Source organism: Ursus americanus, chromosome 10 (genome assembly GCF_024610735.1).
Source record: "Ursus americanus isolate L20-20 chromosome 10, mUrsAme1.1.p, whole genome shotgun sequence".
Classification (NCBI taxonomy): domain Eukaryota; kingdom Metazoa; phylum Chordata; class Mammalia; order Carnivora; family Ursidae; genus Ursus; species Ursus americanus.
Genome location: NC_142136.1, coordinates 79,136,701 through 79,280,879, shown reverse-complemented (window position 1 = coordinate 79,280,879; position 144,179 = coordinate 79,136,701). Strand labels below are relative to the sequence as shown.

The 144,179-nt window shown below is 47.0% G+C and overlaps 1 protein-coding gene across 35 annotated transcripts; it reads right to left on the bottom strand.

Annotated features, from left to right (window-relative positions):
* Positions 1 to 32,182: 32,182 nt before the first annotated feature.
* Positions 32,183 to 125,466, bottom strand: LOC123792010 (uncharacterized). Of its 35 annotated transcripts, none has more exons than XM_087865270.1 (27): positions 125,065 to 125,466; positions 113,238 to 122,903; positions 78,244 to 84,601; positions 77,228 to 77,289; positions 77,040 to 77,155; positions 73,390 to 74,217; positions 63,372 to 63,526; positions 56,388 to 56,608; positions 51,891 to 51,953; positions 46,438 to 46,490; positions 46,004 to 46,028; positions 45,309 to 45,373; positions 44,799 to 44,826; positions 43,855 to 43,931; positions 43,238 to 43,262; positions 42,509 to 42,573; positions 41,893 to 41,917; positions 41,181 to 41,245; positions 40,565 to 40,589; positions 39,866 to 39,930; positions 39,353 to 39,383; positions 38,363 to 38,439; positions 37,749 to 37,773; positions 37,044 to 37,108; positions 36,542 to 36,566; positions 34,645 to 34,733; positions 32,183 to 32,804 (listed from the first exon to the last, which is right to left on the bottom strand). In XM_087865270.1, exons 8-26 carry the CDS (start codon positions 56,428 to 56,430, stop codon positions 34,660 to 34,662), a joined length of 921 nt encoding a protein of 306 aa, XP_087721396.1. In that variant the 5' UTR covers positions 56,431 to 56,608; positions 63,372 to 63,526; positions 73,390 to 74,217; positions 77,040 to 77,155; positions 77,228 to 77,289; positions 78,244 to 84,601; positions 113,238 to 122,903; positions 125,065 to 125,466; the 3' UTR covers positions 32,183 to 32,804; positions 34,645 to 34,659. The 35 variants fall into 35 exon arrangements, 34 of the variants coding, with proteins under 34 accessions (XP_087721396.1, XP_087721399.1, XP_087721402.1 ...); XM_087865273.1 differs by having other exon boundaries at positions 77,040 to 77,146; XM_087865276.1 differs by having other exon boundaries at positions 77,040 to 77,146; positions 79,226 to 84,601.
* Between the last annotated feature and the right edge of the window lie 18,713 nt (positions 125,467 to 144,179).

Below are 144,179 nucleotides of genomic sequence, written 5' to 3'. Positions count from 1 at the left end.
TAGGAGACTTAAATTTTCTTTTTACATCTGCTATTCTATAAAACTTTTATTAGTAAAACACTGTTTAAAAAAGTCTTTCCTGGGTTTCCTGGGTGGCTTAGTGGGTTAAGCATCTGCCTTCAGCTCAAGTCAGGCTTCTGGACTCCAGGGATCAAACCCAGCATCAAGCTCCCCACTCAGTGGGGAGTCTGCATCTCCCTCTGCCCCTCACTGCACTCGTGCACTCTGTCTTGTTCTCTTTTGCTCTCTCAAATAAATAAGATCCCCAGGATGTCCCTGTTTTCCTTCCAAGGAGCCCGTTGAAGCCAAGAGTGACACTAATGTCTCAGGGGAGAACTGCCTGAGCCACAAGCTAAGTATGCAAACATATCTTACTCATTTTCCAATAAATTTCATTACTTTGGATTCCAAGTTTCCTTTCTGCAGGGGATAGAAAAACATTCTTGGAAATACTGGATTTCTCCTGTGTTTCAGATTATAAAGGTCCTTAGTGCATTGACCTCCCTCTCTCCTGCCCTCCATCCTGAATTTCCGTTGTGTAATGTGGATAGTTCTGTGTGGACAGCAGGTCCTCCCCACCACTGGATGGGGCCTCCCGTGGTGTGTGTGCAGGTCATGGGGCCAGGCTACTCCTGCAGTGGGTGTCCTGCATGGACTCATAAGATGAGGCAGGTCCCAGCTGGGCAGGACCCTCTGGCTGCTGAGGTCAGTCTGTGCACTCTGAGTGTTTGGACCCCAAACCTCTCTGCTGGTTTCACCCCTTGTCCATCCACTCCCTAGAGCTGTCATGCAGGGGGCCACATAAATTGTAACCATCTGCCGGACCAGCAACATGCTCTGTGTGGTCCCTTGCAAAATGAAAATTCAGAACCCCGTGGGCAGAAAGCTAGAGATAATAAGCAGTTCTAGGCAAGAAAGATAGAAATGATTTTCTTTAAAGTATTTTATGGCTTAGATAACATAATAGGATTAAAGAATCCATGAATAACAGCATAAATTTACACATGAAGAAGCCATCCTTTTGGTTCTAGAGGTAATGCAATCATGCCATTTTATCCAATTGATACCTAAACAGATCATTTTTCTGGCACAGTTTTGTAAAACTTTATGAAATATGTCATTAAATGGATACTTTTAAGAAGTTAATTTTTAGATAATATCATCAAGTAATCACTGTCACTTTGGCAAATGTGGGATAACAACTATTCTTAGTTTATGCCTGTGAGAGGATTTTTGTTGTTGGTGGTGGTGTGAATGTAAGTATAGGTATTTAGAGTACCTTATAGGCTGTGATGGATCACAATGAATGGATTTCTGAAGTGATGTCAAAGTATAAATTATATTTATAACACCCAGAGCTGATTCTTGTGAACCAAAGTTTCCACAAAGATTTATTTTTTTATTTTTATTTCTTTTAGATTTTATTTATTTATTTGACAGAGAGAGAGACAGCCAGTGAGACAGGGAACACAAGCAGGAGAGTGGGAGAGGAAGGAGCAGGCTCCCAGTGGAGGAGCCCCACGTGGGGCTCGATCCCAGGACTCCGGGATCATGCCCTGACCTGAAGGCAGACGCTTAACAACTGAGCCACCCAGGTGCCCCTCCAAAAAGATGTAAATGGAAACAACTCAATTTCAGGAACCTCAATTTAACTTGAAGTGTACTTTGTCATTTTCATGTTTCCTCTGGTATTTGCCATAACCTGATGATTTGTCAATAGCCTCAAGTGGGCTCTGCATTTGCACATCATTCATGTCCATCAAGAGTAGATGCTGGAAAACACCTGAAACCTCAATTTGGAGAAGTAGGGACGGTCATCTGGGAGACAAGGATTGGCGAGAAATCCGGTGTGCCCCTTATTTTCAGCAGGGAGAGCAGGTCTATGAAGGAAAAACACAGGCACTTGTTTTGAAAGAACTGTGGTGAGGGCTGGCCGCTAACAGTTGTTACATTGTCTCTAGTTCAGTCCAAAGTAGAAGGCTGTGTTGGAGGAGGTGGTCCGGTTGTAGCTGAGCAGTTAAAAGTGCCAGGAGTCCACAGTTCGTGGTGTTCGGAAACTGAAACAGGAGATGTGCAGATGCATTACTTCTGTGTCCTCTTTTCCACTCTAGTTGGAGTGGCTCTCTTAGCAAAACTTACTTCATTTTGAATCTTTTTAAAAATTTTTTATTGTGTTATGTTAGTCACCATACAGTACATCCTTAGTTTTGGATATAATGTTCCATGATTCATTGTTTGCGTATAATACCCAGTGCTCCATGCAATATGTGCCCTCCCACTCACTCAACATAAATACACTCTCCTTACTCTTGTTCCCTCTTTCATCCCCCCTCCCTCTTAACTCATCCCTGTTTACCCTATACATTTAATGTACACTTGGTATTTCCTGAGTACCTGCTACCCTCCCTAGAATGTAAGGTGCCCCAAGGCAGCAATTTCGTTCTTGCTCGTTGGCTCGTTGCTCTGTCCCAGAGCTTAGAACAATAACATAACACATGCCGTGAAGGGTTACTTAAGAAATGAGCAAACAGAGCTTAATTAAGTGTTTGGCTTAACGCTACACCTCATTTTTAAGGCTTAATTTATAGTGGGATTAACACTGTTTACCTCACATTGGATATGTGATGCAAAGAGATGGAAAAAGCATTCTTTCAACTCTCTATTGTCATAGCCTGTGAAAATAAAGAGAAGCCTTGTCAAAGCGAACTCGGGGGAAGCTGGAAGGGACAATCACAGCACTCAGTGTCAGTTACAGGAAGGATTGTCAATTACAGACCCAAAAGAAGAATCCTCAACAGGAAAGAATCATCAATTACAGGCCCCAGCAGGAAAAGATGTACATTGCATGTCCTATAAGAAATGGACTACCCTGCAACCCAGACAATGAGAAACTGTCATCACCCCCAATTCTTGCTTTTCTGCAATGGACTTTCCTTCAAAACAACCTCTCCCAACTTCCTCCTTCTTTGCCATAAAATAAGTCCCTCTCCTTTGTTTGCTGAACTTGGCTATGGTTTTGCCATAGCTTGCAGGTCCTGAATTGTAATCTCTGTTAATCCCAAATAAATGCATTTTTGCTGGTAAAATATCTGATTGTTTTATTTTTAGGTGGAACCATCTAAACTCAGGATGTCCCAAAGGGAACTGTCTTCATTTATTTAAAGAAAAAATAGTAGATGCCTCTCACTCCCCTGCTCTCATATAACTTTCATGCTAGTTAGAAAGACACATATTCAACAATCACAGAGTTACAGAATTCAAAATTGTTATAGATGACATAAGAAATAACAGCAACAATAATAATAATCAACAACAATAATATCGAGTTTAGGCATCCACAAAGAATATTGCCATTAGGCTGGCAGAGTTCTTTTGTAGATATCTGCCCTGGGAAATGCTGGAATGTAGGGCGTGCAACAAACCTCTGCCTGCAAGAAGGAAGGAGAAAGCTTCTCTTTAGCCAAGATCAGGGACCTGACTCATGTTTCATGGTGGGTCAATTAGTGAGTGCATCCAAATATCCATGGGTACCTGCTGTCTTTAAAAGTAGAAAGAAGCTGGGGCTCCTGGGTGGCTCAGTTGGTTGAGTGTCTGCCTTCAGCTCAGGTCATGATCCCGGGGTCAGATCATGATCCCAGGGTCGTGGGATTGAGCCCTGTGTTGGCCTCCCCGCTTGGAGGGTAGCCTGCTTCTCCCTTTCCCCGGCTTGTGCTCTCTCTCTCTCTCAAATAAATAAATGAAATCTTAAAAAAAGAAAAAAGTAGTACAGCATAGTGACAAGGCCTCCAATCTCAGTCTTCCTGCCCATTAGATCACCTTTCTGGTCTCAGTGTTTGCATCTATAAAATGGGGATGATAGTAAGAGCATTTGCTTCTACATTGGTAGATGGTTGAATGAGATAATACATGTAAATGACATGATGCATTATGAGTGACTGAGATTATTCTGGAATTATTCTGGAAAATACATCCTAGAAAAGTGCGCTTAAAATGGACCCTAAAAATCATTATAGTCTACCTAATAGTTCGTGGATTATTGCAATGCCTAGCTTTATTTTCTTTCTTTAGCTGCCTATCATTTAACCATTTCAGTTTAAACGCATACACCCTTCAATAAAAGGATTAGGAAAAAAAGGAGAATAAGCTATTATTTAATGTACCGTGTGTAATAACACCCCAGGCACTTCGGCCTCATTTTTGTTTTTCTGAGCCGAAGGCAGGCGCTTAACCGCTGTGCCACCCAGGCGCCCCATTCATTTAATTTTAATTTCACATAAACAATGAATAAAAATTACTAAAAGGACATTTCTAATATTGCATGGGATATCATATTTGTTGCTTATTCAGAGAAGCCAAACGAGGGCTCAAAGCCTGAGTCAGTCTGCCAAATTCCTGTCCCCTAGTGGAGAGAGATATACTCTGGGGCCTGAGCTCAAGGACTGAGTAAGGCAGAGAGAACAGGCAAGTCTCCATAACTGCACTTCTAATCCTGACCCGCCCTCCTGCTAGATGTCCAGGCCATTCGAACAGGCAGCGCCTCTTTCTCTTTGGACTGACTCTACCAAATTACTAGACTCCTAGAGGACTTGCATCAAGCCTCGCTCTGCAGACGTGAGACACATGGTGTTTTTAGTCTTTGTCATCCCATAGAAACTAACACACATCAATACAAATCCACATCCTTACTATAACGAACTGCACAGTCTGGATGAAGGCTAAGCATACCGCTGGCCCAGCAGTGAGTTCCAGGTTTGGGAAGTACTCGCCATGCAGAAGCATCATCTCATTTAGCCTTTGCAACAACCCTACAAGGCAGAATATCTGTTATCACACCCATTTTACAGAAAACGGACCTGAGGCTCATGGAGTTTAAGTCACATAGCTAGAAAGAAGCAGAGTGAGAACTTGACCCCAAGTATCTTGGCTCAAGCATCAATGCTTGTAACTACCTCATTCTACTTTTGCCTGGAGCAGTTCAGGGTACAGAGAGAGGAAAATAAACAGATTTTCCAAAACGAAAGTTAGAAGCATGTGGTAAGGAAAATGATGGGGTCGTGGCACTTTTCCAGACCCTAGAATGTACAGAGAAAAAAAAACTGTGGCTTCAAGTCACATAATCCAAGCATGAAGCAATCGCTTGTGAATTCTGCTGTATCGCAAATGTCTCATTTAACCCCTTCAGATCTAGAGTTAAGTGTGTCCTTCAGTCCCCATTTCAGTGGAAGTGTCAATACTAGGGTCTTGAGGCAAAGACAAGTTACGTGCCACAGCCCCTAAGGAAATACTGAGCATCCAGCTAATGCAAATATCAGGGTAAATTTTTCAAGGATCCTTTACCCCACCCTGCCCTCTCCCTGGGCAAGAGTGCGCCCTTTCCACACAAATTCCAAAGCCTAGAGAATGAGACAAATGAACTTGTGTTTGTTTCCTGTAGATTGGGGGAAAGTGTTTGGTGGCAGATTCCAAATGGTTTACTTGTTGCTGGAGTTAGTTCCTGGTCTTAACACCAACTCTGAAAGGACGTTATTGCAACAACAACAAAGCAGCAGCAGCTTCATTTGCACAAAAAACTCCCTGGCCAGGGACACAAGTCTCTGGAATACAGTTGTGACTTGGTGTCAAACAAACTATGTAACTTTGGAAGCGCTCAAAGTAGGTGTGCTCAGATGGGCAGAAGGTAAAAGCTGCCAGAGTTGATGGTTTTAAAATGTGAACAGAACTAAATTTCACCTTGTCTCAGGACACAAGAGCATAAACATGATGCTGTTTGAGGGAAATAAAAAAGGCAACATCGGAACATTCATCAACAACAGAAGGCACAAATGGTGCAGGAGAAGACCTTTGTTTCTCTGCTCAAAATGTAGCTGAAAATATACATTTTGCAGCTGTATTTTAAAATACATAACATTTTTGGAAGCCAGTCCCTTGTCATCAATCTGACAGTCCACTTCTGCTGGAGCTTTAACATTTTCAAAACGTAATCTTCAAAGCCCAAACAAGAAAAAGAGTCTAAAGGACATGAAGGATCTCTGGGGGGGAATCCCTGTTTGATGACAAAGCACACTGCCATGAATTGCCCCTGTCAGAGGGAGGAGGCGAGAAAGCAGATGGCTGTGTTAGCTGACCGGACAGGTGAACAACAGAGACAGCCATTCCATTTGCTCAGGTAACTGGAGTACTTCTTCCACTCAGGTTTCTCTGGATCCACCACGTGTCAGGACCCTTTCGGGTGAAAATCACAGCCACCCAACTCAACAAACAAGCTAAAGCAAGAAATGAAATCGATTGGCTTACATGACTGCATGACTGCACGTGAGTTCCACATGACTGCAAAATGTAGCCTGGGAGTCCCAGGCTAGATGCTCAGTGTCACGAGACTTCCACTGTTTCCATCACCGTGGTCCTCTCAGATCTCTTTCCTTCCGTGTTGACTTCATCATCCCAACAGAGACCCAAAATGGCCTGCAACAACTCAGGCAAAAAAAAAGGGGGGGGGGGCTTTGGTATAATTCCCATTGGTCTAGCTCTGAGTCACATGCTCCAGGTTCTGAACCAATCACTGTAGCCAGAGGGATGGCTGATGCTGATTGGTCACATCTGGGGCACGTGTTCACTGGTGGCGCTAGGAATGAGGTGTGTTACCTTATAAACCTGGAAGGATGGTGACTCCGACCCCTCCCCTCCCCCCCCCCGGGGTCACCTGCTATAACTGGTAGGAGGGGAATAGATCCTGGGCAGGCAAGAACAGAATTCATTCTATCTTCACCATGGGATGTCCTGAGTCTTCTTGCACATCTCCAGTGATTCTTCGAATGTTCACTTCTTGTTCAGAACTTCTCCCATATGTTTTCCTGTTACCCTTGGTGATTTCCTCAACACTCCTGAGGCCGGGGTTATAGGTTTAGGCTGAATCACCTCAAACATATGACACGACCCCCCTTCCTTTATTGTCCAAGATGCCCCTATTATGCATTATTGTGCATAATCCCTGCTATGGTCTGAATGTTTGTGGCCCCTTAAATCCATATATTAAAATCCTAACTCCCAATGTGATGGCATTAGGGGGTGGGATCTTAGAGGTGTTTAGGTTATGAAGGTGGAGCCCTCATAAATGGGATTACAAAAGAGATCCCACAGGGGCACCTGGATGGCTCAGCCTGTTGGGCATCTGCCTTCAGCTCAGGTCATGATCCCAGAATCCTAGGACTGAGCCCCACACTGGGCTCCCTGCTTGGCTGGGAGTCTGCTTCTCTCTCTCTCTCTGCTCTGCTCATGTTCTCTCTCAGTCTCTCTCTCAAATAAATAAATAGAAACTTTAAAAAAAATAAATTAAATTAAATTTAAAAAAAAGAGAGATCCCACAGAGTTCCCTTGTCCCTTCCACCATGACAAAGTAAGAAGGCACCAGCTATGAACAAGGAAGGCAGCGCTCACCAGAAAATGACCATGATGCCCTAACAGCACTCCTTCTGGGCTTAAGGGGTAACTTGCTTCAAGTGAACACAGTCCTTACTCAGCTGACCTAAGGCTCTTGACCTGTAACAGAACTAATAGCCTTGCTTTGATATTTGCAGGCCACTCACCTTAAGGAATGAAGAACCAGAACTTTCCCAGGCCACAGAGGTCAGCAAGTCTGTTTGAAGCCACCTCGGTTTTCTGATCAGCCTAGCAATTTTTTTTTTGACCAAAATGTTTTTCTTTCTTTTATGTCACACAAATGACTTTACTGACCTCCCTTGGCATGCCCTCCTTTGCAGAAAGAACAGAGGACTCCTAAACATCATGGAACAAGAACCAGATCCCCTTGCACAACCCTGGAGCACTGAAGCAACATTTGTAGCTGGCATGGAGTCTGCACATGATGAAGAAATGTTGCAGGCCACTGCACCTCCTTTGCTGATGAATGACCCTAAACCCCTTTAAAAATGCCTGGGCCAGGTGGAAACCTCAGAGTTGGCTTTTGGATAGGAGCCCACCTTCTCCCAAGGTTGCCGGTCTCTTGCATAAAGCTCAAATTCCTTTCCAATCGAAACTCATCTCTTCCATGATGATCTTTCAGGTGACGTGCAGCCAAACTTGGGTTCACTAACAATGCTGACTTGATCTTGGACTTTTCAGCCTCTGGAACTGTGAGCGAGCATTTTTGTTATTTACAAACTATCTAGGCTATGGTATGGACTAAGGACTTGGGCAGGGAGTGGGTTTGGAATTAGAGCATATCACAGAAAACCAGAGAACCCCAAATGCCAGATAGCACTGACGGTCCATCTTATGAGACTTCTGATGCCAGAAGGCTGGGGTCAACTTCCTCCCCACACAGCCATTCTCCCAGCTCTTGTATCATGCTCCCATCTCAAGGTCTCTGCCATGTGTTTTTCAGGCACCAGGTGAAAATCAGAAATTCAGATGATTTTATTATTTGAGCAGTTTAGCTTCTTTTGTCTCCAGTTCTCCATTCCAGGCTATGCTCTGGGCTTTGCCTTTCATAACCAAAAAGGCCGCTGAAGTATTTTCCTAAATCAGTCATAAAACACTTCTTTCCTAAGTTAAAACTGGCGCCTCCCATATCTTGGCTATTGTACCACAATGCTGCAGTCAACATAGGGGTGTATGTATCTTTCCGAATTAGATATACACGCCCTTATGTTTATTGTGGCACTATTTATAGTAGCCAAGCTATGGAAGCAGTCTTAATGTCCATGAGTAGATGAATAAAGATGTGGTACTTATATACAACAGAAAATTACTCAGTCATAAAAAAGAATGAAATCTTGCCATTTGCAATGACATAGGTAGAACTAGAGGGTATAATGCTAAGTGCAATAAGCCAGTCAGAGAAAGACAAATACCATATGATTTCACTCCTATGTGGAACTTAAGAAACAAAACAAATGAACAAAGAAAAAAAAGAGACAACCAAAAATCCAACTCTTTTTTTTTCAAAGATTTTTAATTTATTTGTTTTAACAGAGAGAGAGACAGCCAGCGAGAGAGGGAACACAAGCAGGGGGAGTGGGAGAGAAAGAAGCAGTCTCCCAGTGGAAGAGCCTGATGCGGGGCTCGATCCCAGAACTCTGGGACCACGCCCTGAACCGAAGGCAGATGCTCAACGACTGAGCCACCCAGGCGCCCCAAAAAAACCAACTCTTAAGTACAGGTAAGAAACTGATGGTTGCCAGAGGGGAGGGAGGGCAAGTGAAATAGGTAATGGGGAGTAAGCTTATCATGACGAGCACTGAGAAATGTACAGAACTGTTGAATTGTAGGGCATCTGGGTGGCTCAGATGGTTAAGTGTCTGACTCTTGGTCTCAGGTCAGGTCTTGATCTTGGGGTCATGAGTTTGGGCCCCACATTGGGCTCCATGCTGGGCATGAGGCCTACTTTAAAAAAATAAATAATTGTTGAATTGTTAAATTATACAATGAATCTAATGTAACACTGTATGTTAATTATATTGGAATTAAAAATAAATATAATTTTTAAAAAAACTGGTGCCTGTTAGTGCAAATCAAAACCACAATGATATATGACTTTAAAACTACTAGAATGGGGGTGTCTGGGTGACTCAATCAGTTGGGTGTTGGACCCTTGATTTCAAGTAGGGTCGTGATCGCAGCATTGTGGGATCAAGCCCCATGTTGGGTGTAGAGATTACTTAGATAAATTAGACTTTAAAAAAAGAAATATATATAATGGAATATTTTTCAGCCACAAAAAGGAATGAAATTTTGAAGTATGTGATCATATGAATGGACCTTGAAAACATTATGCTTAGTAAAATGAGCCAGACACAGAAGGACAAGTATCAGATGGTTCCATTTACATGAGGTACCCAGAATAGTTAAGTTCATAGGGACAGAAAGTGGAATAGAGTGACTGGGAGAGGGGAGAAGGGAGAGTTATCGTCTAATGGGTAGAGTGGTTTAGTGGAAGATGACGAATAAGTTTTGGATATAGATAACAGTAATGGTAATTATACAACATTATTAATGTATTTAATGCCACTGAATTGTATATTTATGAATGGTAAAAATGATAAATATTATGCTATGTACATTTAACCACAATATTAGTTGATTGATTAATTGACAACACCCCAAAATTTGTCATTTTTGCCTTTGTTGAGGCTTCTGCAGAGAAAAACTATAAATAGAAATGTATTACGTGAAATGTAGGGACTTGGATATCACAGATAAACACTACAGTCTGTGATCATGCAAGTATTCAGAAACACATTCAGATGCTAGGGTTAAAGACATAAAAGATGAGCTAATGAGCAGCTGTTGGAATTTACTAGCGAGAGAGATCGCCAGCTCACCGTCTTTTCCAGTTTTTATTCTTTCTACTCCAGTATCAAGAAAATGATTAATTTGAAATCTTGCTTTTAACAAATGTTTTTGAGCTGACCAAAATTCATAGTCATATATTTTTTCTATTTTTATTATGAAGTATAATTGAGATACATCCAGTATAATTGATATACACGTGATGTTATATTAGTTTTAGGTGCACAACATATTGATTTGATAATTCTATGTTACTGTGTTCACCATGACGAGCGCAGTCACCATTTGTCACCATACAGTGTTACTAAAATATTATTATTATTTATTTAAAGATTTTATTTATTTGTCAAAGAAGGAGAGGTAGAGAGAGCAGAAGCAGGGAGAGTGGCAGGCAGAGGGAGAAGCAGGCTCCCTGTTGAGCAAGGAGCCAGATGCGGGACTTGGTCCCAGGACACAGGGATCATGGCCTGAGCCGAAGGCAGATGCTTAACTGACTGAGCCACCAGGCTTCCCAAAATATTATTGGCTGTATTCCCTATGCTGTACTTTTCATCTCCATGACTTATTTATTTTATATTTGGAAGTTTGTACCTCTTAATCCCCTTCATCTATTTCACCCATGCCCAACCCACCTCCCTTTGGCAATCACCAGTTTGTTCTCTGCATTTGAGTCTGGTTTATTTCTTTTGTTTTTTTAATATTCCACATATGAGTGAAATCACATGGCATTTGTCTTTCTCAAACTGACTTATTTCAATCAGCATAATACCCTTTAGATCCATCCATGTTGTTGCAAATGGCAGATTTCATTATTTTTTTATGCCAGAGTAATATTCCAGTGTGTATGTGTATGTGTGGTGTGTGTGTGTGTTTGTGTGTAACCCATCTTCATCTATTCACCTATTCACCTATTGATGGACACTTGAGTTGCTTCCATATCCTGGCTATTGTAAATAATTCTGCAATGAACATAGGGGGTGCGTATATATTTTGATTTAGTATTTTTGTTTTCTTTGGAAAAATACTCAGTAGTGACAGAGGAAGGAGGGCCTGGAGGATTATCAGAGTCCTGGGGTGGTGTGGAGGGGTTGCTCTAAGACGAGATGGGCTCTGTCCCCTGCCACTGCATGGCCTAGGGACAGATGAGGAGCCCATGGAGCCTGGATTTTGGAGGGGAGGGAAGGAGCAGAGAAGGTGACCACTCAGAGCCAGTGCAGCCTCTGTCCACTGTCAGCCAGGTCTTAGTCCAGGCTGCTCGGATGGCTGCTCAGATCAATAGTCAGACGTTGAGGGTCCCAGACTCCATTCATTAAATTATCAGAGCACCAGCCTAGATGGCCACTTTCCCAGTTAATTGACAGGAACTGCTCAGCCAGGGTTGGTCAGTTGAAGGGAAGATAATTCTTGGCAGAGCTGACATGTGAGAGTTGTTTAGGAATGTCCTGGGTTCTGAGTCAACCTGTGAGCTGAGCAGACCACTCGCTGGTCACTGAGGGTGGTCAGCTGGTCACCAGGAAGGCTCCACGTGAGGAGGCTGACAGTGCAAAGATGCTGGGGGAGGATGGCCACAGTTGGGCTTCCCCCGGCCCTTCGGAGGGGCTTCACTTTGGGAGCATCTGCATTGGATTTTGGGTCAGGGATTAAAATCTAGAGGCAAGAGGCTAGGTCAGGGTTTGAGGTCTTTTCTCAGCCCAGGAAACTCTTTCAGGCATCAACTGTCTCCTGCAGAAATCTTGGGGCAGGATATTTTGAGAAAGAGTGAGAAGAGCCCTTGGTTTGTGTACAGGGCATGACCTAGTGGTCCCAGGTGTTCAGGGACCTCTGTCCTCAGGGAACCAACTACATTCCTGTCCCAGATGCATCACACGTCAGTGTTGTGACTCTTGACAAGCCACTTAAAATCTCTAAATTTCAATGCTGTGAACTCTATGATATGGGTTACAATCCACAGGGCTGACGTGGGGACTGTAGGAGATGAGAACAGATCTCCAGACTGGCAGCCAAGTGCAAGCAGAACCAGGTAATCCTCGCTTTCTTCTTTCTTGTATTACAGGTCTGGGAGAGCCTCCAAGTTTCATCTCGGTGACACCACACACCACTTCCTCTGTTCTGATCCAGTGGCAGGTAAGGGCTGGGAAGGGCGGGGTGTTTCCTGAACTGGTGTCGGGAGCTGGGACCTGCCCGCCAGGCCACGTGACAGCATCTGAGGGTCGGTGGCAGGTCAGAGGACATGACGTGGTTGGTGTGCCCACCTGGGGGGAGCACCACCGACCCCCTGAGCCAAGTTGTGGGAAGGAGCCTGAGCTCGGCTCTCTGAGGAGGGCCAGTGTGACAGCGGGGCTGGTGCAGAGCCTCCAGGGCTGAACGTTGCAGGCATTTGGGGAAGGGCGGCCCAGCGAGGCCTCCGTGGTACACACAGAACTGGGTGTCGTAAGACAGGGCCAAGAAACCATAGCCTGGGGAGTGATCTCTTCTACAGTGATCATCTCCTATCAGACAGAATACCCACAGGGTTACATATGTCCTCCCTACATTCCAGGTGTTAATCCTCAGTGAAAGTCTTCTCAAGGCACCTCTATCCTAGATAATGAAGTAGTGTTGGTGGGCCATGGACAGCACTGGACACTCTGACCTCTCCTTGCCTTATTTCCAATTTGGGTACTTATGCCAACAGCAACATGCATTGAAGATAAAAGTCACAGAGGGGAGAACTGGCAAGGAAGGCTGCCCTGTCCCAGCAAGGGTGCTCACCGGGTCTGTGGAGAGGGCTCAGCCAGGCTGGGGGGTTGGGTTCAGAAGCCTAGCTGGAGCTGGGCCAGAGAGGCACAACACAGCAACAGGCAGAGCCAAGGGCAGCGATGAGAACGTCATGGGAACTCTGGTCAACAAGGGAAGTTCCTGAGGCCAGAATGGGGCAGCCTTCCTGGGGAGAGGGAGGGCAGTGCCTAGGGCAGAGGGTCATGGGGTAAGGAGATGGGAGCAGGAGCCCTGGTCTGTGTTCATGGCCACAGTGAGGTGAGGTCTGCCTAGAAGTGGCCACACTGGGCTAGAGGTCCATGGAGGGGTCTGTGCAGCTGATCTTCTTCCTCCAGGTTGATAAGATTGTCCAGGAGAGTGCCAGCATCACATCCAGACCAGGCAGGAGAGAGGGGATGGTTTGAGGTCAGGAGATGTAGGAGCCCTGGTGATGATGGAATCCAAAGCAAACTGTGGTCTAGACATGGCCTTGGAGAGGCAGATGCCACGCCTAGCTGGGGGCAGAGCCTGGCAAGAGGGGAGGACTGGAAGGGACTCCGTTAGAGAGGGAGGTGTTGAAGGGCATGCGTGGGCATGCCAGGAAACCCAGAGGAGGCTCTAGGGGACCCTGTCCTAAATGGACTGCCTCCATGGGACTTGTAGGCCAGGACAGAACATGCTGGAGACCCCTCCAGGCTAGAGCTGCTGCCCAGCAAGGAGCAAGGGGGAGAAGAGCCAGGTCACAGGCACTCCCCGGCCATCCTGGTGCTGCTAATGGAGCAGGGGTGCTGGGTGGGAAGTCAGGACAGGAAGGCCACGGTTGGGGTGTGTACACCAGCCATGAGGGGGCTTCCTGAACTCTCAAGTGGTGGCCCCTAACCACTGAAGGTTCCTGCTGCCTCTCCTTATGTGGCAGCTCAGTGGCATCAGTAAGTATTAGCTCCACTCGCGTGCAGTTTGACCATGAGTGAGGAGCATGTTTAGAGGTTCTATGAGGGTTAAATGGACAGACTTGACACGGTCGCTCCAGGAGGGACGAGAGTGAGGCTTTCATAGCCTGGGCTCTGTGAGGTATGCAGAATGTGCAGGAATTGACGGAGTGGCCGTGGACCCTTCCTTCACTCCACTGCCAAGTGACACGTCTCAAGAAGTGAAGGAACCCTTAAAGGTGACAGTTCCAAATGTCTTCCAATGAACATGGAAGTTTGCTGCCTGGTGTTCTGTAGTTTCCATCCTCACCAGTGTGGGGACAGGATGGGAACTGGCTCCCACCCCTGCCTCTGGGTAGCCGTATCCCCTGAGCTTGTCTCAGGGCCCCCACCGGCTCTAGGTCTGTGGACCCCAGTTTGCCAGTGGATGACGTGTCCCTGTTAGGCGTCGCTGCCTCCCCATTCTTCCTCTGTAAAAATAGGAGGTTAAAGGTGAACTTCAAGATCTCTGATGTAAGGCCCATTAGGTCTCACAACCCCAACTTCCTGTAGGGCCTTTGGTGGGAGGTGGGAGACATTCAAAATGGAGATTCAAGGTCCCAAGAGCTTCTGTTTCCCACCCTCCACTACTTAATCAACCCAAAGATTGGTCTTCTCTACTGTGCTAAATTCTACCAGAAATTTAGCATTTCCTTTGTAGATGTGGCATTTGGCTTGCCAGTAACGAAGTAAGCTCTTTTTCTATAAAGACATCTCAGAGCCTTGGAACAGACCATCACCTCTACAAAGTGGCTTTTGCCCCATGCCGTCCTGGCCCCCGAGCACATGGGGCTCGGAGCCCCGTGGTTGCCGTCGGACAGCTCTGTGACTGGCGGACGGCTGTACCAAAGGAACTTGGCATGCGTGTCCATCAGCTGTCCCCGTTCAGAGCCCAGTAGAACAAACTAATTGCAAGAAGCCCAGCGCAGGAGGTGGTCAATAGGATATATTGTAGAAATAAATACCTGTCAACTGCCGGGCAACAGAAGTATAAAAAAATATGAGTAATTTACTAAATCAGAGCAAACAAAACGAAGAGACTATTTTTAAATATAGATTTGCATTCCAAATGAAATGCTTCACCTGTAAACTCCCTTCTTTCCAGTAATTTGTTTAAAAATGCGAACGCCTCCTGTAATTTCAAGGCTACTGACCCACTTAAATGTCTCCTCCATTAGAAAATGTCAAGTTTGATTTTTCCTAGTAGGACAGTTAATCCCTGCCTTTCATGGGGCTCAGAATTATTTCAAATCTAAGGATTTGAGTGTGTTTTCTAGACAGTGGTGGTATTGTGGTCACACTGAGTACAACTCATAACAGACACCAGCGTTTCTCAATTGGTCACAACATTTAATCTGGCTGTTCTGAAACTTGCAGTGGCTCATACAGTCTGTCACTCAAGTGTAGTTCCCTTTGTGTGGCTATAGACTCTCCTAAGTGGATTTTGAGGCCATTTTTAAGCAGCAGCAGCAGCAGCAACAACAACAACAACAACAAAACCAAAACAAAACAAAACAAAACAAAAAAACCAAACCAAACAAAACAAAACAAAACAAAATCTTAGCAATAGATCACATCACGCACATTGGCCTCAGCAGAGGGTGGACCCAGTGTTGTATTAGGCACCTTCCTAAGAGGAACGCGACTGCCACCTGGATGGGGGGAGCAGCAGCGGGGCCTTTTCAGGATGTATTTGGGGTTTGTTTCTTCTCTCATGTGGGCTCCATCACCTGCAGAAGACCAGGTCCTGTGTAGGGTGCCGATCGACCAGAGGTGGACAAGACAGATGCCAGGCCTTAAAGAGCTCCTGTTTCCTGGGCTGAGCCCTAGGACACATCAATGGGAAGACAGTGGAGGAGGAGCTGGGAGGAGACCCTGAGTGGGTTTGTTCACCTCCCTGAGCCTCGGATTTCTCACCTATACACGGCACCCACACCTCCAGAGCCACAGGAGACTGAATGGCAACGTGGCCGTGGGGCGCATATAAAGTGCTCCGCATGGTGTGCTCTCAGGGGACAGGTAAATGCAGGTACTGCTTTCGCCCTGATGCTGCTGGTAATGGGCTGCTTTTTTCCGCCTCTTTTTCCCCACAGGGCCATCCAGGAGATCCTGCTCACCAGCTCAGAAGGCCTGTGCCCTGGAGCCTTGAGTGAGAGGAGCCGTTTTGATAGTGACTCGCAGCTGGCCATGGAGATGTCTGCCAAAGAGCTGGAGGAGTGGGAGCTCTGGCTCCAGGGGGAGGAGGAGGAGCTCCAGCAAGTCTTACAGCTGTCTCTCATGGAGAAATAGACCTTTCTGCACACGGGCTGCACAAAGCAGGGCTTCTGGGCTGCATGCGGGTGCTGCATCACTCGTGCCCTGGGGCTGAAACAAATCAACAAATCATAAAATGGGCAGAAGATATGAACAGACACTTTTCCAATGAAGACATACAAATGGCTAACAGACACATGAAAAAATGTTCAAAATCATTAGCCATCAAGGAAATTCAAATCAAAACCACACTAAGATACCACCTTACACCAGTTAGAATGGCAAAAATGGACAAGGCAAGAAACAACAACTGTTGGAGAGGATGTGGAGAAAGGGGATCCCTCCTACATTGTTGGTGGGAATGCAAGTTGGTACAGCCACTCTGGAAAACAGTGTGGAGGTCCCTTAAAAAGTTAAAAATTAAGCCACCCTATGATCCAGCAGTTGCACTACTGGGTGTTTACCCCAAAGATACAGACGTAGTGAAGAGAAGGGCCATATGCACCCCAATGTTCATAGCAGCAATGTCCACAATAGCTAAATTGTGGAAGGAGCCGAGATCTGCCCTTCAACAGATGACTGGATTAAGAAGTTGTGGTCCATATATACACTGGAATATTACTCAGCTATCAAAAAGAACGATTTCTCAACATTTGCTGCAACATGGACGGCACTGGAGGAGATAATGCTAAGTGAAATAAGTCAAGCATAGAAAGACAATTATCATATGGTTCCCCTCATCTATGGAACATAAGAACTAGGAAGATCGGTAGGAGAAGAAAGGGATAAAGAAAGGGGGGAATCAGAAGGGGGAATGAAGCATGAGAGACTATGGACTCTGGGAAACAAACTGAGGGCTTCAGAGGGGAGGGGGGTGGGGGAATGGGATAGGCTGGTGATGGGTAATAGGGAGGGCACGTATTGCATGGTGCACTGGGTGTTATACACAACCAAAGAATCATGGAACTTTACATCAAGAACCAGGGATGTACTGTATGGTGACTAACATAATGTAATAAAAAATATTCTTATAAAAAAATAAGTGCTCTGTAAGTGTTCAAGTAGCTGCTGCCTCTAGAGAGGGGGCTTCGATGGCCACAGAGCAGGGAGGGTAGAGGTGTACTTCTCGTCCTTTACGCGGGAGGATGCATTACCGCTCCTCAGGGTTCTGGTGAGGATGCAGGACCAGAGACTGGCTCGGGGGGTTGCTGGGGAAGCAAGCCAGCAAACCAACATTCTGGCCTTGGCCTCCCTTCCCTGTGGATGCCCTTCTCTGCCTGTGGAGCCTGTTTCTGCCAGGATAGAAGGGACCAGATGCTGATGCAGATGACAAGATAACATCACACCTTTATCCCCCCCCACCCCCCCGCAGACCCACATGGAGACACACAAAGGCGCTTGGCTGTCTTCCCTGGGAACCCTGCCTGGGGAGCCTTCCTGCTCTCCCACATCTTCTCAGGGGCACGCACCCATCCCTGGAGGAGAGGCATCATTTATTGGAGGGACTTAATTCAAAGAGGCTCTGAACAGGATAGAGGGTCAACCCAGGCCAGAGTGCTCTTGGTTTCAGACTCTAAGGGAGGGAGGCTGACTTCTGGGGGTGCAGGGACAGCTGCATGTTCCAGGCAATGGTGGGGCTCAGCTCTGCTCTCTGGAGGGCCAAGGTCAGTTTGGCTCTGCCTTGGCCGTGCCCTACACGCTGGAAACTCAGTCCTGTACCATCCGTCTTGTCCTGCGGGCCTCCTCAGACACCCCTTCCCTACCCCTGCTCCCACTGAACCCAAAAGGCATACTGAGTTGGCCCTTGCATGGCTGCCCACTGTCAGATCCTGAGACGGTATATCCAATGTTTGGCAAGAGTCACTGAGTGGAATGACTGAGGCTGTTCTCCCCACCCCATACCCACTTGACTATCTGAGACTTGGCCTCTTGGTCACCTGCTCTGTGAGTCTCCTCTGCACCTGCCAGGGCACCCAGCACCGGGGACATGGCGGTATCAGCACACCTGCAGCCCCCCATCCTGCCTTCTGGGGAGCCCTCTACTGCATGTTCTCTGGCCTCCTGTTGGTCTGTCTGAAGTCCATGGTAGACCCTTACCCAGCTTTCCAGATCACACTGGATTGATGGCCTCTCAGTATCCCAACCACCATAACAAGAAAATGTTTATCAGCAAACCACCCACACATGGAAAGCCCCCCCGCCGCCCCACCCCAGCCCAGGGCCCCCCAAGCCCCGGAGTCTGTGCAGCTCAGTGACTCTGTGGTTCTGGGGGCGGTACCATGCAAACACAAGGCAGTCAACTGTGAAGAGAAACTGCAAATCTCAAAGGAGGAAGGTAACAGGTAGGTGCATCAAAAGAAAGGATTTAAATATCAAAGGATTGAGACAGGCTTTAGGAACCTGGAGAGGCCCTTGAATGTTTTTGTTTTTGTTTTTGTTTTTTCAAAAACAAGCCAGGTCTGCTGGAGCCTGAGCCTTGTAAGGACAAAGGGAGTCTGCAGTGTCCTGCTCACTGGCTTGCAATTTCCTCAGACTCGCCAACAAAATCAGCTTGCTGTGTTTGCTTCCATCTGCTAAATATCAGTGCTACTCCCAAACAGAACCCCAGTTGTGTTAAATGTAAGATTAAAATATGAGCCACAGAGGGGCCGCTGGGTGGCACAGCGGTTAAGCATCTGCCTTTGGCTCAGGGTGTGATCCCGGCGTTGTGGAATCGAGCCCCACATCAGGCTCCTCTGCTATGAGCCTGCTTCTTCCTCTCCCACTCCCCCTGCTTGTGTTCCCTCTCTCACTGGCTGTCTCTATCTCTGTCAAATAAATAAATAAATAAATAAATAAATAAATAAATAAATAAAATCTTTAAAAAAAAAATATGAGCCACAGAGACAACCACAGTTTCTCTGGGGGCCTATCCTGGCGACAGGCGCCTTGCGTGTGCAGAAGAGGAATCTCCGCGTAAGGCCGAGAAGCTGGAAGGGTCCCCCTGAACCTCTCTGTTGGTCCCCAGCTCACCCAAGGACTCACGTTATGACCCATGCTCCCAGGTTATAAAAGAGGAAGACGGAAACGTGGGGAATGAGTACCCAGCGCTGCTAGGTGAGCTGAGGGCTCAGGTTTGCAGCCTGGGATCTGAGCCCCAGCATCTTGAAGCAAGAGCGACCCTCCTCTCCTAAAAGTTGGCCTGCCACTGGGCCTGGCAGGATCGGCACCCAAAAGCACAAGGGATCTTGGGGTCTGCTCCTGAGGTGGGAGACAATGGGTAAGAACCACCTGGAGCTTTCAGGGGATCTCAACTCAATCACTTCCCTGTGCTTCTGTCAAACGGCAAAACTGAGGAGTGGTTTGTGAATGAGAAAAATGGGGAAACCTCTCAAAACCCAGTACAAACTGAGGGCTTCAGAGGGGAGGGGGGTGGGGGAATGGGGTAGGCTGGTCATGGGTAGTAAGGAGGGCACGTATTGCATGGTGCATTGGGTGTTATACGCAACTAATGAATCATGGAATTTTACATCAAAAACTAGGGATGTACTGTATGGTGACTAACGTAATATAGTAAAAAACTATTCTTATAAAAAAAACACCCGGTTATCCTTTGACATTATAAATTATTCAAGTTCTAGGATGCTAATGAATCATAGGGGTTTGGAAGCCAATCAAAGGAACCTCTGTTCCACTTGTGAGCCCTTGAAGTAGATTCACAGCGAGAGGCTTCGGAGTGCTCCAACCTGTCTGCTGCTCACGGAACCCCACTGCTCAGCAGCCACTGCCCTCCCTCCCCGGGGTGACCCCTTCCTGGCTCGGGATGAAGCGGGGCCTCTCTGTGGGAGCCCACGTCTGCGGGTCCAAAGGCGGCAGCTATGGAAGATGCCAGTGTCTTCACGCCTGCCTGGGTCCCATCTGGCTCACCGTCCTGCAGCATGGTCACCTCGTCCATCTCCGCACTGAAGTCACTGTCCCTGATGTCATTGGTGGCTTTCAGGCTCAGCTTGTAGGAAGTAAAGGGCCTCAGCCTGAAACAGAAGAGCCACTAGGGCCTGAGCCCCTCGCCTTTGTTCTGCTCCCAGCTCCGGCCACAGGGAGCGGGCAGCCAGGAGGAAGAGGCACTCAGTGACCACGGAATCTGCCCTGCCCAGGTAGGGGCCCTCAGGCAGCGGGCGCTGTCCTCACAGCCTGCCCCCAGGAACAGAGGGCTTTCTGGGTGGAGGGGAGTGGGGAACGTCCAGGCAGGCCCAGGCTGGCAGTTTTACTCGGGGCCCCTCCTGTCATTAGAGCTTCTCCTGCAAAGCAAATCACCGCTCTCTGAGGGATGCGAGAATTTCTCAGGAGGAGCTGATTACCGCAACCCTCCCAGGATTCAGAGCCAGAAAAGAGGGCCCGTCTAACCATTTCCTTGCTCGCCCAGAAGTGCCCCTTCATGGTGGTCTGCCCTGGCCAGGCCCACCTGGCTCCAAAGACCATCTCTGCCTGCCCCTCGTTTCTGCACTTGTCTGGCCAGCAACAGCACCACGCCCTGGACAGGCAGTGCCCGGGTTCACTGCACAGCAGTTCTGTCTGCTGGACTTCCTGTGATTCCCATTGCAAGGACGAGAAAATCGAGGCCCAGTTCCATTAAGGCCCTTGCCCCCTACCAGAGGACTAGCCAGAGGCTTGGCTGGGGCTGGAAGAGGATCTTGTGTTGGGGCAACCTCTCCGCCGTACCTGAGACAGAGGTAATGCCAGTTGTCTGTGGGGGAAAATGTCCCCGCCTGCCTGCTGATGGGGATTAAGGGGCATGAATACTCTGGGTGCATGGCTCGTTGCCACCGCTCAGGCCTCCCTCCTTCCCTCCGTTGAGCAGGTCCGTGTTGATGGTCTCCTGTTCTGAGCTCTGTACCACACACACTCCAGACAGACTTCTAAGAAGAGGACGTTCCAGTCTTCCTTGGGTCACTGGCTGGCCTGCTCCTGTGGCTTTCCTTGCCATTACTTCTGAAGGAGCAGATGAGGAGACCCCCCCACCCGTGCCCCGCTGGCAACAGCTCTGTTTCAGGTGAGGCTCTGCCCCTATGTCCATCTCCCAGACCAGGAGAGCAGGAGTGGGTCTGGACTCTGCCTGCTTCCTCAGCTACCAGTGGGCAAACCCTCACCGCCTCTATGCTGGGCCTCTGTCCTCCCTCCCAGGCCAACCTGTAAACTCGTGGGTTTCAAACCGAGCACCGTGGATCCCCCAGAGGCTCTGAGGGATCCTCTAGGAGACCAGAGGGTTCCCATGTCCCCCAAGTCAGACAACAGCAGCCCCACTTCCATCTGATTTGCAAATGGGGTCTGGGTAATCCTTTGCCTAGAGGAAGGTTCCTGTGTTTTCAAAGACTGATAACTATTTTTGGACACTGGATCAGAAGAATCTTCCTCTAACTGTTTTCATATGCCCTTCTGCCTAAGATGGAAGTACAGTGGTTCTCTGTCGGCCGGCACCTCAAAGGATGCTGTCGTGCCAGCTTGCCCTACTACGACTGGTCCGTGACTGCAGGTCTGTCTCCTGACCTCTCTGTGCCCCCATTCCACAGCTGGAGAAGGCATGCCAGGTGACCTTGCTTTGGCCTTGGCTGTCCTGGGGATGCGTCCAAAGTTCCATCCTTAAGAATGCTCTTTGTTCCTGGTTTCTGGGGGAGCTATCCTTTATAAAGTTAAAACAAATTGTTTCCTATCTGTTTCTGGCTTCCTAGGAACTATTTTATCTAATTCTAGTGACAACCACATGGTTTTCTCCTTGGGTTCCTGCCTCAACCACCTGAGGCCCCATATTTGCATTAGCTTCTCTTTCATAGATTAGACGGTGGCCCAGGGCGGTTGTCAGGAACGTGCACTCTGAAGCCCAACAGCCTACATGCTAACCCCCACATAGCCTTGGGCAGGTCAGTGAGCCAGAAGCATCTCACCTGGGCTGACAGAAGCACTGAGATCATGAGGCGGTCATGCAGATTCCGTTCAGAAGCAGCACAGGAAAGAGACTCTAGTACCCAGGGCACGCTCACTGCATCCTGGCTGCTCTCCTTATCATCAGGACCCTCTGGCAGCAGCTCAAGTGGCTCCAGGAAGAGCCCGTGCCCTGCACACTGTCCTCTAGGCCCATTCATCCCCTCACCAACCCCACCATGATTTGTAAGTAACCGTTCCCCTCCTGGATGACTGTTTGCCTTCCCCCACAGGGACAGGGACCGAGGTGGTCTCCTTTACTGCTGTGCCCTCAGCACCAAGAACAAGGCCCCACACCTAGGAGGCTCTTGGCGAGGAAGGGAGGAAGAGAGGAAGGAAGGGGAGGGAGGGAGGAAGGAATGGGGGTAGGACTCGGGAGGGGTGAATGAGAGGACGCTCGTCACCATCAACATGGTGTCTGGCACATGTCAGCGTGCCAGAAATGACCCTCGTCCTTGTATTTAGTGCTCATGTTCACTTAGCATGTTACATTGAGGGCATGTGTCAGACGTGTCATTGATCCCTCCATGTTTAGCACCTACTGTTCTCTAACGCTTTGTTTTGAAATCTGAGGCAGGGCCGCCTCCTCCATTCCCACCCCAGCACACACAGCAGGGGTGCAGTTCACACACTTCAGACAGCTGGAAGCTTCCGCCAGGGTCTGAGGTCAAGCGGAGGGTTCACGGAGAGCAGGAAGCAGAGTTCCCAGCTTTAGGCCTATTTCCCGGGCTCGTGTCATTTACAGGACTGTTAGCTGTCTCGGGGGCCACAGGGCACACCCAGGGGCTGAGCTGCAGGAGCACCCTCTCCTCGGGGTAGGAAGCCCACTAGGTGCCCTAAAAATAGACCAAGAGGGACCCAGCAGCAGTGAAGGGAGCTCCATGGGAGGTGACAAGAGTCCCAGTGTCCCCTCTCCTGGTCCCCGGCCCCTGCAAGTTCACCCAGCCCTTCCTCCTCATCCCTACATAGCCAGTCCTTTAGGCCCCTGGTCTACCTCCCAGTCCTGAACTGACCTCCACTCGCCCCCGGGCTCTTGCCGTGCTCCCCCCTGAGGCAGAACAGGACTTCAGGGCTGGTGACCTGTGAAGAAAGGCACAAACCATCCTGGACCCTCTTCCTCAACCCCTCTCATTTCCCCCAGTTCTGTTCCCTGTTCACACACCAGGCCCACATCAGGGTCGGCCCAACCAGAATCCAGAGTCTTGTCCTGGCATCCAAGCCTGGGGAAGTCCTCAAACTTCTCTGAGCCTCCCTTTATTCATCTGTGAGAATGGCGGTACTGGTACCCGGACCTCCCAGGGCTGCCATGACAGTCACAGGACATGACCCCCTCATGGAATAGGCGATTCCTACATGTGACCTCCTCTTTCTTGTCTCCCCAAAGTCCTCCTCTACCCCTGCCCACAGTGACCTCGTTGTCCCCAGATGCACCTGCCACGCACAGACTCCCTTGGCCTTTTCCCACTCAGCACCCTCTATCCACCAGCTTTCTGCCATCCACACTCGAAACTGGCTGGATTTAGGTAAATGTTTGAGGTAACACCTTTTCCTAAACTCCAGCTGTCTGGGGAGGGAACAGGTCGGTGGCTCAGGACGCTCACTGTCCAAGCTCACAGGAAGCAAGCACAGTTAGAAACCAAGCTTGTGCTTGACCTGCTTTTCAGCTCCACAGCCAAAGTACTCGGGTGGGGTGGCACGGGAGGCGGCTTCCTGTCCCTGTCCCTGCCACGGAGCTGGAGGCAGAGTCTCATACACAGAAGGAGCTCCCTACATTCATTTGCCCGGTTTGGTTATGAAAATAAAGCCTGAGTCCTGATCATTTTAGAGGCTACCTACCGCTGCCTTTATGCCTCATCTATTCAGAACTCGTGATTAGCACCACAAAGATCAAAGAATATTGAACCCATGCAGAATATCCCTGGCCATTTAAATTAACCTGACTTTTCACGTGGCTTTATTTTTTAAAATGGCATGGAAGAAGCAAAGAAAGAACCCCGTGGAGATGGGGCCAGCATCCTGACTTGAACTGAATCCCTCTAGTTTCACACAGGAATCCCCTTCCGGCCCTCCTGGTTGGGTCCATCGCATCGCCCTGGGGACACGCAGAGGAACGGCAGGCCTTGTTATCGGTGGATACACGGTTATCAGCTGAGCTCACACTGCTGCTGTCCCATCCTAGTAACACCCAGAATGTCTGTGTGGCTCTGGGCCCACGGGTCTTCTCCTCCTCTATGGTACTGCATGTCTGAGGGATGCAGCCCCGATATGTCCCTCAACCCAGAACCTCCCTCCTGCTCCAGACCCACACCCTCTAAATGTGGGGACGGCCACTTGATGTAGATGGCAAAACTTTTTGCTTTGAACTTTGGTTTAAACTTTTATGTTTTCCGGTCATTGGCAGATTTCAAGCAATCGGCAAATGTAAAATGTAAAAAGAACGTCGAGAAAGAGGAGGATAAAGTTGCTCTGAGGCTGTTGAACAGGAGGGAGGCCACACCACGGCCACGTGCAAAGCGCTGCTTTCCTAGAAACTCGGCCCACGGCGTGTGTCTGTTGACGAGTGGAAGAGACCCTGGAGGGGACGGACCACAGCGTCTCCCACACCAAATCAAACTGTCTGCCAGGAAACATGGCCCCCTCCTTTCCAACGTGACGTCCCCTGCTCACCATTGTCTGTTTGATCTCAGGAAGCTCCGGGACAGAAAGGCCATTGGAGTTCCTTTTTCTCCTGTCTTTCACATGGCTACCCAAAGGCGTGACTCCCTGTGATGCCCAGTGCTGACCACACCCACGTGTGCATCACGTGGCACCCCAGTCACATGCTTACACCTTGAACCCAGGAGAGGGAGCTCCTTTTCTCTCTAAACTTTGCTGTTGCCACATGTCAGAGGCAGAGACAGAGCCACAAGCCAGCCCCCACTCCTCCCCCACAGCTTGAACTGCGCTGGGGGAGAGAGTGCCTGAGGACCAAGGCCGGTGCAGGAGCTCCCCCACCCCGGCTGCTCCTTTCCCTTGGCTGAGGTTCAGCAGCATGCAGAAGCTGAGCTGGGCAGCCTTGCAAAGGAGGAGGGTCAGGAGGTACACCCGTGGGAGGTGCTGGGGCTGCAGGCGAATATGACCTTTGCGATCCTCAGCTCTCCTCTGTAGAATGGGGACGATGATCTCCCCCCACTGGGCTATCATGTGGGTTCAATGAGAAATGTGAGATTTCACAGCACAGTGCTCAGAATAGGGGGGGAATCAGTACATGGTGTTCTATCTGAAAGGTGAGAGGAACATTGGCCAGCCTGGGAATGGGGTATAGGCCTCCTCCATCATCCCAATGAGAGGTGCTGGCCAGGGTCCTGGAACCCTCAGAGCAGGTGGGACACGCTCCTTCGTGGCCCCCTCACAGCCTGACGTGAGCTTCAGGGAATGTGACCACAGTCAGGGCCAGAGGAGGAGGACAGGAAAGATGCGAGGCCAGCTCCCCAGACAGGCCTGCCCACCAGAAAGACCCAGGGGCTTCTACAGGGTGGCATGAGCCTGCACAGCCCAGGCCTGCTGTGGAGACATGAGGCCTGAGGTCACTTCTGAGAATCCTCACCTAGATGGTTCGATAGCCCTGGTCTCCTATGAGCCATCATAAAGGAGAATGCCCTGGTCTCCAACTATAGCGTGTGGGGGGGGTGCCCTCATCCCCCACTGCAGAGGGGGCTACCTTGGTCCCCCACTGTAGAGGGGGTGCCCTGCTCTCCCGCCATAGAGAGGGGGTGTCCTGGTCCTTCACTGCAGAGGGGAGGGTGTCCTGGTCCCTCACTGCAGAGGGGGTGCTCTGGTCCCTCACTGTAGAAGGGGGTGGGAACATGAGGAGGAGCCCCAATGAGGCTGTAGGTGCCAAGAACTTAGCTGTGGTTGTTGGCACCACTCCCCTCCACCTTTGCTTGGTGGTTCCCTCAGCAGCTGGATAAATGCTGGGTTCTCAAGGTGCAGTGGGGATGCCTCTCCAATTTCCCTCCTCAGCCATCACTAATGGATGACAGAACAAGTCTGCCTTGCTGACTAGGACAGAGAGCACAAAGAGAAGGTGCAACTCTCTCAGCCTGTGACACCCCTTCCCCCCACCTCCCCCTCCTCCACATCTGCCTCTCAGGGGATAGGGCACTAGAGCCCATACTTCCAGGCTCCCTGGCCCCATCATCTGTGCCTCATCCATCTCTGGGACCTGGGGTATGCACATGACATGCACAGGGCATGCCCAGAGGACAGACCCAGGGCAGAGGCCAGAGCAGCTCCAGGAGGTGGGAGTCCTGGTCCCTGGTACAGGGAGTGTGCACTAGAAGAAGAGAGCTCAGCTGTCCGGGTGCGTCTCTGGCCCACACATATTCCCTGCTCTGTTCCCTGGGGAGGGCGTGCCTGGCTCTGGGTACCTTTCAACAGCACAGGCTTTGGCCTTGTGGCGGATGGATGAGGAGTAGGTCTGCAGCTCTCCCCGGGGCAGCTCTCGCACCTGCACAGTGAAGTAGTGGATGGGGGGGGGCATCGCTGCCCGGGACCCACTGGAGCCGGAGGCTGTGCACTGTCACTTCTGCCAGTGACACCAGGAGCTCTCAGGGGGGGGGCACTGGACGCTCTGCAACTAAAGCAGAACAGACCAGGGACACGTGACCAGCTGCTTCTCCAGGAAGGCACCATGTGAGCTCAAGCATGAGGACGCGGGCTGCCTATGAGGGCAGAGAACAGGGAGCTCATTCCCAGTTCCGCAGGCACCTGCGGCTCCCTCACAGCCGATTCTGGACCTGCCCCAGCATGGACCTCACGGGAGACCCTGGCTTGCTCCCAAAGCGCTGCTCTCTCCTGCCTGAGACAGTCGGACAGAGAGGAGGATGAGCCCACACGTGCTCTGTGGCAACCACACGTCCCTACAACATCTCGAAGTTGACACCTGGGCTCTGCTGAGCACATCCAGGCCCCTGTGGACTCTCCCTGTGATCTCAGGCTCAGTGCATCTGTCATGCTGACTCCTTCTTCCTGGAAGCCAACCCGAGCCTGAAACACAGACGGTGTCCCACTCAGCTCCTCCGGGGCATGTCACCGCCACTCTGTCCCCACAGTGCTGGCGACTGGGAGTGCAGAGCGCAGGGAGCGGAGACCTGGCTCCCGAGCGTGGATCATTCCCAGCATGCATCTCCCCGTCCCATCAATTGCAGCAGAGGAACCCCACAGAGGAAGGAATAATTGATTAATTGTTTATCATGAAGATGATTGATCCTATTGAGAATGTGTGGTGGGTAATGAAGCAGTGATGATCGCCGACCCTGAGGTGATGGCGGAAGGAGCCCTTCCACCTGACTGCGGTCGGCACTCCTCTGGGAGCACACACTTGGGCTGTCGGGGTCCTCCTCCCTCCAAGCAAGAGCCCTGCATCCCCTCACCAGCCACAAGGACAACCCTCCTGGGCATACTGGCAATTGGTGAAGCTCTGCTTGGGGGGTCTACAGTCCCTGGCAGACATCCCCTAAGCTCTATGGGCCCAAGGCAGGTGGTGCGGGTGGTTGGCATGTGGGCTGAGGTGTGGGCATGCATCCCCCAGCCCCATCAGCAGCAGCCCCGCTGTGGACCGGGGTGCCTCCTGGAGGGCACTCCTGATAATGCTTCCATCTTAATTTAAGTCACGTCACACCTTTAGCAAACCTGGCTTTCCCTGTGCCTTAGAAAATGCTGAATTTCCCTACGGGGCTGCATCAACTCTGAGGAAGATGGCAAGAGCCTTTGGGAGAGGCACTCAGGGCCCTGAGCATGCCCCGGACAAGAGGGAGCCTGAGGACCTGGGCCAAAGCTGCAGGAGGGATTCTCCTGGCGCCTGTCCCCGGTCTCACCAAACCCACCCCTGCGCTGGCAGCTGCAGGTCAGACAGCGCTATGTGCCAAAAGCCAGGGGCCATCTATGCATGGCTGTCTCTCCACCCACCTCAAGCTTTGGCGTCTCCAGTGACTTCAAGGCTTCCTTCCTCCAGTTAGCAGTAGAGGTAACCTTGTCAGAGGAGGGGCTGTGCATTTGTCTGCATCCTTGGGGGACTGAGGCTTGGCGGTTGAGGTCGGGGGACTCACAGCAGGCTACGGCCTTCCCCTGGAAGGTGTGGAGCTCTGGAAGCTCCGAAGCCACAGATGGGGGACACCAGCGTCCCCCCGTTGGCCATCGCAAGGGTCAGCTGTGTGCCTGGGCCAAGCAGCCCTGTCCTGAGCAGCTGGGTGTTCCAGCCGGGGCGGCCTCCGAGCAGGTGCCAGAGCTCAGTGGGCCCTTCCACCTTGTGGGGCATCAGCTTCCCCAGCTGCTCAGCCTGCTTGTGAGGGAATTTGAGAGAGCAGTGAGCCGCAGTGCCTGGAAGGTGGCCAGAGCGTGGCATGGGCTCAGTGCACGCTAGGCTCCTTTGCCTTCTACCTTTTGTAGGTTTTGGATCGGCCCTTGGGATGGTTTTCCAAGCACTCTGGGCTCAATTCATGCCTCCCTAAGACTGTCTAGATCTTCTCCTAGAGTGATCCCGCAGGCCACGGGGACACTGGCTCACATTCTGAGTGCAGCCATGGCACCAGCTCTGTCCCCGGAGTTCTGCGGACCACTCTGGCCCTCAGGCTTCCCAAGAGGCCACCAGGTGAGTGCAGGGAACAGAGAGGGGAAGGGCCTTGCCTAGGGTCACACAGCTCCAGAGCCTGATGCTTGGGGAATCCCAGAGCCCACCCATTTACTCTGTGCGCAAGCACCTTCCTGTCACCCTCTTCCCTGAGACCTCTGGGTCTGGCCCTGATCTCCCAACCTGGAGTTGGGGCGGCCCTGGGGAGGGAGCCTGCTGAGGCAGATTCCAGAGTGAGGCTGGAGGGCATGTCAGGTGCTCGCTGAGATGGGAACCCACAGCAGATTTCTGTAGGTGGAGGAGACTGAGTGTCTGTGGAGGGTGTCCATGTCACGGCCTCACAGCTGTGTCCCCGGCAAATGACTGAATCCGTCTGGGCCCCACTTCTGTAGAACTGGGGCTCACAGCGCTTTGTTTCCCAGGCCTTTGTGAGGATAAGCCAAGACAATGTACAATAAACATCTCACCAGTGCTTGGAACGGAAGCAGTGTCCGTGGAGACAGATCTCCCTATGACTGCTGGGTAGAAAACTTGTTTATTGAGCCCCTGCTGAGCTGGGCACCTGGTTTTGAACATCAGCAATCAAGTGCCTGGCTTCAGGGAGCTGCACTCCAACAGGATGACTCAGAGCCACCCTGGGCCAGTTACACAACCTCACTGAGCCGCGTCTCCAGCTTTAAGCCTGGGACATTCCTGTCTTTCTGGTAAATGTCGGGCTGTGCAGACATACGACAGTGCAGGGCCTGACCCAGGAAGCCATGGACCCAGCAAGTTCATGGCTCCCATATAGGCCCAGCTCTCCTCCCCACAGCACCACAACAGTGGACTTGGACCCCGGAGTCGTACGTCTCTTCTCAGTGGTGATGATGGTGGCCACCTGCAGCAGCCCATAGTGGTGTTTCATCTTGGCCAAAAGCCTGAAGATGTATGCCGACTCCAGGGCCAGCTTGGCTGCTGTGAACTGCCTCACCGTGGTCCCCACCTCCACCCTCGTGAACGTGCTGGGGCCTGTGCTGGCCGGGCGGTAGGGGATCTGGTACCTTGTGGGCAGGGCAGGAGGACCACACATTGGTCACATCACCCCCCTCGGACCCCGCATTCCCAGCACCCTGCCACCACCACTCTGCTTTCTTTCCCCGACATTCTTCCTCCTCTGCCAGCATCTGAGAGGGAGGGCACAGCCGTAGTGATGGATGGAGACTCTGAGTGCTGGGCCCCCATGACCCTCGTTCCCCTTCATCCTTCCCGCCACCAAGATGTGGACACAGTTTCATCTTTCCCAGGGCTGTTGGAGCTGAGAGAACATGGCAGGAACCAACCAGTGCTCCTGAGGGGCAGACCCAGTGCTCCCTGCTTTTTCTCTTCCTCCTCACCCCTCCTGCCACCCCCCTTATCCTCCCAAGGGCCCAGGGCAGTGCCTCCTCCTAGAATGTTCCTTCAAGTGTGCCCTTCTCCCACGGTTACATGTCTTTCCCCTCAGTCATCCTCCCCGTCTGTCCACAGATCCCAGCTTTGGGAATGGGAGCTGGTGCCAGCTCGGCATTGACCCCTGGTGTCGGCCCCTCCTCTGCGCCCACCCCTAGGAAACCCCAGCGTGGCCCCCATCCTGGGGGTTCCCCCGCAAATAATAACCCCCTGCCAAGGAAGCAGTGGGGTGCATGTTCTCAGTTCTGGGGGGCTTCCGCAGCTCTGAATGGCTCCTAAAATTCCTTGGTTTTCAAGGGATTGCAGTTGATGAGATGTTATGAATGACCAAGCCTCCCAACCAGGCTGCACCAGACCGCCTCCACGCATGTCTGAAGAGGCAATGCCAACTGTCAGACCCAGCCCGGGACCCAGCTGTGCTCCTGCCCTGATTAAAACCAGAGCTGGTGGGGTGCGGTGGCATCCACAAACACAGAAGACAGCCAACCTGCTCATTGACAGATGACGTGGGCCTCAAATTCGGGAAGTTGTGGGGTCCAGAAAGAACTTGTGTTTACTCAATAGATGTGTGCCCCACGAACCCAGAAAGCTCTGGATCAGCAGAGGGGTTTCTTGGGTCCGTGACAGCAAGGGCAGAGTGGTGACAACGGTTACTGTCCCCATGGACTGTGCTCAGTCAGCCTCCAGGCCTCCCGGGTCCCTTTCTGCAGCCACCTATTGCAGTCAGTCCCTCCCAAATGTCCCCTGGGGGACACACTGCCCCTCCTGAGGACCATGGCTCCACAGTCGGACCCACAGAAGCTTGCCTCCCCTGGGCCTCTCTGCTCTGCACTCTCCTCCCTTCTGTTCATCAGCAACAGGCAGGAGCCTGTTTGGATCCATCCAGCCAACTCCTGGTGGACCTGCCATCCCAGAGCCGACCTAGGAAAAATTCCTCAGCCCCTCAAACTGTGAGGAGTGCCCTGCACTCTCTGTTCTGCTCGCCACCTGCTTGTTTACAGGTCACATGCCTTGATGAGACCCTGGACTCCCTGGAGACCTGGAAGGCATCTGTCTTGGCCTCCCCGCAAAGTCCTTGGAGTGGCAGGGTTTCAGGGCCCTGAAGTGGAATCATGCAATATTGGTCTTTCTCTCCGTGCTTTATCGCACAGAGCATAATATGTTTTCAAGGTCTGTCCATGTTGGGGCATATTTCAAAATTGAATTCCTTTCTAGACCTCCAGTTAATAAAAGTGTATCGATATTGTTTTGCTAATTATAACAAATGCACCACATCCATATAAGATGTTATTAGTGGAGGAATTGGGGTCGGGGGGCGTGGGTTATGGGAACTTTCTATGTTATCTGTTCAACTCTTAGATTTGTCTAAACCTCCTGTTGTCAATAATGCCTATTAACTTTTTAAAATCCGAGAACACTCTTTCAGGGAGCGATCTGTGTCAGCCAATATTGGTTCAAACATCAGCTAAAGGTCTGTACGTTAGCTAAAGATGTTGTTTACTGGTAAAGGTGAGCCCATTCTTGAGTTAGAAATGCACGTTGACTGCTGGAGTTACAGTGATACTGACTGACTTGATCATTTGCCTTTGCATACAGAAGAGAAGAATGTGGCTTCACATTTTGATGGTTTTCTCTTACATACGGGTCACTGAATAAAGTAGCATCATTCTTCTTGAATGAACCTAATGAGTCCATTCCCACAGTACCTTCAACTGGGTCATTGGTAGGGTGCCCCCTGTTGTTTGGCCAGAGGCAGAGTTTTCAGAATCACTGCTTGGGGTCAGGTGATACTCTTGACTCCAGGCAGGAGCCGCGAGCACCTGAGAAAGTTACATACACCCCTCTGTGTCTCATTTGCCTGTTCTGAGATGTTGAAATGTGACTGTGGCCTACTTATTAGAATTATGTTATGAGGCTAAAAGTAAATAAACACAAGGAAAGCCTTAAGAAAAATAAAATAAATGACTGGTGTTTCATAATCACCCTAAGTGGTCAATCACTGAGCGACTGCAAGAATAAGGTAGACACTTGGTGGTGGTGGAATCCAGAGAGGGGACGTGGATGGCTCCACAGCAAGAGAGGATGGACGCTCACTCTTAGCTTTACATGGGGAGGATGCTTTACTGCTCGTGGACAATACCTGTTACCATCTCCTGTAATCCTCAGGTCAGCCCTATTGAGGTGGGTGGGGGCAGAGCAGGGGCTGTAAGCCATATTCTAGTGGGAGGCACTGAAACGTAGAGAGATTAAGTGACATGCCAAGAGTTATCAGCCGCTTTTGCCAACATTAGAGATAGATTTCTTACAGGCTTTTTCTATTTATGCACTTCCCACCAAAGGGAACACTGTTCTCATTTGGGGCAGACGTAGCAATTCCTCCAAGTCGTGCACCTGAATCATCACAAGTGGCCTCTGTTTGGAGCTGACAAGGAGTTGGAATGTCCAACCTTGGTGATTCATTTCATTTGATGAAATCGGAAGTTCCCAGAGGGACATACCATGGGTGGTCTTCGGACGGACCGCACATCCAGCAGTCAGAAACCCAGGAGTGACGTCAGGGATGTTCTGACCTATCAAGGGTAATAATTAGTAGAATGATTAGAATAAGAAAGCGGGAGTAAAGGGGTCATTCTGGGTGAATGGCAATAAGGGTTTATGGAAAATGAGAAGAATTATTTTAACTGAGCAGATACAAAACAGAAAAAGAATCAAATGGGAGTCTTGACCCAATATCTTGTGTGGAAACTGCCCACTAGCCATCACAATTTGCCTGTTCTGAAAATCTTGGGGCAGCTGCCTGCTTCTGAAGACTGGCTATTTCCAGAGGATCTCTGAGAAGCCTCAGTTTGAGTAGCCCTCTAATTGTGTGAAATTCTGATTTTTAAAATTATTTTATTTATTTTAGTAGAGACATGTGAAGCCAAGGGTGAACTCCCAGGAGTTACACTGCTTTGTTTTTAAACAGTACCCGAAGAGGTCCCTTCAGGGGATGTGTAAGGGCAGTTTTTCTCTGATGTCTCTTCCTGAGGTTGAAGATCATGAAGAGGCTTCCAGGAAGATTTCAGGAATGGAGGCCTGAAGCTGTTGGTGAAAACCTTGGGCACTATTACAAGAGCTCTTTGCAATATGCTGCCATGTCTGCACGTAGTAGGGTAGTGCAATCTAGTCTGGGTAGTGAAATTCCTACAGGTAAGGAACTTCCAGCTACTCATTTAGTGGAAGAGCCCGTGTGTTCCCAAGGGAATAGACTGGAGAGCCATCATCGCTAGTGTGTATTTGCACCCAGGGAGCTCACAGGTTTCTGAAAGTTTTGCTACTTTTAATGGAAGGATGAAAATGTTTTGCCCACTTGAAACAGTTTATGTCTTAAATAATGAACTGTGTTCCGGCAAAATTGTAATTTCTTGTGAAACTCTGTATTTCTTTTTGGCCAAGATTGAGAGCAAGTAAAGAGAACCCTTTTTAGAGGCTTTTTTGTTTTCTGGACAAAGTCGGAGATCATTCACACGTTATATAAGAACTGAATTACAAGGGAAACTTAGATTTCCTTTTTCAGTCTTGATTGAGCACATGGGAAAAGGAGAGGGGCCTTCAGTGAACTCCTGGGCCATGACTGTCCAGGTATGCCACTGTTCTGCCCAGGAGAGAACAAAAAGGATATACCCTTCTGGTCTCTTAGTGAAACAACTTTGGATTCAGAATTTCTTTTGGAGGCCTCAACATAGCATCCAAAATGTGCTGCCCATTGGGCTTCCTCCTTTCCGATGATGCTTCTCAAATGAATGATTTTGCTCCAATCAGGTTGTCTAGAGTTGGCCTTGAAAAGCCAAGTCATCGTTGGTGAAGTCGTGGGGAACAAGAATTCGGATTGTGATGAATGTACGCATGAGCATCAGACATTTTTTTCTGGAAGAGGAGAGGGGTTAGGTTTAGAGGATTCCCAAGAGAGCTGGTGACAGTTGGTAGAAATAGAACATTTGTGCATCTCATGCCTTGGGCCCCAAAAATGACAGGGCTGAAGAGAGAGATGATAGATTTGAAGATCCAAGAACACCAAGTGCCGGGAGGAGCCCAGGTCCTGCAGGAGGAGGATCATAACAAGCAGGAAAGAGGAACTTGGCCAAAGCTACAAAAAGGACCTTCTCAATAAGAGAGAGGAGACGGGTGCCTGGGTGGCAAAGGCGGGTAAGCATGTGACTCCTGATTTCGGCTCAGGTCATGATCTCTGGGTCCTGGAGTCAAGTCCCATGTCAGGCTCTGCCCTCAGTGGGGATTCTGCTTTGGGGTCTCCCTCTTTCTTCCTCTGCCCCTCCCCCACTCGTGCCATCTCAGTCTCTCCCAAAATAAAATAAATAAATCTTTACCAAAAAAAAAAAAGAGAGTATAAAAATGAAAGAGGAAATAAATTACATGCGGATGGTGGATCTATGGGTCCGAGTCTTCGCAACCTGCGAAGTCGTCTTCCTTACGGATGACAGTGGGCATTGTCATGGCCTGGTCTTGGGAAAGGAAAGGGGACAATCAGGGTGAAGTGAGGACTCAGGCCACTGCCCCCAGGATTATGTCCCCGACCCCAAAACTCAATGATGCCCTCAGCTCCGCAGTCCCCCCACCTCACCACCCATGGGGCTGTGATCCCTTTACCTCACTGATGAGAAAGACATCCAGGGTCTCTGGGCCCTTCCCAGCCCTCAGATTTCATAACTGGGACCAGGAAGCAGTGCCTGTCAGCCCATTCTTTCAAGAGGCAGCCACCGTGGTGCCCATGACTTTCTGTCCCCATGATTTCCTACCTTCCTCTGCTCCCTCCTGTTACCCTCCCTCCTCTCTCCCTGAATCATTAATTCCTTATTTCCCTTCTCCTGTCACCTCCAACAACCAGACTGTTCTCTGCAATGGGAACAGTGGAGGAACGATCATGGGTTTACTGACACGCTCCCTAGTCAATCAGTTGATCAATGAGCCAATGCAGCTAACATGGAGGCGGCTGCCACGGGCCTGGGGTGATGCTGGGCCATGAGAGTGACCATCAACTGGGCAATCAAGTAGACTGCCCCATGCCTGGGCTCATCTTGGGCACTTGACACACACTTCCTATTGATGACAGCCCGTAAGTGTCCTAGCCCAGAGAGGAGATGAATGTGACAGTAGAGGTAATGGTACTTGTCCAAATTCCCCTAGTCTGTCAGTGGGGGGACGGGCATTCTCCAGCTGGTGTGGCCACATAAACACCAGTACCTGCAGTGTTCACCAAAGACCCTGAGACCTGGAAGGACTAGGGGAGGCCCCGAGCAGATGGATGGAAGGTCCGAGGGTGGGCCGTGACCACGATGTGGGGACCAGGCCCGTCGCTGTCAGTGGAATCTGACAGGAGCAAAGATCCTGGCCACGCTTCCCAGAGCCTCTGTCCTGGGCCCAGTCAGTCCCAGGAGACCAGCTCAGAGGGACCGTGACAGCCAGTGTGTGCTGCCAGCCCAGCAGCCTTCACACAGGCCTCTAGAATTCCCGACAGCCAGGGAGGGTCTCCGGGCAGCTGCATATGAGCCTCTCTCCCATGGAGCCAAGTGAAGGTCTTGCTCTGCTCCCAGTATAAGGGATGTGATGAGGAGAAGAGAGAAATGTGCTCCAGGATGTGCCTCTCACCTCACCTCTGCAGCAGAATGACTCAGGGAGTATTGCTCGCTATGAATGGGGTTAGAACATATGGAGGCATTTGGCTCCCAGGCATGAGCTGAGGGCCACCGCTTGGCCTCCTGTGGTCATAGGGCTATAATGTGTGCGCTGTGACGAGATTTCTTTATCTCGTCTTTTCGTTTCATTTCTTTTCTTTTAATTTCTTTTCCTTCTTTCGTTCTTTCTTTCTTTCTTTCTTTCTTCCTTTCTTTCTTTTTTGAGAATGTGGACAATGGACATTGTGCAGTGGCAGTGGGATACACCTCCTGGAGCAATATGCAATCTCTCTCTCGCTCTTTCCATCTCTCTCTCTCCCTCTGTGCATCTCTCTGTCTGTGTCTGTGTCTCCCTGTCTCCCACACAATCACACACTCACAATCCCACCACATAGAGCCACAAAAGACACCCCAACACCAAGCCTCATGCACACACACACACACCACACACAGGGAATACAATGGCTTCCTAGGACTGTAGACACATGGACACACTTTTTCACCTGGGAAATCTCCTGTCCACCACACCCCCACAACCCAATCAGGGCGGCTCGCCAGACTGAGGATTGCAAGGAGGCCCCACCTGCATTAACATCTAGAGTTTTGTCTCAGGAAGAGGCTGATTCCAGAATACGTACCGCATTCACCGGATGCTCCTGTCCCCTGCAGGTACAGAAAAGAGGACACCGTGAGGTTCAGGTCATGCTACACACTGTCTGGGTGAGCTTTATTTCCCTCAATGACTTTATGAACCCAGATGGAACACAGTGGTTGAGTCCAACGACCCCAAAGTAAGTGAACTGGATTCCTTAGGAAGTTGTTTTTCCTGGGGGACATGTCTGTCCAGTCCATTCAGGACGGTGACTACAAAATGCTTCATCCAAGCAGGAGAAAGTGTTACTGAGGGAAAGGATCCTACCACGGCGTTTAGAACCATGTTTGGTGTCGCCAACGGTAAATGTCCTCTCGATCAGCTAACGGTTGGCAGAGACAACCACTCCATGCTCTCCCAAAAAGGAAAATTGTATGAGATCCATATGTATAATCCCAAATATACATTGTCTCATTTTCATCTGAATTTGATTGGAAATAAACCAAGAAAGCAACATCTGTTCCTCGGACAAAGAACTTCTAGCTCACCATGGCGAGAGGTGTGCCTCCGGTGCTGTCTCCTTTGATGGGATCCATGTCTTCCTCCAAGGCATCTAGGACACAGAGTACCCGTCAGCACATTCCTCTTGTTGCTCAAGAATATTCATGGAATGTTGCTGGATATGGACACGAGGCTGGGGTGTATGGAGCCAGCTGGTTTTGAAGCATGGACTGAAGTGCCCCTGCTGGGCCACCCACTGCAGTAAGGCTCTAAAGTGCGCAGTGTGATAACATGGCTTTGGAGAAGGGTGACATCATGCAGTATCTGTCTGACATATCTCCTGGAGAAACACCTTTCTCTCTCTCTCTCCCCCTCTCTGTCTCTCTCTCGTTCTCGGTCATCTCTCTCTTTCTCTGTCTTTGTCTCTCTCTCTATGTCTCTCTGTCTTTCTATCTGTCTTTGGCCCTCTCTCTCTCTCTCACACACACACTCACAGTCACACCACATAGAGCCACAAAAGACACCCCAACACCAAGCCTCATGCACACACACCCACACCACACACAGGGAATACAATGGCTTCCTAGGACTGTAGACACATGGACACACTTTTTCACCTGGGAAATCTCCTGTCCACCACACCCCCACAACCCAATCAGGGCGGCTCGCCAGACGGAGGATTGCAAGGATGCCCCACCTGCATTAACATCTAGAGTTTTGTCTCAGGAAGAGGCTGATTCCAGAATACGTACCGCATTCACCGGATGCTCCTGTCCCCTGCAGGTACAGAAAAGAGGACACCGTGAGGCTCAGGTCATGCTACACTGTCTATCTGTGTGAGCCTATTTCCCTCAATGACTTTATGAACCCAGATGGAACACAGTGGTTGAGTCCAACGACCCCAAAGTAAGTGAACTGGATGCCTTAGGAAGTTGTTTTTCCTGGGGGACATGTCTGTCCAGTCCATTCAGGACGGTGACTACAAAATGCTTCATCCAAGCAGGAGAAAGTGTTACTGAGGGACAGGATCCTACCACAGCGTTTAGAACCACGTTTGGTGTCGCCAATGCTTAATGTCCTCTTGAATCAGCTAACGGTGGGCAGAGACAACCACTCAACGCTCTCCCCACCAGGGAAATTACATATGTAGAATCTCAAAACTATATATAGCTTTTTACATAAAATTGGTATATAAAAATAATTTCATTTCCATATACAAGCAGTTGACATTAGGAAAATGATTTTTGTTTTAGTATTATGTTCAACTCACCAACACAGAGTATATTGTCTGAATTTCATCTGAATTTGATTGGAAAGAAACCCAGAAAGCAACATTTGTTCCTCGGGGATAGACAGGCAAGCTCACCTTGGCAAGAGGCAGGCCCTCCTCCTCTGTGATCCTCTGATAAAGCCAGGACCAAACAGCGCCATCATCAGTCACATCTAGAAGGACACAGAGTACCTGTCAGCGTATTAGTGGTGCTGCTCAAGAAAGATGCGGGGAGGGGCGCCTGAGTGGCTCAGTCGGTGAACCATCTGCCTTCAGCTCAAGTCAGGACCGCAGGGTCCTGGGATCAAGTCTCGGATGGGGCTTCCTGCTCAGCAAGGGTCTGCTTTTCTCTCTCCCTCTGCCCCTCTCACCTGTTTGTGCTCTCACTCACTCTCTCTCAAATAAATAAAATCTTTAAAAAAAAAAAAAAGAATGCCTCGAGGAGTATTGCTCTCTATGAATGGGGTTAGAGCATATGGAGGCATTTGGTTCCCAGGCATGAGCTGAACGCCCCTCTGGGCCTCCCGCGGTAATAGGGCTATAATGTGTGCGCTGTGATGAGATTTCTTTATCTCGTCTTGTCTTTTCGTCTCTTTTCTTTCTTTCTTTCTTTCTTTCTTTCTTTCTTTCTTTCTTTCTTTCTTTCTTTCTTTCTTTCTTTCTTTCTTTCCTTTTTTTTGAGAATGTGGACAATGGGAATTGTGCAGTGGCAGTGGGATACACCTCCTGGAGACATATGCAATCTCTCACTCTTTCCATCTCTCCCTCTCCCTCTGTGCATCTCTCTGTGTCTGTGTCTCCCTGTCTCCCACACAATCACACACTCACAATCACACCACATAGAGCCACAAAAGACACCCCAACACCAAGCCTCATGCACACACACCCACACCACACACAGGGAATACAATGGCTTCCTAGGACTGTAGACACATGGACACACTTTTTCACCTGGGAAATCTCCTGTCCACCACACCCCCACAACCCAATCAGGGTGGCTCGCCAGACGGAGGATTGCAAAGATGCCCCACCTGCATTAACATCTAGAGTTTTATCTAAGGAAGAGGCTGATACCAGAATACGTACCGCTCTCGCTGGTGGTGGTTGATGGTGTCACCTGCAGGTACAGAAAAGAGGACACCGTGAGGCTCAGGTCATGCTACACACTGTCTGTCTGCATGAGCTTTATTTCCCTCAATGACTTTAGGAACCCAGATGGAACACAGTGGTTGAGTCCAATGACCCCAAAGTAAGTGAAGTGGATGCCTAAGGAAGTTGTTTTTCCTGGGGAACACGTCTGTCCAGTCCATTCAGGGCGGTGACTACAAAATGCTTCATCCAAGCAGGAGAAAGTGTTACTGAGGGACAGGATCCTACCACAGCGTTTAGAACCATGTTTGGTGTCGCCAATGGTAAATGTCCTCTCGAATCAGCTAATGGTTGGCAGAGACAACCACTCCATGCTCTCTCAAAAAGAAAAATTATATGAGATCTATATGTATAATCCCAAATATACATTGTCTGATTTTCATCTGAATTTGATTGGAAAGAAACCAAGAAAGCAACATCTGTTCCTCGGACAAAGAACTTCTAGCTCACCATGGCGAGAGGTGTGCCTCCGGCGCTGTCTCCTTTGATGGGATCCATGTCTTCCTCCAAGGCATCTAGGACACAGAGTACCCGTCAGCACATTGTTGCTCAAGAATATTCATGGAATGTTGCTGGATATGGACACGAGGCTGGGGTGTATGGAGCCAGCTGGTTTTGAAGCATGGACTGAAGTGCCCCTGCTGGGCCACTCACTGCAGTAAGGCTCTAAAGTGCGCAGTGTGATAACATGGCTTTGGAGAAGGGTGACATCATGCAGTATCTGTCTGACATATCTCCTGGAGAAACACCTTTCTCTCTCTCTCTCCCCCTCTCTGACTCTTTCTCGGTCATCTCTCTCTTTCTCTGTCTTTTTCTCTCTGTCTATGTCTCTCTGTCTTTCTATCTGTCTTTGTCCCTCTTTGTCTCTCTCTCGCACACACACACACTCACAATCACACCACATAGAGCCACAAAAGACACCCCAACACCAAGCCTCACGCACACACACCCACACCACACACAGGGAATACAATGGCTTCCTAGGACTGTAGACACATGGACACACTTTTTCACCTGGGAAATCTCCTGTCCACCACACCCCCACAACCCAATCAGGGCGGCTCGCCAGACGGAGGATTGCAAGGATGCCCCACCTGCATTAACATCTAGAGTTTTGTCTCAAGAAGAGGCTGATTCCAGAATACGTACCGCATTCACCGGATGCTCCTGTTCCCTGCAGGTACAGAAAAGAGGACAGCGTGAGGCTCAGGTCATGCTGCACACTGTCTGTCTGTGTGAGCTTTATTTCCCTCAATGACTTTAGGAACCCAGATGGAACACAGTGGTTGAGTCCAATGACGCCAAAGTAAGTGAACTGGATGCCTTAGGAAGTTGTTTTTCCTGGGGGACATGTCTGTCCAGTCCATTCAGGACGGTGACTACAAAATGCTTCATCCAAGCAGGAGAAAGTGTTACTGAGGGACAGGATCCTACCACAGTGTTTAGAACCACGTTTGGTGTCGCAAATGCTAAATGTCCTCTTGAATCAGCTAACGGTGGGCAGAGACAACCACTCAACGCTCTCCCCACCAGGGAAATTACATATGTAGAATCTCAAAACTATATATAGCTTTTTACATAAAATCTGTATATAAAAATATTTTCATTTCCATATACAAGCAGTTGACATTAGGAAAATGATTTTTGTTTTAGTATTATGTTCAATTCGCCTCACAGAGTATACTGTCTGAATTTCATCTGAATTCGATTGGAAAGAAACCAAGAAAGCAACATCTGTTCCTCGGACAAAGAACTTCTAGCTCACCATGGCGAGAGGTGTGCCTCCGGTGCTGTCTCCTTTGATGGGATCCATGTCTTCCTCCAAGGCATCTAGGACACAGAGTACCCGTCAGCACATTCCTCTTGTTGCTCAAGAATATTCATGGAATGTTGCTGGATATGGACACGAGGCTGGGGTGTATGGAGCCAGCTGGTTTCCAAGCATGGACTGAAGAGCCCCTGCTGGGCCACCCACTGCAGTAAGGCTCTAAAGTGTGCAGTGTGATAACATGGTTTTGGAGAAGGGTGACATCATGCAGTAACTGTCTGACATATCTCCTGGAGAAACACCTTTCTCTCTCTCTCTCCCCCTCTCTGTCTCTCTCTCTTTCTCGGTCATCTCTCTCTTTCTCTGTCTTTGTCTCTCTCTCTATGTCTCTCTGTCTTTCGATCTGTCTTTGGCCCTCCTCTCTCTCTCTCACACACACACACACACTCACAAACACACCACATAGAGCCACAAAAGACACCCCAACACCAAGCCTCACGCACACACACCCACACCACACACAGGGAATACAATGGCTTCCTAGGACTGTAGACACATGGACACACTTTTTCACCTGGGAAATCTCCTGTCCACCACACCCCCACAACCCAATCAGGGCGGCTCGCCAGACTGAGGATTGCAAGGAGGCCCCACCTGCATTAACATCTAGAGTTTTGTCTCAGGAAGAGGCTGATTCCAGAATACGTACCGCATTCACCAGATGCTCCTGTCCCCTGCAGGTACAGAAAAGAGGACACCGTGAGGCTCAGGTCATGCTGCACACTGTCTGTCTGCGTGAGCTTTATTTCCCTCAATGACTTTAGGAACCCAGATGGAACACAGTGGTTGAGTCCAACGACCCCAAAGTAAGTGAACTGGATGCCTTAGGAAGTTGTTTTTCCTGGGGGACATGTCTGTCCAGTCCATTCAGGACGGTGACTACAAAATGCTTCATCCAAGCAGGAGAAAGTGTTACTGAGGGACAGGATCCTACCACAGCGTTTAGAACCACGTTTGGTGTCGCCAATGCTAAATGTCCTCTCGAATCAGCTAACGGTGGGCAGAGACAACCACTCAACGCTCTCCCCACCAGGGAAATTACGTATGTAGAATCTCAAAAGTATATATAGCTTTTTACATAAAATCTGTATATAAAAATATTTTCATTTCCATATACAAGCAGTTGACATTAGGAAAATGATTTTTGTTTTAGTATTATGTTCAATTCGCCTCACAGAGTATACTGTCTGAATTTCATCTGAATTTGATTGGAAAGAAACCAAGAAAGCAACATCTGTTCCTCGGACAAAGAACTTCTAGCTCACCATGGCGAGAGGTGTGCCTCCGGTGCTGTCTCCTTTGATGGGATCCATGTCTTCCTCCAAGGCATCTAGGACACAGAGTACCCGTCAGCACATTCCTCTTGTTGCTCAAGAATATTCATGAAATGTTGCTTGATATGGACACGAGGCTGGGGTGTATGGAGCCAGCTGGTTTCCAAGCATGGACTGAAGAGCCCCTGCTGGGCCACCCACTGCAGTAAGGCTCTAAAGTGCGCAGTGTGATAACATGGCTTTGGAGAAGGGTGACATCATGCAGTATCTGTCTGACATATCTCCTGGAGAAACACCTTTCTCTCTCTCTCTCCCCCTCTCTGTCTCTCTCTCTTTCTCGGTCATCTCTCTCTTTCTCTGTCTTTGTCTCTCTCTCTATGTCTCTCTGTCTTTCTATCTGTCTTTGGCCCTCTCTCTCTCTCTCTCACACACACACACACACACACACACACACACACTCACAATCACACCACATAGAGCCACAAAAGACACCCCAACACCAAGCCTCACGCACACACACCCACACCACACACAGGCAATACAATGGCTTCCTAGGACTGTAGACACATGGACACACTTTTTCACCTGGGAAATCTCCTGTCCACCACACCCCCACAACCCAATCAGGGCGGCTCGCCAGACGGAGGATTGCAAGGATGCCCCACCTGCATTAACATCTAGAGTTTTGTCTCAAGAAGAGGCTGATTCCAGAATACGTACCGCATTCACCGGATGCTCCTGTCCCCTGCAGGTACAGAAAAGAGGACGCCGTGAGGCTCAGGTCATGCTGCACATTGTCTGTCTGCGTGAGCTTTATTTCCCTCAATGACTTTAGGAGCCCAGATGGAACACAGTGGTTGAGTCCAACAACCCCAAAGTAAGTGAACTGGATACCTTAGGAAGTTGTTTTTCCTGGGGGACATGTCTGTCCAGTCCATTCAGGACGGTGACTACAAAATGCTTCATCCAAGCAGGAGAAAGTGTTACTGAGGGACAGGATCCTACCACAGCGTTTAGAACCATGTTTGGTGTCGCCAATGCTAAATGTCCTCTCGAATCAGCTAACGGTTGGCAGAGACAACCACTCAACGCTCTCCCCACCAGGGAAATTACATATGTAGAATCTCAAAACTATATATAGCTTTTTAGATAAAATCGGTATATAAAAATAATTTCATTTCCATATACAAGCAGTTGACATTAGGAAAATGATTTTTGTTTTAGTATTATGTTCAATTTGCCAACACAGAGTATACTATCTGAATTTCATCCGAATTTGATTGGAAAGAAACCCAGAAAGCAACATTTGTTCCTCGGGGATAGACAGGCAAGCTCACCTTGGCAAGAGGCAGGCCCTCCTCCTCTGTGATCCTCTGATAAAGCCAGGACCAAACAGCGCCATCATCAGTCACATCTAGAAGGACACAGAGTACCTGTCAGCGTATTAGTGGTGCTGCTCAAGAAAGATGCGGGGAGGGGCGCCTGAGTGGCTCAGTCGGTGAACCATCTGCCTTCAGCTCAAGTCAGGACCGCAGGGTCCTGGGATCCAGTCCCGGATGGGGCTTCCTGCTCAGCAAGGGTCTGCCCCTCTCACCTGTTTGTGCTCTCACTCACTCTCTCTCAAATAAATAAAATCTTTAAAAAAAAAAAAAAGAATATCTCGAGGAGTATTGCTCTCTATGAATGGGGTAAGAGCATATGGAGGCATTTGGTTCCCAGGCATGAGCTGAACGCCCCGCTGGGCCTCCCGCGGTAATAGGGCTATAATGTGTGCGCTGTGATGAGATTTCTTTATCTCGCCTTGTCTTTTCTTCTCTTTTCTTTTCTTTTTTTCTTTCTTTCTTTCTTTTTTTTTTTTTTTTTTTTGAGAATGTGGACAATGGGAATTGTGCAGTGGCAGTGGGATACACCTCCTGGAGACATATGCAATCTCTCTCTCACTCTTTCCATCTCTCCCTCTCCCTCTGTGCATCTCTCTGTCTGTGTCTGTGTCTCCCTGTCTCCCACACAATCACACACTCACAATCACACCACATAGAGCCACAAAACACACCCCAACCCCAAGCCTCATGCACACACACCCACACCACACACAGGGAATACAATGGCTTCCTAGGACTGTAGACACATGGACACACTTTTTCACCTGGGAAATCTCCTGTCCACCACACCCCCACAACCCAATCAGGGCGGCTCGCCAGACGGTGGATTGCAAAGATGCCCCACCTACATTAACATCTAGAGTTTTATCTCAGGAAGACGCTGATTCCAGAATACGTACCGCTCTCGCTGGTGGTTGAAGGTGTCACCTGCAGGGACAGAAAAGAAGACACCATGAGGCTCAGGTCATGCTACACACTGTCTGTCTGCATGAGCTTTATTTCCCTCAATGACTTTAGGAACCCAGATGGAACACAGTGATTGAGTCCAATGACCCCAAAGTAAGTGAACTGGATGCCTTAGGAAGTTGTTTTTCCTGGGGGACATGTCTGTCCAGTCCATTCAGGACGGTGACTACAAAATGCTTCATCCAAGCAGGAGAAAGTGTTACTGAGGGACAGGATCCTACCACAGCGTTTAGAACCATGTTTGGTGTCGCCAATGGTAAATGTCCTCTCGAATCAGCTAACGGTTGGCAGAGACAACCACTCCATGCTCTCCCAAAAAGAAAAATTATATGAGATCTATATGTATAATCCCAAATATACATTGTCTGATTTTCATCTGAATTTGATTGGAAAGAAACCAAGAAAGCAACATCCGTTCCTCGGACAAAGAACTTCTAGCTCACCATGGCGAGAGGTGTGCCTCCGGCGCTGTCTCCTTTGATGGGATCCATGTCTTCCTCCAAGGCATCTAGGACACAGAGTACCCGTCAGCACATTGTTGCTCAAGAATATTCATGGAATGTTGCTGGATATGGACACGAGGCTGGGGTGTATGGAGCCAGCTGGTTTTGAAGCATGGACTGAAGTGCCCCTGCTGGGCCACCCACTGCAGTAAGGCTCTAAAGTGCGCAGTGTGATAACATGGCTTTGGAGAAGGGTGACATCATGCAGTATCTGTCTGACATATCTCCTGGAGAAACACCTTTCTCTCTCTCTCTCTCTCTCTGTCTCTCTCTCTACGTTTCTGTCTTCTCTCTCTCTGTCTCTGTCTTTGTCTCTCTTTCTCTTGCTCTCTCTCTCTCTCTCTCACACACACACACACACACTCACAATCACACTACACAAGACACCTAACCCCCAAGCCTCATGCACACACACCCACACCACCCAGGGGGAATGCATTGGTTTTCTAGGACTGGAGACACATGCACATAGTTTCTCACCTGGAGTCTGCTTTTCCCCACACTCCCAAGCCTCAGTCTTACCAGGAACCTGGAATCAGATGGCTCTCCAGACTGAGGACAGTGAGGACATCCCCCTAACCTGCCTTACCATCTAGAGTTTTTCCTCAGCAAGGGACTGATTCCAGAATACGTACCACCTCCACATGGTTCTGGGGCCACCTGCATTTACAGAAAAGAACACACCCTGAGAGTCAGGTCATATGCATACTGTGTCATCACGGGTTCTCTTGGTGACTATTGAAAACCAAATGAGAAACAGCAGGAAAGACAAAGGCCCGGAAAGGAAGCACAGTGTGCACCCATGGAAAAGGCATGAGCTTTTCCTGGGGGATGGATCTTTCAAATTCTCTGAAGCACAATTACAAAACTCTTAATTCAGGGAGCAAAAACCGCTTCTGAGTAAAAGTCCCCTACCACACAGTTTACAACCTCCCCTCCCAACACCCCAAGAAAATGGTACCTCACGTCTAAAAACTACACTGTCATGTTGTCATAGCTGAACTCACTTCAAAAAGACGAAACTCAAGTAAGAAACATTTCTTTCTTAGGCAAAGACAGCCAAGCTTACCCTCGATGTGTTGGGCCATGGTGCTTTCTTGCCAAGGTCCTCCTTGGTAGACTCTGAAAGGACACAGAGTAAGTGTCAGTCCATTGTTGGTCCTACTCGGGAATTACTCTGTGATCACTGTTGATATGGACACGGGACAAGACTGTATGGGAGTGACTGGTTAAGAAGCATGGGCTGAGCTGCTCCTGGGCCATTCTCCTTGGTGGGTGAGGAAAAGCAAACAAGAGGATGAGAAAACGAAGGAGAAACAGACCTTTGACTTTCTAGCTTAAGGCAACCTGGTCGATGTGAGTCAGTTAGTCTACAAAGAGGTCGCCTGGTTGCACACTGTGGTGTCGTGAGGGAGCCCCACCCCTCCCTCTGCCCGTAGCGAAGTCTCTCTATTTGTTCTGCCAGGACGAAGCTCCTCCAACTGGCCATCCGAATGGGAGACAGACTAGAGGACACAGAGTACCTTCCCGCCATGGTGCTCTATCTCATGAATGACTCAGAGAGCTCTGCTTGACTTGAACGACAGAACAGTGGAGATGGATGTGGTTGGTTAAACAGCATGCAGTTGCCAATGACAAGATTTGATTCCTTCTGATGGTTGAGTAATTTACAGTGTATCTATATTACAAACTGAGGGCTGCTGAAGGGGTGTTGGTGAGGGATGTGGTTGGTTTAACAGCATGCACTTGCCAATGACAAGATTTGAGTCCTTCAACAGTTGAGTAATATTCCCATATATCTAGAGAACACACTGAGGCTGCTGAAGTGGGGGGATGGGGTAATTGGGTGATGGGCCTTAAGGAGGGCACTTGATGGAATGACAATTGGCTGTTACCGCAACAGATGAACCACTAAGTTCTACCCCTGAAACTACTAATACAGTATATGTTACCTAATTTGAATTTACATTAAAAAAGAAAAGCCTGCAGTTGGCTATTGGTGAGCCCCCTTCTTCATGGAAGGAGATGCAGAGAACAGAAGCAGCAAAGAAGGGAGAAACAGAGTCCTGGCTTTGCCATTGAAGGCAAAGGTACACCTGAAATGAACAGAATATGGTGTGTCAACTCAACTACTTCCATTCAAAAATAATGATGAAAAATAAAGACACCCTAAAGACAGAAGATAGTCCAAAAATTTAAAAATATGAAATAAATAAAAATAACATCATTAATCTTATGGTATTTTTCTGTCCAGTGTGTGTCTCATGTATGTGTTCACTGAGTCGGGTGGCTCTCCGTGCTAGCAGTAGTCATCCACTAATGGGATGGTCCTTTACAGTGGGAAGCCTGGGTTCCTCCTGACGTCCTCTACCCCATCTCTGTAAGAGAGGTGCAGGAAAAAGAGTGGACCCTGGGTTAGTAACCAAATGTTACTTGGAGTTCTTATTTGTCCTTGTTGCTTGGGTGTGTCATTGCCAGCACTGGAGGCTTTCTGGGGCTCAGGGGGATCATGCAATCAAAGAGCATTAAACTATCTCTTGATTCCCGTTGGGGCCAGCCGCTGAGAAGTGACCCAACACTGAGAGAGATTTACCAGGTTTTTCAATGTTGTGCCTCCCAGTCTCAAAATCTGTGAGCTGGACAGACAGTTTGGACCTTCTGTGTGCTTTTCACACTAAGGGCTATGCCCAAGTCTGCCCTCCATGTGACCACTGAGGCCACCTCATAATGGTAGACAGTACTTGGGATCTCTGTAGACTCATGCAGTTCAGATATATACACAGGCCTTGGAAAGATCCTGCATGGTTTCTGTTGAACCCATGGCTCAGAGCTATGCTTGTCAGTGTGGGAAGTGCAGTTCAGTATCTCAGAGTAGCAGCATGGGCCCAGCCATCTGGGTGCACATTTTGGCATTTCTACTTAAGAGCTTGTGTGCTTGGGCACATTCAGCTCTGTGCTTCAGTTTCTCCATCTGACGAGTGCCCTTAGCAAGCAAAGTACACTGCATTGGTGGTGAGGGTTGAATGGTTAGTGTAAGTAAAGCATGCCATGGAAATGCTCAGGAAGGTTCCTTGGAGGTGAAATGTCTCGTCTGAGATGCCATAACTCCACAAAACTCAGAGCTGCAGTCAAACTCTGCTGTCCAAGCTCCCAGGCCAGTGCTTTCCCCACGACACACACCTGCTTTGCCTAAAAAGGACTCCTTTATGTTAAGCCAGACCCGGTGCTTAAGGAGTCACATAAAGGTCTCAGAAATGCTTTTGCTGACTGCCTGAGGACACACTAAGTGGCCATTTCCCAAAATAATGTGCATGATGCTCCCAGAATGAATTAGTTGCCTGACCTGACAGCTATCTGGTCCAACACGACGAACACCAGTTGACTGGTGGGAGAGAGCTTATGTACCTAACATACTCATGTTCTACAACGTGTGAAACTCTATCATCTTGTGTGATTTCCTCCTCCTACACGTGAGCACCTCAAGCTAAGACCTGTTGCCCAGTCATGCGAAAGACCAGAGCTTCGCCTTTGCACAACGCACTGGATGCAGACTCAGGGGACCTGACCTGTGCATTACCTCACAACCACATGAATAGAGGCTCGTGCTTTTCTAAAACTGGAGCTCTATGTGCACAAGGATGCAATTGCCTACATACAGAAATTCATATGTCTCCATCTCAAAACGTTACCTTTTCTTTTTTCTATGTTACTAACTCCCTATGTACATGCGTATCTATCCATCTCTGTCAATGGGTTTCTTGGTCTGTCATTGTGTGTGAAAGGCTGGATACTCAATGGATATATGTAAAAACACATATATTCTCTATTTTCACTAGTCCATACCTCTGGGAGGGTAACACATTGAGTGAAAGCATATGGCTGATATTTTGTAAACCTCTAACTTAGGATAACAGCCAATGTAAAAGGTGGAACGTCAAAGAAAACATGTGTTTTGCTACGTAAGCTGACATCTAGACACAGGCTTCTTGGCTGTTTTTGGAGACCTGGTTATATGAATGGAAGCAGCGTGTGCCCAAATATCTTGAAGTCAAGACACATTTCAGGAGAAGGGCGATTGAGGGCACATGAAGACAAAAGTAGAGGGCTCCACATGCAAGGATCATGGCAATCACTGTCCACCCTATGAACAAGAAAAAGCCTGAAGACACTGAAAAATCAACCACTCTCGCATCCATGGAGAGAGGAGGACACAGGACAAACCATGGCCCTGAGGAGACAGGAAAGGGAACACAGGGAATCCAGGTTTCCTGGAGCACAGACTCTCTAGCAGAATATACTGTTTCTCCAGCTCACTGGAACATTCAGCAAGAGACCACATGCTGGGCCATAAAACACACACCAACACATCTCAAAGAGTAGAAGCAATACAACAGCAGCTCTCAGACCTCTATGAAATTAAACTAGAGCTCAACCACAGCAAGAAATCTTGGGAAATCCCCAAATAGCTGGAAATTTTTAAAAAATGGTCAAAGAGGAAGTTTCAAGAGAAGCTTGAAAAGATTTTGAACTAAACGAAATGAAAACATACGTTGACAAAAATGTATGCAAAGGCAGTGCCTGGGAGAATTTATACTACTGAATGTCATTGTGTTGGAAAGTAAGAAAGATTCAAAGTGAATAGGCTTTCTCCTTAGAAAACAAGGCAAAAAAGAGTCATGTCATATAAAGCAAGTAAGAGAAAAAAAATCGTATAATTGCAGATACCAATGAAATGGAACACAAAAAACTCTCAGATAAAAAGCACCAAACCAAGACAAAAGCTGGTTCTTTGTAAATATCAGTAAAATGGATAAAGCTCTAGCCTGACTAACCATGAAGAAAGAGGGAAGACACACATTAACATCAGATGAAAGAGGAGACGTCACGTTGAAAGGATTCTAAAGGAATACATGGAAAAATTCTAGGATTCCTGAAAGGAAAGAGGCCAATTCCTTCAAAGTCACAAAACTACCAAAACCCACTGAAAGGAAATAGATGATCTGAACAGGCATGTATCAAAGACATTTGACGGATAGTTAATACATTTCCCAGAAAGGAAGAGCCAGCCCCAGATGGTTTGACTGATGAATCCTATCAAATCTTACAAAGCAAAACACAGTCTTGCTGTGTCATCCAGCCATCTCACTCCTAGGTATTTACCTGGTTGAGTTGAAAAATGTGTCCACATGAAAACTGGCCCAGGAGTGCTTCTATCGGCTTGATTTATGAACACCAAATCTAGAGACGACTAAGCTGTCCTACACTAGGTGAACGGAGAAACAACCGGCAATACACCCTTACAATGCAATACGATTCGGTAATAAACATAGCTGAGCTACCGGAGCACATAGCTGGCTCACTTAGTTAAGCATCCAACTCTTGATTTTGGCTCAGGTCATGATCTCAGGGGCATGATATCCAGCCCCACGTCAGACGGGTTCCCTGCTGAGCGTGGAGGCTGCTGAAGATTCTCTCTCCCTCTTCCTCCGCCCCTCCCCACACACTTTCACTCTCTCTCTCTCAAACAATAATAAAAAGAAGATTAAAAAAATAATTGAGCAATCAAGTCACAAAAAGACATCGACGAATGTGAACTGTATAGATAAAAGTGAAAGAAGTCAGTCTGGAAAAGCAACATGCTTTACGGTTCCAACTAGATGACATTCTGGAGAAAGGAAAGCTATAGAGATGACAAAAGGTCAACGGTTGTTAAGATTTCTAGAAAAAGGGCAAAGGCATGAATAGGTTAAACACAGGATTTTCAAGGCAGTGAAGTTACTCTGTACATGGTGGATACACGACTTTACGCATTTGTCGAAACCCATACTCCTGCACAACACAGAGCAGACCTTCCTAGCGATGCTGGCCTTCAATGAGCGTTAATATCGCTACACTGGTTTGTGATTCGTGACATGTGTTCCACACTGATGAAGCTTTTAAGGATTGTGGAAATTGTGCGCCAAGGGATAAGGGTGATAGGGAAACTTTTTATATTATCTGCTCAATTATTATCTTAATCTAAACCTATTCGAAGTAATAACATCTATTCATTAAAAATAATAAAAGATCTATTTTTCCTAATATTTAATAACAGACTAATGTCCATTCGTTAGCTTCACTATACCTACCATGAAATGTGAACAGACTTGAGTTGCAAATGCCATTTGACTTCTGTGGTTATAAACTGATGAGTGACCAGCTAAATTAAAATTTTCACACGTGAAACAAAAATAATATGGCTTGGCATTTTTGTCTTAAGTATGGGACACTGAAAACTAGTGTAATGATTCTTCTTCTTCTTTTTTCTTTTAGAGACAAAGAGAGAGTGTGAGCAGAGGAGGGGCATAGGGAAAGGGAGAGAGAATCTGAAGCAGGCTCCATACCCAGCATGGAGCCCAACATGGGGCTCAATCTCATGACCCTGACATCATGACCTGGGCCAAAATCAAGAGTTGGACACCACCCAGGTGCCCCTAGAATAAATATTCTTGAATCAACTTAATGAATGAATTTCCACGGTACCTTCGACAGGGTCAGATGTGGGGTGAACCTTCGGCTTTATTCTCCTGGCCAGCTTCCAGAGACCTAGAGAAAATATGGATGTTTTCTTCACTTTTGTTTTTTGTTTTCTCAAGACCGTGGGAAATGCATGACAACAGAAAGAGCTGTTGACATCTTGCTATCAGAAGACCATAGGAAAAGGAGTGATAAATTCATCAGAGTTCAAACTTTTGATCCCATGGTTCATCATTTGCCTAGCAAAGCCACCTGAGTCAGAGAGGGCTTTAGGAAGGTCTTAGGGTTCATATAGCCTTCAAATACCCCACAGAGAATGTAAACTGATGCAGTCACTATGAAAACACAATATGGGACTTCATCAAAAAATTCACAAAAGAACTACCATTACACCCAGCAATCCCACTCTTGGATAAGAAATCCATTTGAATTCAAGTCTAGATTTCAGAGAAATATCTGCCCATATTCGGCAGCACTATTTACCAAAGCCAAGCTATAGAGACAACTTAATGTTGAGTGGGGGAGCCGGGACAGGAATGGAGTTGGTTCCTTGGGGAGAGAGGTCCCGGAACACCTGACACCTGCCCAGACACCTGAGATCAAGCCCTGCAGCCCTGAACCAGGGCTCCCTCGTCTCTTTCTCATATCCTCCAGCCCCGAGTTGTCTGTGGGAGACAGTGGATGCCCTGGGGGAGGTGCCTGAGCCAACAGCAAAGTCCAAATCCTAGCTCACCTTCACACATCTACGTTTCAACCCCTGACCCAGAACACAGTGCAGATGCCCCTTGACAAGCCCCTCTGAAGGGCCAGGGGAAGCCCAACTGTGGCCATCCTCCCACAGCATTCACCCTACTAGCTCTCTGACGTGGAGCCTTCCCCGGGACCAGTTGAGCACCCTCAGGGACCAGTGGTCTGCGGGGCTCCCAAGCTGATTCAGAACCCAGGACTTTCCAAACTAATTGTCACATGACAGCTCTACCAAGAATTAGCTTCCCTTCAACTGATCAACCCTGGCTGAGCAGTTCCTGTGAATTAACTGGAAAAATGGCCACCTGGGCTAGTGCTTTGCTGGTTTAATAAATTAAGCCTATGACCTCTAGTATCTCACTGGTATTGATCTAAGTAAGTCTCCAAACTGCCTGGGCTAAGGCCTGGCTAAGAGTGAACCGGGACTGCACTGGCTCTGAATGGGCACCTTCCCTGTTCCTTCCTTCCTCCCCCAGATCCAGTCTTTATAGACTCCTCATCCTTCTCTAAACCCTGCAGTGGCAGGGGACCAAGCCCCACCTCCTTTGAGAGGGACCCCTCAGGGGCGCCTGTGTGGCTCAGTGGGTCACGTGTCTGACCTGGCTCAGGTCATGATCTCAGGGTCCTGGGATCGAGCCGGGACTCTGTTTCTGCACTCTGCTTGGTGCCTGCTTGTCCCTCTTCTCCTCCCCCCGCCCCCACATCCCCCTTACTCACTGCTTCTGCTCTCTCATTCTCTCTCAAATAAAATCTTTTTTTAAAAAATCAGGGAATATACAAAGGACACATAGAGAGGGACCCTTCCATACCCACACCCTGGAGAAGCTCCCCCATCACGACTCTCCGTAAGGATCACCCAGACCTGCTTTTGCATTTAAATCTATCATCTGCTGTATACTATTTTGCACGTGATAATAAGCAACCTTTTATTGAGAGACTTAGATTCAGATCTAAGCACGACTTTCTGTTGCATTTCATCTCACATCCTTTGTGAGGAAGCTCATCAATTGTTGACGATTTGTCAATAATGAAGTTCTATCATTGAAAACGAACCACCATTATTCATTTGATGCTGTTTGACTTCTAGTCTTGCTTTGCAAGGCTATGTGTATATAGTCATGAAGCATGGCCTCTCTCCATGCTTGCACTTACTAGCCAACAATGGGAGAGCTCCGGAAGGAGCAAAGGCCCCCACTGGAGCATGGACACTCCCTGGCCCAGCTGGACAAGCGTGTCCAAACAAGGATGATGGACAGCAGGCTGTTACGAGTGTTTGAGTTCTTGTTGGTCACTGTCCCTAAAGTGTGTAGTTCATGGCATTCAAGCATTTTTTTAGGGCTCATGGGGAGAATGTTATCAAATCTACAACACTATGTCCCCGATTCTTTTCTCTCTGTTTTTAAAATAGGCTCCATGCCCAACATGGGGACTGAACTCACGACCCTGAGATCAAGAGTCAAATGCTCCACTGGCGGAGCCAGCCAGGCACCACCCAGCATGCTCCCTATTCTTATTCTATTTGTGCCATGCCCTGAAGAGTGACCATGCCATGACACTGATTGGCCAGGCACTGACCAGCTCTGGACAGAAGGTTAATCATGAACTGGTCCTTTGAGTCTTATTTTTCCTTGTCCCAGCAGTGTCCCTAAGGTCACAGGATGTCGGCATGACTAGGGCTTACTCATACTGACAATGCCATCAAACACCATGAAAGGGTCTCCTCCATTCTGACCAGACTGAGGTCAGGTGCTGAGGAGTAGCCCAGTGTTCAAACAGAGTTTGACTGGCTTGTCCTAAACGGTGCCTCCAAACCCTCAGAATCTTTGAACTGAACACAATCATGGCTTCAAATGAACCAGGCTTTCTACGTCCTTTTCAGATGAATGACTATGGCAAGATCTGGACATCTATGGCTCAAGAGCTTCCCTGGGCTATGTGACCACCGAGGTGACCTCATAATGACAAACAGTGTTTGGGATTCCCCTTGGCTCAGGGAATTCCTGACATCCATGCAGATGCTAAAGCTTCTTTGCACAGTAACTACTGATCCCATGGCTGAGTCATAAGTGCAGTTCGGTTCAGTAGTTAGAGCACGAGCACTGGACTGCAGGCCTGGGTTCACCTCCTGGCTCCTTTACTTAGAGGAGTTCATGAACCTGGTCACATTCATCTCTGTGCCTCCGTTCCTCCACCTGAGGAACAGGGAGAGGAAACAAATCATCACATAAGTGTGTGATGAGCATTGAAAGAATGAACACCTGTCACGTGGTCAGAAAGGTGAATTAGAGGGTCTAGATTTTGCCCGAGATCTCACAATTTCACAAGTTCCAGAGCTGGATTCAAATCTGGGAGTCTGAGTTCCCAGACCATTGCTCTGTGACACACAGCTGCTTTGCCTAAATACAAGCATTTTACCCCAACATGATTTCCTCTGGACAGAATCAGAGGCAAACAACAGCAACAACAACAAAAAGCAAACGAGCAAACCTATTGCTGTCTCCCTGAATCCACTCTCTTGGGCCCTTGTCCACAAATATCCATGACTGTTCTCTAGAATGTTCCAGTTGCCTGTCTTAAGGTCAGCAGATCAAATGAGATGAATCCCAGTGTAAAGGAAGGGAGGGTCACTGTTACAAAGTCTTGTGTTTTCAAACATGTGAAACAATGCCATCTTGCATTATTTATTCCTCGCACAAACAGAAGTGCCTCCAAACAAACTAGGAGTTCCTGAGACCCTTGTCAACTCACAGAAAAAAAAAACATAGCTTAGCTTTTGGGAAGAGATCTGGATGAAAGTTCAGGAGAACTAAGAAACACATTACATCAAAACCACTTTAATATAGACACGTTCTGTTTTCAAGCTACAATCCTATGTGCAAACGTATGCAATCATCTCTATATACATATATACTTATATATATAATCTGTGTGTCTCTGCTCTTGTGTCTACATCACCTATTTTTCTTTGTGCATCACTAATAATCTGTGTACTTGGTTATCGATCACTCATTAACTCGATCCATTAACCAGTTACCCATCTTTCACCATACATTAAAGGCCGGCTATTCATTGCGGCACCGAGAAAAAAAGGTCATGCTATTGTCACCATACTTACGTCTGGGGTGCTGAATGGGACGGGTGGTAGCATACCATTGAAATCTCTAGAAAATGTCATTTTGGATAACACCCAAAGTTCTTAGAAATGGAAATGTGTGTTTGGGGGTCATAAATTGAAATGTAGACTCTCATATTCTGAGGATCTCTTTGGGGCAACTATTGATAGGAACGAACCCACATGTCCCCAAAATCCTGAAATCCATACCCCTTTGGGGATGAACGGTACAGGGCAGACATTGTAAGACACTGAGAAAATAATGATAAATGTCCTCCGTATCAACCTTTCTGGGTTCACTCTAAATTTCAGAAATGCATAATGTGAATATAGAATTTAGGATGCTTAAAAAAACTTAAACGAACATAGACACTGCCGTATTTTCCCCCTTGAGAACCTAGGGGTGACAAGTGAGGGGTGCAGGATATCATAGGAAGTAGTCCATTGTTCTCCAAGGAGGACAAAAACCAAGGCTGCTAGCTCAGTAGAACCACCAACAGTAGAAATCAAGGGATAAAACAAAACTATAAAACATATGTAGATGAAATTGGGAGAGAGGAAATTTTCAACGATGAGAAAAATAGTTTGAGAAAGAGTGAACTGAGTCATAGCAAACAGCATTCAGAAGATCATTAGGAACATACCATCACAGCAGGAACCACAGCAGGAACCACAGCAATTTCCCATTCTGAGTTGGAGCAGCAGAGCAAACACCAATCCCTAGGAATAGGTCAGCTCAAAGAGTCCCAGCTGGAAAGGACAGCAGAGGTGAGGCTCAAGTCACCATGGCAACGGTGTCATCATAGACCTTTCAGAGTCAATGCAGCTGCACAGCGGCCAACTTCTGGTGTCGACAGGGGCCTGTCTTCACAGACAAGGGGGGCATGGGAGAGTAAACGCTTTGTTTCGAAAGTTGAACCCCAGTCTCACACTTTCTCACTCTTTTTTTTTTTGAAAATAAAAGACATGAGGGGGGATGACCTGCCACCCCCCCCCAATAGAGTCACTAGCCAAACTTCAGGGTGAAGAGGGAAAAGAAAAACAGATTGAGAATAAATAGAGGTCCCACTCTTGATTTAAAACACCATCCCCACCCATTCTATCCTCCAGAGTCACCAGACATTTCTAGAATATACTTTAAAATGGGTCCCAGGTGAAATGAAGAGCAGTGTTCACAGAAATTCCATTCTTCAAATCATATTTCTCTAAGCATATACTAACGAAATTATGTCATTCTCTCACCTTCTATGCATACTACCTGATTTTTCTCTGTGTATAGCTGAGAGGACGTACTTAGTTACCTCTCAACCTTTGTGAATCTCTTGGCCAGTATGTGTATGTGAAGCAGACTCTTCCCTGAATAATGAGGGGGGAAATATCACTGTATTTTCACCACTGCATTTCTGTAATAGTGAGCGGGTTGAGGGCAATACATACAACTAGTACTTTTCTAAATGAAGTACTTTAAATACTCCCCAAAATGCAGGGTTCAGTGTGTGTTCTGGCTCATGGATGGGCACTCAATAGACACAGGATTTTGATCTGTTCATGAAAAGTAGCAATGGAAATGGAAGGAACTAGCTCCAAATATACATAAAGAAGGAAACCTTTTAGAACAAAACCAAGTGCCATGGACTTAACCAAGCAACAATACATGCTAAAAAAAAAAAATGTATGTAGTCGGGGAACCTGGTGAATCCTTGGACTCTGAATTTTGGCTCAGGTCATGATCTCAGATTCGTGAGATCAAGCCCCAGAAAATAATGGCATAAAACAACCCCTTTACTTTGGTAAGGTACTACTTTGGTAAACCTGGTCACAAGGTTAGGAATTCATCCAGGACACAATGCTGACGTTAGAAAATGAAAGGTTTCACATATCCACACCCAGGATGATCCCCACTAGGTAGAACTTGGGGTCCATGAAAAGAGCAGCCCTAGGCCCAGTGCCAATAAATAAATGAGGGCTTTCTATTTCTCAAATCCACAATCCAGAATCCAAGTTTTGCAGGCAGTTGGAACTTCCTGTGTTAGTGAACAGATTCTTTGCAAATGCCCACATCTATTCTTTGCATGTTCCCCAGATCTACTTCCCAGTAGGGTGGCCAGAGGGCAACCAAGGGGAGTCTATGATGCCAGTTGTGTAGCTGAACCTCTCAGTACCTCTTTCGGATTCTATCTGAACTGAATGCCCACTTTGGACACTCCTTAGGGTAGCCGAAATCATGAGGTTGTCATTGGGTGTATCTACATCTGAGGTCATACCCATTGGAGAGAAAAAAGAAATTCAGCCACTGGTCAGAATGCAGAGCCTGGACATAGAAGAGGCCCACATATTCCTTTTGCATTTCAGTGGCTTCTCTCTGCTCTTTCCACAGTCAATAAACCTTCCCACAGAAATCTGTCCTGAACATCGAACTCAGGACTCAATTAATGATGCCTATAAGAGAGACCTTGTCTCACAATCATTAAGCAGTGAATCAGTAAAAATGTTGTAAGGAGGGAAATAAGCAAGACCAGACATAGGGGGCAGTATGATTTTTGAAGCCTTTGCTTTTTTTTTTGGACTCTGGGGTAGCCACATCCTTTTCCATATCAAAAGGTTAAGACACACATTAGTAGTATCATTTTTCCCCCACAAAGCCAAGAAAAAGGACGAGACTGTGCTACATGTCTTGCGAGGGAAATCAAGAGTCGAGGCAGGTGCTTTCCATAGGAAATAGATTCCACCTGAGGTTTGGCATGGCAGGGAGACCTTCCACAAGGGCACCAGTCAAGAGCCCAAAGGACGCGGGGAAGCAACGGGAAAGGAAGAGTGTATGAGGTGATCGCTCCTCCAAAGAATAGATGTCTCACAAGAAACCAATCTGTCCTGATAATGGACTCTGTCGGGTGGCTCACTTGTGTCCAGAGCAGGACTCAACCGTCAGTCTTTATCAGAGACCTACCAGGTCACTCTACTCTGCACTTGGGACTGAGGGGCACAGGCCCATAAAATGCCCAGTCAGATAATTCCCACCTTTCGTGGGGAACCAACTGTGATATCACAATCTCTGAGTCCTTAGTGAGGAAGGGGGCAGTGGGGTCGTTTCGGCATCCATGGCTTCACCTAGGGAATAGCTCTCAGCTAGGCTCCACATCTTTGATCTTGGAAACCAACTTCCCCTACTGCCAGTCGAACCTGACTCCATTCTTCCAAGAGACCACAGAGCACAGAGGACCCCCATGGGGGGGCTTTATGCAGTCAATTGATGCAGTGGAGGGAGGAGATGTGTTCATGTTTCAAGTACACCCGTGTGCTCTATTTCCTGACACCAACCACAACCAACTCTCCAAGTTCTCCAACAATTCAATTCATACTCCACGGATTTCAGGGCTCAGTCCCACAAGTCTGTCCCCACTGCAGAGGCCAGTCACAAATGGGGTGTTCAAGCTACCCACACTTCTGCCCAACCACAAGGTCAGGTACTCCCTCAGACCCCCTTCTTAGGGTTGATAATTTCACTAGAATGACTCACATCCACAAGTGGATGGATAAAGAAGATGGGCTCCATGTATACAAAGGAATATGACTCAGCCATTCGAAAGGATGAATTCTTACCACTTACATCGACCTGGACGGAACTGGAGTGTATTATACTGAGTGAAACACAGCAGTCAGAGAAAGACAAGTATATGGTTTCACTCATAGGTAGACTCTAAGAAACAGTGCAGAGGATCATAGGGGAAGGGAGGGAAAACTGAACTGGAGGTCATCAGAGAGGGAGAAAAACCATGAGAGACATTTAAGTATATGAAACAAACTGAGGGTTGCTGGAGGTGAGGTGGGTGGGGGGATGAGGTATTGGGTGATGGGCATTAAGGGGGGCACGTGATGCGATGAGCACTGGGGGGTATACGCAAATGATATATTATTGAACACTACGTCTGAAACTAACGATGTAGTATATGCTGCCTAATTGAATTTAAATTTTAAAATAGGAAAAAACAATTATAAATACTCTGTAATAAAAGTTATAGGAATGAAGGGGAAAAAAAGATAGACTCAGAAGTCAGGAAAGCACTTTACTTACATTGACCAGTTTATTATAAAGAATGCAACTCAGGAAATGCCCAATGGAAGAGATGTGTGTAGCAAGGAAGGTCTAAAGGGGGTGGGGAGTGGTGGAGAGCTTCCACGCCCTCTCTGGGGGAAAATCACTTTTCCAGAATATTAATGTGTTCACCAACCTTTTGTTCAAGACTTTTTATAACCCAATCTTCAGCCCCCTCCCCTCACAGATGGCCAGTGGCTAGGGCTGAAATTTCCAATCCTTGACTCCCAGTTTGGTCCTTCTGGTGACCAGCCCCACTGTGATGCCATTTCTGGGCCCCGCCCTATGTCAGCTCTTTAGCCTAAACTCTGGAGAGGTCTGTTGGAGATTTTATGACTAACAAAAGGCTCTCCTATACCTCAGGAAACTGCAAGAATTTTAGGAGTCCTGTGCCAGGAACCAGAAATTTATTTATTTATTTATTTATTTATTTATTTATTTATTTATTTATTTATTTATTTTTAAATTTTCCACAAAGCACTTCTCCAGAAAGGCTAGGCAGACAGGACATTGGCTTGCCTCTTCAAACTACTTCATGGTGGCTTCCCAGAGGGATATCACCTGGACAGTTGAATGGCAGGATCATCTGTGATTTAAATGCTTTTGTTTCCTAAAATCCTTTCATCCTTAAAGTGGAAATACCTAATGGGTCCTAACTAAATGTCCTTTCTAGTGCTAAGGAATGAACACACAAAATCAAGGGCACATGGTCCAAACCGAGAGAGATCTGAAATGCCGATTGGAAACCAAGTCTAGAATCCTCACTGGGCTTTGAGCTGAGACGGGAGAAGGATCTGAACTTAGGCGGATCCCCAGCTCTGCCTGCAGGTCCTGCCTGGCTCAGGCACTAACCCAGAGCAGGGTTGAGTTTAAGATGTCCTGACAGTGCAGAATTCTCCACCTTCTAGATCAGGGCTCTCTGATAAAAACCTAATGCAAGACACAGACATGGTTTCATGTTTTCTAATAAGCACACTGGAAACAAGAGCAATGATTATGGTGAAGTAAATGTAAATGATGTTTTGGGTTTGGTTTTGTTTTTTAAGGAGGCTCCTGCCCAGTGTGGAGCCCAAGGCAGAGATTGAACACACAACCATCAAGACCTGAGCTGATATCAAGAGATGGTCTTTTAACCAACTGAGCCACCCAGGCACACTAAACAATGTATTTTAAATTCACTATCCCCCAAATGTTCACATTTCCACATGTGACACAAGAAAGGTGGCCACATTTCAAGGGCTCAAGAGCCACTCTGAGCTGGTGCTACCATATTGGACAGAGCAGACAGAGATCGTTTACATCATGGAATCCTATCGGCCAGTGCTGTTCAGGCTGTCTCAGGCTATACTGCACTTTGATTTATGAACATCCTGAAATAATCCACGTCTTCAGACTGAGTACTGAGACTCACATCTGTGCCTGGGATTCTCAAACCCAGAGTCAATGTGGGACAAAATTACGTACATGTTGCCAGGCATGGGTGGTAGTGGCTCAGTAACGGTTTAATCAACCTCGTCTAAACTCTCCATCTTGCTCTCACCTTAGCCATCCTCTGGAGAATGTGAGAAACCCATGAATGGAATGAATGATTATCAATCATTTTAATGAATGAAAATAAATTAATTTGGGCTCCTCTCTACTCGCCTTGAATCCTGGCCTCCAGGCGTTTACACGGTGATGAGGCTTCCATTGGCGTTCTCGCTCTCCCTGTATTCACATCCCGTCAATGCCTCTTCGGTCTGAGATTATTTTTACTCCATTAAGGGGTACATAATAGAATATTATACCCAGAGGGTGTATCTTCCCAGTTCTCTGGACACATTATATTGGCTTCCAGTGGTCCCAAGCAGGGAGTGCTTTGGCCCCCAGGGAACACTCGGCAATGTCTGGGTACATTGAAGGTTCCCAACTGTGGGGCGGGTGCTACTGGCATTTGGTGGGTAGAGGCCAGGATGCTGCTCCACACGCTACCAGGCTCCCTGCAGCTCCCACAAGAGTTCCCTTGCCGCAAATGTCAACAGAGCCAAGGTTGAGAAGCCCTGTCTTAAGCCATGTCTGCAACTCCCTTTAAGAAAAATGGGGGTTCCTAGGGGAGCCCCGCATTGGGCTCTGCATTCAACATGGAATCTGCTTGAGATTCTCCCTCTCCCTCTGCTCCTCCAACTCATGCTCTCTCTCTCTCTCTCTCTCTCTCTAAAATATACAAATAAATCATCTTAAAAAAAAAGAATGAAGGGGCGCCTGGGTGGTACAGCGGTTAAGCGTCTGCCTTCGGCTCAGGGCATGATCCCGGCGTTATGGGATCGAGCCCCACATCAGGCTCCTCCGCTATGAGCCTGCTTCTTCCTCTCCCACTCCCCCTGCCTGTGTTCCCTCTCTCGCTTGCTGTCTCCATCTCTGTCGAATAAATAAATAAAATCTTTAAAAAAAAAAAAGAATGAAAAATGGGGATTCCTCCTGATCTCTTTTAACCCAATATTAAACGGCCAATATCTATCTCTATGAAATTAGTCACAGACCCCACTGATGTAAAAAGGAATACACCTATTCTTATATTTCAATTTTTTCAAAGTAGCGAAAGTGTTTTGGGAAGTGTTCTCTCAAAGCTCACTCTCTGGACCCAGTCATTTCTCCCCAACTGTTTTTCCCCATGATTGCAAATATGTATTTTCAAGCATTGTTAGACAAACTGGAACGGGCCCCAGACCACCTGAAATTGGACAACAGCCTTTCCTTTTTGAAAATTTTGCAAGAGAGCATAATAGAAACGAGACATCTAAAGTTGCAGTAAATCATATCGTGTCTTTTATCCAAACTAAAATTCATATTCACAGAACAATTATTACTGATCAGCCATTTCACACCATTTTTCACCGCTTGTTAATGCTAATAAAGTGTATGACTTTTGAATCTGCGGGTGGCTGACCAAAGTGTGACCCCACAGCATGTATAGCCTGTTAGAAGGCTGTGTGCCTCACAGTCAAATCCAACCACCATTTCTAAATATTGCAACTCACGAGTTTCGTATTTGCTTTCTTTTGTTCGCCACAAGTTTGGATACATTTGAAAATGTCCAAGAATAATGAGAATTGTAGACTTTACTTCTGAGATGGGAAATTACAAATAATTTTCATAACATCTTCATATTTCCCTTCTTGACATCGTACCACAACTTAGGTAAATGGCCTTTGGTTTATTCTTTGCATAATGTCCAATCAAGTTTTCTCCCTTCAATTATGTTATATTGTTTTACAGTACTCCTAGATAAGCAGGAAAGTGTAGGGAGCATGAAAATCAAGAGATAATATAAGGGAAATCAGATTGATTTCAAGTTATAAAATTAAATTCTACATCAATCCAGTAATAACTATTTGTTGTCTACTTTTTGCTGGATATTCCTTGTAGTTGATATCCAAAATCAAGACCACAGACCCAGCTATTAAATTTGTCTCATTCAAAAAGAATTAAGACCACACCCATCCAAAAAGAAAAGAATAGTAACCAATTCTATTAGAAATGTTTATAAGTTGGGTACCTGGGTGCTTCAGTCGGATGGGCGTTGGATTCTTGGTTTCAGCTCAGGTCATGATCTCAGGGTCCTGGGATCCAGCCCTGTGTCAGTTCCACACTCAGGAAGGAGTATGTTCCTCTCTCTCTCTGCTCCTCTCCCTGCTTGTGAGTGCTTTCACTCTAAAATAAATAAATAAAATCTTTAAAAAAGGTATTTCTAAGAGGGAAGTTTAGAGTGATACAGGCCTAACTCGAGAAACAAGAAATGTCTTGGATAAGCAACCTAAATTTACACCTCAAGGAAACAGAAAAAAGAACAAAGGAAGGCCAAAGTTAGTAGAAGGAAGTAACATATCAGAACAGAAAGAGATGAACTACAGACTAAAGAGACAATGGAAAGATTTTTAAAAAGACAATAGAAAGATCAACAAAAGACCCGGTTCTTCGAAAAGAACAAAGCTGACAAATTTTCAGCTGGACTCAGGGTGAAAAAAGGAATGAGAACTCCTAAGCGGCAATGGAAGAGATGTTCCCATGGATTCGTAGATATACAGAGGCTCACAAGAGACTACTACTAATAACTACTCCCCAACACACTGGACGACCTAGAAGAACAGGATTAATTCCCAGAAACAGGCAACCTTCCAAGACTGAATCACGAACTGACAGAAATTCTGACTAGACCAGTTACCAGTGGAGAAATTAAATGAGTAATCGAAAGCCCCTCAATAATCAGAAGTCCAGGACCAAATGGCTTCACTGTAAATTCTACCAAATGTTCAAAGGAAAATGAATACCAATCCTTCTCAAACTTTTCCACAAAAAAAAGAAAAAGAAAAAAAAAGAGGAAGGAACGCTTCCCAAATCATTTTAGGAGGCCAGCATTGCCCTTAACAAAAGCTGCCAAGACGCCACAAGAACAGAAAATTACAGACCAGTATATGTGATAAACATAGATATAAAAATCCTCAACAAAATATCAGCAAGCCAAATTCAACAATACAGGAAGAAGTACAATCAAGTAAGATTTATTTCACGGATACAGTGTGGTTCAAAATCCAAAAATCAGGGGCCCCTGGGTAGCTCAGTTGGTCAAATGTCTGCCTTTGGCTCAGGTCATGATCTCAGAGTCCTGGGATCCAGCCCCACCTCAGGCTCCCGGCTCAGCAGGGAGTCTGCATCTCCCTCTTCCTCTAGGCCTCCCCCTGCTCCTGCTCTCTCTCTCAAATAAACAAAATCTTAAAAAACAAAACAGCCTATAGGCCCTTCATCCGTGCTCAACACCTCAACTGTCAGCAAGTCCTAAGCCAGGCTTCAACCCCCACCCCAACGCCAAAGTGACTCTCAGCTTCTCATTTCCAGCCAGTGAAGCAGAGTAGCATAGGCCACTCCCAAATATGCCATTTTCACACATTATTTTGGATTAAAGTTACTTAAGAAACGGCCAGTGCCAGAGGACACTCGGACCTTCCCTCGCGGCACCAGGAGGAAGAGAGGCAGCCTCCTCACCAGCCATGGGCAGGTTAGGGCCGAGGTGGCTATACAACCTTGTTACTTCACTAGGTTACCACCCCAAGCCCAAACTCCTCATCTTGTCAATGCTTCACCAATTGACTCTTCTGTTCATGAAAAGCATTAAAAACAGTCCGCTTTGGTCACTTTTGAGCCTTGTGTTTTGGGGGCTCCTGTACATACAAAATTAAATGTTTTTTTTCCTGTTCATCAGTCTTTTTAAAATTTTTTTATTATGTTACGTTAGTCACCATACAGTACATTATTAGTTTTTGATGCTGTGTTCCATGATTCATTGTTTGTGTATAACACCCAGTGCTCCATGCAACACGTGCCGTCCTTAATACCCATCACCAGGCCAGCAGATCCCCCCACCCCTCCCCTCCTAAACCCTCAGTTTGTTTCCCAGAGTCCATAGTCTCTAATGGTTTATCCCCCCTTCAGCTTACCCCCCCCCTTCATTCTTCTCTTCCTTCTCCTAACAATCTCCCTGTTCATCAGTCTTATGTCAACTTAATTCTTGGACAAGCTGTAGAATCCAGAAGGGAAGAGGGAGAAGTTCTCACCCCTACACTATGAATCAAGAAAACAACTAGCCTCCTCTTATTAGCGCCTCTGCATTTCAGGCACAGGACGCATATCCATTTTACCCCCGAGGGCCAGAAAGGGACACAGTGAACAGAGGACAGAACTGGGCCTTCAGTGTGGGAGCCCCGTCCTGCCCAGGAGGCCCTCCTGATTCACACAGCTCCTTCCTGCTCTAAAATGGTAACATTCTGATGACTTGAATAAAAGAGAGACAAACGGAAAAGAAACTGGTCACTCTTCAGGAAGGGGATTTTGAGGGACTGGGAGAGACTGCAAGGCATGTGGGAACAAGGGGAGGCACATCCCAGTGCCAGGGGGTCAACACCAGCACAGCAGAGAGGCAGAAACTACAGGGCCAGGGTTCCTCTGGAGAGGATGAGTTGTTTTGTAAAGTGGACAAAAAAAACGGGGTTGTCTGGAAGAGCCTTGGGGTACCTGCACCAGGAATAAGGTCAGGGCGGTGGGTCCAAGTCCCCCACAGCAGGGCCTGGAGCCAGAGCCATGGCTAGGTCTATGACGGGCATGAGAACCTGTGAGGGGCAGCCCTGCCCAGCCCAATGCCAGAGCCCTCGGCCACTGGAGCCCAGAGCACCAAGGAGGGGTAGAGAGTGCACCAGGAAGGGAGGCGGCCCAGGATCCTCTGCATGTCACATCCCACGGGCTGTGGTGGGTCACCGTTGGCCGTGCTGGCCAGCAGAAGAGGAAGGAGCCGGCTACGCAGGGGCAGGTGCTAGAGACGCTGGGGCTCTGCCCACACAAGATGCTCTCTGTACTGTGGATGTTGCTGCCTGACTCCTGAGGGGCCCAGGGAGCTCCAAGACAGCCCAGAGTGAAGAGTTTTCTCAGGAGGTGAGCCCAGAAAACAGAGGAAGCTGACAGAAGGCCTGTTGAAGCAGTTGCTCTGCTGGGCCCCCAAGGATCTGCCCACTGGGTGGGGGGGGGTGGCAGGGGCTGTGGCGGCATCCCCCCAACCCCCAGGAGTCATGGGCGGGGGGCTGCTGGTCGGCAAGTCCCCTAGAAGCCCGGCCCCAGGGTAGAGAGCACCCTCGGGCACAGGGCACTGCCAGCGCCCCAGACGCTGCGGGATGGGCCTTGGCGGGGAGTGCCGGGCCCCGACCACGCACACGGCATCTGTCACCATCCAGAGGTCACGGTTACGATCTTCAGGGCTGCTTCTGGCCATCATTTTTCTATGCATATAAACATGAAACAAAACTGATTTTACTCCAAGTGCAGATTTTTCATTCGTGTCTTCTCACTACATCTCCCAAGCGTCATTCTTTTCCTTCAGAAACATGAGTTTTGATGGCTGTACCATTCCACCGCATGGACCTGCTCTTCCAGGTGCCACCAGCACTGAGCCAGAAGCAGGGTGTTCGCAGCTCGATTTCCCAGGGCTCCTCTGCCACTGAAACACAGAGACGATGAGGCCCACTTCCTACAGCCACGGCGCTGGCTCTGAGGCAATGCATGGGACAGGAAGGACAGCATCACCATGTGCACCTGCAGGAAACCCGGCTTATTATCCCTGCCTCTGCTCCAGCTCCCTCATGAACCACTGGGAGAAAGCCCCTCAGCCTGCGGGTATGTTCGTACCTTCCTCTTATCCGCCCTAAACTCAGGGTGATATATCCCAGTCCCCACTCTGGCCTGGTGAGCATACAGACGGGCACCTCAAATGTCCTTACAAAGCCCTAGCCTCAACGGACAATAGAAGAGAGCCCTTTCCTGTGCCTAAATGGCAAAAGCAAGCAGCTGAGTACCCGTTCTTGCATTTCTAGAGAATAACAGGAGATAGTTTTGAGGGAGAAGAGTGTTTTGACGGAAAAGACTAGTTACATAATTACACTTTGAGCGAGATAAGAAACATTAGTGTGTGGGAAGCCAGTCTTGCAAAGAGATGTTTCCATTTATTTCCTACAAACACTGATCTGAACCTTTGGAAGCTGTTTTCTCAACCCTCCTACAGCATCTGCAATTTGGGGTGCTAGCTGTAATAATATTCAGGTCACAGGTTACCCTGACAACATTTGTTCCCTTTTCAACTGGACCATTACAACAAGATGTTCAAATGTGGTGTTTTTCTGCATTACAGGTAGACATAGCACTATTGTACTTTCTGTCTGTCTTGCCATGGTAGGAATGCTTAAAGTATTTATATACTGCCCTCTCCTTACCTGGATTTTTGTGATTTTTAGTGACCCCCCCACTGCCCTGGGACTATGGATCAAAATCTAAACTTTTGAATGTCCCTTAGGAGCTCTTATAACCTGGCTCCAACCTTCCTTTCCCAGTTCTTCTCCCTGTCATGTCCGTGTGAAACCTCTGCTGGGGAGCACCAGCTAGATGCTGGCACAGGGTGACGTCTTGGGCGACAAGAAGAAATTCTCTGGTGCGGGAGACACGGTGAAATACTAAACAGCCATGCGTTCCAGTGAACATTCGCTGAGTGCTTACCACGTGCTGGGCGTTGTCCTAAGGTCCTCAGGCACAACTCAGTCAACACTAGGAGGGAGTAGGAGTGTTATTCCCATTTGAGGGATAGGGAAACCGAGGCACAGAAAGGCTCAGTAACGTGCTTAAATTCATCAGGCTGGGCTACTGAGTCTGCAGGGTTGCCCACATTGCCTTTGGCCTGTCTGGAGCATGGTGCTTCAAACCCAGGGGAGAGCAGAGCAGGCAGCCCGGGATTCTTGAGTGCATTGTGCAGATCTTGGCTTGCTGGGGGTGCAGGGGAGAGTGAATCACGCCACCTCGATGTGAGGTTGGGGAAACTTCCTGAGAACAGCTGGCTGACTCAGATCCTGAGATCGGTGTTGTTTGGCCTTTCCTATCGCTGGGTCTTGCCCTCCACAGCCTGAAGAGGCTGAGCCCGTCGACCCTCCCACATGCCCCAGTCCTGCCACTGTGCCCCGAGTGGACTCAGTGCCCAGGGAGTGACGCGGCTACAAGTGCAGGGTGGCAAGAGGGGCCACCACTCAGAGTGAGGAGAGGAAGGAGCCACAATGGCCCTGAGAGGGACCAGGGGCCCACTGACCCCAGGCTACGGGGCCTGCGTGCAGGTGACAGCACCTGCTCCATCCACCATGGAAACGGCACACGACGGGAAGGCACACAGGTTTCAAGTCCACATGAAAGTCTCTGTGACCAAAATTAGAAGGGGAACTTTTGCAACATCCATGACATTGAATATTGTTAATGAGTTAATGATCATGTTGGGTGGTATTTACTGGGCTAAGTTGCCCGGACCCTGTGTCACGGCACTAACAGAGTCAGGCCTCCAACCCAGATTCAGAGCCCAACAGCGGACTCAGGTCTCTCAGCCACTTGGTACTCTGATGCTGCCAACGAGTAAGGTATGTGAGAGCCCATAAGGAAGGGGTGACTCCCCAAGAGAAAAATGGCTAAAGGACGTGTTACGGGCTGAATGGCATCCCCCAAATTCACAGGTTACAGTCCTTGCCCTGAGCATCTCCAATGTGACTGTATTTGGGGAGAGGGTCTTTACAGAGGGGATTAAGGTGAAATGAGGTCACTAGGGTGGGCCCTGATCCAGCGGGGACTGGCAGCCTTACAAGAGGAGATCAGGACACAGGCACACACAGTGGGATGACCAGGTGAGGGAAGACATGGGAGGGGGGCCAACGAGAGAGTCTGCTGGAAACACCAGCCCAGCCATGCCTGGATCTCACACCTCCAGCCTCTGGACTTGACAGAAAATAGATTCCTGCTGTTTAAGAAACAAACTAGTACAGAATATAAACTGGAAATTCCCCCCCCCAAAAAAATAACTTATGGCCAGTAAACTTTGAAAATGTTCTCTTCATATGTTCTATTTAATGTATCAAACTGGCCCAGATCAAAACAAACAAAAAACAAACAAACAAAAAGCCCATTAATGTCGATGTTGGTGAAGGTGGAGTGAGATGGGCACTGCTGTCAGGAGAGCTGACTGACCCAAAGTTTCTGGAGGGAAGAAGTTTCGATCCTGAGCCTATCGAGTGTTGGCAATGACGTGCAGAACCATGGGGGTCCTTACACCTGCTGGTGGGAGTACAAATGGGTATTACTGCTCAGGAAAGTGGTCGGGCGTCATTGTGCAGAGTTGAAAAGGCTCCAACTCTGTGGCCCACCAAGGCTGTTCCCGGGTGTGTGCCCCGGGGAACCCTTCCACCTGCACGCCAGGAGGCAAGCACCAGGATGCTGGAGGCGCTGCAAGCATCCCGTCAGGTGTGTGCAGAGCCAGACAGCCAAGGTGTGTATGTAGAAAGATTCGTGACGTGGGAAGAGAGGAGCAAAGTCACAGAAAAACACAGGACAGGAGTTTGCATGAAATCTAAAAATATGCAGCACTAGTATTAGCTTTTTAGGCTTAAGTTTACCTCTACGAAAATCATGCAGAAAATTGAAGGAGAGATAAACACAAAGTCCCTCAGGGGGCCTGGCGGGCTGTCCATGCTAGACGGGGTGGCAGGGACACGGGCAGGCCACCGCTGCTAAACATGCACGTGCTAGAACGAAGAGAATCCTTTCTAAGTAGGAACTATTTTGTAATTAAAATAGTAGAAAAATGAACAGAAGAAAAAAATCGTAACATTATTTTGGGGCGGTGGAATTGTGGGTGATTCTCATTTTCTGCCTGTTACTTGTTTGAATTTTCTGTTTTTTAAAAAGTCTATAGTGAACGTGTTGTTTTTATCTTATGATCGTCCTTTTTTATTATAAATCTTTCAAACATACAGGAAATACTGGGAATGATATAGATGAAACACCCAAATATTGATTGTACCAACTGAACAAATCTTGAGATTTTGCCAAATTGGACTGTTTTTGTTTTCATATAAGAGAAGAGACAGAAAAAGTTGAGGTTGTCTGGTGGCCCCACCAGCTCCTTTTCCTCAGAGGCCACGCCCCGTCTCAACTCCGGGTGTAGTCCTGTCCATGAGCTCACACGTTGACTATATGTAAATGACTACAGTAACGCTCCTAGAGGTTTAAATGTACAGGAACATTCTCACGCTCTGTGGATTCTCCTGCAACTTGTTTTCCCCCTGAACACATGCTTGTGAGACTTCCTCACGTTGGCTCGTGTAGATCTTGGTCATTCCTGTAACTGCTATCATGTTTTCTGTTGCGTGAAGAGCCCAGGATACACATTTCTGTTGCCTGATTGATGGACACTTGGGTATCTGGCTCTTTGTTTTTCCCTGTTATTGAACACGACACTACAAGAGCGTCCCGTGTGTGTCTCCTTGGGTACAGGTGTGAGAACTCCAGGGTTTTTAAGACCCGATGGGAAGGGCCTCCGGGATGGAGAGGACAGATGTGGTCACCTCGCCCAGACATGACCATATCATTCTCCGGGAGCATATGAGCATGTGTTTGCCCACTTACCCATCTCACCTGGGTCGTATCAAGACTTTCTAGGACTCCCAATCTGAATAATGTAAATGCTACCCCATCATGGTCTGAATTCTCCTTTCACAGTGCTTTCTCAAACAGATGCACAAACGTTACAGATGCCCTTCAAAGTACGTGATGAGATTTTATCTTTGGACAGTGAGACCTGTGATGACAGTGGGCACAACCAGGCAGGGACGGCCATGGAGTCACATCGAATGTAGACTTTAGAGGCACAGAAGGGGCAAAGGACCAGCAAGCACAGTGGGCTGGCCCTGGCTCAGGCCACAACCTCCCCATGTTTGCGAGGAGGACCCAGGATGAGTAGTTCAAAGCCATGGCTATGAAATCAGAATGCATGTCTGTCTACAGTAAGAGAGACACACATGTGAAATGCTCACTGGCCTCCCATCCCTCTCCCAGGGGTCCTCCTGTCAGAATGACTCCTATCGGCCCAGGATGGCTACAGGGAGTGCAGAGGTGGGCACAGAATTAGCACCGCAGTACTGGAGCAGAGGGCAGAGGGCAGAGGCTGTGGCGGGAGCAGCAGGAGCGGTGGGAGCCGGAGCTGCCAGGCCCAGGGCGGGGTGGGGATGGGGCCTCCCTCCTCAGCAGGATGGGGAGATTCTGCTTCTTGGAGACTCCAGGTACTGTGACAGGCCAGAATTCACATTCTGTGCTCCAGAAAGGTTTCCTGTCTCACAGCAAGCTGGGGACGCCCACTGGGTCATCAGATGTTTAGCCCTGCTCTGTCCAGAAGAGGCAGAAGCCGGGGCGTGGTGCTGAGGGGCTCCAGGAGACTTCTGGCCCATCCATGCACTCTGCAGACCATCTCCCGCCCCAGGTCTGGAGCACAAGGTGTGGGGCCTAACAGGTGTTTGGGATCCCGGCTCATCCGACAGGATCTGAAATACACATTTCACCAGCAGCTTCCTCAGTGGCTCCTTGTGATTTTAAAATAGCAAGAACCTGCGGTTCTGAAAGTCACCCATTTCAGAAATACTGTACTCAGCAAAATACCCCACCCAGCAACTCCAGAAATCGCCCGAGGAAGGGTCAGACTGAGGAGGGCCCAGCCTGGCAGCAGACGACGTCGGGATGCCTCAGGCTCTGTCCTCCCCATGTTCGTGACTCAAGAACTCAAAACTATTTGCCTCTCTAGTTGTTACCTAGAAGGCAAACCTGATTCCATCACTTTGCTGCTCAAAGCCCTTGGGGGACTCCCTACTGCCCTCAGCACAGATTATTTAAAAATGTTTTCTAATGAAGTAAAACCCTTTTTCAAACCAAATCTTAGAATCCTAATATCAGAAGCAGGTGTAAGTGTTGAATTTCACTACCTGTCTGTAAGCTCAGGTTTATAATCTTCCTGTAAACCACCTAGTACACGAGCTAACATATCTGGGGGTCTGCCGCGAGTCTGGATTAGGGACATAGCCTATCAGAGGCTGGCCTGGGTCTGGAGAGTAGATCGAGCCTGGGGCCTTGGCCGTTAGATGCCTGATTTCACAGGTCTGGGCCCCTGGGCACTCCCTGCATGGCAGAGCCGGCCATCCCCAGGCAACCCAGGCCTGGCCCTGCCCACATCCGCGGGCAGGGATCTGTCTACACTCTCACAGGCAGAAGGCATTCCCTCTGGCTGAGTGGATGTCCCTCTTCCCTTCCTCCAGGACTCCAGAGGCCACTCATCGACAAGATCCAGCTCTAAAGCCACCTTCCATCCGCTGAGAGCCCCTTGGCCTGGGGGACCCACTTGTGGAGCATCTCGTGAACCGTTATTAGTCACCTATCACATTGCATCATCCTGTGCCTCTCCCCAGTGGTGCCGTGAGCCACACGCCTCCTGAGGACAGGTGCATCTTCTTCACTCCTTACTGCCCACCATGCAGGCCACACCACGCATAGGGGAAGCCCTGAATTTGTCTTGGTGAAGGGGTGACTAAATAAGGGAACTGATTATTTCTTTTTTTAAATAAAACTTGCCTCCTTTGGGGAACTAAGAAAAAATAAGGCTTTTCATCAATGCTATCAGAGTTGCCCCCCTGAATGAAACATTAAAAGTAAACCATTTCCTAGGGACCCAAGGCACACAATTCACGCTGGAAACTTCTTAGAAGGATGAGGTGAAGGCCCTGCAGCCGAGGATGTTTCCTGGAACTTGGGAGCAAAGTCCAGGTCTCTGGCTCCCATAAAAAACGAGGCTGCTGCTTCCCAGACGCCCATGGAAAGAGCCTGGTTATTTCAGAGCTGAAGGAAGGGCCAATTACAGATGGTTTTGTTGTGAACCACGAACAGATGGAAGAAATTCTGGGCTAACAAAATGTAAATTTCAATCTGCAAAGAAACCTCAGAACACAGCTCCCGAGACAGTAGGGGGTCCCACATTTCCCAGCGCTAAAAATGCGGGGCTGTGGCAGGCAGGATTTTGTTGTTGTTGTTGTTGTTCAACCTCTTTGAACAAGATGTAACAAGAACAGAGGAAATCAATGCAATTGCGATTTCCCTCTGAGCTATGATCTCTTTAATCACGGCCGCTTCCTTACCCAGAGCGATGCCGTTGGGCTCCTCTGGCGGCTGCCACACCATCCACACGGACTGAGTGTCACTTCTGGCAACACGAGCCTCACTGGCAGGCCCGGGGCTGGAGGGAGGAGAGGAAACCATGAGGCAGGTGCCTCTACGGTGTTACGTGGAGACATGACGAGGTTACACTGTTACACAGGACTCTGTGGGCTGGCCGAGCATTCTCTACCACAGGTGACTCTGTGCATGGACCAGACACTCCAAGGCCACGGATGACTTCTGGAATCTAGCTGGCTCCGTGTGGCCCCCTAATGATGGTAAGAAAACACCTCATTTAGAATCCAGCTCATCTGCTTTTCCAACTTCCAGAAGCGGTGCTCACGCACTGTGCTGGGAGCCCATGAGTGCAAGGGGTGCGAGGCTGCAAGCACGTCAAGCCTGAGGTCAAGATTCTGCCCGTCTGGGCTGAATCCTTTCGGGAGTTGACACCTGCCAGCAAGTGTTAGATAAATCAGATGGCCTAAAGTCCCTCCCCACTGACAAAGTCACATATTTACAAGGAGTGATTTTTCTCGTGTGCACCATCTTAGAAAATTAAGAGTTGGCGCGTACAAATGCACAAAATAATCCCGTGTGATGTGGCCCCTTTGCCTCCAGCTCACAGCCATCGTAAATATATTCACGTAAACAGCCCGGTGAGTGAGTGTGCGGCCAGCACCAGAACTTGTGGTTGGAGCTTACCTGACTCCCAGATGAGAGGCAATGGGCTCGGAGCAATGCATACAGAGACGGGAGGATGTGTATTACAGTCATTCCGGGGCCACCGAATTCTGCCTCTGGTTACTAAGCTGAGAACGGTATTTAAAAGTTTAAACCCGTGTTTGAATACATCTGTGACCCTTGCACTTGGTAACCTAAACGTAAGGAGGCTATGGGCTCCCACACCAGGACCAACTGCACAAACATGCAAATTTTGATGGCAGCCTCATGGGGTCCCCATCCCCCGCGCCATCCCCAAAGCTGATCATTTGGATTGCGCTGAAATGAGGGAGAGGAAAACCTGCCTCCAATCACACTGCGGGAGAAGAAGGAAAAGTATTCTGTGACTTACAGCCTCTACTTTAGGAAGAGGAAGTTGTGACTGGCCAAGGTTGGAGGCTCCTTTTTCTTTTCGTTTGTGTAACCGGGATGCCATGGCTTCCCATAGTTTTGCAAACAACCTTGATCCAACTGCCCCCATCAGACCCTAGCCCCCCGAGGCTCTGCACCCAGGAAAGGATGGTGTGCAGAGCTCCTTCCTCTCCTTGACTGAAGCCCAGCGCTGGTGCTGTCTCCCAGCAGAACACAGAGATGCCTTCCAGCTCGGCAGCCGAGCACCATGGGGGCTAATTGAATGACTTCAGCCAACATGTACCAGGAAATCTACAGTTGTCCTACTTCTGTGAGAAGCTTCTGATCCCGAACGTGTGTGTGGGGGGGGCAGTATCTCCCCCAGGATATACACCCCTCCCCGACTATTCGCTACAGTCAGTGTAAGAATAAAAATGTAAAATGAGATAACCTTTAAATGTCTGACAAACTGGAAAAACATATTTGCTGATGATTTAGACGTCCATAGAAGCAGAGCCATCAAGAGGTGCTTGTGATTCTGGCCCAGAAACACAGGTGCAGGGCAGTGTGGGAGCCCGTGGAACCCACCGCACTCTGTGCGGGAGCTTCTAGGGACCTCCGGGCATGTGGACGATGGGAGTGGGTGGCACCACGGAAATCAAGGCACCCAGGCTGGGAGTGGGGCTCTTAACCCGATCTGTGCTGACACTGCCAGCGGGGCGTTTTATGGCCCCCGCCCACCCAGCCTTTACTGCACTGCCTCTCATAGAGTCATGACAGAAATTTGCAGAAGTTCGTCATTAGGCTGTAGAAATTCACTCCAGGCTAAAATTGGCCATATAAATGCCCAGTGACTGAAAAACAATTCTGTTTTGTTTTCCTCAACTGAAAAAAGGGGTACAAAAGTGGTTCGAAAATTAAGTTAAAAATGACAACTGTCCCGGTTGTTTGGGCTGTTCAAGCACACCGCTACCGTACTGTCATCCTTGGTCCGCTCTAGGATGAGGGGAGAGCTGGGGACTCCGTTGCCAATGCGGACGAACGTCAGCACCCAGACCTCGCATAGCATGAAATTCTGGAGACCGGCCAGCAGCGCCGACTGCGTGTGGTTCCCTTGCACGATGGGACTGCAGGGCTCGGGGGTCAAGGTCGTTGGCCCGGAACAGAATCTGGAGCATCCACACCCAAGCGTGCATGGTCATGGGGATGCAGGGTGCCAGGAGGGGGCCTCTCAACCACAAGGCAAGGACCAGCAACTGCGGCTTCTCCCCCACAGCAGCGGTGTTTAAGGCTTATGGATCTAGTTTCCATATGCTGGTATTTAGTGGGGAAGATGTGCTCCAGAGCAGAAGAGGAGCTGAGTTAGGACCCAGCCCATGGCAGGGGGAGCTGCCCCTGAGCCGTGATTTCCAAGAGCTGAGGCACACAGCAGCAGGCACACCAACCACATCCACTAGAACGAGGACTTGGTCATAAACACCGACACTGTGCTTCCTACAGAAGGAGCCAGTGCCCCCTCGGTTTCCCAGATCCTTGGGAAATTGGGCTCCTGCCTCGAGAGAGTTGCTGGAATTCCCTGCACCCTGGGCCACAGTCCCCCTGGGCTCTGTGCTGCTGCCCATGCACAGACACAGCACCCTGGGAAACTCCCGTCCACGGCCCTGCCTGCTCCTGCTGGTTTGCTAAGTCCTCACTCACAGCTCATCCTTCCTGAACTGGTCTCTTAGTCCAGGACCCAGAAGGCCATAAGAGATGGCAGTCCTCAGGGAGGAGCTTGAAAACAGCAGGGCAAGCTCTCTTCTCCAGGACCCAGGTATGTGCTGTGGAGTTGTGGTCACTACACCTGCCCAGTGAGATCCCCACGTCCAGCAGGGCCTGAGGGAGCAACTGAATGCCCACGAGAACAGGAGGGGGAAAACCAGAGGCTGGGGATCAAAACCAAGGAAAGCCTGGAGTTCCAATGCTGGAAGGCTGTACAGGGAGTAACAGACAGGTGTGGGGCCCTATGGGCCACATCCAGGAAAATCCGTCCCACTCCTCGGGGGAAGTGATGTAAACAAAAGCACAGGTGGATAAGTGCAGGTAAGACTAAACCCAGCAAGGGCCCCCCAAGAGGCAGAAAGGTGCTCGCCCCTCCTGCCGTCGCCATTGCCCTGGATGGCCCAGGATGCTGGTGTGCGCACCAGCATGCAGGTAGCTAAGAACACCCACTCAGCATATGTTAGGAGCACACCGCAGCTCACAAAATCAAACCCCCTTCCCTCCCAGACCAGATCAGAGCCAGCCACCATGATGACTCCCGTTGTACAAGCCAGGAAGCAGAGGCTCGAGCTTAAGTAGCCAGCTCCTACCCATGTGTTGTTTGGGCCTATGTTAGGAGGTTGTAGTCGTGCCTCGTCCCCAGATGGCAAGGAAGTTTAGAGGAGAAAACAGATGTGAACATCACAACACAGGACGGTGCTGCAGGTCTGGAAAACGCCCTGCGCTCCTTAGTCTAAGGGACTGACACGCAGGAGCACCTGCACAGTCTAAGCACAGGACGGTCACCTCTGACACATACCTCGTAGCCCAGTATGAGCCCGTTCTGGTCCTGTTCAGGCACCAAAGCCCACGTCAGTAAAATCTGGGTGGAGCTGACAGCCTCAGCGGACGTGTTTTCAGGAACATCTGAAGGAACTGCAAAGGATGAGTAAAACAGATTGGTGCCCAAAGTCCAAAGGCTTCAATAAATAAAGGTCTAATTTTTACCTAATCAAGTTGTCCTTGAAAGAGCAACCAGTTCTGAGCATTTTGGAGTGATCAGATTAAGCCTGCAGAGGTATAACAGAAATGTAAATCTCTAATATTAGCAACAAATCCCACAAATCCTGGGTATTTAGGAGCTCAATTTTATCTGAAACTACCCAGCAAGAAAATGTGCTTGGTCTATTTTTAGATTAACCTGTGGGAGCTGCAGACTTGGATCTCAAATGGGAAATCCTCACTCTCAGCCACCCGGGCGTCCATGACGCCCCACCTGAGCCATCCCCACTGCTCTGTAGTTACCCAGAGAGCTGTGGGCAGACTGGTTCTTTATTAGCCCATAACACTGTCTAAAACAGGTCTTTAAGAAAATGGCACTCTTATGCACAAACAAGCACTAAGCGGGGTTTTTCCCCTTCCCGTTCTTTGGAATGGAAACAGTTTTATCTGTACCACCAGCATCTTCATTACAGGAAACCTGCTCGAAGCAGCCTTTAGAGAAGACTAGATGGTATCTTGGCTATTAGAGCACAGAGAATGGCTGCAGATGGCAGGGGTTTACAGAGGGACCGAGAAGGCAAACGGGAGCGGCAAACGAAAACATAAAACATGTGCATTCTCCCCTTCTTTGTGCACCATAAAAATGCGGGTAGACAGGTTTTGCTCTCTCTACAGTCAAAGATTACTAATTAAACAAAGCAGAGCCAGAAATACTTATGAAAGCTGCTTTCTAGAACTTTAACCCACATCTGAGCATCGACTCAGTACAGGGCCTGGCAATGCGTGCTCCTCCAAGGATTAGGGTCTTTCCTTCCGTAATTCACTGAAAATAAGGCCAAGTGATACAACCTTCCTAGTGTGCTTTCAAAGCAGTCAGAATTTAAAGAAAAGTTTTCTGCAAAGGTGATGTGATTAAGAAGGGGATCAAAAAAGAAAATACTGGTGTCCCGCCACGAGGTGTTTGGTAGGAGCCAAATCCTCAATCCTGGAAAGCCGCTCAGCTGTTGCCTGCCCTGACCAACCTTCATGGCTCCTGGAGATGGGGCGCGATGCCACCTCCTTCCTGGGCCTCCACCGCTCCCCAAGCCAGGGCGGTCCCTCCTCCCCATGTTCTGCTGGCACCCCAGGCTCACTCTGAAATCGCCCCCTGCTTTCAGTGTGATGAGTCCTTGGACGGCCGACTCCTCACCGGACATGGTGCTCCAGCCTCTTGCTCGTCTCTGACGTCTGGCCTGCGGCCAGGCAAAGGGCAAAAGGCTGGACAAGAGAACCTGGAGTCTCGTGGCATAGGAAGCCTGGGTTCAGCTTGCACCCATCCAAAGAGAATTAGGTGAGGGATGTTCCAGAGATTTCACCTATCCCAGTGACAGTCTCAAGGGCCCTGTTGCTCTGAGTTTAAGCAAGTTGGAGCCTGCCTCGACCACGGAACCCACTGAGATATTCTCGGAGAAGTAGCTGGTGAGCTGAAGAGAGGCTTCAGGGAGGGAACTCGACATGGGCAGACAGTACACATGGAGGCCAGGGACACAGTTCCTGCGGCCTGGAGGGCTGGCAGATACCAGAGGGGATTTCATTTGTAAAGTACCTCATGGCTAGAGAAAGCAGAGGTGCACACATCTTAAATAAGTCAATATGACAAAGTGTTCTAATTCTCTAGCAACCCCTCAGAGCAGGCAGTAACCTCCGTGCGTCACAGTCAAAGCACCTGAGCTGGGTGGCTTGCCTGTGGCCATCCCGCTGCGACGTGGCAGAGCTGGGGTTCAAGGTCCCATCTCTCTGACCCCAACGCTTGTGCCATTTGTCCTCATGTCACTGACCATTTCATCTGGGTACCAGGTAGCCTCAGGGAACTTGTCTGTGGCCTTTCCTGGAGGACGAGTCGGACGGTGATCCATGGAAGGTGGTGAATGCCCGGGGGGGGAGGGGAGAGGGGCAGGATGGGGTTTCCTGAAAGATCCCATGGCCAGAGTCCTGGCAGTAAGAGTAAGAAGAGGGACCACAAACCTGCTCTTCCTCTGGAAGAGTGTCTGAGTTCTGCTGGGTCCCCACTTTCTGAACCTCCTATTTTCCTGGAGAAATGTGATTTTCCCCTGGTCTCTGTTCAGTCCAGTGGGGCCTCATGACCACAATTTATTCAGCCCCGGATTTCACCACGATTTTAGACTCAAAACCCCAGCAAGATCCTGAATCAACCCCCATGGAAGGGAGCTTATGTGGTTAGAGACCAGGCAGAGCGTCTCCTAAAGCACGATACAGTGATGGAAGGCACTCATGGGTCCCAAGGCAAGGGCGATGGCTGAAAATGCGTTCTTCCTTCTTTCTGGTCATTAAACTCGGGGATTCCAGAACACCAAAAGGTGTCGTAAAGTTTATTCTGACGGAAGCAATAAATATAGTTAGGAACTTGTGCTTGCAGGTAAACAAGAATTTAGAGAGCATCTCAGGGACTTTCATATTAAAAAAAAAAAAAACTGTCAGAATCTGCTGCCCATCTGCAGTCCCACAGCCCACCAACTCGTGCATGGACACCGAGCCCCCAGGATGGGCAGTGCTGACGCGACATCCAGGGAGGGCAGCAGAGGGGCACTGGCCATGGCTGTTGGGTGCCTCCATGCACATGGCATCTCCCCCATTACCTCTGGTCTCCACCCAGGTCCCTGGGCTCCGTGCAGCCCCTCTGGGCTGTGGGTTCCCCCAGACCTCGCTTCTCCTGCCTACTGCCCTGCTCCCTCTGGACCTCAGACTCTCCCTCCTCACGCCCCTGCCCCACGTCCAGCCTTCCCCCACCTCAGTGCACCAGACCAACCAGTTCTTTTCATTTTGTTAATTCAGAATTTTGGATCTAATGGAACAATTAAAAATCAAACCTTCTGGGCAATGAGTATCAATAGCTTCAAGTATCCCCAGTGTTCCCGACGTTCCTGTGGTGCTGTGAGCACGTGGCCTACGTTAGTTCATTCAGTCCTCACAGCAGAACTTCCAAGTCACTATCCCCGTTTGCAACTGAGAACGCTCAAGCGCAGAGAGGTTCGTAAACTTGCTGGAAACTAGCAAGAGTTTCTAGGGTTGGCCTGGGCTCCACACTTCCCCACAGAGCCTCCGTCCACACACAGCCTTCTCTCTGAAGTGCTGATGTGTGTGTGCACACCTGACCGCCCCCCTGACCTCACTGGGTCACACCTGATACATGGCTGAACGGTTTGATCCAAAGAGTCTTCCCTGAACGTACAGGAGGACAGGGCTTCATGTTCCAAGCTTGTCTACCAATTTTATTTTTTAAAATCTGATCTTCATCAAAATTTACAAAAATACGGCATGTTGTTCATCATGGTAACCTGGATCCCAAAACCAGCTTCCCAAAACCACTTCAAGCAGCTCCAGGGCAGCGTTGCTGGGGTCTGTGACATCACCTTGATATGTGGGTGGGCTAGTGTTGTGGACATGGATAAGACCAAAAGACACAAGCAAAGCCCCTGTGGCAGAAAGCACAGCCCGGACGCATCACAGGGGACGGCACGGGAGGCTTGCCACACACAGATGGACAAAGCAGGGGGCAAGTGGCCAGTAGAGAGGCACTTGGATTCCTGCACTGCTCCTCAGGGGGCATGCTCCTTGGGGGTGCGTGGCAGCTCAGTAACGTTCCACCTGCTCCAGCCTGCCAGGGGAGGGGGAGGGGCTGCCCCAGCCGGCGCTGGGCACCTTCAGCGGGCAGGTGTCCTACCTGTTCCGACGGCTGCGTAATTGAGACTAATGACCGCAGGAGCTTCAGAAACCATTTTCTGTTGATCTGAAGTAAATCTCCACAAGAGAGCAGTACGTCCAATCACAAGCTGTCCGTCTGCCTCCTGGCCCTCATAAATCAGAGTTTATGCAGGGAGAGTGTAAGACTCTGGAATTCACAATAAGCACAATGAGCAATATGCTCGGTGGGCCAGCCGCCCCTGCTCGGGGCTGCCTCTTTCTCATGCCGAGCTGACAGAGAGGCCCGGGGCTGCTCACTGTGCATCGTGGCTGCTAAGTTACGGCTCCCCCAGGTGTCTGGACCACCTGGTGCCCCATGCGGAGGACCACACTGGACCGCTGTCGTCCACCCCACAGCCATTCCAAGGGCAGCTGCAGTAAGAAGGAGGCTCTGGAAGGACGGTCCATGGTTTTCGGAGGCTGGGTTTGCCCACAGACCCAGCTTTTCTTGTGCTCCTCGGTGAGATACTCGGCCTGCAGTCTGGGATAGACTCTGTGTTGCTGCCGGCACGCCCCACCCAGAGCCCAGCCATGGTGGGTGCTGGCCTGTCTGTGGGGGCAGAGAGAAGGCTGCACCGAGGGCAGAGGTCACCGGGGAGGTGGCTGGAAGAACGAGTAGTGAGGCCCAGGAGACAACAGCCACTGAGTTCAGCTCCCGTAGGCCCTCTTCCTCCGCAGCCTTCCCAGAGCTCCTGGGATGCTGGGCACACTTCATAGCATGCATAGAAAAGGCGACAGCATGGGCCAGACAGAGCGAGATGGGGACGGGGACCGTGCCGCTGCTGGGAGGGACTGCAGAGCATCACCCACAGCTCTGAGGTTACGGTGGTGTTGCCAGCCCAGGACCCCAGCGGACAGCCGTGAAAAGGCCAAGCTCCACGGAGACTGGGGCTTTAATGACATGGATTTGTTGAAATAAAATACAAAAAGGAGTTCATTAAGCCCTATTAGCTGGTGAGAACAGAGGCTCATAAATGGAATGTTGGCAACCACTGCTCATCTGGGATATGCTGGCCCTGCTCAGTGAGGACGTGTGCCCGTGGCTTCCCCAAAGCTTTACACCAGGAATGAGGTGTGTGTTGTGTTCACCAAGGACCACACGTGTATCTGAAGGAAGGAAGTCTCCATGTGTGTACGTCTACCCAGGCCTAGCCAGGGTTCTGAGGCTTGGCCCTCGTGATGTCTGCGGGCCAAGCAGGCAGCCGTGGACACTCTGCCTCCGAAATCGATGGTGAGCGCAGCTCTCATTCCAGCCACGGGCCTGACCGGTCCCCGAGGCGTCTGCTGAGAGTCTTTGCTTCCAAGGGCAGCCTCCCTCTATGCACTTCTGGTGTTTCAGCTTTTTTGTTTTCCCTAGCACTGCCTGGCTTGCTTTTTCCTCCCTCTGTATGGCTTAAAGTTAAACTGAACGGGCTCCCTTCTCTGCCCACCCCGCACCATGTTCGGTTCTTCTGCTCCGGGAGACAGGAGGCCTCTCACAGGCGATCCCGTGCCAAGAGACTGGAGAATGAGCTACCTGGTTCCTGCACTGCAGTTTCAGTAGTGCCTTCTCCCCTTTCCTGGAGCTACATTGTTACTGACGGTGAGTATCTCAAAGCATTAGCTCTGAGGGCAGAACCAGACCCATACATACACTCTGGTTAGAAGTGAGGGGCACAGGAGGCTTCAGGGCAGAGGTGCCCTCTGGGTCTGTAGGGGTGGTCTGCAGGGGGCTCTGGCCCAGCACAGGCGACTATGTGTGGTTTTGAGACAAGAAGCAGGAGGGGTTGGCACCAGGAAGTTCCCTGACTAATGGGAGAGAAAAGAGTTTAGGGGAGGAACGCAGTCCCCAGGCTATGCCCTCAGGCACCCAGGACACGGCCTGGAGCCCCAGACACAGCACCGCGACACAGTGATGCTGGGCACCTCCCGCCTTTGTCCCTGGGGGACAATGGGGAGCTTAAGCTTGAGCTGTTCCGAAGTTCAGGGTGAGGGGGTGCTATACGCCTGTCTGTGGACACAGCCTGTCTTTGCGAAGCTGAGTTTCTGGTGGTTTCTGTGAAATGGGAGCAGGTACAGCATGAAGACCAATGAGGGAAATTATGGAAATTAAGGTGGTGGCGTTCACTCCGATCCCACATTCAAGAAGGTGGGCAGAGCCTGATCCCATCAGGAACATCAGGAACACACATCCCTGAAGCCGCAGTTTGCAGGTTGAGAGGACGGAGGCAGAAGCCCCAGGCATGGCAGGAGGTGCTACAGGCAGAGTCCCAGAGAGCGCCTGCCACAGACTGTCCCCCAGACTGAGTGGCTGAGGTGTGGAAACATGAGTGGCTGGCTTGACATTTCAAGTAATGCTCAGGAAATGGAAGGGGCCGCTGGAGGCTGTGGCCCTGGTGCCTCCTCCCTGCAGGCCCACGAAGAAATGGAGGGTCTGGGAGATAAGGTAAGGCTCCCACCTTCCTCTGAGGCCGAAGCCACCCAGATTTTCTTATTTTGAAGCCAAGATTTAAATTAAGCTTCCACCTTTCAGGTTAAAGCTCTTCTGTTCTAAAAAAAAAATCATCAAAGCCCCACAACAGACACCTGCAGCCCGTGAGCAGTCTGCCTGGCAGCCTGGCTGTCCTCACTTCGAGTCCCCAGGGGACACTGGGTGGAGCACAAAGGGTGTGGGAGCCAGGACACACGGGCTGCGCTGTGAGGCCCAGGTTTGGGCAGGGGTCAGTGCCGGGTGTGGTGACTGAGCTCTCCTCTCTGCCGACAGCCAGGCAGACGTGTCCACTTCCCTGAGAGGCTTCCGGTGCCCGTTCCCCAGCCAGCTGGGCAGTTTACTCACCCCTTGTTGGGGTGAGATTGTTTTTCCTTTTTCCAAAGACAGGGATACTAACCTGTAATGATGCCATTTTTCTCCAGGGGCTCTTACAAGCTGACCTTGAGCGATGTGTCCAGAATCTCCATGAAACTCAGGTGTCCCACAGCTCCTGGTTCTTGCAATGAAAACTAAAGTCACCAGTTAACACGAAGGCCCCCTTCTCCTTGGGTCAGATGTGTGTGGACAGTTCTAACCAGGGAAGGGAAGTGGGAGCTCAGGCTGGGGCCTGCAGGCCGAACTCGAAGGAAATGCCAGCAAAAACTCAGAAGAGGCAAGGGACTTTGAGGTGCAAAAAGCCTCCTAGATCTGAGCATGTAAATTGTTTTGCTCAGCTGCATCCCAGCCATGCCGAGAACCAAAAACAGGCAGTGGGAGATTTATACACACCTCCTTCTCCCTGACCTGCTCTACTGAGAACAAGCAGGGGCAGAATCAGTGACGGAGAGGAGCCAAGGGACCCATTCACTCAGCACAGACTGAGGAAGCTCAGGCCACATGCCCGGCAGGAACACCAGGCTCCCCCTGAGCTGCCCCGGCCTCATGACTCCCCTGGGCAGGCCCTGAATGTGCTACATCAAGATCTTTTTAATCATACCACATGCAGTATTTCAAGCTTAAAGTAGGAGAGCATGAAGACAAGGGTGTTGGTTGTCCTGCCCAAGAGCAGAGCTCGGGGCATCTCCGCAGGGAAGCCTCACCTGTTCTGGAGACTGCCGGCCTCGCTTGCAGACGGCGGATTCAGTACCCGCTGCTCAGCGCCACTTGGACCAAGCTCCCTAACACAACTCCTAATTTAAAAAGAAAGCAGGATGAGAGACTGTGGACTCTGGGAAACAAACTGAGGGCTTCGGGGCGGGGGTGGGGGGGAATGGGGTAGGCTGGTGATGGGTAGTAAGGAGGGCACGTATTGCATGGTGCACTGGGTGTTATACGCAACTAATGAATCATCAAACTTTACGTCAGAAACCAGGGATGTACTGTATCGTGACTAACATGATATAATAAAAAAACATTAAAAAAAAAAAAAAGGGAAGCAGGGCGCCTGGGTGGCTCAGTTGGTTAAGCCACTGCATTTGGCTCAGGTCATGATCCCGGAGTCCCAGGATCCCAGGATGGAATACCACATCAGGCTCCCTGCTCACCGGGGAGTCTGCTTTCCCTCTGACCCTCCTGCCTCTCGTGCTCTCTCACTCTCTCTCAAATAAAAAAAATCTTTAAAAAGACAAACAAAAAAGGAAGCAAAGATGGAAACAGCCTCAGCAAATATACTCATCTGGGTGAAACTTTCAAAAGACATTTTATGGATAAGCTCAAACACTGACAAGGGCCACTCTCTGAGTCAGGGAGATGGTAAAATAGAATGGTTGTTGAATCCAGCTCATATTCCTCTGGGTTTGAGTTTCCAGAAAGACATTCTGATGGATTTTTGAACGGACTTGTTCTTGTCTTGATCGATAGAGCAGCAAAGAAAGTTTTTTGCTCCTTTTATACTCTCAGTGTTTCTGCTTCTTGGATTCCTGTCCATATCTGCTGTCCTCTAGCTCTACTGGAACCAGCTGGCAACATCTAGTCTTAAAATTTATATTCTGTTTCCTCTTTACTGTGTTGCCTGCCCTCCCTGCCCCACTCCCAAGTTCTTATCACTTGGAGCTTTGGAAAAGGAGGCCTGCAAGATGTGGAGCCAGGGGAGGTGCCCTCAGCGGGAGAGCACAGGTGGGGGGGGGCAGGTGCCTCCAGCACTGGCCGGTCCAAGCCATCTGCCCTCCTTCCACCTTTCCATAACACAGTGCATGCTCTGAACAGCATCGATAGGCTCCCCAGCTACCAAAAAATTGTGACTCCGTTAGAAAATTCTAAAAAGATGACATTGCTTCCAGTTTTCTCAATTTCCAAAAAAGAAATTTCTAATTTCTCTTTTTACCTAATGGGGGGCAAAAATGCACTTAAGGTTGTTTCCTGGCCACAGAGCTTAATGGGAGGTGTCCCCACTATGTCTGTTGGCTTGCTTAACTGGCAATGTATGTGTGTGTGTGTGTTTCCTAAGTGAGGAATTCAAGCAGGAGTCTTAACTCTCTTCTTTGGAAGGAGTTGCCTTCTTTTGCCACTTTTTATTTTTTAATAAACATCCTCTGAAAAATGAAATCTGATATTCATTTGGACATGGCTGTGGCTGGAACAGAGGTGCTGTGCTGGCCTCTTCTTCAAATAAACGAAATAGAGGAAAACATCCACATAATGAAGAGCTATAAGGGGGGGTGCTCGTAACATCTGTCCCTCCCCACCTCCCTCCCCACCCCATCTACACATGTAAAGGGGCTCCGTTGTGCTTTCCTACAGATGAATGCAGAAAGTACCCTTCAGCCAAGCCAGGCTCCTCTCTCCTCCGAGACCCCACGTGGGCCCCCTGCATGCCCCCTATGCACCCTCAGTCCCACACAACTGGGCCAGAACCCAGCAGCGTCACCCTTCTCTTAGCCCCCTTGTCCCATACTTTCCCCACCAGATCCTTATGAACCTTTTGATTCAGCTCTGTGTTTGTGTCTGTGTGTGTGTACTGGGTTTCAATGTCAAATAGATGTCCTATTGTAGACTGTAGTCCAAAATGTCCACAGACTCCTGCAAATCCACCTACCATGTGAAGAGAAGTTAAGATGAGATCTTGCTTCTTTTCCATTCTATATCCAACCTGCGCTGAAAATCTGGAAGTAATTTCTGTCCATGTTTGATACATGCAGATTGAAAAAAAAACACAAATTCCAGCCTTTTCCAGCTATGTGACTTTGGGTAAGTTCGTTACCTCTTAGAGCTCCCATTTATCTCTGTGGAATAGGAGCAGTGAAGCTTCTCTCTCAAGACTGCCGGGGGTATGACCAAGGTGAGGCATAGCATGTGCGTGCATAGCAGAGGATAACAAAACCTCTTACAGGGTGGCTTCCTCCAAACTGCTAGCTTCCTATCCTTTCTTCTCCTTTCCTGAAAATTCTAAAAGACTGAATTGAGCCCATTCCTGATGGAACATCCCACATCATTTTGTGCACTTCTTGATTAATGTTGTAGCTGATTCTGGGAGAATCTGCAACATTATCCTATTCTGTACGTGCAGCCCACGGTCTAGGAGGTCTCAAGGATTGAGAAACAGATCTTTCGTGCAATGTTATTTATGCGACATTGACAACTTCCTAAGAGGAGATGAGAATGGAGCTTGCCAACCGAGTGCTCATTTATAATCCTTACTTTAGAAAACCTTTCAAAGCCCAAGTGAACATTTAGGAGCTTTTACTAATGTTTCAGAAATGTGGATAACCCAACGCTTTTCCCATCTCTCTTTAAATATGAAATATTTCTTTTTCATTAGAAGGTAATGTTCTGAAACCAGAATCAATCACTATAGCACAAAAATACCTGTTACAGGAAAAAAATGATAAAGAAGTAAAACCAGAAAAAATTAAAACCTTATTGTGTTCAAAATGATGATTTATACTATCATTTGTCTTTAGACCCTTTATAGAAACACCAGCATCTGTGTCTTTGTGACCACAGTTAAGAAACAGATGGAAGTTCGCTCATCTACACGGGCATGTTTTAGGATCTAGTGGTCATCTCTCACACTCATGCTTCCACAGGATTCCATGCTCAGGCTCCCCTGAGAACCTCGCAGTCACACTGTGTCTGCACGGGTCTCTCACGGGAAGTTGAACCGTTTTTAACAAGACATGAACTCGGAGGCCAAACACTGCCTCAGCATTAGATTTGGACCCCTTGTTGCTTCAAATGACTATAGTACCTAATGGGGGGCAATGATAGGAGATCATCCTAAATGATAGGAAAGTTGCTGATGTCGACATTGGCAGTAAGAAAAATGGGCATTTAAGTTATGCAGAAGTTACACGTTATGGCTTTTTTCCACTTGCAACTGAAAGCATATGGATTGCCAGAGCGTTTTGAAAGAAATTCCTGAGTCAATTTAAGTTATTTTCCATTTCATTTTGGGAAATCATGATGGAAATCTGACGAGCTGATTCCACATGAGCCGGATTTTGGGCCGCAACTCCTGTGGCAGGAGGGAGCTTTCCTCTCACACCTTGGAACGTTCACATGGCTGGGACTTACGGTTTTGCTGCTCGATTTGTAAGTTAATATGTCACATTTTAAAAGGCCTAGAGCAGAGAGGGTCTTGGAGGCACGGCTAAGAAAATCTAGTCAATGGAATTGGCAGACAGGATAATGGCAGAATAGTGGATGGGCAGGCGGAGTATGAAGAGTGGGGGTGTGTGTGTGAGAAAGTTTATATTAAATAATCCCCACATGTCCAAGTTACCCCATGCTGACAATGCAAAGAACCCAAGTAGACAAACCAGTCGTTTTAATAGATCTCAATAATAAATGGGATTGAAAAGAAGAATGGGCCATGTGACAGGTGAAGAGTAGGTTCAAAATTACTTCAGGGATCAATAGCACATTATGTTGAACTCAAGGTACAGATGACTTGCTCATCATCAATTCTGGGAGCTTCTGTGAAGGAAATACACTCGAGAGCCAACCTGTGTGCCCAGCAGCAGGTGGGCGCTCCCTGCCCCTGTGGACAATGCTTGCCCGTCACACGTCTCCTGTGGGTGTCAGCAAGGGCTGCCCCTATGTGCTTGGCTAGCCCCCAGGCTGAGGCTGGGACGTTCCTGAGTGATCTTTGAGAATGACCAGCCACCATGTCACACACCGCCTCACAGTGGCGGGAGCCGCACCAGCTCTCCCTGGCGTTGTGATGCTTTCTCAAGAGGACCTAAATACAAAGAGCTTATTAAAGTCAGGACAAATTCCATCTCATTTCCCCTAATGGATCGGGCTTGCCGCTTGGCCAAAAGGAGGAGGAAAAATCAGGCGGGCTGGCTGGAAGCTTTATTCTTCCTGAAGCCCAGGTGCTTCTTGCTGTTCCCACGGTGTCCTGACAGACTCCAGAATTATGTGCCTATACGTTCCGATAATTTTCCAAATTAGGCTGACAAATAATTTTGAGTTATTCTCTTCCCCTGTAATACACAGGCATTTAAATTATTCTCTTTCCAGCTGCAAGGACCAGCTCACTCTTACAGGCTTTCTCGATATGCGACACTAGCAGCCATGGAGCACCCCAAGCCCACAGAAAGGGGACCCAGTGGCCACAAGCACCTTCAGCTGGTGCCCAAACAGACCACAAGTTGAGGCCTTGAGGCCAATGGCCCTCGGAGCCGTGGGGCTCATGTCTGCTAATTCTGATGTGGGCAATTCTGAAGGATCATGAGGCCCTCTGCATGCAGCCAGCCATGACACAGAAGGTCACATGATTTTAGTCTAGAAATTACATATCCTCTGGGTTTCACTCTTCAGCAGGATTTGCTGTAGAAAGCAAGGCAGAAACTGCTAGCTGCCTTCGACTGTCTGCCCCCCCTTCCTTTCTTAGCAATGGATGGAAATGTATAGAGCTGAAAGAGCACCTTTCCAGGCTTTCCTGTACAGAGATATCCCATGAATTCTAAGCATAAGTCGGCAGCAGAAGGAACTTCTAAGAATGTTCTTCAAAGACTAGTGTTACTTGCATAGTTGGCCACAAGATGTAACCCTGTGCCTTCTTCCTTCTAGAATGTGGACATGACAGCTGGCATCCCAGGAGCCAGCTTGCAGCCCCAAGGCAAACTCTAAAGATGGCAAAGCAAAAAGAAGCCTGACCCTCTGGGGACCACGGAGCTGCCACTAACACCCCATGCAGCCCAAGGCCCGCTCTTGATGGGAGAAAATAAAAACACCCCTGCACTGTGTTTCAGCTGTTACTCTGGGTCTGTTTCTCGCAGCTGGAGAGACCACCACTACAGACAGTGGAACCCTAACTCCTCTGCTGCAGTCCCACCATGTAGATCCCAGTAAAACCTCTTTTCATGTCGATGGAGGATCCCTCTGAGTCTCTGTGCTGGCAGTTGCTGAAGCACGCCTGTCACACCGACCTTGTGCACAGCTGGAGTGTGGCCACACCCGAGCGAGGCTGGCTTCATTGGTCGTTCTCGCTCTGCTGTCACAGATGTTCATACCCCCTTCCGGGCTAGGCCGCAAGTCACCAAGAGTCACGGTGTGTCAGTGTGTCATAGGAGCTCAGGGCTTTCCAGGCCTTGACCTCGTCTTCTCTCGCAACCGCCCCCGAGGCAGTCAGCACAATGTTACAGATTATAAGCTTATAGTGGGGAACTTGGGGCTCACAGATGTTTCTGGGCAGATGTGAGTGAACGTGTGTGTGTGCAGACAGCTCACAAACCCTTGCTCTCCATCATCATCTCCCTAAATTATTCATGGCCCCCGTTGTTGCCATTTTTCTTCCTAATGCCTCACCTTCTAATCAGCTCATTTTTTATCTGGTTTATTCCGCCCCTGCTCCAGACAAGGTCCCCCGCCCCCACACCCTGGTTCTTCCCAACCACAGGTCTAAATCCTCTCTTATGTACGTCCTGTCTTGGGTGGGAACATTGATTCAGGGACAGAATTTACAAGCTGCTTTCCCTTTGTTCAGCTGTGGGGTGGTTGACCAGGATGCTCCCGAGGAGCAGGGCTGGACCCACACAGTGTGAGCACATGGCATGCATGGGGCCAGCTGCCTCCCCTGCACGTGCAGCCCTCCTGACACCCATCAAGTGTCACAGCCATGCCCAAGGGACAGTATCCCAATGCTGTGGTCAACAAGGGTCTCACCCCTGATCTGTCCTGGGGCTCGGGCTTGCCCCTCAAACAAAGGAGGGTCAGGGTGAGCAGTGCTTCCCAGTGAAGACTCAGAGGCTGTCACAAGCCTAAGAAGCTCTGTCGAGTGACCAGGGGATGGGCGTGGGAGTAGGTATACGGCAGGATCTGGAAACATCAGGAAAAGACCCACTGCATTCCAGAAGCACGGGGTCCTTTCCCCAGGGTGTTACAGTCATGTGAGCATGCAGGAAGAGTCTGAAACATGGTGAGAAGAGAGGGCTGTGTCCCTCAGAGGGAGGACAAAGATGCCCGTGCTTCCTGTGCCCATGCTGGTTGGGAGCAACGTCAAAGCACAAATGCCTGCAGGGAGGGAAGATGTGGATTATGACCACTCCCCTGGGTGCCCCTGAGACCTGCAGGGGCTCCGGGTTTAGAGCTCCAACAACAGCCATTCAAAGCCCAGACAAAGGAAGAAGGCCCACCTGCATGATGAGATGAGATGGGGAAACTACACACAGGGCATCGTTCAGGAATGTCAGCTCATTGAGAATTTAAAAAAGAGTGATACTACAAACCATACTTGCACAGAGAGCTAAGAGAATTCAGGTTCTCACCTAGAGGAGGAAAGCGAATCCTTGCACTGAGTAGAAGCATCCTCAGTCTCTCCTTTCAGAAAATCACCTGACCCAGAGGTGGGAGCCAGCCCGCCCACCCACCACCTCTGCCTAGCCCTGAGTGCTGGCGTTTCAGACCAGCTAAGCTCGAGCTAGCCAGCGTTCAGTTCCCCTGTGTGAGCAACTGCAAGCAAAACCTGCCCTGTTCTAGCCAGTGCCCCACCAGCAATCTGAAGAGGGGCTGGACCCCACTACTTTTCACATGCAGTCCCATGCACAGGGCACCACGCTCCCAGGGCAGGCTGTTGTGAAGCTCTCAGAGGGAATGGAACGAATGATGAAGCACCGCCCAAACATACCAGCCCACCCTTCTCATGGCCAGTGTCAGAGCTCCAGGGAACCCATGAATTCATGGCCAAATCATTGCCCATCAGCCTGGAGTCATGTGGCCCCTGGGGCTCCCTGTCAGCTCGCCTGCACAGCCACAAACAGGTTCGTCCTCCTCATACAGCATTTTGCTCCTGTCGCTCACTGCTCTCAAACTTTAAAGGCTCCCCAGTGGCAACCGAGTCAAAGCCAAACTCTTAGGCCACAAGCCCTTCTCCGTGAGGTGGAAATGTGCTTCCCCATGCCCCGCACAGGACTCAGACACCCCGGTACTAAAATGAAGCAGTCCTAGTTAACAGTAAGAGGGGCCTGTTAATAGTAACATTCATTATTTTTTTAATGTTTCTTTTTATTATATTATGTTAGTCACCATACAGTACATCCCTGGTTTTTTATGTAAAGTTCCATGATTCATTACTTGCATATAACACCCAGTGCACCATGCAATACATGCCCTCCTTAATACCCATCACCACCCTATCCCATTCCCCCACCTCCTCCCCTCTGGAGCCCTCAGTTTGTTTCTCAGAGTCGATAGTCTCTCATGGTTCATTTCCCCTTCTGTTTACCCCCTTTTTTCTTCCCTTTCTTCTCCTACCAATCTTCCTACTTCTTATGCTCCATAGATGAGAGAAACCATATGATAATTGTCTTTCTCTGCTTGACTTATTTCACTTAGCATTATCTCCTCCAGTGCCGTCCATGTTGCAGCAAATGTTGAGAACTCATTCTTTCTGATAGCTGAGTAATATTCCATTGTATATATGGACCAGATTCTTAATCCAGTCATCTGTTGAAGGGCATCTCGGCTCCTTCCATGATTTAGCTATTATGGACAAAGCTGCTATGAACATTGGGGTGCATATGGCCCTTCTCTTCACTACGTCTGTATCTTTGGGGTAAATACCGAGCAGTGCAATTGCTGGATCGTAGGGTAGCTCAATTTTTAACTTTTTAAGGGACCTCCACACTCTTTTCCAGAGTGGCTGTACCAACTTGCATTCCCACCAACAATGTAAGAGGGACCCCCTTTCTCCACATCCTCTCCAGCAATTGTTTCTTGGCTTGTCAATTTTTGCCATTCTAACTGGCGTAAGGTGGTATCTTAGTGTGGTTTTGATTTGAATTTCCCTGATGGCTAATGATGGTGAAAAATTTTTCATGTGTTTGTTAGCCATTTGTATATCTTCATTGGAAAAGTGTCTGTTCATATCTTCTGCCCATTTTATGATTTGTTTATCTGTTTCTCACGTAAGCAGTTTGAGAAGTTCTTTGAAGATCTTGGATACCAGTCTTTTATCTGTAGTGTCATTTGCAAATATATTCTCCCATTCCGTGGGCTGCCTCTTAGTTTTTTTTGACTGTTTCCTTGGCTGTGCAGAAGCTTTTTATCTTGATGAAGTCCCACAAGTTCATTTTATCTTTTGTTTCTCTTGCCTTTGGAGATGTGTCATGAAAAAGGTTCCTGTGACTGATGTCATAGAGGTTACTGCCTATGTTCTCCTCTATGATTTTGATGGATTCCTGTCTCACATCGAGGTCTTTCATTCATTTGGAGTTTATCTTTGTGTATGGTGTGAAAGAGTGGTCAAGTTTCATTCTTTTGCATGTAGCTGTCCAATTTTCCCAGCACCATTTATTGAAGAGACTGTCTTTTTCCCACCAGATGTTTTTTTCTGCTTTGTCAAAAATTAGTTGCCCAAAGAGCCGAGGGTCCATTTCTGGGTTCTCTATTCTGTTCCATTGGTCTATGTGTCTGTTTTTGTGCCAGTGCCATGCTGTCTTTGTGATCACAGCTTTGTAGTACAACTTGAAATCTGGCATTGTGATGCCCTCAGCTTTGTTTTTCCTTTTCAACAATTCCTTGGCGATTCGGGGCCTTTTCTGGTTCCACACAAATTTAAGGGCTATTTGTTCCAGTTCTTTGAAAAATGTCATTGGTATTTTGATCGGGATAGCATTGAAAGTGTAGATTGCTCTGGGTAGCATGGACATTTTAACTATGTTTATTCTTCCGATCCATGAGCATGGTATATTTTTCCATCTTTTGTGTCTTTTTCAATGTCTTTCAAGAGTGATTTATAGTTTCTAGAATATAGGTCCTTTACATCTCTGGTTAAGTTAATTCCAAGATAACGTATGATTTTTGGTGCTATTGTAAATGGGATGGATTCCCTAATTTCACTTTCTTCAGTCTCATTGTTCGTGTATAGAAATGCAACTGATTTCTGAGCATTGATTTTGTATCCCGCCACATTACTGAACTGCTCTATAAGTTCTAGGAGTTTGGGGGTGGAGTCTTTTGGGTTTTCCATATAGAGTATCATGTCATCTGCGAAGAGAGACAGTTTGACTTCTTCTTTGCCTATTTGGATACCTTTTATACATTTTGTTGTCTGATTGCTGTTGCAAGGACTTCTAATACTATGTTGAATAATAATGGCGAGAGTGGGCATCCTTGTCATGTTCCTGATCTTAAGGGAAAGGCTTCCAGTTTTTTCCCATTGAGAATGATATTTGCTGTAGGCTTTTCATAGATGGTTTTTATGAAATTGAGGAATGTACCCTCTATCCCTACACTCTGAAGGGTTTTAATCAGGAAAGGATGCTGTATTTTGTCATATGCTTTTTCTGCATCTATTGAGAGGATCGTATGATTTTTGGCTTTTTCCTGCTGGAAAAAATCTATGACACTGATAGATTTGCGAATGTTGAACCACCCTTGCATCTCAGGGATGAAGCCCACTTGGTCATGATGGATAATCCTTTTAATGTACTGCTGGATTCTATTAGCTTGGATCTTGTTGAGAATTTTGGCATCCATATTCATTAGGGAAATCGGTCTGTAATTCTCCTTTTTGATGGGGTCTTTGCCTGGTTTGGGGAACAAGGTAATATTGGCCTCATAGAATGAGTTTGGTAGCTTTCCTTCTGTTTCTATTTTTTGAAATAGCTTTAGGAGAATAGTTATTATTTCATCTTTGAATGGTTGGTAGAATTCCCCAGGAAAACCGTCCGGTCCTTGTTTTGTTTTTTGGAAGGTTGTTTATTACTGTTTCAATCTCTCATAATTAATTGGCGTGTTTAAAGATTCAATTTCTTCCTGTTTCAGCCTTGGTAGTTTATAGGTTTCCAGGAAGTCCTCCATCTCTTCCAGATTGCTTAATTTATTGCCATAAAGCTGTTGATAAAAGTTTCTAATAATCCTTCCAATTTCATTGGTGTTGGTTGTGACCTCTCCCTTTTCATTCATAATTTTAATAATTTGGGTCCTTTCTCTATTCTTTTGGATAAATCTTGCCAGTAGTTTGCCAATTTTATTTACTCTTCAAAAACCAGCTTCTAGTTCTGTTGATCTGCTCTACTGCGCTCCTGGTTTCTAATTCATTGATCTCTGCTCTAATCTTGATCAACTGCTCTCTCGTGCGTGGATTAGGCCTGTTCTTCTGTTGCTGTTCCAGCTTCTTGAGGTGAGAATATAAAAACTGCATTTTAGATTTTTCTGTTCTTTTGAGTGAGGCTTGGATGGCTGTGTATTTTCCCCTTAGGACTGCCTTTGCAGTATCCCATAGGTTTTGGACCATTGTGTTTTCATTCTCGTTGGTCTCCACAAATTGTTTAAATTGATTTTTGATTTCCTGGTTTATCGAATCATTCTTGAGCAGGATGGTTCTTAGTCTCCAAGTGTTTGAGTTCTTCCAAATTTTTCCTTGTGGTTGAGCTCCAATTTCAAAGCACTGTGGTCTGAGAATATGCAGGGAATAATTTCAGTCTTTTGGTATCGGTTGAGACCTCTTTTGTGACCCAGAACATGGTCTATTCTTGAGAATGTTCCATGGGCATTAGAATAGAATGAGTATTCTTTGGTTCTGGGGTATAGTGTTCTATATATATCTATGTGGTACAACTCGTCGAGTATGTGATTCAGAGCTCTTGTTTCTTGTTGGTTTTCTGTTCTGTGCTCTGTCTATTGCTGATAGTGGAGTGTTAAGGTCCCCTACTATTAACATATTTTTATCTATATGTCTCTTTATTCTGGTTAAGAGTTGGCTTGTGTATCTTGCTGCTCCCCTGTTGGGGGTATAGATATTTATAATTGTCATATCCACTTGTTGGATACATCCTTTAAAAATAATATAGTGCCCTTCTGTATCTCTAACTATAGTCTTTAGTTTAATATCCAATCTGTCTGATATGAGAATTGCTACCCCAGCTTTCTTTTGAGGTCCATTGCCATGAAAGATGGTATTTCATCCCTTTACTTTCAGTCTGGATGTATCTTTAGGTTCAAAATGAGTGTCTTGTAGACAGCAAATGGATGGGTCATGTCTTTTTATCCAATCTGCAACCCTGTGGGGTGTAATGGGAGCATTTAGGCCATTTACATTGAGACCGATTATTGAGAGATATGATTTTAATGATATCATGTTGCCAGTAAAGTCTTTGTTTCTACCGATTGTGACTTTCTGTTCTGTATCACTCTTGGGGCCTTTTTACTTTTATAGAACCCCCCTTAATATCTTCTGTAGGGCTGGTTTCGTGGTTACAAAATTGTTTAATGACTGGTGATTCTGGAAGGTCTTTATCTCTCCATCAATTCTGAATGACAGCCTTGCTGGATAAAGGATGCTTGGCTGCATGTTTTTCTCTGAAAGAGCTTTAAAAATGCCCCCCCCAACCCTTTCTCTCATTCCAGGACTGTGTAGACAGGTCTGACGTAATTCTGATACCTTTGCCTTGGTATGTGACAAATTTCTTTGCCCTGGCTGCTTTCAGTTCTGTATCCTTGGATCTAATATTTGCGAATTGCACTATGACGTGACGTGGTGTAGGTTTGTTGTGGTTGAGCTCGGGAGAGGGTCCTCTCTGACTCTTGGACACGAATGCTTGTTTCCTTTGCTAGATTAGGGAAGTTTTCATCTACAATTTCTTCAAATATTTCTTCTAGACCTCTGTTTTTCTCCACCCCCTCGGGGACACCAATGATTCTGACATTGGTATGTTTCATTGAGTCAGTAATCTCCCATAACCTACATTCCTGAGCATGGATTTTTTTGAGTCCAGATTCTATTCTAGCTTTCTCTTCTGCTAACCCAACCTCCAATTCGCTGATACGTGCTTCTGCCTCATTCACCCTGGCCATTAGAGCCTCTAGTTTTCACTGCATTTGGCTCATAGAATTTTTTTTTAATGATTTTTTATTATATTTTGTTAGTCACCATACAGCACATCCCCGGTTTCCGATGTAAGGCTCGATGATTCATTAGTTGTGTATAACACCCAGTGCACCATGCAATACGTGCCCTCCTTACTACCCATTACCGGTCTATCCCATTCCTCCACCCCCCTCCCCTCTGAAGTCCTCAGTTTGTTTCTCATAGTCCATAGTCTCTCATGTTTCATTCCCCCTTCTGATTACCCCCCTTTCTTTATCCCTTTCTTCCCCTAAGGATCATCCTAGTTCTTATGTTCCATAGATGAGAGAAATCATATGATAGTTGTCTTTCTCTGCTTGACTTATTTCACTTAGCATTATCTCCTCCAGTGCCGTCCATGTTGTAGCAAATGTTGAGAACTCGTTCTTTCTGATAGCTGAGTAATATTCCATTGTATATATGGACCACAACTTCTTAATCCAGTCATCTGTTGAAGGGCATCTCGGCTCCTTCCACGATTTAGCTATTGTGGACGTTGCTGCTATGAACATTGGGGTGCATATGGCCCTTCTCTTCACTACGTCTGTATCTTTGGGGTAAATACCCAGTAGTGCAATGGCTGGATCATAGGTTAGCTCAATTTTTAACTTTTTAAGGGACATCCACACTGTTTTCCAGAGTGGCTGTACCAACTTGCATTCCCACCAACAATGTAGGAGGGATCCCCTTTCTCCACATCCTCTCCAACAATTGTTGTTTCTTGCCTTGTCTATTTTTGCCATTCTAACTGGCGTAAGGTGGTATCTCAGTGTGGTTTTGATTTGAATTTCCTTGATGGCTAATGATTTTGAACATTTTTTCATGTGTCTGTTAGCCATTTGTATGTCTTCATTGGAAAAGTGTCTGTTCATATCTTCTGCCCATTTTTTGATTTGTTTATTTGTTTCTCGTGTATTGAGTTTGAGAAGTTCTTTGTAGATCTTGGATACCAGTCCTTTATCTGTAGTGTCATTTGCAAATATCTTCTCCATTCCGTGGGCTGCCTCTTAGTTTTTCTGACTGTTTCCTTAGCTGTGCAGAAACTTTTAATCTTGATGAAGTCCCATAAATTCATTTTATCTTTTGTTTCTTTTGCCTTTGGGGATGTGTCATGAAAAAGGTTGCTTTGGCTGATGTCATAGAGGTTGTTGCCTATGTTCTCCTCTAGAATTTTGATGGATTCCTGTCTCACATCGAGGTCTTTCATCCATTTGGAGTTTATTTTTGTGTATGGTGTGAGATAGTGGTCAAGTTTCATTCTCTTGCATGTAGCTGTCCAATTTTCCCAGCACCATTTATTGAAGAGACTGTCTTTTTCCCACCGGATGTTTTTTCCTGCTTTATCAAATATTAGTTGCCCAAAGAGCCGAGGGTCCATTTCTGGGCTCTCTATTCTGTTCCGTTGGTCTATGTGTCTGTTTTTGTGCCAGTACCATGCTGTCTTTGTGATCACAGCTTTGTAGTACAGCTCGAAATCTGGCATTGTGATGCCCCCAGCTTTGTTTTTCCTTCTCAACAGTTCCTTGGAGATTCGGGGCCTTTTCTGGTTCCATACAAATTTAAGGACTATTTGTTCCAGTTCTTTGAAAAATGTCCTTGGTATTTTGATCGGGATAGCATTGAAAGTGTAGATTGCTCTGGGTAGCATGGACATTTTAACTATGTTAATTCTTCCGATCCATGAGCATGGAATATCTTTCCATCTTTTTATGCCTTCCTCAATGTCTTTCAAGAGTGATTTATAGTTTCTAGAATAAAGGTCCTTTACGTCTCGGGTTAAGTTAATTCCAAGGTAACGTATGGTTTTTGGTGCTATTGTAAATGGGATGGATTCCCTAATTTCTCTTTGTTCAGTCTCGTTATTCGTGTATAGAAATGCAACTGATTTTTGAGCATTTATTTTGTATCCTGCCACGTTACTGAATTGCTCTATAACTTCTAATAGTTTCGGAGTGGCTTCTTTTGGGTTTTCCATATAGAGTATCATGTCATCTGCAAAGAGAGACATTTTGACTTCTTCTTTGCCGATTTGAATACCTTTGATCCCTTTTTGTCGTCTGATTGCTGTTGCAAGGACTTCTAATACTATGTTGAATAATAGTGGCGAGAGTGGGCATCCTTGTCGAGTTCCTGATCTTAAGGGAAAGGCTTCCAGCTTTTCCCCATTGAGAATAATATTTGCAGTAGGCTTTTCATAGATGGCTTTTATGAGATTGAGAAATGTACCTTCTATTCCTACACTCTGAAGGGTTTTAATCAGGAAAGGATGCTGTATTTTGTCAAATGCTTTTTCGGCATCAATTGAGAGGATCATATGGTTCCTGAGTCTTTTCTTGTTGATATGATGTATCACGCTGATTGATTTGCGAATATTGAACCACGCTTGCATCCCAGGTATGAATCCCACTTGATCGTGATGGATAATCCTTTTAATGTACTGTGGATTCTATTATCAAGTATCTTGTTGAGGATTTTGGCGTCCATATTCATTAGGGAAATCGGTCTGTAATTCTCCTTTTTGAGGGGGTCTTTGCCTGGTTTGGGGATCAAGGTAATATTGGCCTCATAGAATGAGTTTGGTAGCTTTCCTTCTGTTTCTATTTTTTGAAATAGCTTTAGGAGAATAGGTATTATTTCTTCTTTGAATGTTTGGTAGAATTCCCCAGGAAAACCGTCCGGGCCTGGAGTTTTCTTATTTGGAAGGTTGTTTATCACTGACTCAATTTCTTCATAATTAATTGGCCTGTTTAAGAAATCAATTTCTTCCTGTTTCAATCTTGGTAGTTTATAGGTTTCCAGGAAGGATTCCATCTCTTCCAGATTGCTTAGTTTATTGGCATATAGCTGTTGATAAAAACTTCTAATAATCCTTCCAATTTCAATGGCGCTCGTCGTGACCTCTCCTTTTTCATTCATAATTTTAATAATCTGGGTCCTTTCTCTTTTCTTTTGGATAAGTCCTGCCAGTGGTCTGTCAATTTTATTGATTCTCTCAAAGAACCAGCTTCTAGTCCTGTTGATCTGCTCTACTGTACTTCTGGTTTCTGCTTGATTGATTTCAGCTCTAATTTCGGTCAACTGCTTCCTCGTGCGTGGATTAGGCCTGTCCCTCTGTTGCTGTTCCAGCTTCTTGAGGTGAGAATATAAAAACTGCATTTTAGATTTTTCTATTCCTTTGAGTGAGGCTTGGATGGCTATGTATTTCCCCCTTAGGACTGCCTTTGCAGTATCCCATAGGTTTTGAACTGTTGTATTTTCATTCTCATTGGTCTCCATAAATTGTTTAATTTGATTTTTGATTTCCTGGTTTATCGAGTCATTCCTGAGCAGGATGGTTCTTAGTCTCCAAGTGTTTGAGTTTCTTCCAAATTTTTCCTTGTGGTTGAGTTCCAATTTCAGAGCGTTGTGGTCTGAGAATATGCAGGGGATAATTTCAATGTTTTGGTATCGGTTGAGACCTGTTTTGTGTCCCAGAACATGGTCTATTCTTGAGAATGTTCCATGGGCATTAGAATAGAATGAGTATTCTTTGGTTCTGGGGTGTAGTGTTCTATATATATCTATGAGGTCCAACTCGTCGAGTATGGCATCCAAAGCCTTTGATTCTTTGCTTAGTTTTTGCCAGGGTGTTCTGTCTATTTCTGATAGTGGAGTGTTGAGGTCCCTCACTATTAATGTATTTTTATTTATATGTCTCTTTATTCTGGTTAAGAGTTGTCTTGTGTATCTTGCTGTTCCCCTGTTGGGGGCATATATATTTATAATTGTCATATCCACTTGTTGAATACTTCCCTTAAGAATAATATAGTGCCCTTCTGCATCTCTAACTATAGTCTGTAGTTTAAAATCCAATTTATCTGATATGAGAATTGCTACCCTAGCTTTCTTTTGAGGTCCATTTGCGTGAAAGATGGTACTCCATCCCCTTACTCTCAGTCTGAATGCATCTTTGCGTTCGAAATGAGTCTCTTGTAGACAGCAAATGGATGGGTCATTTCTTTTTATCCAATCTGCAACCTGTGGCGTTTATGGGATGGTTCAAACCATTTACATTAAGACTGAGTACTGAGAGATATGATTTTAATGATGCCATGCTGCCAGTAAAGTCTTTGTTTGTATTGGCTGTGACTTTCTGTTCTGTATCACTCTTGGGGCCTTTTTACTTCTATAGAACCCCCCGTAATATCTCCTGTAGGGCTGGTTTCGTGGTTACGAAATTGGTTAGTGACTGGCGATTCTGAAATGTCTTTATTTCTCCATCAATTCTGAATGACAGCCTTGCTGGATAAAGGATCCTTGGCTGCATGTTTTTCTCTGAAAGAGCTTTAAATATGCTCCCCCAACCCTTTCTCTCATTCCAGGTCTGTGTAGACAGGTCTGACGTAATTCTGATGCTTTTGCCTTGGTACGTGAGAAATTTCTTTGCTCTGGCCGCTTTCAATACTGTATCCTTGCATCTAATATTTGCGAATTGCACTATGACGTGACGTGGCGTAGGTTTGTTGTGGTTGAGCTCGGGAGAGGGTCCTCTCTGCCTCTTGGACACGAATGTTTGTTTCCCTCGCTAGATTAGGGAAGTTTTCAGCTACAATTTGTTCAAATATCTCTTCTAGATCTCTGTTTTTCTCCACCCCTCGGGGATGCTGATGATTCTAACATTGGATCGTTTCATTGAGTCAGTAATCTCCCGTAACCTACATTCGTGGGCGTGGATTTTTTTAAGACCATCTTCTATTTTCATTTTTTCCTCTTTTAACCCATCCTCCAATTCACTAACCCGTTCCTCTGCTTCTGCGACCCTGGCCGTCAGAGCCTCTCGTTTTGCCTGCATTTGGCTCATAGAATTTTTAATTTCTGTCAGATTCGCTCTCATTTCTGTCCTTAGGGATTCTATATTCTCAGTAACCTTTTCGTTAATAGTTTTTTCAATTGTACTCATCATTTTGACCATCGTTACTCTGAATTCCATTTCTGATAATTTGGTTACATCCATATCCGTTACTTCTGTGGCAGAGGCCACAGACTCACTGTCTTTTCTTTGCTGGGGTGGGGGGCTTCTCCTTCTTGTCATTCTGATGAGGAGAGGTTGCGGGGTTTCCAGAGCCCAAATTATTGACTGGGTCCCAGGCCGTGCCCCTTGTTTTATAGGGATCTTAGGGATGTGGGCTTCTTCTTTAAAGATTTTATTTATTTATTTATGTGGCAGCCAACCAGGGAGAGAGGGAACAGAAGCAGGGGAGTGGGAGAGGAAGAAGCAGGCTCCCAGCGGAGGAGCCCGATGAGGGACTCCTTTCCGGAATGCCGGGATCATGCCCTAAGCCGAAGACAGGCACTCAATGACTGCGCCACCCAGGCGCCCGGGTTGTGGGCTTCTTGATTTTTCAGCCTGCCTTCTGGGGGAGGGGCCTGCCGCGCCGATACTCAGGCAACCCTGTTTGGGTAGAGTCTCCGTGTCCCCTGGGAGGGGGGATGGGGATGGGCACTCTCTGAGCCGGTATTTCCAGGCTTTTGTTCTCTGGTGGCTTTCCCTGGCGGTTTGCTGTGCCTCTTCTGAGAGTCAGAGAAGCAGTGGCCGAATCTCAGCCTCTGTCACAGAACAGAGGGATTGCGGCCCATTCTCTACTAATGTTCTGGCCACTTTAACTCTGTTACTGTTGGTGCTGCTCAACCCTGCATCGTCCCGGGATGTGCGCCCCACACCCGGCGTCCCAGCCCTCACTTCCAGGGCCGGAGCATCTCTGTCTTTTGTGTTTCTAACGCTGCCAGCCGCCAGCCACCCCACGCGTTCTCCGGAAGCTCCCGGTCTCAGTCTGGATCCAGTGAGCGCACCAGGATTCCGGTGTTCCACGAGATGCCTGGTGGAGCGCGCTCCCGGCTCACGGTCTCAGTCTGCTGTTTTGCGGTGCCGTCCGCGAGCCCCGCCCGCTCTCCCGTGCAAGTGGCTACCGCTTCCGGCGCCCGAACGCAGCGGCTCCCTCCCCCTTCCGTTTATCTTCCGATATCTGTGCGCGGTTTCATGGCTCCCCGCTTCATACCTCAATACTCTGCGCTGGAGATGTTCCTTTGTAGAGATCCAGATGCATCTTCCTGTGTCTCAGGCTGGTTCCATGGTTGTTTAGGCTGGTCTGGTACCTATCCAGCTCGACTCGGAGGACCGGCTGAAAACGGTGTCTCCTACTCCTCCGCCATCTTAACTCCTCCCCTGGCTCATAGAATTTTTAATTTCTGCCAGATTCGCTCATTTCTGCCCTTAGAGATTCTATATTCTCATTAACATTCTCGTTAATACTTTTTTCAAGTCTATACATCATCTTGACCATTGTTACTCTGAACTCCATTTCTGATCATTTGGTTATATCCATATCCATTAGTTCTGTGGCAGAGGCCACAGACTCATTGTCTTTTCCTTGCTGGGGGGGGGGGGTTCTCCTTCTCGTCATTCTGATGAGGAGAGGTTGCGGGGTTGTCCAGAGCCCAAATTATTGACCGGGACCCAGGCCGTGTGCCCTTGTTTTATAGGGATCTTAAGGATGTGCGCTTGATTTTTCAGCCTGCCTTCTAGGGGAGGGGCCTGCCACGCCGATACTCAGGCAACCCTGTTTGGGTAGAGTCTCTGTGTCCCCTGCGAGGGGGGATGGGGATGGGCACATTGTAAGCCGGTATTTCCAGGCTTTTGTTCTCTGGCGGCCTCCCTGGCAGTTTGCTGTGCCTCTTCTGAGAGTCAGAGCAGCAGCAGCCGCATCTCAGCCTCTGTCTCAGAACAGAGGGATCGCAGACCATTCTCCACTGATGTTCTGGCCACTTTAACTCTGTATCTGTTGGTGCTGCTTAACCCTGCAGTGTCCCGGGATGTGCGCCCCACACCCAGCGTCGCAGCCCTCACTTCCAGGTCCCGCGCATCTCTGTCTTTTGTGTTTCTAACACCGCCAGCCGCCAGCCACCCCCACACGCTCCCGGAGCTCCCAGTCTCGGTCTGGTTCCAGTGAGTGCAACGGAGCTCCGTTTCAGTCTGGTCGCACGCGTTCCCCGGCTCACGATCTCAGGCTGCTCTCTCACGGGTGCTGGTCTGCTGCAACATTCATTATTTTAAGTATTTCCAAATTTGTTATTTTATTAAGTAGATGAATTAAAGCAAACATGAATTGTCCAGGGGCTCAGCTGTCTCTATTTTCTCATGAGTCACATGCGGCTGAGCGGGTCCTTCCTGGCTATCTCATATATTTCTGCCAGTGAAATATTTCCCTGTGGAAGCAGAACTGACGTTGCTTCATTTATAAAGGAGGCTTTCTAGACTCATGGATGATGACAGTCAGTCAGTCGATAAGGGGTGATGGTAACAGTATGAAATATCAGGGCACATTAGGTCTCTGGCATGAATTGGGGAGAGAGTGAGCAGTTAGAAACCTTATCATTTGAAACAGGTCAAGGCCTGGTGGCAGTAAAAATGCATAAGCAAATAAACTCACACCTGTGAGTCGGCAGAGGATAAAAGCGCTGGATGAAAGGAGTTGTCAACTGGGTGGGGAAATTGCTTCCCTGGACCAGGATCAGGGTGCTGTGGGCACACGCAGCCACTCCAAGACACGGCCCATTCATTCTTGCCAAGCACACCAGCAGTGAAATACGTTCTGAATGCCAGCTCTTCCTGTGGCTGAGGCGTAGCCTACAAAGGCAGGGCCCACTGGCTTTAGGTCATTCTGCCTGGCCATATAGGGGAGGGTGGACTCAGGGAGGGGATTTTACCGATTTAGTAACTTGTTTGGCTCGTGTAACTGAAAGTCTTCCCCCCCTAAAAAGGAGCACCAAGTTGCAAATTCCTTTACCAATAATCATGATGCATCACTAAAAACATAATTCTAAATAATCCCTCTCTTGAGGAACGCTCAAAAAACATGAATGACACTATTTAAATAATTATATAATAAATGCCTAGAAAAACACTAGAATGAAATACAATAAAATATGGAATGGGCACAATCAAAAAAATTAACAATGATGGTCTTTGATGTCAGTGAATTCTACAACTTTCCACGATGTTTATGCATTTCTCCAGTAACAAAAAAGATCTTAATTGAAAACAAAATTAAATGAGCTCACATTCCCATGAACTCCACACAAGCTGAAATGAATTAACAAGGGTAAGTCTAGAATGTAAAACCCACTGTAGTTTGTCCAAAAAGCTAAATGCCTGACAATGGGTCACTAAGGGCAAAACATGATCCTCACGACCTCAGGAAGTTATTTGTGGCTACTTAAAATTTTTGCTTTTATAACATTCATCAGGGAACTAGGGAGAACAAAATGAATTTACTACTTTTTTCTTAGTGTTTACCAAAGAAACCTTAGCTCACTTCTGAGCAAACAAAATTAAAATTCATTTGTCTCCACTCCAGGATGTCACTTTGGGCAAGGTAATAACTAAGTCATTGTATACTACACGTCTAGCCATACTTACATTATTTATAAGCTCATGAAGTCTGTAATTATAATGTATCCATGCACTACAAATGTGAATGTACCTTTGTTCATTTTTTCCCCTTTTACTAGAAATTACATTGAAAGTGTAGGCTTCTAATGATTAAAAATAATTGACAGGGAGGTTGCATGTATATTCTTTGTTGCTACACGTTTTTATTGACTGGACTCCTAAGGGCTCGTTCATACGGGTCTCACTGCCTCTTCTGCCTTCCTGTACTTCACAGACCGTCACACCACAGGTCTGCAGGCTCCTTAGAGAAGGGGCACGATCTTTCTCATCACTGCAAATTTCCTTATTATGGCACCTAGCACAGAATTTATGAAAAGATACTTGACATGATTCATAGGGAATCAGAATTTTCTACTTCTAATGACACTTTGTTTCCTGAGCAAAGTGACGGGTTAACCCGGAGAAGCCAGGACAGAGCCTAATTGCTGAGTGTAAATCTAGACAGAGAGGGAGGCTGGTTTCTGAGAAGGCGAAGAATGGTGCCTGCCAGCCTGGCTGGTGTGAGGGAAAAGTCGCACAGCAGACTCTAGGTGGTGGGAAGGCTGGTGAGAGAAACGGGAGGGACCCTTCTGCTGTCCCTATAAAAAGTCAGTAAAATCTATCCTTCTAACAGCTGTGGAATGGGAACCCTGCTAGCAGATGAGTGCAGGGTAAAAACAGATGCTTGTCACAGGGCCGGCCGACATAGGGATAGGACGCATGTTTATTCAATTGGATCAAGAGCCCAACAGTTATCTACTAAGAACCTGCTCTGTGCCCTTAACTGTTCTAGCTTCGGGGCCCACCTAGGAAGCACAACCCAACATGCGCTCTACCCTCCGGAACCCTGTGGTTCCCTAACGCTTGTCCCGGATCTACTTCCAACAGTTGATCCTTATTCCCCATGGATTCCGTACCTGTGGAGCTACACACTCACTAAAATTTGTAACCCCCAAATCCAATGTTCTTGTACATGCAGAGTGGCAAAAAAAAAAAGGGGTCCCAGCTGAGGTCAAAGAAGGCCAAACTGCCTTGTTTCAGCTCTCCTACTGTAAACAAGAATCCCCTTCACAGTCGATTATTGCTGCATTTTTTCGCTTTTTTTTTTTTTCATCCCTGCCGGTGATTTCCATTTCAAATGGTCCTCAGGTGTAGTGCTGAAGTGCTCTCTAGTCTTCCAAGCAAGAAAAGGCTGTGTGTCTCATGGGGGAAATGCGTGTTAGATAAGCTTCATCCAGGCAGCAGTTACAGGTTGTTGGCCATGAGCTCAATGTGAACAGATCAACAATGCATATGTTAAATAAGTTGTCTTTAAGGAAACACACACATAAAGTAAAGTGATGCACTGACTGGTTGACAGATAGGTGAGGAGGGACCTAACCGTGCTGCCCCTCGGAGCAATGATTCAGTGCTCACTAACTCAGGGTTTGCAGGACCATGAATAATGAGAATGAAGTGAATCTGTGCCTTCCTCTATTGCTGTTCAAGTGAAGGGAAACGCAGAGCAGAAGTAATCTTTAGGAAGGGCCAATTGTGGGCCAAATGTGGTGCTAAACATTTAAAATACATTCACTCACGTAACTCTCACAACCAACTTGTGAAGTAGGTAGCAGCTTCACTTGACAGATGAGAAAACTGATGCTCAGAGAGGTTAAGTGAATTTTCCAAGGTCACACAGCCGGTGATAGAATACTATCCCTACCACTGCCTGGGAGATGACCGGGGCAGAGGATACAATTAAACGGAACATTTATTCTCAGTCTCAGTTGTTGTGATGGTAGGATGTGAGTGTAAGGGGCAATTTGAGAAGACGACAATTAGGACGATCTCAGCCAAGGGACAAAAGATTCTCCTCGAGGCTGGGGGACCTGTAAGCTGGACCGTCACCTCTCCCTGTTGGAGATCCCGAGGGGGAGGGTGACAGAGAGAGGCTGGGCTTCCACCAGTGTAAAGGTTCCCCTTTCCCACAGGGCACATTATAATCCAGTCTTAATTATTCATTCGTTTACTCAACATGTACTGAATACCTACTATCTTACCCCAAGTTTAGACACTGGGGATTCAACAGTGAACAAAACAAATACAAAGCACTAGGCTCAAGGAACTTATGCGCTAGTGACAGGATTGAAAGACTGAGTTGCGCGGCCTCAGGTTAGTACTTTTCCTAAAGTATTGTGGTATTCCAAACTTTCACGAACACCAACAAATACGGATGCAGAAATATGTCCATACTGTCTGACTCTGATAACAGCACTGAAACCGCCAAGGAGATAAGCAGCAGCCAAACCAGCCTGCTGCTTGCACGCAACGGAGCGCTCAGTTTTCTAGGCCCCCCTTCCCACGGTGAACTAGATATTCTGAAAAGCTGCCCTGCTGCGAGACATCACCTGCTGGATAAATGGAGCAAAAACTGGCCCATCATTATCAGAGTTAGCCTAAGGAAATGATGCACCTCCAAAGTCACTTGAAGTCTTTTTAGAACAATGGTTCTGACCCTGGCCTGCACACAAAATCATCTCGGAGCTTGTAAAAGTCCTGTTGCCCACGTCACGAGCAAACCAATTAAATCAGAATCTTACAGGAGAACTCGGCCATCAGGATTTTATAAGACTCCCCAGGGGATTCTGATGTCCAGCCAAGGTCAAGAACCACTGCTTCAGAATGTGACAGAGCACACGGTGTGCAGGGAGAGTTGGTGATTCCAGTGTTCTGTCAATTTCACTAAAAACTGCAGAAGCCGGTGGATCTGAAAAGTTACCTAGCTTCTTAAATTTCCTCTCCATTCCCTCCTTTCTTCTGCTCTCCACCCTGTGCTGGGAGGTGTGGCCTCAAACTGACAAATCAGAGACCAAGAGGCACGTGCTCTACGACAGAGCAGTCAGGTGCACCTTGACTCTTGTGTTAAACTGATTATTTTGAAATAACTTTAGGCTTACAGAAGAGGAAGAGAGTGCAGAGAGCTGAGGCTGTGAGTCTGGGTGCCACACTTTGAACAGCAACCTGGACAATACCTAGATTGACACACCAGAAATGCCATTCACTGGCCGCGTGGATGGCTGACCTGCAGTTCCCTTATTTGGAAACGGGAAACTCCCCTTACCTTCCAAGGTTGCTGGGAAGAGCAAAGGAGCAAACATCCACCGAAGCCCTCCGTTAGCCATGAGTTACCCACAAACATCCATTATTCTCACTACCTACAAGGTACCATGTAGAGTTCCCGCCCAGTTACAGTCAAGAATGACGGCATTAACTTGGTGTCGCACACTGTACGGTGACTTCATGTCTGTTCCACAGTTTGAGCTCCACAATAATCCTGGGGAGCAGGTACACGACACTGTCCTTCACTTACTAAATGGCTCACCCTGCGGGTCTGAGGGTGTTGCTTTTCCATATAAACTCTCCCTGGAATATGCGGGCTGGTCCTTAGCGCTCTCACTGTCAGTAGTGACTGAAGACGCCTTATGAACGTGACGGCTCTGTCAGCACGGGGTTCCTAGGTCTGTGTCGCCAGGCCCGAACCACTCCTACTTTTCAGACAGAGCTTCTCTGCAACCTCAGCCTGCTTTGGGGCCCAGCCCATTCCACCCCGGCTCCTCTCCTGGGGAACTCAAGGAGGCACTAAGGGAGGTGGGGCTCGGGCTCCCTCCAGCTGTTCCGCACCCAGGGCACCCTGCCCTCCATTGTAGAATGGTAAAGTCAATTCAACACATTAGCTTTTTCATCAAAGGAGTTCAACTATTTAAGGCATCCATTTGAAGTAACAACAAAAAGAAAAACAAAAAACAAAACACACACCATCGCCCCCCATGAACATCCCTGGCTTTCCTCCCTGACCTCTTCACTTTCGTTTGTAGGCTTTGTGGGGCAGTGGAGTGGTGGGACTTATCCACCTGAAAACCCCATCCTGAACAGCCTCCAGAAAGTTTTCCTTAGACATTTCTAGTCCCTCCCACCCACCTTCCGGGAAGAGTAAAGGTCTCATGGGGAAATCTTTACAACTGCCTAAAATAAGCTGACATTCATTTATATACTCACAAGTCTTCTCCAGCCTCCAATCTTTCTAACAGTGCCACTCCCAGATCTAAATAACAAAAAACGTTTACATTCAGGTGCTCCCTGGCTTAAAAGTTCTTCTCATGACAATGCAGGGTTCCTTCTTAATTAGCTGCTAAAAACTAGAGGCCGTCTTACAATTAAAAACACAAACAAGTTGAAATCATTTGTGGGGTAGCTTAAGGTAAAGGAAGCACCATAATATTATCCGCTGTGGGGAGGAATTTAGAATGAAGGAAGGCTAGCTGTCCTTGGGCTCCATCCAAGAGAGTGTTGTCACGAAACTATCCAAAGAGAGTCTTATAGGGCAGCTTCTTGTTCTCATCTCCCTTCTAAGTCCATTCCAACTCCCACACTAGCTCTGCTCCAGCCAATTCCTTCACATCTCTGCTCAGGACCTTATTCTATCAGGAAGCCATTCTGGCTCTTTTACTACAAATCTGGGTGAAGGATCCCCCTCCTCTGGGCTCTGTGACGATCTTACGTCATAAGTGTGGTAGTTTAACAAGTATTGCATGGACTTCCATTCCCCCCACCCCTGGAGATAAACCAGACCATCAGTGATTTCATTTAATTTTCAAATCCCTGTATCGACTTTCAATAAAGTTCTACAATTCTAACACCAGTTGCAATGTGTTTTTTCCATGTGACAAGCAAGTTTTTGACACCACCTGCATGTCCTTTTCTGACACGACCTATCTGGAGATAGTGTTAGCTTGCAGAGCTCAGTCCCACCACACTGGACCCCCATCACCCTTCAGATGCCCATCACAAGTCCAGTTTGCCACCTGTGCTTGACTGGCCACAGATGGGAGGTTCCAACCACTGCCTCCTTAGGTTCAATTAATTTGTTATGGTGGCTCACAAAATTCAGAGAAACATTTCACTTACAAACCTACCGGTTTATTACAAAAGGATACAACTCAGGAAGAGTAAGAGAGAAGATCTGTGTAGGGCCAGGTACGGGGAAAAGGGTATGGATCGAGTTTCCATGCCCCGTTCCAGAGCGCCACTCTCCCAGCACCTCCAATGTTCACCAACCCAGAAGCTCTCAGAACCCGTCCTTCAGGGTGTTTGTGGAGGCTTCATTACATGGGCATGATTTTATGATTTCATGACAATCATTGTTCTCCAGCCCCTCTCCCCTCCCAGGAGGTGGAGGGTGGGCCTGAAAGTTCCCACCCAATAATCAAGTGGTTGGTTCCACTGGCAGGCAACCAGCCCCCTCCTCAGTCCCAAAGTCTCTCATTAACACAGCAAAAGATACGCCATCACCCTCCACACTTAGGAATTCCAAGGGCTTTAGGAGCTTTGCTGCAGAAACGGGGTAAGATCACATATATATTATAAATCACAACATCACAAGTTCATAACTCAGTGCTGGACAGTAATACAGCATCGATATTTAAATAATAGGTTCATTTTTATGTCGATAAACAAAAAGGAGCTTCTCAAAGAGCAAATGTTTAAAATTCATCAAATGAAATGACTTTCTGAAAACCAAAATCTTTTACTAAAGTTTTTTCCATTTATAGAACAGTTTCTGCAGCTCTGAACCTAATTCTTACCAAAAAGGGGATTAATTGGGATCTGGGGGGAAAAGTGGCCTCCTAATGTTAGAGTTCGGGGATAGCACTGGAAGGAAGATGACTCAATGCTCAGATGTATTCCTTGGCCTAGACTTCAGGAAGGCAGAATATACAAGGAGAAAAGAAAACAGACAGGTAGAAGAGTCCAGAGTCTGCATTTCCAAACGGGAAGGCCCTTTCCTACATGGATTCCTTTGTTTAATCAACAAGTACTTATCAAGTGTCCAACTAATCACCAGCGAGGATATTTATGAACAATTACACGATGGAGTCCCTCTTTTCGGACGTTCCTAGTCTAGTGGGGAAGACAGACATTCAAATAGCCCTTTGGAGAAAATGGGGAGGCTATATTAACCAGCAGAGCTTCTTTTTCCCTCGGGAATTCTGGGCCCTTGTCTGAAATCCTCACCTGGATCCTCTATGTGGTTGGCCCATCCTCACTTAACACTGCTCCTCCATCCCTAGCCTCAGTCCCACTTCCCTGTTGTACATTCTTCACAGCACCTGCTATTACATGAAAGTGTGTGCTTCTGTCTAAAGCTTACAGTAGAAGCCAAAAGAAAGGGATCTTGTTTATTTTATTCAAAGCTGCTTGCCCTGAGACTAGAAGAACGCCTGGCAAATTCATATATTCATTCACCGTATGTTTAAAGCATCTACTAGTGCCAGGCACTGACCCAGGCATAGATTGGGAAGCGGAAATTCCCTCTCCTCGTGGAGCTTACATTCAAGTACCATAAAGACAATGACTATGATGGAGTGCTTTCTTTGGAGAATCTCCACAACACTGAATCTTAACAGCAACTCGGGAGACAGGTAGGATTATAATCCTTGCATTACAGGCAAGGAAACCTGGACCCAAGAGGTCAAGTGACTTGCCTAAGGAGAAGAGGCAGGGTTAAGATGCACACCCAGGGAGTCTGGCCCTAGAGCTCAGTGTCTTACTAATCTGCTATAACGCCTCTTGTTTACATATCCACAGTATGTGTGCAATAAATATTGTTGGAAAATGGCTGGAAGCCTACGGAGAACCAAAGGAAGACAAGGACATCATTATGGAGGTACAGGGTAGATGATGTGGGGTGAGGGGGAGGTTAAGGAGCTTCATAGAGAAAGGGACATGGCCGATTCTTGAAGGCCTGGAGTTCAAAGGGTGGGAATACAGGGAAGGTGTGAATGCAAACAACAGACACAGCAACACTTAGTGTGACTAGACCATAAGGGGGTTGGAGAGAGGACACCAAATTCATATAGTGATGGTAAAGAGCCTTTTATGCCCTGTTAGATAGTTTGAACTTGGTCCTGAAAGTACTCAACACAGAGACCTGAGGTGGCTGAAATGGAATCGCTGAGAAGCTCAGATTTAAAAGACCATGGACCGGGGCGCCTGGGTGGCACAGCGGTTAAGCGTCTGCCTTCGGCTCAGGGCGTGATCCCGGCGTTATGGGATCGAGCCCCACATCAGGCTCCTCCACTATGAGCCTGCTTCTTCCTCTCTCACTCCCCCTGCTTGTGTTCCCTCTCTCGCTGGCTGTCTCTATCCTGTCGAATAAATAAATAAAATCTTTAAAAAAAAATTTAAAAAAAATAAATAAAAGACCATGGACAAACCAGGAGCAAAAGGTGTTAACCCGGAACCAGAATAAAGGAGCGCCATATTCTCTTCCAACTGTGTGATTTGTTTATAGATCTCAGCACCTCTATAACTTTTGATTAAACGAAGTTGTCAAATCCCCTCTTCCACTTACGCATGACATCAGGGACCTCAATAAGATCTAACGGCACTAAATTCATGATGATGGTTCCAAGGTTTGAGATGATTACCTCATTAACCTTTTGGACATGTTTTCGAGAAGATGGCTTTTCTTCTTATCACAGAGACAGAAAACAAGCAGATCAAGATCCTTCCCCAGATGGAAGGTAAGTGGTGATCTCAGAAAAGAAGGGGACGATTGGGAGTGTCTCCAGGGCTCCAAGGAAAGCACTTAGGGAGGTGAGACTGCAACTTGTATGGAAACTTTCTTCATCAGCAAGACCTGATCTGTCTTTGCTAGGACCAGATCCTTGGCTATAGAACACCCAGCACCGTGCTGACAGCTGCTACATGCTCACTAAATGGTGGGTACCTCGATTTATGAGGTAAACCCGCACTAACGCAGGATTCTGCCAACAGAAGCAACCTCTGGTTCAGAGTTTTTGTGTGGGGCGAGGACTTGCAGAACTTTCTAAATCTGTCCTACTAAGGTCTTTTCCCCAAAGAACCAACGGTGTATTTTCTTTTTAAGGACCTGTCTCCAATGTCATAGTCAAGAAGAAGGTATCTTTTCCCCTCAGATGTAAAGACAGAAACCACCAAAAGACGACATCCAAATAAAGGCCTGAACCTCAACCCTGGCGGGAGGTTCAGAACCATGGCAACTTACCACTGTGATGCAAAACCACCGAGGAGATGACAGGGTGTACCATTCTTGTGCCTATCTCACTGGAACCTGCGGCGAAGACGCAGAGGTCAGACGCGTTGCATCCTACCCGCTAGGCCTAGGAATGTGAGCCAAGAAGAACCGTCTGTAAAACAAGCACAGCTTTGAGTTCAGGTCTTAGGGATTGCACTCTGGGAGACACAGAGTCACCCCCAAACTGAAAGTGTGCTCCACACTGCCAGCAGGGAGTGCAGGCTCAAAGAGGTCAAAATCACAGGGTCGCACAAGCTGGGAAAGAATTAGGATTGCTGCGAGCAGACCTTAAACTAATGCATGGTTGGCGGTTTGGCTACCAGGTGTTCCATGATGTCTATTTCAGACCAAAGCAGGAGGATGTGGTCCTGGAGATGGCCCAGAGGTCAGTGATCATTTGCAACTACTGACAAAAGTCCAAAGTTCATGCTGCTCCCAGAACCAAAACAGAAGATGTGCATCAACCCTATTTCAATTACATTTTGCAGGACTGTCTTAGCAATGCTTACTCCTCCTGGAATCTTCTTTCACATTGGAAGTGTGTTCTCATTCATCAACCCCTGGATCTTCCATTTTATGGAACTGAAACAGGAGATGTGCATAAACCCTACCTCCTCCGTGTCTTTTCTACTCTATGTGAGTGACTCTCTCAGTCTTACTTCCTTCTTTCACAACTCTGTTTTTAATAGCATCTTAGCAGTATTTCATTCTTAAAGAGAAATCTGTGAGGTTCAACAGGCAAATTGCATTAACACTTGTTGAAAGTCAGCCCTGATCTTTGCCATCTCTAAAGTCTCTATTTGGCTGAAATCGGCCTGTGGTCTTTTCTTGTGAAGATTTGCCTCTCACAGACACCTAAAGTCAAAACACTCATCACCACAACATGCAAATTTAAATTTCTGAGGAGATTTAAAGGGGTTTAAATCCTAACCAGCATTTATGGTACTGACCCAAAGTGCAAGCACTCTAACCACCAGCTTCTAGGGGATTCCAAGATTACTTTGGGTGGCATTCCGATAGGATTTGCCCAATCAGAAAACACTGTCAGTGTCAAAAGTGATGTCTCCAACCTAAATTGCAAGATAAATGGTTTCATAGCTTCAGGGGACCCATTTTGAGGCACAGAAATATCAGGCATGTTTGCAGTGTGTGCTAATCCAGATGGGTGATGCCTTTCAGTTACACGGATCTGTGATAGTTTCTTAGATGAAAGAAGGCCGCAGCGATCATCGCACACTTGCTGGCTTAGCATCTACTCTTTTTTTTTCATGTATTTTTATTACTATGATATATGAGTCACCATACAGCACATCATTAGCGTCTGATGTAGTGTCCCATGATTCACTGATTGCGTATAACACCCAGTGCTCCACGCAACACGTGCCCTCCTTAATACCCTTCACCCAGCTAGCCCATCCCCCCACCCCCTTCCTCTCTAAAACCCTCAGTTTGTTTCCCTAGGTCCAGAGTCTCTCACGGTTCCTCTCTCCCTCTGTTATCCGTCCCCCTTCCTCTTTCCCTTCCTTCTCCTAATGATCTCCCTGCTACTCCTTATGTTCCACAAATAAGTGAAACCATGTAATTGTCTTTCTCTGCTTGACTTACTTCACATAGCATCTATTCCAACTAAGCTCAGCAAGAACAGTAATGGACCATATACATTTGTAAACCTTGCTTTGCCAGAACTTTCCGTAAGGAATCTTCTAGATTGAACTGGCAATCGTGTCTTGAGGCCAGAGGCCAAGCCAAATACTCACAACAGACTTGCCTGCAGTACCTGCAGATTTGGGTCAATTCTTCTTTTTGAGATCCCCAAACTATCCTGAGGTTCCGATACTCGCCAGGAAGTAACACTCTTTACTCATCTGGCAAGGCTCCCGGGAACTCTGTAAGCAAGGTTATCAGGCCAATGTTTCCAAGGGGCTCCATCAAGTCAACCTGATATCCTTCAACTTGTCTGGTCATATCAGGGTCTATATGCATGTCTCTCTCTCTCCAACAGGACACTTCATCAACGCCTTGGTAAAATAACTAAAGTTTCCAGGAGTGACCTGTTGCAAGGAAAACAGACTTGTGTTGAACTTAGGCAAATAATCAAAATTACCTTGAGAGAAAGAATACTCACTGAGAGCTGCTGAATTCTGGAGGAGTCAGGTAGGGAGAAAAGGGAAATGTTTCCACTTGTTCACAAAAACATATTTTATCCTATCTCCCTATATCATGGATATTTTAAGATAAAGTTTCCTTAAATCTGGAAGAACACATATTAAAGAACTAGCAATGTTTCAAACAAGAGTCACAAAACTATCATCATCGTTCTCAATTCTTTCTGTCCCATAGTATTAATTCTTGTTCTGTTTGAATGCAACAAAAACGGCTCCATTAGTTCTGGAAATTCTTACCCAGTTTAGTTTCAGGATTTTAAAGAGCAGAACTTATATTTGTCAAAACTTCCTTTCATGAATCTCCTTGAGGATGAAACACATTCGACAAGGGCATAAATGACAAAAGAATCACAAATGTACATGGTTCAAGATCTGATGAGAGCTCATTACAACGCACTTGACAAGGAAATCCCGTTACTTCTGTGACACAGAACATTTCAATAATTAGCATATCGAGTGAGGACCTTATACTGAGACATATTAAAGCTTGAGGGATTCACATAATTCCTACAACAATTATAACATTTACCCATACAACAGAACCCATGGTTTCCCATCATTTATTTGACAAAGCTTCCCAAGTGACTTAACATACCAAGGAAGCCTAAGTAGTAAAATGAAAAGAACAGAAAAGCAAAGTCTCCACTTACAATTTAAATCCCAGGCAATTTGTTTAAAAATTCAGAATGTTTTAAAGCATAGGCCTAAATAGATATATGGATCATGACAAAACTCACTATTTAAACTTAACCAAGGAGGCCAAAAGAGATTTTAGGGAAGATTATGGAATCTTTAGCAAAACTTAGCTTCTTTCAAATTGAGACATTTCAGTCCTCTTAAGTCATCAAAAACCTGATAAAGACAAAACATAGAAACTTTGCTTTTCTGCAAACGTAAAGAAAACACATAATAATAATAGTAATAACATCTTTGTTTACATCTCCCTCTTTTTAATCTCTCATCTTTTTTTTTTACGATATGTTAGTCACCATACTGTACATCATTCAGTTTTGATGTAGTGTCCCATGATTCATTGTTTGCATGTAACAACCAGTGCTCCATGCAATACGTGCCCTTCTTAATACCCTTCACCGGTCTAACCCATTTCCCCACCGCCCTCCCCTCTACAACCCTCCTTTGCCTCCCTGAGTCCATAGTCTTTCACTTATTTGTGGAACATAAGGAATAGCAGGGAGATCCTTAGGAGAAGGAAGAGAAAAATGAACGGGGGTGGGGGGGTGGGGGGGGAAACAGAGCGGGAGATGAACCATGAGAGACTATGGACTCCGGGATACAACTCTTTCATCAAGAGCAGACCAACAATCCAGGAAAACTTTGTCCTTTTAACAGAGAGAAAAGAAGCAGAATTTCAGACTTATACCATTGTACCTATAAAATCCATTCATTTCAATCTTAGTCCCGACCATAAATAAAAGTTTTTTCCGAAGTTTCGCTTCACAAACTTCCTACACCTTTCTTTTTCATTCAGATTTTGTCCTAAGACTTTTCTCTCTGAATAAACAGTCTTTATTTAGTACAAAATAACAAAATTACTTTTTTTTCTTTCCTGAACAAAAATGTATTCTCATTCCTTATAGTGCCCTTATCAAAAATACAGCTTAACGTTTCTTGCATACACAGTTGCTTCCCCTATCATTTCCAGCAATCTCAATGTACACTTAGCAGAATTTTAACTTTTACAAACCTTTACCTCCAGTGAAAACTAAGGAGTAACCAATCCTGAACTGTTATACCAGAATTCTTTAGATTGGCATTGTATTATTAAAATAACATATTAAAAGGGAACAATGAAGCAAAGAGAGAGCCCAGAAGGAACACAGATCAGAAAGGAACAGAGCCAATATACAGAAACAGGGACTTTACAAGCAATACAATGGCAGTAAATTCACAGCTCTCAGTAGTTACTCTGAATGTAAATAGGCTCAATGGCCCAATCCAAAGACAGGAGCCTATCAGATTAGATAAAAAGCAAGACCCATCAACATGCTTTCCTTTTTTTTTAAATAATCGTATTTTTTTTATTATATTATGTCAGTCACCATACAGTACATCCCTAGTTTTTGATGTAATGTTCCATGATTCATTACTTGCCTATAACACCCAGTGCACCACGCAATACATGCCCTCCTTAATACCCATCGCCAGCCTATCCCATTCCCCCCCTCCCCGAAACCCTCAGTTTGTTTCCCAGAGTCCATAGTCTCTCATGGTTCATTCCCCCTTCTGTTTACCCCCCCTTCTCCTTCCCATTCTTCTGCTACCGATCTTCCTACTTCTTATGTTCCATAAATGAGTGATAATGCTAAGCGAAATAAGTCAAGCAGAGAAAGACAATTACCATCAACATGCTTTCTGCAAGAGACTCCTTTTAGACCCAGAGACACCTGCAAATTTGAAGTGAGGGGATGGAAAATCATTCATCATGCTAATTGACGTCAAAAGAAAGCTGGGGTGGCAATCCACATACCAGACAAATGAAATTTTCAACCAAAGACTCTAAAATAAGAGGTGAGGAAGGACATAATATTCTACTTAAAGGGTCTATCCAACACAATCTAACAATTGTAAATATTTACGCCCCTAACACAGGAGCACCAATTAATCTGAGCTAATTAATAACAAAATTAAAGAAACACATAGAAAATAATACAATAATACTAGGGGACTTTAACACTCCACTCACTGCAATGGAGAGATCATTTGGCAGAGAATCAACAAGGAAACAAGGACTCTGAAGGACACACTGGACCAGATGGACACCGATCCCAAAGCAAGGTGGAAAATCCCTCCCTTGACATTCACACCACAGAACTCTAACTGGGAAAATGCTTCACAAGGAATTGTTGTCTTGGTTGTGCAATGGACACAGGAGCTGGGACACTGGCAATTGTTCATTACGAACATACCCAATGGTGAAGTGTTCTGAGAAATGCTGACTGCAACACTGGGGAACAGGTAACAAAGAAAGGAGGCAAGCTCACTTCAACAGATCAGTACTTCCAAACATGTCAGCACTACTGAGGGGGATTTCTGTCTGTCCAAATCACGAACACTGCGCTGACTAAAAATTCCCAACGCCGTCCTCGACGAAAGCCCAAATGAACAAGAATAAGGAGAGCATGGACTAATGCCAGGTGATTGTTTATTTCGCAAGAGACTCCAAATTAAAGACTCTCTAGACTAACCACGACAGAAGGGACCTCATCAGCTACTGTTCACCACTTCCTGTGCCACCAAATTAGAGGGAATAAACCAATGGGTCCATGTTGCTCACTTTTTTTTTTAAAAAGCCACTTTCACTGGAATGGACTTCAACTCCTATGACTGACACCCGGCTCCTCCTGTGGACTGGGCTGTGGTTTGCCAAGCCCTGATCTCCATCAGAGACCTCACCGGCCCCACCTTGCAGGTGTTCCCAGGCCTGCTCTCTCACTGCAAGACCCAGTGACCTGCCTGGGATGTTCCTGGAAACCTCTGCCCCTTAAATTCTCAGATTGTGATCGTAGCGTAAACCAAATCGGACAATGTGCTGTGCTCCGGATTTCAAAATGTTTTCTCAGAAGAGCCATTTTTATCATTCTCTGTCCCCATCAACCCCATATTTTGTAAGATCTTATCCACTTAGATTCAGAGTCACTCAAAGGCAACAGCAAATTCAGAAACCACATTTAGTGGTGCTTGTTCTTGGCATCATGAGAGACAGTCATCAGCAGAGACTACTCAGGAGGCCAGGACAAGTACACGTGATGGGGGGTTGGGAGGGAGAAGAGGGAACAGGGCAGGGGGAGAACCGGCTTCGGTCCCTGTGTTTTCATGTCACAGGTTAGATACGCAAATATTTCCAAAACCTCATTACTAATTTAAAACAAAAACAAAGACAAAAAAATGTAGGACACTTTCCAGTACTACGGAACTCTACACAGATGATGGGACTGACCCAAGGTACAATTTCTTAGCTAAAAGGGCCTAAGTTGTTCCAGAACAAAATGTTGACCACAGTTCTCTTTCAGAGTGAGGGCTCTGAACCAGCGTAGTGGATTTTGATTTGGACGGTGGTACATTTACCTAAAAGCCTACGAGCAGGAAGCGGTTGGCAGTGAAGTCTTGGCGTGGTTGGTGTGCTGCAGTCTGGACTTCTTTGTCTCAGCAGGTGCCGTGGCCCTCCACCTCTGGTTTTTCTGTGGACGTCTGGGTGGACAGGCCCCCACTGGAGGGACCAGTTCTGGCTCGAGGTGCCCTGAGCTGATCGTGCTGGGGACAACAGGAGTCTGCAGATGGCTTCCCCACCCACTTCTCACTTACATCTCAAAACAGCTTAGTGCGATATTATAAAAAATTAACAAATTGGAGAGCAGCAGCAATACTCCCAAGACGACACGGCTAGGTCACAGCCCACCCGCTTCAATTCACATCTGTGACCAGCGCCCAGGATGCCCGGATAGGATAGGCACTGGGGAGGGGGGCAGTCAGCCTTGATGCCCTGGCATCATTTTTTTCCTCTTCTGTTTGAGAAGATATACTGTGTGCGTGGTGACAAATTCAGACTGTGCCAAGGCTGGAGGTAACCAATGTTACCGAGTTCTTGTCCATCGTTCCAGAGGTGGTCTTTACACATCCTGAGTGTGTGTGTGTGTGTGTGCATTTACACACATGTGTGCACACACTAGACAGAGCACCCGTCTTTTTCCTCCTAAGGGCATAACTTGAGGCTTGCTCTGTGCCTACTGATGTTACTTCAGCTCACACGTTCAAACAGCTGTAGGTTCCAGCGTGTGGACACAGCAGATTTCATTTCCTGTCTCGGGGGGACTGGGGACATCCGTGCTACAGGTGGCACTGGGCCAGAGGGCCTTGTGTCCAGGCCCACGCGGGGGGCGCGTGGCCCTAGTGAGGTGGATGATGAACCTCTCTAGCAGACATGTCCATGGAGGCCTTCTGAGGGGCTCGTTTGGGTCTCTGTCTGGCTTCTGTCACACCTCATCTCTGGAGCAGCCAGTCCCCAATCTTTTGGCCCTGAACGTTCTTGGGAAAAAATGTTCCCTAAGACAGAGGGAGCACAGGACTCCCAGCTGTAGGCTCTGGGCTTCGCCCAGCTGAATGTGATTTTGTTCTTGGGCTCTCTTTAGGGACCCCACTGCCCCCCCAAGTCATCAGGGTGATTATGACCTCCGCTGGATGTCTCAAAAATATGCATTTTTTTACCTGGCTCACATACAACTCCATAATGTAGTGGTTTGTTCAATGACTGTAGAGTATGGTCTCATCTGAGGAGAAGCAGGACATTTTAAGACCGCAGAGCCCAAAATTAACAGCCTGGAATTTTTGCCCATGCTCTCTGTTGACTGACTTAAGCCATTACACGGAAAGACATTTTGGCAAGTCCTGAACTACTTGTACAAGAGAAGCCACAGACATGATCAGACCATTTAACAAGAGGCATCTGGCCACCCGAACATTTTAGGAAATGGTCTCTATCATTAGTAGGATTGCAAACCCAACCCAAACACAGTGACTGAGAACAGTTCCACCTCGACACAGAACCAAACCCTTAAAACCCACTATGAACGTCACAGAAGCTGGCAACTACTGCATCAAATTTCGGTTTTCTGGGTTAACATCCTGAGGCCTTGTCACCAACCACCAAACCTCTTCTCGCTTTGCCTTTTCATGGTGCTGTGGGGCTTGGTGCCCGAGGTAAGAACCAGGGTGAACAGAGCCTGGGCAGAATCACCTCAGATGCTCAGGAGGTGGAGGCCAAGGGGTCAAGAGTCAGCTCAGGCCCTCTGGCGTCTCTCCTACAGGCAGACGTCCCGTGAGGTGCACTGGCGGGGCTGACAGGGGACGTCCCAGCCTTCTGCTCGGGGTAAGAGCTGCGGCTGTGAGCAGGAGGGCCTGCAAACTGGAAGGTGAGTGGGCAGGAAGGCTCTGGCTCTGAGTGCTCATGGGCATGAGTCAACACCAAATACTCTGGCAGGGTGCACGTAGCAATGCTGACCTCCAGAGCTGGGCCCCCAACAGGCTGTAGCCATTTAGAATCAGTTTATGATTTCCAATGAGGTTTTTTTTTTTTTTTTTTTTTTGGTTCCCCAAATACCTCAATTTACAAAAAGCACACATTGGGCTTCCATCCATAGCCAACAGCAAATAAGGCCCTGCCTTGGTTGGACAATCTTTTCTGGAACGACCCACCGTTTGTCTTATCCATAAGCCCTGTGCCACCATCTTTCTCCTGAGCCCAGGCAGCAGTGTGGGTGCTACTCCCCGGCCTGAGGGCCCTAACCCGGGCTGGGCTCCTGGAGCCTCTGCAGCCCCACAAGCTGGACCCTTTTGGGATGCCACACTGCCGTCCCGCAGAGCTCAGTCCCTAGAGCGAGGAGGGTCACCCCCCTGCCCTCAGGTGCAAGAAGGAGGGTTCTCCGCCGCATGGAGGTATACGGTCTCAGGCTAACCTACGCAAATGGAACTCATGCACAGAACCACCGGAGCTTGCCCTGTTCGCAGGAACAGTTTGGGAAACTGGCAAAAAACCAGGCAATCTCTCAGAAGGCAATCAGAGGTGCTCCCAGCTTGCCCGTCTGCAGCTGGAGACTCACGCTGCCAGGAGGCAGCAGCCACACCACCCCCGGGGCCTAGGCTGGGCACTTGTCGCCTAGGAGGCTGCCCTGTAAAGTGTGGCCTTGAGGAGAGATGATGCCCCAGAGGCGGTGAGGGCGCAGGTGTGCAGGGAAAGGCAGCCAATGCGTGAACGACCCCTCTGCATAATCTTGGCCAGAGGCCCCAGCTCTGCTCAGAGGCGCTTTTGCAAGGGTCGCGCCAGAGGCTCAAGCCCCCAAGAGGGGCTCAGGTCCCCATTATCCTGTGGATGGGGTACCAGTGAAGGAGAAGAGGACCCAGAGCCCCAGGTTCCTTCAGTGGAATCCTAACCGGTACAGATGTAGGTCCCCACCGTTTCTGTGCCCACTGATGTTCACTCTGGGCCTTCTGAGGCTGGGCTCTGTAGGACTCAGGGTGCAGGAATCCCCCAGTGTGTTGTGTTCCTCTCCTGCCCCTTCCCTGAGCCCAGGGCTGTCCTCAAGGAGTAAGGAACTGCATTCAGGACTCCGAGGCTGGGACTCTCACCCATGCTGCTTTTCCAGCCTGGGGCAGTTCACCTGGCTGGTGAGCCGAGTCTCATTGCCAGGCAGCGGGCATGAACATGGCGCTCTGCGTGGTGACCACATTGTGCAGGTGTGGCCCTGCCTCCCTATGTGCCACTGCCTTGTACCTGTACCGGGCTTGCCCGCCCAGGGCCTGCTGCTTCCACAAGTTGTAGTAGGTAGGGTGAGGAGTAGTGGCGCCTGGAGCTTAGCAGCCTCAACGACAAGCACCTCCACGGGCACACTAGCCGGGCTCTCACCAGTGATGTCGTACGTCATCCGGATGAGCTCACAGTGCTGCTATTTCTTCACACCTACAGGTTTCGGAAGGAAACAGGGGTCAGCTGGCCCAGGACCACCTCCCTCTCTTGGAACCACACCGAGGGGCTGCGGGGCAGGCCGTGGGTGTCACCAGAGGGTCTCTGGAACGTTCTCCTCCTCCTTCCCTGACCCCAGCGTAACAGCCACCCTGCGCTGCAGTGCACCCGTCCCATTCTCCGCTCACAGGAAAGGTGGCAGCAGGCTGCCTATAAGGCCACCTTAACTAACACTTAAATAAAAATCTGAAAAGAAATAACAAAGAAAAACCTTATGGACAATACATTAAGAGCAACGTCTATTTACTGAAAAAACCCACGTAATAAGCAGACTGCCCAGTTCAGACCCACGTTGGCCAAGCGTCAACTGCAATACTGGAAATCCTAGCCAGAGCAATTACACAAGAAAAATAAATCAATAAAAGGCATCCAAACAGGAAAACAAGAAGTGAAGGTCACTCTTTTCAGAAGACATGATATTATACATCGACAACCCTAAACACAACCACAAAAAAAACCTATTGAACAAATTCAGTAAAGTGGCACAGTACAAAATGCATAAAAATCTGTGCTCCCTCGTTTCAAACTCTATTACAAAGCTCTACTGATTGCTGGCATATTGGCATCAAAGCAGACACACAGATCACCAGAACAGATGACAGAGCCCAGAAGTAAACCCACACATCTACGGTCCAGTACCAAGGAGCCAAGAATATACAAGGGGGAAAGGACAGTCCCTTTACTAAGCAGTGCTGGAAAAACTGAATAGACCCATGCAAAACAATGAATCCGTACCACTACCTTACACTTGACACAAACATTAACTCAAAATGAATTCAAGATTTGAATATAAGACCTGAAACCTTACAACTCTTCGCAGGAAACATAGGGACAAAGCTGCCCAATGTAGCTCCCAGGAGCGATTTTCTTTTTTTTTTTTTTTTTGGATCATGTTCCAAAAGCCAAGGCAATAAAAGCAAAAGTAAATAAGCGAAGCTACAAGAAACTAAAAAGCTCCTGCCCAACCATGAAAATCACCAACTAAATAAAGAGGCAACCTACTGGCTGGGAGAAAAGACTTGCTACTCATAAATCTGATAAAAGGTGACTTTCCAATATATAGACTGAATTCCTACAACTCAATCACAACAACAAAAAACAAACAAAGTGGGAGGATTTTCCAAACGGACATTATGCAGAGAAGACACAGAGACATCAACGGTTCCGTGAAAAGATGCTCCACATCAATAATCATCAGGGAAATGCAAGTCGAAACAACACTGAGGTATCGCCTCACGCTGCTTAGAAGGCTCAGTATCAAAAAGACAGAAATAACAAACGTTAGCTAAGATGTGAAGGAAAGGGATCCCTGGTGCACTGTTGGTGGGTACATAAGTAGGTGCACACGCTGTGGAAAACAGTATGCATCCTCCGCAAACAAAAGAAAAATTCAAAAGAGAACTATCCTACAATCCAGTAACTTCTCTTCTTAGCTTTTACTGGAACAAAATGAAAATACCTATTTGAAAACATATTTATACCTGCATCTTCACTGCAACATTAATCATATGTAATTAATTTAACATATAAAGCATCATATTGAAGTATACAATATATAAAACTTCTACAAAACAAATTATAATACAAGACTGTATATACCTAACATAACTTAGAGGAGCCAAGAGAGAAGAATAACCTACAAGACCATGTCCGTGGAGAAATAGATCCATGAAGAGCCCCTTCCAACCCAACCCATCTCCCCACCACCCAAGCAACAGCCTTTCCTGCTGTGGCCACCACTGAACATACCGCCCACACCCTCTTCCATCTCTGCCTAGGACCAGACTGCTGCTGCCCTCGCCACCCTGTGACAACTCACAATCCTCGCCCTCACCGCCGCCTGGAACTCAGAGCCCTAACCAACCATGCCATCCTCTTCCCCGCCAGGGAACCCACGACTCCATGGCCCTGGACGTCACTGCACACCTACAATGCAGGTGTCGCTGCCACAAGGGCCCCTGACCTCACTGACGCGCCACCACCGTCAACACCACGTAAATCAACACCCGCGCCACAGCACGACCACGGAACTCCCCGCAGCTGCCTTCACCACCCTCACCGCCCCTTGCATGGCAGCCCATGCCAATTGGGAACTCACCGTCGCCCTCGTTGCCGCTGCCTCCACAGCCGCTGCAGCCACCTCCAGCACCGAGGCCGAATCCGTTGATGCCGCCTCCAGCGATGCCTCCAGCGATGCCACCTTCAACGCCGGAGGCGGCGCACCACTGACGTCAAAGGGAGGCGCCGCCTCCGGCGCCGCCGAAGCTGGGGCTGCCTCCAACACCGAGACCTCTTCAGTCGATGCCCCTCCAGTAACACCGCCTGTGCTGCCTCCAGGGACGCCGCCGCTCTCGCTGACTCCGTCAAAGTCCAGGACACCTCCAGCGCCGCTGCCGATGACTCCATCAACGCTGCCGAAGACTCCAGCGCTGGTATCGACGTCCATACCAGAGTCCACGCAGCACCGAAGTGAAGAGAAGCGTCCAGCGTGCGGGGCCCCGCCCCCAGCCTGCGGGGCCCCGCCCCCAGCCTGCGGGGCCCCGCCCCCAGCCTGCGGGGCCCCGCCCCCAGCCTGCGGGGCCCCGCCCCCAGCCTGCGGGGCCCCGCCCCCAGCCTGCGGGGCCCCGCCCCCAGCCTGCGGGGCCTCCATAGTCGCCCTTGCTGCCTCCTGTGCCAGGGGTGTCGCCTCCAGAAAGAGCGGTGCCCCGGAGCTTCCAGCTGGGGCGCTGCAGCGGGCACCTCTGGCAGGGACGCTGCATCTTGTGGTCGCCCCTGCCGCCTCCAGAGTGAAGGGTGCCTCCTGCACTGCAGCGGGCGCCGGCCCCAGGAAGGACGCTGATGCAGGTGTCGCCTCCAGTAGGAGCGCCGCTGCCTGCAGCTCCGGCAAGGGCTCTGCTTCCATGGTCTGGCGCCGCCACAGCATTGCCTCAGTGGTCGCTGTAGGCCTCCAGCCCAGTGGGCACTGCCGCTGGTGCCTGCAGCAGGGGTACTGCGTCCGTGGATGCCCCTGCTGTCTCCAGTCGGGGGGGAGGGGGGGGGACCCGGACCCGCCTCCAGCAGGGGGGCACTCCCTGCATGCCCCTGCTCCCTTCACTGCTGCGGAGGCCGACTCCAGCGTGCAGGTGCTGCCTCTTGCATGTGGGCGCTGCCTCCAGCAAGTCGCCGCCACCATTTTTTAACTCTCATTTTAAGTTGCAAACAGTCTCAACTCAGCAGACAATGAACAGTATGAAAATGCTTTTTTTCTTTCCTAACCAAGCTGTGGTTAAATATGTGAAGAGGTTGTTGATTTTCTTTTTCCATGCTTATTTCCCCTTCACTACAAAATGCCATTTTCACATTCCTGGTGAAAGCCTGGAGAGGGACCAGAGGTAGGGATACAAGAAAGTTCTTTATTGACTGCTATTTTTCATTCTGATTTGTGATCTCAGGGCCTGACCAAAATGTAAATCTGTCTCCCCTAAGGTCTTCAGAGAACTTAACAATACTGTTGGTCTTTTCGCTGTTACTACCCTAGAACAGGTTGTATGCGGTTTTTATATCTATTTGTTGGTGATTGTCTCTCAGGATCAGATGATCACCAGTCAAGCTCAACCTAAGTGATTCCCACGTAGTGCCTTCCTCTCTCCCGGAGGTTGTCTTTGGACCGTAGGAACCTCTAAGGCAAACTTTACCTTACATTCAGCGGAAGTTCAGTTACTTCACAACAAAGTCTTGTGCCCCTCCCCCCTTCTATCTGTGTATCTTTCCTGCTGCCTGAGGAAACAGGCTCTTGCCTTCAGGCTCCTCAGCCATATGTCAGATACGAGTATGCCCCCCAAAATCCAAAGGATATATATTAAGCTCTTCTATTTATCCCACGGAAACCCAACCTCTTATCTTGGAGACAAGAGCATCCTACCCATTCCCCTTGCTTTTGTTGGAAGGTTGGATAGGCAAGTATTAATGAACATAAAGAGGATTCAGACAATCCTCTTTACAAATGCTCTTTCCCCTTAGTTTCTAATATTTAGTATGGGTGCGGCTGGACCATCCCTGGGCTCTGTGGTCCTTGAGTCAATGGTTTCTGTTGTGATTTTGTCTATAATACCATCGACTATAAATATATTATTAAAATCTTGGCACCTGAGTGCCTCAGTTGGTTAAGCATCTGACTTTAGCTCAGGTCATGATCTCAGGGTCCTGGGATTGAGCCCCATGATGGGCTCCCCACTCAGTGGGGTGTCTGCTTGTCCCTCTCCCTCTGTCCCCTCCCCGACCTGTGCATCCCCTCTCTCTCTCAAATAAATAAAATCTCTTCAAAAAAAAAATCTATGCCATGGGCCCATGTGATATATTATCATTCATCAATGAAGATGGAGAATAATGAGTACAGAAAAAAAACCCTTACATTTTGTTAATTGTCCAATCACAGAATGTGAATACCAAATGCAATATTAAGGCACCATCTTTTCCTCTTCAGATCCTCTGACCCAGACATTCATTACCTTTTCATGTCCTTTTTTGCCAAATGCACCATTCCTGGTTAATTTCATATCTTCCATCCAAAGAAAAAGGTAGCAATACTGTTATTTTACAGAATCTTCTGAGTCTTTGGAATGTCCATTTAGAAACAACATATATCTTCTTACCTCTAAATTTTCCTAATACCATGTATTTCATCCTAGTTTTATCATTTATACGTGATGCTGCTTCAGTCATCTTGCTTCCCATGGATACCGTACCTGGACACCAGAGGGGAACTTAAACATTTTTGAGGAAGATATCCCAAGTGTGGAGATCCTGTATTGTTCCCTGGGGCTGCTATAAATAAAGTACCACAGAATGTGTGGCTTAAAATGTCAGAAAAACTATTCTATCAGTTCTACAATCTAGAAACCTGAAATCAAGGTGTCGGCAGGGCCATCCTTCCTCTGACGGCTCTAGAGTGGAATTATGGCCTCTTTTAGCTTTCGGTGGTTGCTGGCAATCCTTGATGTTCCTTGTCTGGTAGACACTTCACACCAATCTCTGCCTATGTCTTCACATGGCCTTTTGTCTCTGTGTCCAAATCTGTATCTTGTTATAAGACTGCCATATACACTGGATTTAGGGGCACACCCTATTTCGGTATGACCTCATCTCAACTTCATTACATTAGCAAAGACCCTCTTTACAAATAAGATTATATACTGAGGTTCTGGGCAGACAAATTGTTTTTTGGTGTCAGGGGAAGCTATTCAAACCAGTGCAATCTCTGAGGCATAGAGACCTAGATAAAGACCCCACCTGCCAGGGTCTAAGGACAGCATCTGGACGTGAGACAATGAGTTGCATAAAGGCTTTTGGGGTATTTCCTTTATAAAATCAGCCTAATGTCATCTGACACATATTCATTTTACCTTGTTGCTATACTCAAAACATCCAATTAAATATTGTGTTAAAAGCATATCTGTTGAACAAAATAAAAATTATTTTAAAAAAAGCATATCTGTTGGGCCAATAATGAACTTGGAATCATGTCAAGAAAATAATGTCTAGGGGTGCCTGGGTGGCACAGCAGTTGGGCGTCTGCCTTTGGCTCAGGGCGTGATCCCCACGTTATTGGATCGAGCCCCACATCGGGCTCCTCCCTATGAGCCTGCTTCTTCCTCTCCCTCTCCCCCTGCTTGTGTTCCCTCTCTCACTGGCTGTCTCTATCTCTGTCAAATAAATAAATAAAATCTTAAAAAAAAAAAAAAGAAAAGAATGTCTGTATAAATAACCAGGAAGTAAATATATAAGCTACAATAAATAACATGGTCAAGTAATATAATAAAAAGTTGTAATAACAACATATGACAATACATGCCTTACAGTTAAGGTAGCAGCTGATGGTTGCACCACTGCATATATGAAAAACCACTTTTTATTTTAAAAGGGTGAATTTTGTGATACATGAATTTCATCTCAATAAAGTTGTTTTTAAAAATGGTGCAAGAATCATTCTGAGATGAGGTTAATTGAAGCCCACCTTTGGGATTAAATCCACTTTAAGATGTCTTCAAGAAATTGAAAAGTGTAAATTGGAATTTGTAAATTAGTTTTTAAAATATCTGTATCCTAAGGACTGTGTGCGTGTGCATGCATGTGTGTGTGTGTGCGAAAATTTTTTTAGAAGTAAGTTTCATATCTAAAAGGCTATTATTTGATTTCATACAAATACTGACATAAATTTTTATCCATTAATTAAAATAACAACTCTCAACTTATATAATATCATAGGCTGACTGGGACCACGAATCTTCACGTTATCAAAGTTCAGCAGCCTAATTCTTCACAGGACACTGGACTGAAACCATATTTTGCTTCCATCAAGAAAACATATTGCTAACTAGTTGAGGAGAGATACAGGCAGGGTAGAGAGGGCATTGTTATTAGGTTGTAATATATTTAACATCTCTATTAATCATTGAACGGGGAAAGAGATGCAAGCTAATGAAACTTAAATCACAATAAATTGTCAAGTGTTTTAACACCAATTAGTACAGAAATGATAAAAAGGGACCTTCAGTGATTAAAGGACAACCACAAAATGAGATCCAGCTTGGAAAGCATAATATGGTTGGCAAGTAGCCCTTGGGAATAAAAGCAAAAACGTGTAACTGTTTTCAAGGTCACCATTCTAAAGACACATGAAGGATATTTAGTGAAAGTGAAATTCAGTGAAGTCCTTACTTTTTGCATTATTGATTTCAATGTCAGTTTTTGTACTTTAATTTGGTTTCACTTTTAGCTTTCAGTAGAACCCCTTTTCTTACTAGATAGCTTTTGAAATTAGTGGTCAAAAAGCTTGCCTCTGGATTCATATTTTTCTTGCCAGAGGCTAAAAATTTGAGGATGGTAGGGAAAGAGAATGAAAAGGTTGAAAAAAGAGAAAAAGAAAAAGAAAAGAAATTGAAGAGGATTCCAAGTAAGTCCTTCATTAACCCCTGTATAGAAATTAAAATAAAAATGTATAAATATTCAATAAAATCTTTGGAGGCAGTTTGTCCTACAATGGGTTAAGAGAAGTTTTTTATTAGAGATCTCAAGAAATGAGCTTTCATTAGTTTACTAACCAATTCCTAATGGTTTTGCAAACTACTCAGAGTGGATCTAGATGTAAAATTTTAATACGATATCTTCGGTTAATAAAAACAATGCTAATTATTTGACAGAGAGAGAGAGAGCATAATAAACATAACCCAAAACAGGAACATTTGAGGATACAGTATCTCACAAGATATAAAAAACAAAAGAACAGGCCCACAACGGAGTCACTTATGCTAAGCCCCACAGTCACCAAACCAAGACTTAATTTAATTTATGGTTTGAGCTCTCCCAGAAATGGATGATCAAACCAGGCAATTAGGAGCTACCTAATCAGCACTAGTGAGGTAATCTGCCTGATAGAACCCTGAGTGCCCTACAGGAACGTGACCTTGCCACAACCAATCCACTTTTTGTTATCTTATACAGCTCTTCAGAGTTCTTTTCTAACTGCTAGATGGGATGCTGCCAGAATCACAAATCATTCAATAAAGCCAATAGATCTTTAAAATTTACTCAGCTGAATTATTTTTAACACAAGTAACTCCTACAATATGTGAAGAATGAGTACCTTTTCATGTAGTCATTTCAATGTGATTTTAATCACTACCCTTTGGAAGGGCTTCAAATTTTAAACTTTATACTTTCATCACATATTTTGCCATAAACATATAAAGAAAAAGAGCTAATTTCAAGATAGAGCTTGCGTTTGTATGCCAAAAATCTTATCTCTGTGGTTAACAATTTCATGCCTTACATGTCTGAGATGACAAGCCTCAAGAATAATTTTTAAACCTACGATGATAAAACTTATCACATATACGACATGTACCATTTTTTCACATCTGAATATTTTATATTTGATAGTTTCGGAAAACTAACATCTTTGTAAAGATTATACAGTAATTATTTCATCTTCAGAGTATAGACACCTTTTAGAAATCGTAAACTAATATTTTATAGGAAAAAAATTACAAACAAAGAATAAAATAAACTTTTCTTATACTAATCGACTTCAACAGTACTCCTATTTTACTTCTTTGCACAAAGCGTTAATTACTTTCAAAAGTGAGAATAATTTCACTGGCATCAAAGGTACTCCGGTAAAATATTCAAATGGTTGAAAGAGGAGAAGTTATTTTTTTTTAAAGATTTTATTTATTTATTTGACAGAGATAGAGACAGCCAGCGAGAGAGGGAACACAAGCAGGAGGAGTGGGAGAGGAAGAAGCAGGCTCATAGCGGAGGAGCCTGATGTGGGGCTCGATCCCGGAACGCCAGGATCACGCCCTGAGCCGAAGGCAGGTGCCTAACCGCTGTGCCACCCAGGCGCCCCAGAGGAGAAGTTATTTTGAACTGTCTTACAGGACTCTGTTAAATTACTGACTTTTGTAATTTAGAAAAACACAAATGTACAGTGAACGTGTGTTGTAAAATTGAGTAACAGCTGCATCCAAAATCAGTCCACAGTGGGCCTGATTTACATCAACTTCGGGATCCCCTGCATATCTTTACTGTCTATGGTCCTCACTTTGAAGCTAATGACAGCATGAGAGCAAAGGAGAAATAAAATGAGAATAAGAAGTACTGCATTTTTCAAAGACAGCAGCAGATGGGTAATCTGTATTTATAGCCATTTACCCCAAAATGCACCTGGCCACACAATGAATTTTATAAACGGAAATTATTTTTGAATAATAATTTAACTTTAGATAATGTCTATTCTGCACTTTTGGAAGTTTAAAGCTTAATATACACTTTTGCCATAAGAATGGATGGATCCCTAAGACAATGTCAATTATATCCAAAAAAAAAAAAAAAGGAGAAGAATGGCTATGAAATAAAACAAAACAGAAAGAATGGACTGTAGGCAGGCAGAATTGTGCTTAGGCTCTAAATTCTCCATTTGTCCCACTCCTCCTATTTCTACAAGCATTCCTTCAGTTTTGTCCATACTGACATCAAAATGTGTCCTAGCTTAATCTTTTCTTAAATTGTAAGTTTATTGCAGCTAATTCTAGAAGATGACTCTGTAATATCATGGTAAGATATTTATTGGTCTCATCTCCTCCCATAAGCACATTTTGGAATGAATCTAGGCATCTTCTGAGTGTGTGATCAAAAATACTGGTATTTGAGGAGGAGTTAAGATGGCGGAGGAGTAGGAGACACCGTTTTCAGCCAGTCCTCCGAGTCGAGCTGGATAGGTACCAGACGAGCCTAAACAACCACGGAACCAGCCGGAGACGCAGGAAGACGCATCTGGATCTCTACAAATGAACATCTCCAGCGCTGAGTATTGAGGTATGAAGCGGGGAGCCATGAAACTGTGCACAGATATCGGAAGAGAAACGGAAGGGGGAGGGAGCCGCCGCGTTCGGGCGCCGGGAAGCGGTAGCCACTTGCACGGGAGAGCGGGCGGGGCTCGTGGACGGCACCGCAAAACAGCAGACTGAGACCGTGAGCCGGGAGCGTGCGCCACCAGGCATCTCATGGAACACCGGAATCCTGGTGCGCTCACTGGATTCAGACTGAGACCGGGAGCTTCCGGAGCGCGCGCGGGGCGGCTGGCGGCTGGCTGCGTTAGCAACACAAAGGACAGAGACGCGCTGGCCCTGGAAGTGAGGGCTGGGACGCCGGGTGTGGGGCGCACATCCCGGGATGCTGCAGGTTGAGCAGCACCAACAGTAACAGAGTTAAAGTGGCCAGAACATTAGTGGAGAACGGGCCGCAATCCCTCTGTTCTGTGACAGAGGCTGAAATTCGGCCGCTGCTGCTCTGACTCTCAGAAGAGGCACACCAAACTGCCAGGGAAAGCCGCCAGGGAACAAAAGCCTGGAAATACCGGCTCAGGGAGTGCCCATCGCCATCCCCCCTCGCAGGGGACACGGAGACTCTACCCAAACAGGGTTGCCTGAGTATCGGCGCGGCAGGCCCCTCCCCCAGAAGGCAGGCTGAAAAATCAAGAAGCCCACAACCCGGGCGCCTGGGTGGCGCAGTCATTGAGTGCCTGTCTTCGGCTTAGAGCGTGATCCCGGCGTTCCAGAAAGGAGTCCCTCATCGGGCTCCTCCGCTGGGAGCCTGCTTCTTCCTCTCCCACTCCCCTGCTTCTGTTCCCTCTCTCGCGGGTTGGCTGCCACATAAATAAATAAATAAAATCTTTAAAGAAGAAGCCCACATCCCTAAGATCCCTATAAAACAAGGGGCACGGCCTGGGACCCAGTCAATAATTTGGGCTCTGGAAACCCCGCAACCTCTCCTCATCAAAATGACAAGAAGGAGAAGCCCCCCACCCCAGCAAAGAAAAGACAGTGAGTCTGTGGCCTCTGCCACAGAAATAATGGATATGGATGTAACCAAATTATCAGAAATGGAATTCAGAGTAACGATGGTCAAAATGATGAGTACAATTGAAAAAACTATTAACGAAAAGGTTACTGAGAATATAGAATCCCTAAGGACAGAAATGAGAGCGAATCTGACAGAAATTAAAAATTCTATGAGCCAAACGCAGGCAAAACGAGAGGCTCTGACGGCCAGGGTCGCAGAAGCAGAGGAACGGGTTAGTGAATGGGAGGATGGGTTAATAGAGGAAAAAATGAAAATAGAAGATGGCCTTAACTGGAGGAGATAATGCTTAGTGAAATAAGTCAAGCAGAGAAAGACAACTATCATATGATTTCTCTCATCTATGGAACATAAGAACTAGAATGATCAGTAGGGGAAGAAAGGGATAAAGAAAGGGGGGGTAATCAGAAGGGGGAATGAAACATGAGAGACTATGGACTATGAGAAACAAACTGAGGGCTACAGAGGGGAGGGGGGTGGGGGAATGGGATAGACCGGTGATGGGTAGTAAGGAGGGCACATATTGCATGGTGCACTGGGTGTTATACACAACTAATGAATCATCGAGCCTTACATCGAAAACCGGGGATGTACTATATGGTGACTAACATAATATAATAAAAAATCATTATTAAAAAAAAAAAAAAAAAAAGAAGATGGCCTTAAAAAAATCCACACCCACGAATGTAGGTTATGGGAGATTACTGACTCAATGAAACGATCCAATGTTAGAATCATCGGCATCCCCGAGGGGGTGGAGAAAAACAGAGGTCTAGAAGAGATATTTGAACAAATTGTAGCTGAAAACTTCCCTAATCTAGCAAGGGTAACAAACATTCATGTCCAAGAGGCAGAGAGGACCCCTCCCAAGCTCAACCATGACAGACTTACGCCACGTCACGTCATAGTGCAATTCGCAAATATTAGATGCAAGGATACAGTATTGAAAGCGGCCAGGGCAAAGAAATTTCTCACGTACCAAGGCAAAAGCATCAGAATTACGTCAGACCTGTCTACACAGACCTGGAATGAGAGAAAGGGTTGGGGGAGCATATTTAAAGCTCTTTCAGAGAAAAACATGCAGCCAAGGATCCTTTATCCAGCAAGGCTGTCATTCAGAATTGATGGAGAAATAAAGACATTTCAGAATCGCCAGACACTAACTAATTTTGTAACCATGAAACCAGCCCTACAGGAGATATTACGGGGGGTTCTATAGAAGTAAAAAGGCCCCAAGAGTGATACAGAACAGAAAGTCACAGCCAATACAAACAAAGACTTTACTGGCAACATGGCATTCTTAAAATCATATCTCTCAGTAATCAGTCTTAATGTAAATGGTTTGAACCATCCCATAAACGCCACAGGTTGCAGATTGGATAAAAAGAAATGACCCATCCATTTGCTGTCTACAAGAGACTCATTTCAAACCCAAAGATGCATTCAGACTGAGAGTAAGGGGATGGAGTACCATCTTTCACGCAAATGGACCTCAAAAGAAAGCTGGGGTAGCAATTCTCATAGCAGATAAATTGGATTTTAAACTACAGACTATAGTTAGAGACGCAGAAGGGCACTATATTATTATTAAAGGAAGTATTCAACAAGTGGATATGACAATTATAAATATATATGCCCCCAACAGGGGAGCAGCAAGATACACAAGACAACTCTTAACCAGAATAAAGAGACATATAAATAAAAATACATTAATAGTGAGGGACCTCAACACTCCACTATCAGAAATAGACAGAACACCCTGGCAAACACTAAGCAAAGAATCAAAGGCTTTGAATGCCATACTCGACGAGTTGGACCTCATAGATATATATAGAACACTACACCCCAGAACCAAAGAATACTCATTCTATTCTAATGCCCATGGAACATTTTCAAGAACAGACCATGTTCTGGGACACAAAACAGGTCTCAGCCGATACCAAAAGATTGAAATTATCCCCTGCATATTCTCAGACCACAGCGTTCTGAAATTGGACCTCAACCACAAGGAAAAATTTGGAAGAAACTCAAACACTTGGAGACTAAGAACCATCCTGCTCAGGAATGACTCGATAAACCAGGAAATCAAAAATCAAATTAAACAATTTATGGAGACCAATGAGAATGAAAATACAACAGTCCAAAACCTATGGGATACTGCAAAGGCAGTCCTAAGGGGGAAATACATAGCCATCCAAGCCTCACTCAAAAGAATAGAAAAATCTAAAATGCAGTTTTTATATTCTCACCTCAAGAAGCTGGAACAGCAACAGAGGGACAGGCCTAATCCACGCACGAGGAAGCAGTTGACCAAAATTAGAGCTGAAATCAATCAAGCAGAAACCAGAAGTACAGTAGAGCAGATCAACAGGACTAGAAGCTGGTTCTTGGAGAGAATCAATAAAATTGACAGACCACTGGCAAGACTTATCCAAAAGAAAAGAGAAAGGACCCAGATTATTAAAATTATGAATGAAAAAGGAGAGGTCACGACGAACACCATTGAAATTGGAAGGATTATTAGAAGTTTTTATCAACAGCTATATGCCAATAAACTAAGCAATCTGGAAGAGATGGAATCCTTCCTGGAAACCTATAAACTACCAAGATTGAAACAGGAAGAAATTGATTTCTTAAACAGGCCAATTAATTATGAAGATATTGAGTCAGTGATAAACAACCTTCCAAATAACAAAACTCCAGGCCCGGACGGTTTTCCTGGGGAATTCTACCAAACATTCAAAGAAGAAATAATACCTATTCTCCTAAAGCTATTTCAAAAAATAGAAACAGAAGGAAAGCTACCAAACTCATTCTATGAGGCCAATATTACCTTGATCCCCAAACCAGGCAAAGACCCCCTCAAAAAGGAGAATTACAGACTGATTTCCCTAATGAATATGGACGCCAAAATCCTCAACAAGATACTTGCTAATAGAATCCAACAGTTCATTAAAAGGATTATCCACCACGATCAAGTGGGATTCATACCTGGGATGCAAGCGTGGTTCAATATTCGCAAATCAATCAGCGTGATACATCATATCAACAAGAAAAGACTCAGGAACCATATGATCCTCTCAATTGATGCCGAAAAAGCATTTGACAAAATACAGCATCCTTTCCTGATTAAAACCCTTCAGAGTGTAGGAATAGAAGGTACATTTCTCAATCTCATAAAAGCCATCTATGAAAAGCCTACTGCAAATATTATTCTTAATGGGGAAAAGCTGGAAGCCTTTCCCTTAAGATCAGGAACACGACAAGGATGCCCACTCTCGCCACTATTATTCAACATAGTATTAGAAGTCCTTGCAACAGCAATCGGACAACAAAAAGGGATCAAAGGTATTCAAATTGGCAAAGAAGAAGTCAAAATGTCTCTCTTCGCAGATGACATGATACTCTATATGGAAAACCCAAAAGAAGCCACTCCCAAACTATTAGAAGTTATAGAGCAATTCAGTAACGTGGCGGGATACAAAATCAATGCTCAGAAATCAGTTGCATTTCTGTACACGAATAACGAGAACGAAGAAAGAGAAATTAGGGAATCCATCCCATTTACAATAGCACCAAAAACCATACGTTACCTTGGAATTAACTTAACCAGAGACGTAAAGGACCTTTATTCTAGAAACTATAAATCACTCTTAAAAGACATTGAGGAAGACATAAAAAGATGGAAAGATATTCCATGCTCATGGATCGGAAGAATTAACATAGTTAAAATGTCCATGCTACCCAGAGCAATCTACACTTTCAATGCTATCCCGATCAAAATACCGAGAACGTTTTTCAAAGAACTGGAACAAATAGTCCTTAAATTTGTATGGAACCAGAAAAGACCCCGAATCTCCAAGGAACTGTTGAAAAGGAAAAACAAAGCTGGGGGCATCACAATGCCGGATTTCGAGCTGTACTACAAAGCTGTGATCACAAAGACAGCATGGTACTGGCACAAAAACAGACACATAGACCAATGGAACAGAATAGAGAGCCCAGAAATGGACCCTCGGCTCTTTGGGCAACTAATATTTGATAAAGCAGGAAAAAACATCCGGTGGGAAAAAGACAGTCTCTTCAATAAATGGTGCTGGGAAAATTGGACAGCTACATGCAAAAGAATGAAGCTCGACCACTATCTCACACCATACACAAAAATAAACTCCAAATGGATGAAAGACCTCGATGTGAGACAGGAATCCATCAAAATCCTAGAGGAGAACATAGGCAACAACCTCTACGACATCGGCCAAAGCAACCTTTTTCATGACACATCCCCAAAGGCAAGAGAAACAAAAGATAAAATGAATTTATGGGACTTCATCAAGATTAAAAGTTTCTGCACAGCCAAGGAAACAGTCAGAAAAACTAAGAGGCAGCCCACGGAATGGGAGAAGATATTTGCAAATGGCACTACAGATAAAGGACTGGTATCCAAGATCTACAAAGAACTTCTCAAACTCAATACACGAGAAACAAATAAACAAATCAAAAAATGGGCAGAAGATATGAACAGACACTTTTCCAATGAAGACATACAAATGGCTAACAGACACATGAAAAAATGTTCAAAATCATTAGCCATCAAGGAAATTCAAATCAAAACCACACTGAGATACCACCTTACGCCAGTTAGAATGGCAAAAATAGACAAGGCAAGAAACAACAATTGTTGGAGAGGATGTGGAGAAAGGGGATCCCTCCTCCATTGTTGGTGGGAATGCAAGTTGGTACAGCCACTCTGGAAAACAGTGTGGAGGTCCCTTAAAAAGTTAAAAATTGAGCTACCCTATGATCCAGCCATTGCACTACTGAGTATTTACCCCAAAGATATAGACGTAGTGAAGAGAAGGGCCATATGCACCCCAATGTTCATAGCAGCAATGTCCACAATAGCTAAATCGTAGAAGGAGCCGAGATGCCCTACAACAGATGACTGGATTAAGAAGTTGTGGTCCATATATACAATGGAATATTACTCAGCAATCAGAAAGAACGAGTTCTCAACATTTGCTACAACATGGATGGCACTGGAGGAGATAATGCTGAGTGAAATAAGTCAAGCAGAGAAAGACAACTATCATATGATTTCTCTCATCTATGGAACATAAGAACTAAGATGATCGGTAGGGGAAGAAAGGGATAAAGAAAGGGGGGTAATCAGGAGGGGGAATGAAACATGAGAGACTATGGACTATGAGAAACAAACTGAGGACTTCAGAGGGGAGGGGGGTGGGGGAATGGGATAGGCCGGTGATGGGTAGTAAGGAGGGCACGTATTGCATGGTGCACTGGGTGTTATACACAACTAATGAATCATCGAGCCTTACATCGGAAACCGGGGATGTACTGTATGGTGACTAACATAATATAATAAAAAATCATTATAAAAAAAAAAAAGAAAAGAAAATGAAAAAAAAATACTGGTATTTAAGAATGTGAGGAGAAGACAAGAACATGGATAACTGCTGAGTCAGTTGTACTGCAATGACCACTCACGTACCTTTCAATTTTGAGTCTGTGATTGTTAGTCTTAATGGTGAGGAGTGTGGGGGAAATGCAAATGAAAACACTTATTTCAAGGCTTGATTATTTCACTGGCTCTATAATTTCTCAATACGTTGAAAAACAAACCCTTCCATACTGTGCATATGATTTTAGTGGCCACTGTCCGTGATAGTTAACACCTCCTTACACTGTTACAATGAACTGAGTTTGGATTACTCTTCCTTTTTTGAATGAATAAGCTCGGATCAGTTAGTGACTTGCAAAATGGTAGAATTCCATCATAGATTCTCCAGACTGGCCTTGGCCCTTACCCACTATTGTCTTGTACTTGATAAAATGTCAGGAGAGAAAGGTCGAAATGTCTCTCCCTGTTCACTTTGAATGCGGCACTCCCTGATTTCAGATACCCTTAGGTACAAGCTACACATCGAAATCTATGTTGAATTGGAAGAAAGTTTTGCATGTGTTTTTGATTTATCCCCAAACAAAACTGCCTTCTGTGTAGAAGCTACTGCTTTGCTCTTTTCTAAACTGAAAGAGTTATACCCTATAGTAACAGTGATGAAACCATGTGTTGATAAAGGGCTCAACTACCTTGGTGGGGCTATTCTGAAGGGGTCTTCAAAACCTGAAAAGCTCAAGTGCAATAGATGGTCTCAGCTCCCAAATGCTGCTGTCGGGTACTCATAGCTGCTGTGAGGTCCGCTTGAGGAAACTGATGTCACCGAGGGAGAGTTCTCAGGGAGTCTGATGGGAAAGGAAGGGAGAGAGAAACCCCAATGCAGACAAATCTTAAATGCATCTGGGTGTGAGAGAAACTCTGGGAGCCAGGTAGAACAGGTATTTCTGTGGTGTCGTTCAAAAATTCCCACGGACCCTCTCCATCTTCAAATCCCTGTCTTGCTTTCTTGAAATCCCCACTTTTTCTGCATCTATTCAGAGGATCACATAGTTCTTATCCTTTCTTTTATTAATGTGCTATATCATACTGGTTCATTTGTGAATACTGAACCACCCTTAAAGCCCAGGAATAGATCCCACTTGATGGTGGTGAGTGATTCTTTTCATGTACTGTTAGATTTCATTTTGCTAGTATTTTGTTGAGGATTTTTGTATCCGTGTTCATCAGGGATATATTGGCCTGTAATTCTCTTTTTTAGTGGGGTCTTTGTCCTGTTTTGGAATCAAGGGAATGCTGGCCTTATAGAACGAGTTTGGAAGTTTTCTTTACATTTCTATTTTTTGGGAACAGTTTGAGAAGAATAGGTATTAACTCTTCTTTAAATGTTTGGTAGAATTCCCGTGGGAAGCCATCTGGACCTGGACTTTTGTTTGTTGGGAGATTTTTGACTATTGGTTCAATTTCTTTACTGGTTATCAGTCTGTTCAAGTTTTCTATTTCTTACATTTTCAGTTTTGGTAGTTTATATGTTTCTAGGAATTTCTCCATTTCTTCCAGGTTGTCCAATGTGTTGGCATATAATTTTTCATAATATTCTCTTAAAATTGTTTGTATTTCTGTGGTACTGGTTGTGATTGCTCTTCTCCCATTTACAATTTTATTTATTTGGGTGTTTTCTCTTTTCTTTTTGAAAAATCTGCCTAGGGTTTTATCAATTTTATTAAGTCTTTCAAGGAACCAGCTCTTAGTTTCAGTGATCGCGTCTACTGTTTTTTGTTTGTATCTATATCATTTATTTCTGCTCTAATTTTTGTTATTTCCCTTCCTCTACTGGATTTAGACTTCATTTTTGGTTCTTTTTCTAGCTCTATTAGGTGTAAATTTAGGTTGTGCATTTGAGATTTTTCTTGCTTCCTGAGGCAGGACTGTACTGCTATACACTTCTCTCTTTTGGCCCCTTTTGCTGCATCCCAAAGGTTTTGGACTGCTGTGTTTTCATTATCATTTGTTTACATGTATTTTTAAAAATTCTTTTAATTTCCTGGTTGACCCATTCATTCCTGAGTAGGGTGTTTAACCTCCACATATGTGTAGTCTTTCCAAATGTTTTCTTGTGGTTGACTTCAGGTTTCATAGCATTGTGGTCAGAAAATATGCATGGTATGATCTCAATCTTTTTGTACTGGTTGAGGCCTGATTTGTGACCTAGTATGTGATTTATTCTAGAGAATGTCCCATATACACTTGAAAAGAATTTGTATTCTGCTGCTTTAGGATGAAACATTCTGAGCTGTTCCTTTCAGGCTGAGATTTTGTGTCTTTAGAAAGTTATCCGAGGGGTGCCTGGATGGCACAGCGGTTAAGCATCTGCCTTCGGCTCAGGGCATGATCCCGGAGATCTGGGATCGAGCCCCACATCAGGCTCTTCTGCTGTGAGCCTGCTTCTTCCTCTCCCACTCCCCCTGCTTGTGTTCCCTCTCTCGCTGGCTGTCTCTATCTCTGTCGAATAAATAAATAAAATCTTTAAAAAAAAAAAAAAAGAAAGTTATCCGCATGGAGGGAGATGTTACAGAAGGGAGGGGACATTGACTTTCCAAAGGTCTTTTGGCTACAAGTGGCATGTTCACATATTTCCTTTCAATGGATGTCATTTAGGACATGTGGGGGGGGAGGTAGAGTGAGGTGTGGTCACAAGAGTTGCACATGCTAGGTGACAGGGATGGGAGAAGGAGGGGACTCCAAATGAGGGTGGTAGAAGCCAATGCTGACTATTTCATGGATGGGTCCAGACTATGGTGAAGCAACAAAGGCGATGTGGTTAAGGAAATGTCCTACTTGCATTCATGTGGAAGCAGTGAGGGAATTTATATAACAAATATAATGTTTAGGAAGAAGATAAAGATGAAGAGTTATAGGGAGGAAATTGAAAAAGAAACTTTAAAAAGCATCCTCTGCCTATGTAATCATTTGTTCTTTCTCATTCTGAATGTTGCATACTACTATTTTCTCTCATTTCTCATGGGCCCACCTTTGGCCATCTTAGACCCTCCACTTTGACTTCATGGATTGGATTTCTTTGGGTAAAAGATTTTAAAGCTTGGGGTTTCCTCCTTTCCTTTGCGTCTTTGGAAGCTCCCTCTAGTGAGAGTAACCCAAAACATCTGACTTGAATATTCATTACCTTGCGTAATCCCGGGTATACTGAGGGATTTTGTCGTATACTGAGGAGAGCCAGTGTTGGTGACGTGGTCACACAGGCAGGCTTTGTGAGGCTCAGGGGTTTAAGCAGATTCCAGATTCTGAGGTGCTAGAGTCCACCTGAGGCAGGAGGTGTGAGCCACTTTGTTGTGATGGTTAATCAGTGGATCTCTTGGGTGAATATCATCCCTTAAAGGTGGTCATGTTAACGACTTACTGCAGGAACAATGGGGTCATTGTAGTGGCGTTCTTAGGGAAGCACTCAAGAGAAAGGCTTATTTGCCAACACACTGAATTTATTCTGTCTGAGAGGCTCTTCACTGATTAGCTAAGTGAATTTGGAAAAGTGCATCCAACTTTCCTCGTTTGGAAAATAAGGCTTTTGGCACAGTTGCCTCCTAAGGTAACTTTTGGCTCTAATGTTATGTTGTTCCAAGAGAACATGGTGGTTTCATAAAAAACGGTTCTCTCAGCCCTAGCAGACAGTTCCTGGAAAGAAGAAAACTGAATGGATCTGTTTTTTCAATTTTAGCTCTGGAACAACCAATTCTTTCATCTTTTCAACCTTGGGGAAAAAAAAGTTAAACTATACCTGTCATAGAATGCTTCTATTTTAGCTATACTAGTATTTACTAAGTTCAGGCTAGAAAAGACGTTAATACTAACAACGTTATCAGCATAAAGTTGTACATACTTTTAAAAAAGCATGTCTGCCCATTTGGTCATTTGTTCTTTCTTATTCTGAAAGTTGCATATGTGTATTTTCTCTCAGTTCTCACAGGCCTTTGACCATCTTAGACCCTGAAATCTGACTTACTGGGCTGAATTTCTTTGGCTGGGTTTGATGCTGAGGCACATTGGTCTGGATATTTCTCATGCTGTTCCTCTGCTGTTGGGCTTGATGATTAGGAGTCAGTTATTTGCGTACTAGTTAGGAATAACTCCCCTAGTCTTTCACACCCTAACCCCAATCCCATTTCAGGATGATGTCAATATTCTATTATAAGAAAAGGAAACAAAATGAAAAGAAAAGAGAAGAGAAGAGCAAAGCAAAGCAGAGGGCCTTTTTTGGAAGATCCCAGGAAGTGGGACCTTTCACCCTGAGAGAGGTCTGGTGGGATTCTGCGTGGAGGCACCCTCAGGATTCACAGTCTTGTTGCTCAGACTCTGCCTGTTAACCCCACGGGACCAAGTATGGAGAAGCCAGAGCAGTAGCAATGTCGTGGCTTTGTTAAGCCCCCTCATCCAGCTGCCATGGCAGGAAGTTCAGGTTTGGCACTGGGAAGAAAGGTGCTTGAGTCTTGGGTCTGTTACTTCCTGACTGTGTGACCTCAGCAAGTCATTTAAGTTTTGTGAACTTCAATTTCCTTCCCTGTAAAATGGGGCTTGATGATACTTATAGAAATTCCAACATGTGGTGTGTTTTTTCCACGCCACTAAGCAAGCAATTCTTGGACACCAGTGGTCTACCTGGAGACAATATCAGATCCCACAGGTTAAGCGTGCAGTCCTACAGGACAGCCCTCCCTGACTCCAGATGCCAGGTGAAAGTCCAAGTTGTCACCTGGACTTCGGACCAACTAACTGTAGATGGGTGTCCCAATGACTCCTCCTTGGGATCCATTTATTTCCTAGAGTGACTCACAGAACTCAGAAACATTTTATGTACTATACTACTGGTTTATTTAAAAAGCTGTAACCCAGGAACGGCCAGATGTAAGAGATGTACAGGACAGGATATGGGGAAGGGATGGAGCTCTCATGCTCTCTGGGACACCACTCTCCCTGCATCTCCTTGTGTTCACCAACCCAGAAGTGCTCCAAACTCGGTGCTTGTGGGGTTTTATGGAGGCTTCATTGAATAGGCATGGCTGATTAAATCATTGACCATTGGTCATTAAGTCAATCTTCAGCCCTTCTCTCCTCCCCAAAGCCTGAGGGATGGGACTGGAAGTTCCAGGCCTCCAATCATATCATTGTTTCCTCCGGCAACCAGTCCCCATTCTTTTGGGTTTCCAAGAGTTACCTCATTAACATAAACTGAAGTGTGGTTGAAAAGGGCTTGTGATGAATAACAAAAGACATCTTTAGGGGCGCCTGGGTGGCGCAGTCCTTAAGCTGCTGCCTTCAGCTCAGGGCATGATCCTGGAGTCCTGGGATCCAGCCCCACATCAGGCTCCTCTGTTAGGAGCCTGCTTCTT

What these genes read in the sequence shown, in the direction of transcription:
- LOC123792010 (XM_087865264.1), bottom strand. Translation starts at nt 56,430, where the DNA reads ATGGGAAATTGCTGTGGTTCCTGCTGTGGTTCCTGCTGTGATG. An exon ending in AGGAGCATCCGGTGAATGCG is followed by an intron (nt 42,574 to 43,237) that starts GTACGTATTCTG and finishes TCTGTGTCCTAG; the next exon opens with ATGCCTTGGAGGAAGACATG. An exon ending in GAGGCACACCTCTCGCCATG is followed by an intron (nt 39,384 to 39,865) that starts GTGAGCTAGAAG and finishes CTGTACCTGCAG; the next exon opens with GTGACACCATCAACCACCAC.